General features: G+C 42.5%; 3 protein-coding genes across 9 annotated transcripts; 1 reads left to right on the top strand and 2 right to left on the bottom strand.

Moving 5' to 3' along the window:
* Positions 1–10,676: 10,676 nt before the first annotated feature.
* SV2B (synaptic vesicle glycoprotein 2B) lies at positions 10,677–36,469 on the bottom strand (the record flags this gene model as incomplete). The annotated part of the gene is made up of 12 exons (XM_081337014.1): positions 10,677–10,860; positions 13,416–13,575; positions 14,937–15,137; positions 17,470–17,603; positions 22,736–22,900; positions 24,020–24,108; positions 24,790–24,900; positions 26,166–26,255; positions 27,672–27,805; positions 29,448–29,599; positions 30,181–30,361; positions 35,992–36,469. The coding sequence occupies 12 exons, from the start codon at positions 36,467–36,469 to the stop codon at positions 10,677–10,679; spliced, it is 2,079 nt and encodes a 692-aa protein (XP_081193140.1).
* Positions 36,470–86,731: 50,262 nt separating this feature from the next.
* ANKDD1A (ankyrin repeat and death domain containing 1A) lies at positions 86,732–114,538 on the top strand. The gene is made up of 15 exons (XM_081337265.1): positions 86,732–86,811; positions 91,559–91,662; positions 92,790–92,888; positions 94,944–95,042; positions 96,785–96,889; positions 99,035–99,133; positions 100,068–100,166; positions 100,829–100,927; positions 101,214–101,312; positions 102,897–102,995; positions 105,638–105,736; positions 109,505–109,600; positions 109,720–109,921; positions 113,251–113,382; positions 113,768–114,538. The coding sequence occupies exons 1-15, from the start codon at positions 86,778–86,780 to the stop codon at positions 113,830–113,832; spliced, it is 1,530 nt and encodes a 509-aa protein (XP_081193391.1). The 5' UTR covers positions 86,732–86,777; the 3' UTR covers positions 113,833–114,538.
* A 1,139-nt stretch (positions 114,539–115,677) lies between these two features.
* On the bottom strand, positions 115,678–143,786 carry SPG21 (SPG21 abhydrolase domain containing, maspardin). Of its 7 annotated transcripts, none has more exons than XM_081337246.1 (10): positions 143,656–143,712; positions 137,911–138,010; positions 135,381–135,473; positions 125,529–125,690; positions 124,211–124,291; positions 121,408–121,553; positions 119,373–119,481; positions 118,237–118,344; positions 117,857–117,997; positions 115,678–116,284 (listed from the first exon to the last, which is right to left on the bottom strand). In XM_081337246.1, exons 3-10 carry the CDS (start codon positions 135,441–135,443, stop codon positions 116,159–116,161), a joined length of 936 nt encoding a protein of 311 aa, XP_081193372.1. In that variant the 5' UTR covers positions 135,444–135,473; positions 137,911–138,010; positions 143,656–143,712; the 3' UTR covers positions 115,678–116,158. The 7 variants fall into 7 exon arrangements, with proteins under 7 accessions (XP_081193372.1, XP_081193371.1, XP_081193373.1 ...); XM_081337245.1 differs by lacking the exon at positions 143,656–143,712 and adding an exon at positions 139,001–140,120; XM_081337247.1 differs by lacking the exon at positions 137,911–138,010 and having other exon boundaries at positions 143,656–143,786.
* Between the last annotated feature and the right edge of the window lie 393 nt (positions 143,787–144,179).

Genomic DNA, 144,179 nt, shown 5'->3' with positions numbered 1-144,179 from the left:
AGTGAGGACAATTACCGTAACCAGTGGAGCAGCTTGCCTCCAGAAACCGTCGGACTCCGTCACTGGAGGCTTTTAAGAAGAGACTGGACAATCATTTGTCTGAAGTGGTATAGGGTCTCCTACTTGAGCAGGGGGATTGGGCTAGAAGACCCCCAAGGTCCATTCCAACTGTTATTCTGTTATTCTCCTGCCTGTATTCCCACTGGTTTTTCTTCCTAAAGCATTAGGTGATAAATCCTTACATACAGGATGTGAAACCTTCTGAAGATAATCCTGGACAGAATAAAGGAAGAAAAACTACAAGTAGCCCTCACTTAGTGACTGCCTCATTTAGTGACTTTTCAAAGTTACTAAATGGTGCCAAAAATCCACTTATGGCAACCAGCCCTCGCATTTGTAACCTCTGCAGGTCTCTCTGCTTTCATTTTCACTTGCTTACTTATCTCATACCAAGATGTTATGAAAGAGAAAAAAGTAAAAAAAAAACCTGCAGTTCAGCTGAAGAAAGTCAGGAAAGAAGCCAAGGAAAACTGAAATAAAATTGTAAGCACTGTCATTGCCGTGTGATTTTCACTTAGCCACAGCTTTGCTTTGTTTCACAATACATTTCATTAAATGTTCCAAAACGTACACCTAAAAACTAACAGAAGCAGCAATCGAGCAAAAAAAAAGATAAGGAGGAAAGCGAGAGAGAAATAACAGTGCAGAAAGATATAATGAAAAAGAAAGAAAAACAAAAATGTATACAAAGAATGACTTGCGACTTCTTCCAAGGAGATATATTCAGCTCTTAGTTTAAGCATCTGGAAGAGCTTTTCTTCTGGCCTTTTGTAATTAAACATGGAGTAGAAGAGCAGAAGGATCACCACATCAATGACCCCAATGTGCCAAGATCTGGAGACCCTCAGGATTGGAGAAGATGGATTACCGGTTCATTTACTTAGATGCAGCAAGAAGAAGACAGCTTCCATATTTTCCATTTCATGGTGCCACAATGCTTCCTGCCACCCATCCAGGATTTATTTAGCATTGGAGGATTGGATTGAGTTTCTCTGAAGCTGCCAGCAATAGGTTTTAAAAATATTAGACTCCAAAGAAGTTTAGACAATGCCAAGATGCAACCTGTCAGAATATGGAGCTTAATTGTTTGGATGGTTGTTTGAATGGGGTGACCCTGATGTGTGTAGTGCTCAAACTGTGCCGTCCGTGTGTCACCAACCACTAATAATCTCCAGATTATGCGCCTGATTAGTGATAAAAGTGCAGATTTGGGTTAGCATGGCCTTTTGTCCTTAGATTAACTATCTGTCATTGAGTCACTGTTGACCCTGAGAAACCGCTTTCTCCAAGATGATGTCCCTAACCTGGTCTTTCATTAACATTACAATTGTTGACTGATAAGGTGATTCATAATCTGTCTCACCTGTGACCTTCATCTCCATAACTACTTTGTCTTCTCCCACTTCATCCCAAATTAAAATTCTACCATTCTAAGCATCTGATGAAATGAGCGGAGACTTGAAAGCTTATCCTTTTCAGTGAATTGGGTTAATTGGATGAGTTGTTATCAAACCTCTGACAGTTGGTTAGCTTAGATTTATACTGTTCCCAGCTCTTTTCCTAAAATGCCTGCAGGCTGGACTTGATGCATTTAGGGCATGGATGGGTAGTTATTTTTCTTTGGTGCCCGCCCACTTTAAATGCTTGTAAAGGGTGATGGTAAGCTCATTGGAGTTGGTGGAGCTGAAATTTTCAGCCCATTTTCCTAGCATTTGAGGGACGAACAGGGAGTCCTCTGAATGCAAAATAAAATAGTACATTAAGTATTGGATTAATGCATCCATCTTGCTCTTTTTTTAACCTCATTTCAAATGCTAATTTCAGCAGGGCTTTGAAAATTGGAGCTATGGAGGTTGCAGTGAAGTTGCCCACCTAAGATTCAGGCCAATTACTGGAGCAGCCAATGTTGCAAAATTTGATTTAGAAATGGACAAAGGGGCAGATTGTCTCTTTCCCAAAGTATATTAGCTTATGAATTTGGGGGTCTTCCATCATCATTCTTGAGACCAGGGGATAGTGGAGGAAGGGGGGAAGAAATTAAAGGCAGTTAAGGAGAAATCATCTTTTCTCTACAGGATAACACCCCAAGATCGCCAGCCTAAATGTCATGCTGTGTGGGAATGACCTTGGGAGGTAGGAAGAAGAACCGCAAACTAGACCATCCGTTCCCAGATTTTATTTTGCAGAACCCCCAAAGCATCATTGCAAAAAATATAGGTTCTTATATAGCAGTGGGGTGGACTAGAAGAGCTCCAAGGTCCCTTCCAGCTTCTATTCTATTCTATTCTATTCTATTCTATTCTATTCTATTCTGTTCTGTTCTGTTCTGTTCTGTTCTGTTCTGTTCTGTTCTGTTCTATTCTATTCTATTCTATTCTATTCTATTCTATTCTATTCTATTCTATTCTATTCTATTCTATTCTAGACATATTTTATTAACACAGATGTTACCTTTAGCAGATTTAATGAAACAAAACTCAGGAATAATTTTTTTACCTGTTTAGAGGCATAGGGAGGGAATAGATTCCTTGTTTTTAAAAATACATACTTTACTGTAATGGATCTGACTTGGGATATCCATGGGTTTTGTTTTAATAGCGAAAATGACCTGTCTAGTGACAGTGAAGGGATCATTTTGTGCCCCCTTCTTATGAACAGATGGGGCAACACTGTTGTGAAAACAAAGGCAGAACCTGGTTCCAGTATTTGAGGGGCTGCCACAAAGAAGAGGGGGTGAACCTCTTCTCCAAAGCACCTGAATGTAGGCCAAGAAGCAAAGGATGAAAACTAATCATGGAGAGAACTAACCTGGAAACAAGGAGAAATTTCCTAACAGAACAAATAGTCAGTGGAATGGCTTTCCTCCAGAAGTTGTGGATGCTCCATTAAGGGAGGTATTCAAGAAGAGATTGGACTAAATGGTGTAGGGTCACCTGCTTGGGGCAGGGCTGGATTGGATGACCTTCAAGATCCCTTATTATTCCGTTATTTCTGCATTTTTCAATATGAAACAGATTTCTTTCTAGGGAACGATCAATCCTAGCCAGATTTCTTTTTCGTTACCAATCTCATGTCCTCTCCACACAGGCTGCTTCATGAAACCTGTTTACACCCTGAGCAGGAACCATTAGTTCCAGTACTGCAAGGAGAAGAGGTGAGTTCTCCAGCTTTCTGTTTCTACTCTCCAGGAGGGCTTGCAGTGTGAGCAAGCAGGGCCAATTTAGTCAAAGGCAGCTAATGATGAAACAAAAGGAGTTGTTCAACTTATTTAAAATCTGCCAGAACCCTGGCTGCAGGTTGCAATTTTCTGTACAACAGCCCTCATGCCAGTTCTTCTCATTTGGCCTGCAAGCACCCTGCTGATTTTAATGGATTGGGCTTGGAACACCCAGGGTGAACCAGGAAACTCAGCAAGAAAACACCCTGGCAATAAAGCTTTAGATCTAATCAAACTTTGCAGAGGCAATAAATTAGCCCTTTAAATATATTAAGCTTTCAGGAGCTATTAACATAAGCATTCATTGCTCATTTATTTTCTGTTAGCTTGGAGCGCTGCCTTATCAAAAGCTTTCATTTTTCTTTCTTTCTTTTTTAAAAATGATTTTGTTAAAACTTTTTAAAACAAATAATAAGTAATGCAAACTAATATAAAGCAAGGAAGAAAAAAGCAATCAAAGGGAAACTAAAAGGGAAAGAAAGAAAGAAAGAAAGAAAGAAAGAAAGAAAGAAAGAAAGAAAGAAAGAAAGAAAGAAAGAAAGAAAGAAAGAAAGAAAGAAAGAAAGAAAGAAAGAAAGAAAGAAAGAAAGAAAGAAAGAAAGAAAGAAAGGAAGGAAGGAAGGAAGGAAGGAAGGAAGGAAGGAAGGAAGGAAGGAAGGAAGGAAGAGAGAGAGAGAGAGAGAGAGAGAGAGAGAGAGAGAGAGAGAGAGAGAGAGAGAGAGAGAGAGAGAGAGAGAGAGAGAGAGAGAGATGGCTTCTAATCTTCTTTCCAGCAGTTCTAAGTACAATAATAAATTTACCTCTTTGTCTAAAGTTACATTGTGACTCTCTTCTTTTTATAATGTATCTTGTTTAATCATCAAAACCATAAATCCTAAGTTCTTTTTTTTCTAGTTTACACACAAAAAAAGTCCATAAGAGGTTTCCACCCAGCAATAAATTGAAATTTTGATTTTCTTTAATCCAGGAAGTCAATTTGGCTATCTCAGCAAGTTCCATCATCTTCTCCAATGATTCCTCCTTTGTTGGCAGCTATTGCCAAATCATTCCATCTTCCCATACACTCCATTTCTGAGTGATTTCTTCATTAGGGGAAGGAGGGAATCCAAGGAGGATTAAACATGGCTAATACCAAAGAAATGTTTCATTCTTTTCTGGAAAAATGGCAAAAAGAAAGGAATGAAAGTATGTCCAAAAATTCAAGTATATTGAAAACAAAGGGGATTTATTCCCAGGTAACTCATGGACTATTGACTAAATATTTTAGGAATTGTACTGTGCATCTCCAAAAAAGTAAACAAATGGATCGTGAACCAATCAACCCAGGGAACGTCTATTTAGGTGGTCACTAAGAGGCCACCTACGTGATGACATACAAAGGTAATTCTCAACTTACAACCAATTGTAAGTTCAAAGTTACAAGTGAAAAAGTGACATGACTATTTTTCACACAACTACTGCAGCATCCACATGATCACGTGATAAAAATTCAGATGCTCAGCAACTGGCACTTATGACAGTTGCGGTGTCCTGAGATCTTGAGATTATCATTTGGGACCTTCCCAGGGGGCTTTTGAGAAGCAAAGGCAGAGGGTGAAGCCAGACTCACTTAATAACCATGGCAGGAAAGGTCATTAAATTGGGCACAACTTACTTAATGGTCGCATTGCTTAGTAACGGAAGTTTCAGTCTCAATTATGGTCATAAGTTGAGGATTACCAGTATGGAAAGATTTTGCTATTGCGGTTCCATCTAAGACTGCTAGCATTCAAGGACTCTTCTCACAACCCCTCTAACCCCAGCATGAATATAAGCAGGGACCGAGCATCCTCACTATCTTTCTTATCTTTCTTTCTTTCTTTCTTTCTTTCTTTCTTTCTTTCTTTCTTTCTTTCTTTCTTTCTTTCTTTCTTTCTTTCTTTCTTTCTTTCTTTCTTTCCTAAATGCCCAAACCAGGACAGTCCTGACAGATGTTTCACTGCTTCTACTAATAAGGACGGCACATGGCCTATGCACTGCTTTTATTACCTGGGATGATGGGTAGGGGAAAACAAGCTTGCCTAACCCATCCCAGCTCTGGCAGCACCCGTGCCATGATGACCACTGCTAATACAGTATGCATGAGCAAGTCACATGCATGGCCATCCACTGGCAATTTCTAGGTGCCATCAGCTGTAACATCAGCAGTGTAACTTAACACAGCCCTTCCTCCCACCTGCTTCACCCCATGCTTCTCTTCCTCCATGTCTGTTTCCCTGTGAGCTAGCTTGGAACATGGGTTTAGCACTTTTTCAAAAGACTGCTAGACTCATGTTTAAAAATAGCCCAGCTGATCCTAGGTGTGAAAGAAGAGTGTGCCAAGCAGTAGCATCAGAGAGACCCCTTACGACTTTGTTAACATCCATGTGACTTATTCACAGGTGGATAAATCTTGTTGCTTAAACCTGTCATTGTAAGCACCCGCCTACCTTCACCCAACCCAACCCAGCCCAACCCAACCCTGCTTGTGATGGGCAGAACAACTGGCAATTATTTTCCTGCCAGCGGGTGGCAAAAGAAACAAAACTGGGGGAAAATCCACCTTGTCTCTTCTTTAACTTCTTTAACTTTAATGTGCCATCACAGTGAGCACATAACGCTGCATGGTTAGAATGCAGCACTGCAGGCTAACTCTATCGCCTGCCAGCAGTTCGAATCTTGCCAGCTCAACACTGACTCAGCCTTCCATCCTTCTGAAGTAGGTACAGCGAGGACCTAGATTGTTGGGGGCAACAGGCTGACTCCGTAAATGGCTTAGAGACGGCTTTAAAAGCTCTATGAGGCGGTATATAATTCTAAGGGGGAGAGAATGAGTGAGTGAGCAGGGGACTTTGTTACTATACCTCCAGCACAAGTACCAAGTACAGGTAGTCCTTGACCTACAACCACAACTGAACTCAGCATTTCCATTGCTAAGCAATTGTTAAGTGAGTTTTGTCCCATTTTGTGACTTTTCTTGCCATGGCCATTAAGCAAATCACTGCAGTTTCTGTTAGTTAACACAGTTGTTACGTGAATCTGGCCTCCCCTTTGACTTTGCTTGTCAGAAGGTTGCAAAATAGGATCGCGTGACCCTGGGACGCTGGTAACCATCATACGTACAGTCGCCACACATCCGAATTTTATCACTTGACTGTAAGAATGCTGCAACAGTGAGAAATACTCATAAGTCACTTTTTTCAGTGCCGTTGTAATTTGAAACAGTCACTAAACCAACGGTTGTAAATCAAGAACTGCCCCTACAATGCTTGGAAAGCGGAAAATAAAGTTATAGTACCAGAGTATTAGATACTTAGCACCACAATCAGGATCTGTCCTATGATGGATGGCTAGAAAAATAAGATCCCATTCTGGATAGCCAGACCTGCCACAAAGCTCCTTCCTCAGTGCTCCCAATTTAAATCCAAGTTTCCAATGATTGCGAATGCTTTCTAGCTAGAAGTCGCTCACGGTTTTCCAAGGACAGGAATGGACAGGTTAAGCTGGATGTGATGGCTCAACAGTGGATGATTATCCATGTATCACGAGATGGTGATTTTTACTTTTCTCTTCTGAGAAGGATCAGCTGTGATTCGCTGCAATAACTTTGCATTACCAAAGCATCCTTGCATTTCGATCTAAGGAAAATGTACTTCATCTAGATGTATATATATTAAGTGCCAAGACCTAACAGGAAGGATTTCTGGGAATTTCAACTTTCACAACCCAGAAGAACCTCACTGGGCTTAAGTCAGGGGTGGGTAGGACACCAGAAAATATCAAATATTTCCCAAGCCTGTTTATGGCCCATCAAACCTTCTGACCATTGTTGCTGAAAATGGCCGCCATGGTGTCCTATCTTTTAAAGGTAGAAAAAAATATACAGAAAGATTAGTGTAAGTACTGCACACTATAAACACAGAGGACTATCCTGCAAAGGTCTTTCCCAAAACCTGGAAAATGGAAAATCCTAGTTCTATCCATATGCCTGTGAAGACCCCCCACCCAACCTCTTTGCAACATTGCCTCTCTCATTTATAGCTACCTCCCCATATTAAAATTCCCCCACCTGTTCTATTACTTGTAGCTCCGGTCCTTAATGGCTGCCAAGCTGAGAAAGATTCGACTGTACAAAAAGATGGTCAGCCAAACAGTTTTTGCAAAAAGGCTAGGAAATCTACAATGAACGCTGAGCCTCAGATGACCCATTTGGTCTGCATTTATTGCAATTTCATTGCCCCACATGAAATTCAAGGTGATGGGTATGCATCCTAGGGAGGTTGATACAGAAGTTAAAGCAGATTTTTTTTTATAATGAGTGTCTAAAGGAAATGTAAGTGTGGATTGTGATTGCATCTACTCAATAATACATTTTTTTTCAATGTACATATAATGCTACAGCTACAGGTCCCACGATTATCACGAAGATGTATTCATACACAAGTTGCAGGCTGGGTACAAAACAAGTCCGTTAGAAGTGCAAGAGAACATCACAAGAGGAAATGAGAAGATTCAGGTCTGGCTCTGGACCCATCCGTGTCCATTTTTCCTACGAGTGGACCAGACAATATGGCTTTTTGATATTTAAGACAACAGGAAGAAAGCAGCTGGGAACTCAAGCTCATTGAACAGATGCCAGAGAATACTGAACATGCATCAGCTGGACAGTATGCAACTGAGTCTTATCTAGGTATTATTATGGTTATGATGGTCTTTGACCACAATAAAAATTTGATTGGTGTCATTACAGTAAGAGGCGCAGTGTTTTGGTCTGCTTGTTTTCATTTTTATGGCATTTCTCTGCGGATGGCTTTTTTCCCCACCTGATTTTTTGTCAATGATAGAAGAGAGAACATCAGCAGCGAGTCTTCTGCAAACTGCCCACAAAACAGGATGTAAGTATTTTGAGAGGCCTTTGGATCCTGGTGAGGAAGAACACTCCTGAAAAGCATCAAAATGTCCACTCTCTCTTCTCAGAATTGTCCTGGCCTCCTTGGCAACAGCCCAAAGCATGGGTCAAAAGTCCACATTCCCAATTGTGAATCACATGTCTTCAGGCCATCCATAATGGCCACTCTTGTCTTTTCTTGGCCTCACTGGCAATCACGGCCTCTTGCCATCTCCATCCAGGGTCAGTGTGTGTGTGTCTTGATACCTGCAATATGTCTTTGCCCTATACGCCAATGTTGATATCCCTCCACGCCTCCTAAAATTGACCATGGCATGGAATACTTGAGAACAAGACAGCCTAAGCAATGCCAGAATTACAGGATTTTTCCTCCTGAAAAATCTTCTTTTCCTCTAGCTGATGATGCATTTTCAGTCTGTATTACAAAGAAAGAATGGGAATGACTGTTTCCCAATCTGTACTTTGTACTAACGTCAGTTAAATAGACATCTATCAATAATTCAACTATTGCCATGCATTCATATGGCTATAGTGCACAGCATCCCAATAGTTCTATATTTTCTACATTGACGAGTTAAATCCTTGCCCCTCTTCATGGGGTAGAGGAAGGACATATTTGGTTCTGGAAAGCAACATTCAGTTGGAAACCAGTTCAATCAAAGACAGCAGCATAAACTCTCATTTTGTAGAAATAGTGCCCAGTAGAATACTACAATACTGTCCAATGGGTTAAATTAACATTAGCAGCACTTTCTCTTACTACATTAGGCTCCATTACAGGAATTAAAATATCCATGGGGAAAATTGGAAGCATTCCGCTTTGTTTTAGACCATCAATGAGAATGAAATGGGTTGTTTATTCAGAGTGAGTGTGTTTGCGTGTGTGTGTTTACATGCATACTTCAGTACAATATGTGTATTTGTTTGCATGTGCATATATATATAATATATATAATGCAAATACAGGCCAGACTTTTTCAAACTGAATACAAAATCTAAACGACCTGAGAAAAGCATTGGACTAAATGGCCGTTGATTCCTCCAATTCCATAAAAAAAAAAAGAAAGGGACGACAGGAGAACAGACTGAGCATGCCTCCCTGCAAATATGGGCAAGGTGACTTTAAAGGTAAAGGTAAAGGTTTCCCAACACATGCGTGCTAGTAGTTTCCGACTCTAGGGGCCGGTGCTCATCTCTGTTTCAAAGCCGAAGAGTCAGCGCTTGTCCGAGGACGTCTCCGTGGTCATGTGGCCGGCATGACTAGACGCCAAAGGCGCATGGAGCGCTGTTACCTTCCCACCAAAGTGGTCCCTATTTTTCTACTTGCATTTTTACGTGCTTTCGAACTGCTAGGTTGGCAGAAGCTGGGACGAGTAACAGGTGCTCACTCTGCTACGTGGCACTCGGGATTCGACCCGCCAAACTGCCGACCATCTGATCAACAAGGTCAGCGTCCTAACCCACTGAGCCACCGCGTCCCCTAATTGAGGGGACGCGTCCCCTTATTGAGGGATCCTAAAGGTGACTTTAGGATCCCTCAATAAGACTCTGCCTTCAACCAAATGTGGGGCAGAGGGCTGACCTTTTTCCAAAAGAATTATCTGAATCCTTGATGGGGGAGTGCAATGTTCCTTAGCTTTGGCAACTTGAAGGTTGTGTGGTCTTCCATTCCCAGAATTGAGTTTGGGGAGTTGAAGACCACACATCTTGAAGTGCCAAAACTGAGAAGCACTGGACTAGTGGTTCAAATGCATGTCTAGCAACTAGAACATCCAGGTTCAATTTTCTTCTCTGTGGAAATACCTGGGGAGACCTGAGGTCAATGAGTCTACCTAAGCCCAACCTGAAAAAAAGAATTGTGTTTTGTTTGGTTTTTTGCAGGGGAAAATTGGAAGGAGTATATTCTACCTTGCTCTTGAAGAAAGGAGAAGATGATGGATGATGGATGATGGATGATGGATGGAGATAGAGAGAGAGAGAGAGAGAGACAGACAGAAAGACAGACAGACAGACAGACAGAGAAATTAGAGAGATGACCAATGATGGATAATATGGATACAGATAGCTAGCTAGCTAGCTAGCTATAGCTACCTATAAAAATTTCCTGGAAAACTGTAGAAATACAGATATCAAGCTGTCTGTATTGATATCTATCTTGATGTTTATACATTCCTTTTAGTGTATGAATTTCTCCCATCTAGTAGGCTGTGATGGCTATTGATTAGAACTTTGCACATATTTGTCAGGTAAGGGGTGTATCATGTATTTTGCCTGGCTGCGTGGGCTCCACCATCACTACACAATAGTTCTAAGAATCAAAGATTTAACCTTCCTTCAATAGAAGGTCTCCTCTTCTCCCCCTTTTCCCACAAAATATGAGGTATTGGCAGAGAAATATTGGTAGACGTTTTGATTTTCTTCTAAACAGGTCTCTTCGCCGTTGACTGGTGTTGTGTTTCATCCTCAAGCTGCTCACATCAGGACTTGGTCCCGCGTGTCTGGCAGCCGCAGGGCTAGGAGCCCTCCGCCAACTAGAGCAGAAGAAGCCAGAAGAATGGGGATCACTTTGGTGATCCCAACAAAAGAGGCAAAGATGGAGTTTCCCAAGATGGCCCCAACTTTACAGATGCCGGTGAGTATCCCAAAGGCTGTGGCTCTAGATAAGAAGGACAGAAAATCATAGAAAGGTTTCAGAATTCAAAAGCCAGAGATCCAAGGCTCAATCCTTTTAACATATGAACATTTCAATTCCTTTAAATATTTATAATAATTATTTCACCTTCACGTGCATATAACTGGGCACGTCAAGGAAGCCAGACGTAACTATTCAGATTTCAATAGGCATCTCGTGTCAAACACGGAATCCTGAAACCTACAAAAGGGATTTCCTAACCTCGTTTATGGGGAATTCATTATAGTGGAGCAATCTCTTTGAAACTCTTTGAAAACATTTTGTGCAGAGGCAGGAACAGCAGAAGAGAAATAAAAAAGGAGATGACACCAAAGGGAGAAAAAAAAACAATGGTGGAGAAAGCTTTGAGGATTCAATAATAAACTGGGATTCCAGAAGCATCAAAATCTACAATGAATAGCTTTCAGAAGAGTTTGTATAGTAAGTAGAATGAGATGCCGGCATTAATAGGCTATCTTTATGTTATCACTGGTAGTTTAAAAAGGGTTAATGTATAGCTTATCACCCCCACTAGGTAGATTAGACTAGGAAATCAACTCTACAGGAAGAGTAGAACAATGCTTTCTTGAGACTGGCTACAAAAACAGAGTAAATGGTCTGTTACAAGTCTGATTATATGCTTTTCCCTTAGAACATAGAATAATAGGGTTGGAAGGGACCTTGGAGGTCTTCTAGACAATCCCCTGCTCAAGCAGGAGATCCTGCCTATAACATTACAAAAAAGTGGCTGTCCAGATTTTTCTTGAAAACCTCCAGTGATCGCTTCCAGCTCTACAATTCTGTGATTCCAAAAGACCAGACAGACATTAATCAGTGGTTTAATCAATTAATTAATCAATTAATCAGTGGAACAGATTGCCTCCCAGAATTGTGGGTGCTCCATCACTGCAAGTCTTTAAGAAAAGATTGGACATGGTGGAGTAGTGATGGAGCGCCCATAACTTCCATGTCCATTAGGGAAGCATCTGTGTCATCCACTTCCAGACATGACCTTGTTTCTCTGGACTTAAAAAAAATGCTTCAACCCGTTTTGCCTAGGTAATGATTCTTGCATATACTGTATCCATGAAGGTCATCTACCTTACTCTTTAAAGATGGATCTCCTCTTAAAACAGCTTAGAACAAGTTCTTGAATATTTCCATCAAGGTCATCTTCCTTCTTCACTACAAGATTTAAATTAAGGTATCTCTCAAGTCAAGCTCAATGCTGAACCCATCTGTAGTTTTCCTGGCAGCAAGAGGAGAGTGGATTTGCTATTGCATTCTGCTCAGGATTTTTATTGTGGTAGTTTACTGTCCAGTCTAATCTGTGGCAATGTAGTTTCCTAATGGTTCCTCATTCATATCTACTATTGCTTGAGATCCGCCAACATCCCTAGAAATTATCACTGCTGAGTCTAGAAGGAAATAGTTTGGCTTTGGGGAAGGAATTACGTGGTTGAAGAAATACGACTCCATTTTAATTGAAGGTAAACACATTCCCAATAGGACCACATCCATCTAATTGCCCTGTACACCGCCCTGAGTCCTTCGGGAGAAGGGCGGTATAAAAATTTAATAAATAAATAAATAAATAATCTCTACATATAGTTTTGCAACTGTAACTGAACAAGAATTATACCAATGTTATCCAACCTTATTTTATCTATGTTTTGTTTTGTTACAAATATTCCTACCTTTCATTGCACAGATTATATTTCAACTTCAGTTGAATAATCTTTACCCTTAATTCCATCAACACATTTCCTAGAGTTCTAAAGGTTAGCTTTTGATCTCTTTTCCCAAAAGAAAAGGTCATTTTTAGCCAACACTAGAATTTAAAAAGAAAGAGAAGGTTGATCCCTTTAATCTAATCTAGAGAAAAGGAGGACCGGGGTGACAGGATAGCAGTGTTCCAATATCTAAGAGGCTGTCACAAAGAAGAGGGGGTCAACCTATCCTCCAAAGGCAGGACAAGAACCAGTGGATGGAAACAAATCAAGGAGAGAAGCAACCTAGAACTAAGGTGAAATTTCCTCACAGTGAGGACAATCAACCAGTGGAACAGCTTGCCTTCAGAATTTGTGGGTGCTCCAACACTGGAGGTTATTTAAGAAGACATTGGACAACCATTGGTCTGTAATGGTATAGGGTTTCCTGCTTGGGTAGAGGGGGTTGGATTAGAGGACCTGTGGGGTCCCTTCCAACTCTGTTATTCTGTTCTGTTACTCTGTTATTCCTTCTATGACCATCTCATAAAGCCCAAAGAAAGACTGAAATGGCATAGGACCTCCCATCTTGGACAGGGGATTGGACTAGAAGACAACCAACGTCTCTTCCAACCCTATTACTCTATGTTGTATGTTCCTTTCTGGACAATAAAGTAGATGTGAGAAAGGGGACGTTGGCTAGATGTCTCAGGGGAGCTTTCAAGCAATACATTTTTTGCATGATTCAAATAACAATATACAACAGGATACAGGCTACTGGGACCTCGAAACTAGGATCCTCCAGGAAAGAGGTCAGCGAAAATGAATCACCTTTTATGCGTGGGATACAGCTCTACCGTGATGACGTTCAAGGCGTTCCAGGCTGCGATGCTCGTGCCGCAAAAGAGACACTGCCATCCAATCATGGCTGACTCGCTGTAGCCAAAGAACAAGAAGAAACAACACACTGCCGAGATCAGCATGGACCCCGCTGCAAGAGAAGGCAAGGAAGAAGGGAGAAATATGAGCTTTGTCAAGATGGCATCCAGTAGTAGGCAATTAAAAGCCCATCCTTTAAAAATGTACGCTATACAAAGGGCAGGGGTTTAACTGCATTATGGCTTCTTCGATGTCTCTGCAGACACTTCCTGTTGGGCCTGTCCTAACTGAACAGAACTTGGACGCCCTTTCTGGATCAGGCGACTTCAAAGCAAAGAAACTGGGATGAAAGTTCCTCTAGAAACATAGAAAACTGACAGCAGAAAAAGACCTAGTTTTCCGTTGAGATTTTTGCTTTTGCTTTTCTTTTCTTTTTTAATGTATTATTTTTTAATATATTTTTTTATTTTAATTTTTTTTGCTGGATGCTGGATATGTGTTTATGCCAAGCATGTTTATACTCAGTTACTGATGACTGACCCACCACCTTCTCTGGAAGTTGGTTCCAGGCTTCTACTACTCTTTCTGAGAAGTCATACTTTCTAACATTACTTTTGAACTTCCTTTCTGTCGGTTTGAAGCTATGCGCCCGTGTTCTTCTTAATATCTAAAGGTAAAGGTTTCCCTGTCCAGCACCGTCCAGGGCAGGGTGCTCATCTTTCTTTCTTGGCCAAGGGAACCAGCATTGCCCAAAGACATTTTCTGTGGTCCTACGGCCAGCACGGCTGTGTGTCAAAGATTGCACGGAATGCTCTTACCTTCCCACCAAAGTGACACCTGTTTTTATCTGCTTTCATGCTTTTGAACTGCTAGGTGGGCAGGAGCAGAGGTGAGGACGGGAGCTCAGCCCATTGCACAGAGCTCGGATCTCAAACCCAGGCTGACAAGCTCAATGTCTTTAACCATTGAACCATTGTGCCCACTCACTTAATATCTACCAAGGAGGAAATAGTCTTGGGGAAGACGATCATGCCAGGAAGACAAATATACAGCTCCACTTTCTTAGGAAGGTGCCCAATTTTTTTTTTCACACAGGGAAGGGATTTTGCATTGTTTGTTGATTGTTTCAGAAAAGCAGGGAGAAGACTTTAGATTTTATTTATTTATTTTATTTTATTTTAATTCCATTTATATCCCGCCCTTCTCCGAAGACTCAGGGCGGCTTACAAGCTTAGCAATAGCCTTCATTCTATGTATATGCCTGCTTATTAGAGCTTTCACACACACACCAAGCGGCATTATTACAAAGTCAGCTTAACTGCCCCCAACACAACCCCCACCCCTTGTTTGGAACCTGGTCCCAGGAGGCTCTATTGCATGCCACCTGTGGGTGCCTGGCTGTTGAACCAGTCATCACACGAAAGGACGACCAAGTCCACCCTTCCCCTTTGGTACCATTCATCCCCCGCTCACCGATCATCTTGATCCTTCCCAATTTGTCCATCAGCAGAGCTGAGACGATGTTACCAGGCAAGACAGACAGACTTCCCAAGAAGCTGACAAGGTAAATAAGGAAGTCATTGTCTTCCTCAAAATTCAGCTGACAACCCTTCTTCTGGTTATGGTAAGAGACGTTCACAGTTTCGCAGTCGATAAATTTATACTTGTAGAGATCTGTGAAAAGGAAACCATGAATGACCATCGCTGGAAAGCTTTCAAAGCAAGTGAGGAATCTGCGGTAGATCAGATTTCTGGGCAACAGCCGCTCACCATGAGGGTAAGAATTATTGGGGTGACTTTTAGTGCACATCTCCCACGAGGGACACAAGCTTTGCCAGATTCTACATGTCCGAGAGAATTTTAATGAATGAGGAGATAGTGCAAGTGATCTTCCACGAGGTCGTGCGGACTCCTGCAAACAAGGCCTCCAAAATTGATCAGAAGTTTGTAATCTTTACACAATTTCACTCTCTGGCCCATAATGCAGTGTATTTAAAAAGGTCACTGGGCCCGGAGCTTCATAAATCCCCAGTCTAGAAGCCTAATTCTATACATTATTCTGAGAAGGGATACCAGAAATCGTCATGGGATGGTTGCAGGGAGGTTTCAATCCAGGCCAAGGTGGCGGTCATGGGTTCACAATTCCAGCCTAACCTAACATGCATGTGGCTTTAATGCTACTTTGCAAAAAAGAACAAGGCTTAGATTGTGTTGTTGAAATTGTCCTTTGCCCTGGTCTGATGGCCCTTTGAAAACTGCCAAATCAAACCGTTAGCATGAAAATCACAAATGATGGCATGGCCTTTCCATCCTCCAAAAAAAAAAAAAAAAGCGAATATTTGGAGCGTAATCCAGGCGTGCCTGCAGAGTTTAGTCAAAATATTCAGCATGGCAGCCATGATGGTGTGATCCAAATTCAGTTAAATTATGGTTGCAGGTAGAGTTTGGATTCCACCACTGGAGCTCAGTGGCGCAACCCAAGTGCCGCATCATGACTGTCATGTTGAATATTTTGACTAAACTCTGCAGACACCCCTGGACTATGCTCGAAACATTCACTTTTCTTTCTTTTGGAGGAATGGGATGGGGTGGGATGGGATGGGGTGGATGGGATGGGGTGGGATGGAATGGGAAGGGAAGGGAAAGGAAAGGAAAGGAAAGGAAAGGAAAGGAAAGGAAAGGAAAGGAAAGGAAAGGAAAGGAAAGGAAAGGAAAGGAAAGGAAAGGAAAGGAAAGGAAAGGAAAGGAAAGGAAAGGAAAGGAAAGGAAAGGAAAGGAAAGGAAAGGAAAGGAAAATAAGGGAAGGGAAAGGGAAGGAAAGGAAAGGAAAGGAAAGGAAAGGAAAGGAAAGGAAAGGAAAGGAAAGGAAAGGAAAGGAAAGGAAAGGAAAGGAAAGGAAAGGAAAGGAAAGGAAAGGAAAATAAGGGAAGGGAAAGGAAAGGGAAGGGAAGGGAAGGGAAGGGAAGGGAAGGGAAGGAAAGGAAAGGAAAGGAAAGGAAAGGAAAGGAAAATAAGGGAAGGGAAAGGAAAGGAAAGGAAAGGGAAGGAAAGGAAAGGAAAGGAAAGGAAAGGAAAGGAAAGGAAAGGAAAGGAAAGGAAAGGAAAGGAAAGGAAAGGAAAGGAAAGGAAAGGAAAGGAAAATAAGGGAAGGGAAAGGAAAGGAAAGGGAAGGGAAGGGAAGGGAAGGGAAGGGAAGGAAAGGAAAGGAAAGGAAAGGAAAGGAAAGGAAAGGAAAGGAAAGGAAAGGAAAATAAGGGAAGGGAAAGGAAAGGAAAGGAAAGGGAAGGGAAGGGAAGGAAAGGAAAGGAAAGGAAAGGAAAGGAAAGGAAAGGAAAGGAAAGGAAAGGAAAGGAAAGGAAAGGAAAGGAAAGACTGTGGAGGTCTTCTAGTCCAGCCCCTGTTCAAGCAGGAGAACCTATACATTTCAGATAAGTGACTGTCTAACCTCTTCTTAAAAGCCTCCAGTGATGAAGCACCCAGGATTTCTGAAGGCAAGCTGTTTCACTGGTTAATTGTCCACACAGTTAGGAAGTTTCTGCTTAATTCCAGGTTGCTTCTCTCTTCGGTTAGTTTCCAACCATTGTTTCTTGTCCTGCCCTGTGGTGCTTTGGAGAATAATTTGACACCCCCCCCCCTCTTCTTTGTGGCAGTCCCTCAAATACTGGACTACTGCTATCATGTCTCCCCTACTCCTTCTTTTCTTTAGACTAGCCAAACCCAAGTCCGACTAGCCAAACCCAAGTCCAAGAGGGAAAGGCCATGTCATCATTTGTGCTCTTCATGCTAACCGTTGGATGGCAGCTCGCCATCTTGACTGTTCTGGACTATACACTGCAGGCCTTCCCCCCTCGGCTCTGCGAGGGATGATTATTCTCCTTCTCTTGCCTGCAAGTTCTGCTGTAAAGATTTGGGTCTCTGTCTTCTGCTTTTGTAGAAACGAAGAGCTTCCCTCCCCGACAAGGCACCGTGTGTGTGCGTACCCACGTGCTCCTCCGCAACACATTACCTGTATCATAGAAGGTGGTGTTTATCAGAGTGCACTTTTTGAAGAAGGTCTTGCTGGATGTCACATCTTCAAAGTGGCAGTCCTCAAAGAGGGAGTTGTCAAAAGTCACATCGCGCATTTTCATCTGGATGAACCTGAGGATGGATAAGAAGAACTCTAAGACCTTGCCTTCCACCTCATCAGAAGAAAGACCTTTTTTTTTATCAGCAAAGGATAGGAGGTAAGAAATGCAACAGGCTACGGAATGTAACCAAAATGCAAAGAATTAAATCAGTACTAAAGGTAAAGGTTCCCCCGCACATGTGTGCTAGTCGTTTCCGACTCTAGGGGCCGGTGCTCATCTCCGTTTCAAAGCCGAAGGGCCAGCACTTGTCCGAGGACGTCTCCGTGGTCATGTGGCCGGTATGACTAGACGCCAAAGGCGCACGGAACGCTGTTACCTTCCCACCGTAGTGGTCCCTATTTTTCTACTTGCATTTTTAAGTGCTTTCGAACTGCTAGGTTGGCAGAAGCTGGGACGAGTAACAGGCGCTCACTCTGCTACACGGCACTCGGGATTCGACCCACCAAACTGCCGACCTTCTGATCGACAAGCTCAGTGTCCTAACCCACTGAGCCACCGCGTCCCCAAATCAGCACTGGGAGCATCTTAAAACTTAGAATGCAACCCTTTGTCTCCCCGAGTTATAGAAACCTGGTAATCAAAGGCATTTTTGTAAGTGGAAAAGTTGGAGGATTTGGATGCTAAAGAAAGTCTATCAAGCCTTGCTAAGACTTCCTTGAAAGGCTGGGGGTTGAGGAAATAACTCAAATCATTCCAGAAGAAGCTGCTGTAATGGGAAACCAGATGATGTTCAAAAGTTCCCAGTATTGAAATTATTTCAATATATGAGGACTGTGGCAATATTATTATATGCAACAAAGATGGAAAGATTCGACACTACTTACTATGGAGAAATGGATGGTGAAGTTGACAGATTTTGGTGAAAAGGGTAAATTTGTTTTGATTGAAGTTTATTGTTTATAGTTTATATTTATTAAACACTCTGTGTTTATGGGTGACTGGAAGCCTCTTTTGGACTTGGTGAGTGAAAACTGGGGAAAATATGCTAAGGTTTTAATGACTGGATGCTATAGCGCAGGGGTGTCAAACTCAATTTCATTGAGGGCCGCATCAGCATTGTGGTTGCCCTCAGGGGGCCGGGTGGGTATGGCCAGGGTGGGCGTGGCCTTCTGGGTGGGCGTGGCCTTCTGGGTGGGCGTGGCCAGAGTGCGTATGGCCTACTGGGTGGGCGTGGCCAGCTCTACATCGTTTGCATCAAGGGTGCCTATAGGGGCCTGGGCAGGAGTGGGACAGATGTGAGGGTCTCTGGCAGGAGGAGGGTCTCTGGGCCAGGGCCAAGGCAGTGGGGGCCGTTCCCTCACTGTTTCCAGGATGGCTTCGTGGACCACATGAAACCACTTCACGGGCCAGATCCGGCCCCCAGGCCTTGTGTTTGACATGTCTGGAAGAAGAGACTCATCAAATGCAGTCTAACCATGAATTTCAGCAAAAAAAGGCTACAGGAACTGCTGTCTCTCATATTGCCACAAGAGGTCAGAATGCCCCAAATAGAAACCAAAAAGTTCTTTTAAGTTGACATCAAAGAAAGAGGGAAAGAAAAAGAAAAATGTGACATCCAAAATAAAGATAAATTTCCTTCAAGTTGAGCTTCACTCCTGGTGCTTCCTGGTGTCAGGCCACAAATGACACAGTGAAATCCTCTTCAGTTCAGATCTTTATGGGCTTAAAGGTAAAGGTAAAGTTTCCCCTGCACATGCGTGCTAGTCATTTCCAACTCTAGGGGCCGGTGCTCATCTCCGTTTCAAAGCCGAAGAGCCAGAGCTTGTCCGAGGACGTCTCCGTGGTCATGTGGCCGGCATGACTAGACGCCAAAGGCGCACGGAACGCTGTTACCTGCCCACCGTAGTGGTCCCTATTTTTCTACTTGCATTTTTACGTGCTTTCGAACTGCTAGGTTGGCAGAAGCTGGGACGAGTTACGCGGCACTCGGGATTCGACCGCCAAACTGCCGAACTTCTGATCGACAAGCTAAGCGTCCTAACCCACTGAGCCACCGCGTCCCTTTTTATGGGCTTACACTTAATCAAATCTTGCCAAACTACATGCAAGAACTAAGAAGCTGGCTAGTACAACTGAAATATTTCAAACCGGAAACCCGAGCTTCTGTACAAATTTCCATCGGTGCTGTGTTGCAGCTGAACAAAGGTACACAGCATATGCTCCAAATCCTTGTCTGCTTCCCCCCCAGAGTCCTATAATGGTGTGTGAGAATGACCTTGGGAGACAGGGGAAAACTGCTGCAGCCAGAGATATCTCAGCCCACTGAAGGAATAGGAGGCGGACAAAGCATCTCAGATGCGACCCTTCTTAGCTTTCATTAAATTAAAAACCAGGGAGGGGAGAGATACTTCCAGATTTGCAAGTTTCTACCACTATACACTTAACCATAAAGGTAGCTTTGGTGCTAATGGTTGGTGCTTCTTGTCTGGACTACCTCAAAGCTCTGAGGTCAGTTTTGCAAGTCTGAAAGTACCTCTTCCCCTCCCTCCCTCCCTGAAAATCATTTCTTTCTGAGATGGGTGGCGGGGTGATTTTAATAGTAAAAATAGGGATTGTGTAGATCTCATCCTCTACGTAGGGGGGCATGTTGACTCAGTGATTAAGATGCTGGTCTGGTTGGCTGGAAAGCCGACAGCCTGGGTTCAAGAGCCGAGTGCCATGTGACAGGGTGAGCTCCCCTCCTCGCCTCAGCTCCTGCCAACCTAGCAGTTTGAAAGCATGCAAATGCAAGTAGATAAATAGGTACCACTTCAGTGTGAAGGTAACAGTGTTCTGTGACATCATGCTGCCCACATGACCACAGAAATGTCTTTAGACAGCAGTGGCTCAATAGTCTTGAAATGGAGATGAGCACCGCCCCCCCCCATACTCAGCAATGACTAGTGGAGTAAAATCCTCAGGGGCTCCTCCTCCCCCTCCCTCCTTCTGAGATGCTTTCTCCACCCCCGTTCCTCCTTTGGATTCAGGCTAGATCAGGGGTCTTCAAACTTGGCCCTTTGATGACTTGTGGACTTCAGCTCCCAGAATTCCTCAGCCAGGCATGCGTGCCTGGCTGAGGAATTCTGGGAGCTGAAGTCCACAAGTCATGAAAGGGCCAGGCTTGAAGACCCCTGGGTTAGATCATTGTCTGGCCTGCAGCTCTCCCTCCCAAGGTCATGTCCACCTTCAAAAGGTATCACTTAATGGAAGGAAGTCTCCAATTTGTGGCGACCTTGGGTGGTCACCTGAAGTCCTAATCCAGTTCAAACTTAGTTAGCATTTGGGCAGGAGAGTCTGGGCAAAAGGCCAGATAATGAAGGAAGCAATAATGAGCCACTTCTGTGTTGACAAGAAACTGTTCATGTAGCCCCGAGAATTGAGTTGAACTAGAAGGATTTTTCCCCCCACTTAATCAAATAGAAGGGGGAAAGTATTACATCCTTGCGGAATAATCATATTAAGTGGAGTTAAATTAATTTAAAGGCCTAATAGCAGCCCTTAACCCCTACATGATCGCTGGCTGCATATCAGCCAAATGTGCAATGTATTTCAGCAAAGATTTTTCTGGTCATCAATTTTTGTTATCAGTTATATTCTAATTTAACATACTATCGGAATATACAGTTTATTAAAATAGCACATTGTATCTGAAGTGAGTAGGATAAAACCATAATATGGTATGAAGACACACACACCCCGGTCTTCATCTTCTCCCCCCATTTTTAAAAGTGAGTATCTCCCTGTTAATCCTTAATTAAGAGATGGGCTTTCTGGAGCCATTTTCTCAATCTAGAGATAACAATGAATTTTCTAGGCACAACCCATCAACACATTTCAGCTCATTTTTCACACTCAAGCCCTCCCTGTGGTTGAAGTAATTGAGTAGTAAAAAAGATGGGATGCCTAAGGAAACCCTCTCTTTTTTTGTGGGACCTTTCTAGGACTTCAACTTATATATCAGGAGAGTCAAGGATTAGTTAGTGTTAGGCATATGATGATAGCCTACATGTTGGGTTGGAAATATATAAGCCATGATGATGTTGTAACTTTAAGAAGGTAATTGATCCATGGGCATGTGAGGTTGCTCATGGCCATAAGAGGGAGCTAGAAATGTAGATTCTCTCTCTCACTGGCTCTCTCTGAATATCTGAATTTGCTGATCGCTCAATTATTGCTTTTTTGCTCTGTATCTGCATAACTGTGTTTTTGACCTCTGGACTGGTAAGAAGACTTTGTATTAGGATTTGTACTTGGACTGTTATTTTTGTGTATGACCTGGACTGATTATTTTTGACCGTGCATTTGTGTTTTTACACCACCTTAAAGTAAACTACTTTCTATTTTCCCAACTCAGTGTATCTTGCGGTTACTGTGAGCTTTTACTGCTCTCAATACCCTTCCTTCTCTGTGCAACTCCTTGTTAGCACAAGGAGACCTCTGCACAACCTTGGTTAGTAAGATAAGGCTGCTGGGGAGAAGTTGGTTTAACCCTGTTCCAGCTGGGATGTGTTTCAGATGAAATCTAACTGCTGAGTAGGAATTTATTGGATCAATAAACTTCTTTTAATTGAACCCTCAGTCAATTACTGGAGCTGGAAGAGGATTCAAAGGTGGATCTCCACCTTGTATGACAGGGGTCTTCAAACCTGGCCCTTTTTATGTTTTGTGGACTTCAATTCCCAGAATTCCTCAGCCAGGCACGCTGGCTGAGGAATTCTGGGAGTTGAAGTATACAAGTCATAAAAGGGCTAAGTTTGAAGACCCCTGTTGTATGAGTTCCACCACTTGGAATATCTGAGATAACATGGTGTAGCCCTAGAGCAGGGGTAGGCAACTTCGGCTCTTTTATGACTCATAAAAGAGTCAAGGTTGCCTACCCCTGCCCTAGAGGTTTAGGGGGATGATCATTAGGGGGCAGTGGTTAGAATGCAGTACTGCAAGTTACTTCTACTGACTGCCGGCTGCCTGCAGTTCGGCAGTTCGATTTTCACCAACTCAAGGTTGACTCAGCCTTCCATCCTTCCGAGGCTGGTAAAATGAGAACCCAGATTGTTGGGGGGTGGGGGGAAGATGCTGACTCTGAAAACCACTTAGAGAGGGCTGTAAAGCACTGTGAAGTGGTATATAACTGCTATTGCTACCATTGCAGGTTGGGACACTCACCTGTCATTCTTGAATGTCCAATTAAAGTAGAGCTGGTTTCTAAGATTAAAGTCAAAGGTGAAATCCTTCACTAATTCTGCCTCGAAAGTCTTCCTCTCCGACTTATATGCTTCCTCTTGGTAATACCGTATCATATCAGGGAACCAGACAATCAGGCCATAATAACTGCAGAGAAGTGAAAATATCAGTTGCATTCCTTTTCGTGGTGACCCAAAGAGGCCTTCCGCAGTTTTAAAACGGGAAGCAGAAGCTGGCTACACGTCTAAATTCTATAGGTTCACTCCCAATCCCCAAAAGTACATAGAGCCTTGGTGGAGCAGTGGGCTAATGCCTCCTTAAGTAACACCAGCTGCCTGCAATTAGTGCAGGTTCGAGTCCCACCAGGCTCAAGGTTGACTCAGCCTTCCAAGGTAGGTAAAATGAGGACCCAGATTGTTGGGGGCAATAAGCTGACTTAATGCCGCTTGGGGGTGTGTGTGAAAGCCCTAATAAGCAGGCATATACATAGAATGAAGGCTACTGCTAAGCTTGTAAGCCGCCCTGAGTCTTCGGAGAAGGGCGGGATGTAAATGGAATTAAAATAAAAATAAAAAATAAAAACGTGCTGCCCTGATCTTCGTAGGGATTTTATTTTGTTATTGTGGCTAATGGTTCTAAAGTACAACCAAATAAAGAAGCTATTCCACCACCACCCCCAAAAGAACAAACAGTTCAGCCCTCCAAAATATTCTGTATGTCTGAATGTTCTGTTTTTTATAGTCCTGTCCAGTGGTGGGATTCAGCCGGTTCGCACCACTTCGGCAGAACTGGTAGCTAACTTTTTGTTGCCCAGGCCCAGAATCAACTTCCGGAAGTGGCATCCACACAGAGAACCGGTTCTTCACCTATTTGAATCCCACCACTGGCCCCATCCCTCTACAAATGCTTGGCTTTCCTTCCTTCCCTTCAATCCCAAAGAGAGACCTCTAGAAGGAACTCCTTGCAAGGGGGTTTATTCGCTGTACTTATTACAGTACTACAGAAATACTAAGTAGGAGTCATGCCCTTTAGAGATGGTTGGAGAACGTCTCCTTCCTCTGGACGTATGTAGAAAAATAATCTAGTCGATTTTCCTGTCCAGTGGATGCAGAGCAGAATTTTGAGAGATTTCAGTTTTGAAAAATATGCGGGGAGGCATCAGCTAGAGTTGATTTCCTCGCTGATACGTTGGACATTCTCACTGCAGATCAAAGAGGAAGGATAATGTTCTACAAATCTAAAACACAACAATGCTAAGTCACCTACCTTAAGGCCATAGAAAACCAGACAACTGACAGTAATAGTGTGTTCATTCTGTACTGTGCTGTCAGACAATAAACCACATTGTCCATTACCTATAAAATCCAAAAGGAGTAGTCACAAAAAGTAAGTAGCTCTTGGCAAAAGCAGTGGCAATCTCAAATTAATTCAGTGAGATTGATGACCTTAATTTATTATATAATTTATTATGATTTCTTTCATATTGCAAAAGGCATCTTCAATTAAGCTATTCATTCAGCTAGGTGAAAATTCTTACATTTAATCAACATCGCTCATAAGCTGACAGTTTTGTGTGAACTAATGTTTGTTGGATCACACATTGTGTCAGGATATAATTTGATTTGGTTGATCTTAGTTTAAGGCAATATATGGACCACAGTGACATATTCAACAAATCATGGTTAAACAATTATGACTGAGCAAAATATGCAACCACATGGTCATAGATCTTCAAAATGCATCCCAGAATAGTTTCATCCCAAGGATTATTCATTGGAAGGAAAGCAGAATAAATTGTTGAATTAGGACATCACAGGTCACTGGTTTTTTTGTTTCATATAATATACTAGATTGTGACTGAAGGCGTGATAGGAACCTTAGCCATTGTCTTCATGTACTTGTACTTGTTTGTTTCCTAAGCCATAAAATGAGTTGTTTGTTTGAACACTGCATGTTAACCGGTATCTGTTTTACTAATTCAGGTTGTTGAGTTGTATGGATCCAAGCTCTGTTGCTTAGTTACCCTTATTCCATACCTGTCTGATGATAGTCATGGCTCTAACAAAACAACGTTGGTACCATGTTCCTGTTGAGCTTTGTATTTCAATAAATTCATCAGCCTGCTTGGGAGTTTTTATCTGAGCTACCTGAAGAAGAAGAAAAATGAAGTAGAATTTACAAGACTCATCATCATCGCTAGCAGCCTCTTCAAACGCAGCCTAGTTTGTGTTAGCAGCTTCAGAAAGGGGCCTATTCTCATGTCTGAACTGCTAATCCCCTGGAAGCCGGAATTGTTTGGGACTACGCAAAACAAAATGTTGCCACGTTCAATGGGGGTTTCTTCAAGATAAGCATGTACACCTCACATCTTCTCTGGATCTACTCCATCTTTTAGAAAGGATGAATATGTGGCCAAGATCTTTGGTTTGAAGGAAAGAGGTGTGTTTATTTACTTATCCTCTATTCTCTTACAGCCTCTCCTACTGTCAGGTTTGATTGGGATGTACAAATGATAATTTTTTAAAAAAATGGAAGGAATTACTCCAAGAGAGAGTTTGCAGAGCTCATATACAGTATGTACACAAAAAACAATGAACAGGGAATAATAATACCTGATATGGCCACTTATTCAGGTTCTGGCTGCCATCATGTAATTTCCCATGTTGGATTGGATGCTCAAAATAATGACAATATTGATAATAAAAATGCCAAATCTGGTCTGAACATCTGGCTGACTGTGCGATCAACCATAATAATTTTTAAAATACAGGCATTTTAAAAATGGCTAAAATTGAATGAGATTTTGACATTCTCATTGACTACCTGTTAAAATCTGTTTTCGTACCAGAACAAAAGGTATTTATAGGATTTCAGGCAAAAATACCAAAATCTTCTAAGATTTGAGCCATTTTTTTTTGTTGTTTTGTTTTTAATCCATTTTTATTTATGGGGTGGCATCCCAATTTGCTCAGAAAGCCTTTTTTTTATTCATTACTATTACCATTTACTAGTTATGGTGACCCCTCCTCAGTGTGGATGTGAGAGCAACTACACATATATTTGGCTTGAGGTCTTCATTAACATCTCTGGGAAAAGAGATGACCATCTAATTTGGCCTTCCATTAACCTGGTTCCTTCTAGAAAAGTTATAACTAGAACACCCATCATCCTCAGCCCAAGGAGTCATTATGAGAATGATAGGAAGCATAGTATAAAACATCTGGAGAAATCTGCTTTAGATTACATAGGGATTACACTTTGGCATAAAGTGCAAGAAGAGTCTTGAAGGAAAAACAATGTCCACAGTCATGCTGATACCTTTTTAAAGAGGAGATCTGATTCAGGGCAATTATCAAAAAATGGATTACCTTTGGCCCAAGGAGAAAGAAGAAATAACTTAGATCCAGCTCACCGTGAATACCCTTTCTGGTTCTCCCTTGGCCCTCATGTTGACATCATGGACTTGCTTAAGGATCATCCATGCTTCATCATGCTTACCAATCTGGAAAAACCACAGGAGAGGAAGTCAAAAGTTCCATATTGTACACCAGGAGTCTTCAAACTTGGCCCTTTAATGACTTGTGGACGTCAACGCCCAGAATTCCTCAGACAGGCACGCTGGCTGAGGAATTCTGGGAGTTGAAGTCCACAAGTCATAAAAGGGCTAAGTTTGAAGATCCCTGTTTGTACATCATTCTCCCACAACCTAATACTATGCAGATGAGATGAAACTGCAACTCCAGAACTCCACAGCTGAGGGAACACTGCTCTGGATGGAAGTACTTCCTTTCCTGAATGAACAACTTTTACGAGTGAAGGCAAATATATGTGTCCCAAGATAATGTTGCAGGATTCAGCCTGAGTCGGTCATTGGGACTAGAGGTTTATTCTTCCAAGCCTTTGGACTCATGCTGGAGACCATCCTCAGGGATCATCTCTCTCCAGAATGACACAGAGAGAAGTTCCCTAGGGATGGCCTCCAGTACGAATCTAAAGCTTGGAAGAATAAACCTCTGGTCCGGGTGGCTGAACAACTTTTAACTAATCAACATTCTCTCTTCCCAGCTTTACGGGAAACTGGTACTTCCAGAAAACATCAAAGGGGGGGAAAACGCTTGAAGAATCCTGGTTTCCTAAGGTCTCCATTTTTTTCTATGAATATAATCTGAGATGCAGGACAGTTTGCATTTCCAAGAAATGTTGGTAACTCCAACAATATTCCAGCAACTGGACCATTTCTCATTTAAAACCAATATCTCCTCATGAACATTTGGAAGGAGACTTTCCATTTCTCCTTCTTCTGCTGAATTGGCAAGGAGATAGATCTCTTCACAGATCACAAGGGAAACTTGAAGCTGGTTGTTTAATCATGGTCTCCTGAATCTTTATCATCTAGGAACCAACTCCTATAGGACAAATTTTGAGGGCTAGCATTTATCTTGGGCAATCTTTCAGGGCTCCAAAGTGAATTGTGGCTCATTGAAACCAGAATAAACCCATGCAGGTTGCTGTTGTTGACTCACCATACGTTATGAGCCTTAGCACAGAGTTATCCCCTTTTTACCCTGCCATGCATCTGTGTCTTTAGCAGCAAGAGAAAATCCTGCATAACAATCTCTTTCTGACATGGAGAAAAGGAGAATTCAGTGTACAGAATTTTCTATATTTTCATAGCTGGAGTAGAGTTTGTAATCGGATTATTTTTAATCTAGGTTAAGCCCATTTAGTCTAGGTTAAGCCCATTTCTGTACTTTCTGAACTTTCAGTTCAAAATAGCAAGAAAGCATGTTTCTGCTTTGCGCCCCCATTTTTGAAATCTGTCCCGAAAAAAGGGGAGAGGATTCAGAGTGATCCCACAGTTGCCCACTCCGTGCAACATAAAATACGTTTGTCTCCTTTTCCAGATCAGATTGCTTACCTCTAACAAAAAACGTGGGCTTTCTGGCATGAATTTCAGAGCCACAAGTGACGCTATGCAAGGGAGGGAACAGACCACCACAAAGACCCTCCAGCTGTGGAAGTGGTAATGCGTCCCCATACTGAACCCCCATCCTGTAAGGGAGAAAGAGGACAAGAAGAATAGAATACAATGGATCAGGGCCGGTACAGATGTCAGACATTCCAGGTTGAAGGTTCAGGGAGATGATTGATTGATTGATTGATTGATTGATTGATTGGTAGGTAGGTAGATAGATAGATAGATAGATAGATAGATAGATAGATAGATAGATAGATAGATAGATAGATGGAGATAGAAGAGACAGAGAGACACAGAGAGGGGAGAAATGGATGGGTGGATGATATTTATTGTAGCAGTGACCAGATAAAACAGAACATATATAAACTAAACAAAGCAGAGAAAAAAGAATCTAGCAAACCAATAGCTATATGTGATTCAAGCAGAAAGATGTCCTAATAGCATCAGGTTTTTTTTCCTTCAGGTTTGTTCACATTGTGTGCATTTTCCAGAGAGCCTTAACTTTAGGAGCTGCTGACCCAGCTCATTATTTTGGTGGACTAATCAAGAAAGCCACAGACTATCATTATTCAGCATTACAGCATTGTCAGGGATCTGTTACGTTCCCCCTTTGTGAAACAAAGCAGGTTTGGATTGTCTAGAGGTAAGATGACCTTTGGATACTGTGCAGAATGCGGCCGCGCGAGTTGTGATGGGGGTTTCCTGATACTCCCATGTAACACCTCTGCTCCGCGAGCTGCATTGGCTTCCAGTTGCCCTCCGGGTGAGATTCAAGGTGCTGGTGATGACCTATAAAGCCCTAAATGGCTTGGGTCCGGGATATCCGAGGGAACACCTGCTGCCAGCATCAAGTTCCCTTTGTCCAGTGTGCTCGCAGAGGGAGGGCCTTCTCAGGGTACCGCCGGTAAAAGACTGCCGGCGGATAGCACCCGGGGGAGGGCCTTCTCTGTGGGTGCGCCTGCCCTCTGGAACCAGCTGCCCATGGAGCTTAGGACTGCCCCTGACCTCCGTTCATTCCGCCGGGACCTGAAGACCTGGCTCTTTGAGCTTTCCAGCCCAGGCTGAGAATTTTTAACTGGGGTTTTTATTTTTAGGGATGATTTAATCTTTTTTTAATTGTTTTTAATTTTTGTATTGATTTGGTTTAATTACCCTGTAAACCGCCCTGAATCCTTCGGGAAAGAGCGGTATATAAATCCAATAAAATAAATAGAAATAAATACTAGGTACATGTATATGCAATAAAATGCAGGAATAAAGAAAATACTCCGGAATCCACCCAGAACCTCAGAAACATTCCACAATTGGCAGATATAATTTGGGATTAAACCTGTAGCATCCCCCCAGGCTGGTCTGCTCAATTGGCCTTCTCCATCTAGATTCCTTCCACAAATGGTTGGACTATGATACCTGGCTAAAGAAGGTGGGAAATTCCGTCACCATCATCATCATCAACCATCCTTTGAGTCAAGCATAATGGATGATTTGATGGATTTGTGTTAACTACAGTATGGAAATGGTCTTTTAGCTTCTGCCAAATTCTATTACACAGAACATACTGCCTAATATGCATGGAGGGCACCAAGTTAAATAAAGATACATTGCAGCCTGTTCTGGTTCCCCCTAGGTGACTGGGAGAAAGCCATCTCAGTGAAATAAAAACTGGAGACAAGTCACAGAAGCAGGAAAATTCCCTCCAGATCTGGAAGCAGTTACCATAATGTGGGATGATACTCCAGGCCATGACCGAGGCGTACAAACCACCAATCATCCAGAACATGCAGAGCCAACTCAGGTGTTCCCCTCGCTTCTCACGGGCTAGGAATTCAGAGAAATAGGCAAAGACGATGGGCAGGGAACCTCCAATGCTGAAGAAAGAAAAGGAGGAAAGTGGATGGATAAAATAACTTAGGAACCGTAGAAAGGATTTCGTTGTAACAGAGTAATATCAACTAGGCTGTCTGCGTGCTTTCTTTCTTTCTTTCTTTCTTTCTTTCTTTCTTTCTTTCTTTCTTTCTTTCTTTCTTTCTTTCTTATTTATTTATTTATTTATTTATTTATTTATTTATTTATTTATTTAGTAAATCTACGTTGGACTTAACAGAATGACAGAGTTGGAAGGGACCTTGGGGGTCTTCTAACCCAACCCCCTGCTCAGGCAGAGGACCGTATACCAACCTCCAACCTCCTGTGTTGGAGCAGCCACAACTTCTGGAGACACGTCGTTCCACTGATTAATTGTTCTCACTGTCAGGAAATTTGGCTTTTTTGGTTGCTGCCCTTGTAACATTGCAAAATTTTACATTGCATTGTAACACTGCGACATGGTCAACCGTTGTTCATAGGAGCTTGCTTGGGAAGGAGACATGTAGGAAGCCAATACATTACTATCCAATGTCCCCCTTGGCCTGGAATAAGCTTGTTCTTCTCCAGAGCATTCAGTACATACCCGAAACCGGAGATCAGGCGGCAGAAGAGGAAAAAGCCGTATTGCTGCACAAAGGAGGAGAGGAGCACAAAACTGGCATTGATGGAGAGTGATATGATCAGGCACTGCTTCCGGCCCAGCTTGTCTGCTAGGCCACTCCAGAAAAGGGCCCCCACCATCATTCCAAAATAAACAATTAGTCCTGTACAACAGAGGGACACAAGATGTATTAATCCTGTACTTATTCGTGTTAGCAGTGGCATCTTTCCAGATTTCCAAAAATGCCCACTTGCCAACTTTGCAGAAATGATGATGCAGGCACCATCTTCCCCCAACAGATGCCACCAGGTAGCTCATGCAAAAGGCATCAAGAGTCTTCATTCATCACGGCAGCAAATGTCTATCATCAATTGGTGATAGACATTTGGGGGGGAAAAGGGAAAGGGAAACAGTCATCCTCAAGTCCAATGCAGCTCTTGGTATGGTGACACATCCATATGTTTTCTTGGCTATGGAAGAGAAGATGTTTGTCATTGCCTTTTTCTGGAATATTCCCCCCCAGATTTCCTACTCTAACATGGAAGTTAGGATGTCCTGGTGATACCTGCTTAATTTGAGGACGCAAATCAGCCAGCGTCAATCTAGGTGCTATCCTCTGCTCTAGAAGGAAGGAAGGAAGGAAGGAAGGAAGGAAGGAAGGAAGGAAGGAAGGAAGGAAGGAAGGAAGGAAGGAAGGAAGGAAGGAAGGATGGATTATTTATACAGGCTTGGGTGCAAATATAAGTGACCAGGTTTCCACATGTCCTATTAGGCTCTGATTTGTTTAACTATGGCTTGTTAAATAAGTGACAATTGACTAGCATCATACAACATTGTGGAAATAAACCCCATAAAACACAATAGCAGTTTAAGATGACATGTAAGCCCAGCCTGTGCATGTTTGTGCATAGAGTATCCCTATGTGTGTACGTACACAACAGTATGTGGGAAACAAATCACACACAATATGGTCTATTTCCAAGTCCCACTGTCAAACCATTTGCTCATCCAGGGCCGTTTTTAATTGACTTTGGAATTAATAGCTGGGAACAGGATGGAATAATATACTGTTGTCCTTTCTCTGGCTCTAATCTCAGTTCTCATAGGAAGCAAAATATTCACAATTTGGCCAAGACAAAATGTACTGACTGAACCAATGTTCCGATGAACATTCCCAAAGCAGAACAAATAAACTGCCACAAAGAAATGCCCAGCTCATTGCAAGATCCCCAGTTTGCTAAACAAGCTACTAGAAAGTCACAAATCATTGCTGACTCCCTTATTTTACCAAAGGAAAGTGGGGAGTTGATTAATTTCCTCCCATTATAGACCAAAGGCCCTTGTGACATTAAAAGGCACTGCAGCGTTAGCAACTGCAGCAGCCAGAAGCTTTATATCTATGGTAATCAGACATTGGAGGAGTCCATAAATACTGTTATTTCTCCTAATCAGGACAAAAGCAAAGGCTTTGTAGTGAGCAACACAACATTTAGATGCATTGGCTTCAAGGCTGCAAGCCAGCTGTGATTCCCTTTCATGTATTCATTATTCCTTCTTTAGCTTAGTTTTGTTTTTCTCTTCTGGAGAAGATGCCTTTCTCTCCCCCCCCCCTTTTCTTTCTTTTCCCTACTAAGCATGTGGATAACACACAAACATATACAAATAACACACACACACACACACACACACACACACGAATGACTGAATCAAACTATAAACTCTTAAAACATACAGGGTGTTTATAGAATAGAGCTCCCTTCTTGATGACTGTAGGGATTATTGGATTCCAGAGAATGGAGCATTGCCACCTGGCCTGATGATTGTGGTCCTCTTGCATCCTTCCTCTCCAGAATGTTGGATATTCACAGCCCCTGGCTATTCCAAGAGAGCCTTCGGCTGAAATTTATCCTCCTTTTCCCCACCAGTTCCTATTCAGTGGGACGAAGGAGGATTTGCCTTCGAAAGTTCTTCCAAAGATGTGGAGGTAGAGGAGTTTTCCTGAGTGGATTTCAATATTCTGCCACTTAAATAAGGACAGGATATTTGAAGAGTGACTATTAAGGTCACCTCATCTATTATACCATCATTCCTCCAACCATCTGCCTCCTCTCCATCCCATGCCAGGAGAAGCCATCAGAAGGAACATCTACTAGGAAACGTACAGAGTAGCAGCACTTATCTCTAAGGAGGTGCCTTGTCCTCAAAAACAGTGGTTGAGGTTGTCCTGCTCCTGGGGCAATTTGGATAATAATAATAATAATAATAATAATAATAATAATAATAATAATAATAATAATAATAATAATAATAATAATAATAATAATAATAATAATAAGAAGAAGAAGAAGAAGAAGAAGAAGAAGAAGAAGAAGAAGAAGAAGAAGAAGAAGAAGAAGAAGAAGAAGAAGAAGAAGAAGAAGAAGAAGAAGAAGAAGAAGAAGAAGAAGTTGGAAGGAAGGGACCTTGGAGTTCATCTTAGTCCAACCCCTTGCTCAGGCGGGAAACCCTATAACATTTCAGGCAAATGGCTGTCCAGTGTCTTCTTAAAAACTTCCAGTGTTGGAGCATTCACCACTTCTGGAGGCAGGTTGTTCCACTGGTTAATTGTTCTAACTGTCAGGAACTTTCTTCTTAGTTCCAGGTTGCTTCTCTCCTTGATTAGTTTCCATCCGTTGTTTCTTGTCCTGCCTTCTGGTGCTTTGGAGAATAGCTTGACTCCCTCTTCTTTGGGGCAGCCCCTGAGATATTGGAACGCTGCTATCATGTCCCCCCTCATCCTTCTCTTCGTTAAACTAGACATACCCAATTCCAGCAGCCGTTCCTGTTTTAGTCTCCAGTCCCCTGATCATCTTTGTTGCTCTTCTCTGTACCCTTTCTAGAGTCTCATTATTCCTCTAAGTAGCCTGCCTCTGAATTTTAGGAGAATTTCAAAAAAATATGGAATCTGGCCTGATTGTTGATAGGCTTCAATCCACTGGAGTTATTGTCCCCATCAGCTTTGGGGTGGAAATAAGTGATGATTTACTAAGCTTATACAACATGGAAGTAAACTTCATGAAACCAAATAGCAGTTTAAGATGATCTGTAAGGTGGGATTGATTGATTGAAAGATTCATTGGTTTATAAAATTTGTTAGCTATTTATCTTACCACATGGTAACTCTGGGCAGCTTACAGTATTAAATTGCAATATTAAATGATAAAACAGTATAAAAGCTAATAAATTATATAAATACAATATTATATCAAAAAAATTGACCTAGCTAAAAGATGGAGAGGAAGGGAGGGAGGATGATGGATGGGATCTGTTGTTAATCTATCAGCCACCTCCAATGTGAAAGCCCTCCATTGGAGCCCCAAATTAACTGGCAGAGCCAGATATTTAAGCTCTTATGGAAGGTAAGGAAGGTTGGAGTTGACCTCACTTGGGGGGGTTGACCTCACTCTTACTCCCCCTAATTCAGGGTGGGAGGTTAAGATGTTCCAAAAGGCAGACATGTCTCTGTCTTAAAGAAGAAACTAGGTTTTCAGATTCAGGGAACTAATCCTTGCAAAAATTGACAGTAACGGGTTTCAGCTTGTAGACCATCTTGCCACTGAAGATGCCAGCCACAGTTGCCAGTAAAACTTCAGGAAATTTGTTGCCTAGTCCACAACCTCTAAAAATGCCCACCAGATGCCAACTGTGCAAATCTATACCAGTATATTGGAAAGGATAGTATTGAACTGAATTGAACTTTATTTGGCCAAGTGTGATTCGACACACAAGCAGTTTGTCTCCACTACAGAAGCACTCGGTGTACACGCAAACCAACAGTGTAATATTAATTATAATAATGATACCAATAAAAGGATGTGGTAGAGAAGAGAAGGAGGATAGGAATGATACAGCCATACCGCTTGGGCAAATATACTTAGACATAAGACACTACTGTGGGAATTATGTGTTCAGCAGAGTGATGGGATGGGGGAAAAACTGTCCCTGTGTCTAATTGTTCGGGCATGCAATGCCCTGTAGTGGCATCCCGAGGGGAGGAGTTGAAACAGTTGATGTCCAGGTTGTGACGGGTCTGTAGACATCTTCTCAGCCCTCCTTCTGACCTCGATGGAAGTCAGGCTGGTTGCAACTGTTCTTTCTGCCGTCTTAACTATCCATCGGAGTCTGTAGCTGTCTTGTTTGGTTGCGGTACCAAACCAGACGTTCTAGCGGATTTACTATTTAATAATTTATTTAATGTTTATTTAAGAATTACTAGTTCTGGTAATTATTACAGGCAAGACGGAAGATGTGTTACAGAGAAGAAAACTGATCCATCAGGCCACGTGTCTCATCATTTGCAACCAGCATGATCCGTACAGATCCACGCATCAAGTTAGTAAAATGCTCTTGTAAGATCAATACAGTCTCCAGGTCACAAACGGAAATGAGTAATGCCATCGGGAAAGTACACACACCCTGCTTTGATGCAAGCCTTTGCTCACAGATTAAAAAAGAGAAAGGGGGGGAGTAAACAGCCTTTTCTGCGGAGAAAATCCTTCATGCCAGCTGTTCTCCAAAGCTTCTTAAAAGCAGAGAGCATTCTCCTCCTTTGCCCAGCACATACATCAATTCCTGTGATCCAAGTCTTCCATCCACGTGGACACCATCATTCTATTGCTCTCTGCAAACATGTTTGATCAGCATAACAAGGGACGTGGGGCTCCCTCAACAATTCTGTAATCCTGGCAAATATATTGCCCCAGTTATGGAACATAAAGAGAACAGCCCCCATCCTAAAAAATAAATCTTAATGCTCTTGAAATGAAATCCAAGTCTTTGGATCCAGTTGGGTTCCACACACTTGAATTCAAGGGGATGCTGAAATGTTCAATATTTAACCACGTGCGATACAAACCAAGGACAACAAACTTTTCCAATCTATTGTGAAGTGTAAAGAAAGAATATCTACACTTATCTCTTTCAAATATTAAGGGAATGGCCTTAGTAGGGTTTTTTTTTGGGGGGGGGTCGATTTCATTGTGCGGTTGTTTTTTGTGTGTTTGTTTTTGCTTGTATAAAGGACAATTTGACTCCCAGCTAAAGCCACTCGATCTGCCTGGGAAGCTTCAGATTATTGCAGAGAGACTGTGGTGTGATCGTTAACAAAAATAATCCTTTCAAACAAATGTGTAAAATAATTTATAGATAATACATATAACATGTGGAAACCATGCCCGAAAACCTATGGATTCTATAACTTCCATTTGGTAAGATTTAATGTTTCTGGTTCGTCTGCCTAACCATTGTATTGTATTAATCCTACCCCCAGCCATCTATCAATTAAGAAAACCATTCACATTGTGGTACCCTCAGATGTGTGTAGTGAGAATTCTCCCATCTCAGCACTTCTTAAATAGATTAGGGGAAGACTTAGTTAAGCTTGATCTAGAATGAGCAATATGGAGAACCAATTCACCTAGCCACCTTCTGCTTGTTCAGTTTTACCTCTCCATATTTCCACCCAGGAATGAAAGCAGGTAATGAAATTAAAAACTAAATACATAATCAGGAAAAACACGTCACCATCTTCCCAGCTCCTTAAGACAGAGGTCCCCAACCTTTTGGACACCAGGGACCGGTTCCGTGGAGAGAGGTTTTTCCACAGACCAGAGGGTGCGTGGTTTTGTGTGCTGCCTGCGTCCCACGGATGGGGCTTTGCTTGTTTGTGTGGACCGGTTGCTGGCATGCTGCAGCCCAGTACCGGTCCATGGACCAGGGGTTGGGGACCCCTGCCTTAAGAGACAGAGGACTCACCCAGCATTCCTTTGTTGGAACTTGATAAGCACATATCCTTTTCAGCGCTAGGCAAGACAAAACCAACCACGAACACTTCCGCTCCATCCGCCATCAGGGCCAAGCCCAGCACAATGAAAAGCATCCATTGGAATCGTCCGTGGCTGCACTCCACAATGATATTCTCATACTGATGGGCCAATTGCTCTTCATCTTCCATTTTTTCTGCTATTAGCTCATCATGATCTCTGAACTCATTGGACAGGCCAGCTTTCTTCTGCTTAGGCTTGTCATCTGGGTGAGGAATGCCCTGGTACTCTCCTTCGTAGACTTCATCGTCTTCATCATGGCCTTCGGTAGCATCGCTCTGAGCATCTTCTTCCTGACTGGGTTCCCCCCTAGTGTGATAGGTTGGGTCATTGGGAGCATAACCTGTGTATCCACCATCCTGGTAGCGGTAGTCATCAAAGCCACGGCTCCCCTGATTTCTATCATCCATTTTGAGCAAATATGTCTGGCTGGACAGTTATATTTATCAATGTTTGTACTGTGGATGTATTTTAATCTGTTCAGTTAACTACATGGGCATAACTGCCCCTTCCTTTGAAGATGTGCTTTATATGTGATCAAAGCACCACAATTTAGATGAAACTTTAATTAAGGAATTGTGTCCTTTCTAAAAAAGCATGCCATGATATTTTAGCTCTGCCTTTTCGTGTCTTCTGAAGGCTTCAGCTGTCAAGCAATGTTGGGGGAGGAAAATCAAAGGATCAGCCACTTTTCTCATCAGGCCCTAGTGAGTCTTTGTAGAACGTTTGCTTTCACGGTCCATCTTCCTGTGGAAAGTCACATCCTAGAGAAGAAAAAAAGGGGGGGAATACACAATTAAATGCTTTGAAAGGCAGAGAAAGGTCACGTCGTGGTATATTTTCTGACATATTTCTTTCACAAAACCTTCCTGACAGAAATACCAAAGGAATTTCAAGAAAAGACTTTCAACTCGTCTGGAAACATTTTATGGAAGGGGGAAAAAGGGCAGCTAAAATATATTTAAAGACACTGTGGTCCCTGGGATGTCTTTGTGTATTCCATTTATATTCCGTATTTTGTTCAGGTGCTCCCTGGCTTGGCTAGCCCTCCATCCTCTTCCTCCAGGGAGTTTCATGGTAAAGATGGGCTAAAATCTGAGTCCCTTTGCTCCTAGTCCAACAATTACGTTGCATCGGTGTGCAAGAAATTAAATACAAGTGATCAAGGCCCAGAGATTTTTTTACAGGTTTCTTCCAGAAGTGGAATCGTTTCGGCTGAGTGCATAACACCTGTCCTCTGGACACTGGGAAAAAGTCCAAGTTCTATCCGAAAGTCACATTTTGTAAAGCAGGCTTTTGAATGGCTATGAAACAACTGCATTCATCGCATTCTCCCTTTGTAGATGTGTGAGACTCTCTCCAAATTTCCTTAGCACAAACCCTAAACACTAGCATTGCTTCTTGCCCTTTGGGGATGGTATAGTTCCTGAGACAACTTTACCCATGAAATGGACATTCAAGTTCTGCCTACTTGCTCCCAAGAGGAACTGGGGATAAAAGTGAAAATCCAAGCTCCACCCATGTGCCTCTCCCAAACTAATTCCCAACTCCACCACACTCATTTTGATGCCTGCATTTTTACCCACATGTCTGCATCCCATCCTCATGTGCTCATGGTATGAATGGCTCTTGGACTCTAAACAGTTGCTCTGCGATATTTGAAAAAAACCATTTTTCACATTGTAAGCATAAAGTCATATTTGCTTCTTTCCTGTCAGATTAAGATTCATGATCCTAGAATCTTACACATCCACCCAAATAAATGTCAGCAATCTGATCTGGCTGATGTAAAGATCGACTATCATCAACCTAAATCACTCTGTGATAGTACATTCCAAGATGTTCTTACACGATCTAAATGTTAGCTTTGCACTCTTGAGAACATCTTGCACGTGAAGGAAGAAATCCCAGAAAGCAAAAAAGTAGGAATATTGACTCCTTGCAGGTGAGAAGCATAGTTCATTTCAGTTTGTGGAGATGGCTGCAAACTCAGATCATCATGATGGAGAAGGGGAAGAATTTAATTATGTCTGTCTGTCTGTCTGTCTATCTATCTATCTATCTATCTATCTATCTATCTATCTATCTATCTATCTATCTATCTTTATTTCTATGTATCATCTATCCATCATTATCTATCTATCTATCTATCTATCTATCTATCTATCTATCTATCTATCTATCTATCTATCTATCTATCTTTATTTCTATGTATCATCTATCCATCATTATGTATCTATCTATCTATCTATCTATCTATCTATCTATCTATCTATCTATCTTTATTTCTATCTATCATCTATATCTAGCTAGCTATCATCTGTGTATCATCCATCTATCCACCCATCCATCCATTTATCTTCCCAGGAATTTGGTTTTCTGTTTCTGTGCTGACCTGTTCACTCACACATACATATAATTATGGTTTAGTGATTTTATTAATATTCCCCAGCAATTCCCTTCACCCAAAACCCAGAACTATCCCAATCAAGTCCAGTCAGGAGCACACCAAGATTAGTCCACAGAGCAATGGCCCAATAGTCCACAAGGCACTTGAATGTCGCTCAGACAAAACAACTCCAGCAGACAAAATTTAAATCCACCAGGCAAAACTTAAATCCACACACAAGAGAGCTCACGAGGCAAGAAAAGTTCAGAGTCTCAATTTAAAACACGGTGTCAATCCAGAGTAAAGCAGGAATCATGACAAACAAAAACATAGCTAGAAAACTAACACGTTGTTCCCAGCAATGCCTCCATCTGTCTGCTATGATAAATAGCCAAATTCTAGTGCAACCCATCAAGACGGGCGGAGCCCTCTCCTCTCAAATAATCTGGCTGACTTTTCTGCTCTTGCCTTTTTTTTCTGCCCTATGTGTTTATTTTTTTTTTTTTATTTATTTATTTATTTATTTATTTATTTATTTATTTATTTATTTAGATTTATATACCGCCCTTTCCCGAAGGACTCAGGGCGGTTTACAGGATATTTAAAAGAAAATCAATACAAAAGTTAAAACAAATTAAAAAAGATTAAATGAAACTCTGAGAGAAAATAAAAAACCCAGTTAAAATTAAAAATTAAAAAATTCTCAGCCTGGGCCAGAGAGCTCGAAGAGCCAGGTCTTCAGGTCCCGGCAGAATGAACGGAGGTCGGGGGTGGTCCTAAGCTCCACGGGCAGCTGGTTCCAAAGGGCAGGCGCCCCCACTGAGAAGGCCCTACCCCTGGGTGTTACCCGCCGGCAATCTTTAACCGGCGACACCCTGAGAAGACCCTCCCTGTGGGAGCGCACTGGACGAAGGGAGCTTGATGCCGGCAGCAGGTGTTCCCTCAAATATCCCGGACCCAAGCCATTTAGGGCTTTATAGGTCATCACCAGCACCTTGAATCTCACCCGGAGGGCAACCGGAAACCAATGCAGCTCGCGGAGTAGAGGTGTTACATAAGAGTATCGGGAGACCCCCATCACGACTCACGCGGCCGCATTCTGCACCAGCTGAAGCCTCCGGGTGGTCCTCAAGGGCAGCCCCATGTAGAGAGCATTGCAGTAGTCTAAACTGGAGATCACGAGCGCATGAGTGACTGTGCATAGGGCATCTCGGTCCAGGTAGGGTTGCAACTGGCGCACCCGTCGAATACAACAGAATCAGTTTTCTTAGAGGCCTGCATTTTAGTTGCTTTTTTTGGCATTCTTTTGCACATGTAATTGTGTATTCCTATTCTCTTGCATCCTCTGCCATAATTGTGCATTCCTGTTGCATTCCCAGGATCCTGGAGTCCCCAAAATCATGAATTTCAATCAGGATGGCAAACAGACCTTGGATGTGAATTGCCCAGAAAACCAATGAACAGCTTGCAACTCCAACACAGCTTTGGAAAAGTCAAGAGACACAAAAAATTTACAGCTCTGACTTTCAAGTTTTCCTTTCTCCTTCTCTGTGAGGAAGGGAGCAATAGCTAATGAGCTGTGATTTTCGATTCCACTTGAAAGAATCAAAAATCCTCTTACAGAGCTTCAGGCCATCCTTTCCATTTCAATGACACGGGGGCGAAAGACACAAACGGTCTGTTTTGACTCAGCATTTGCAGTGCTGCACTGAAATGCACTCACATCCATTACGAGTCTTTCAGAAAACGGTCTGAGCTGCAGCTGACTTTATTTAACCATCTGATGAAGGGAGGTACGGCCCATGGAAACTGGTCAGTGGTGGGATTCAAATATGTGAACAACCGGTCCTCTGCGTGGATGCCGCTTCCGGAAGTCCATTCAGGGCCTGGGCAACAAAAAAAAAAATTAGCTACCGGTCCTGCCAAAGTGGTGCAAACTGGCTGAATCCCACCACTGAAACTGGTGCATTTTTAAAAAATGTGTCGATTTTAAAAGTTACTGTCAGGCTCCTCCCAATTTCTCGCCTTTCCTCTTCCTAGCACTGACTCCTCACCTGCATTTTTGCAATACTTCTGTGGATGCATCTGATTGCTAATATATATATATATATATATATATATATATATATATATATATATATATATATATATATATATATATGTGTGTGTGTGTGTGTGTGTGTGTGTGTGTGTGTGTGTGTGTGTAAATTACTAACAAAGAATTAAGGGAGACTGAAATGCAAATATAAAATCTGTACTTTAAACAGATGGTTTGGTGGCGGTAGTGACGCTTGTGATTTTAAAAGTGAGGCAATGTCGTAAAATCCATGTTATTTCTTTGGAACAAAAACTACCCAAAAAAAAGCCGATTGTGTCATCGGAAAGCTGGATCGGATTGATTTTTATTTTTTTTAGATACACACCCCCATTGCAAGGGAGAGACTTTTTCTACTGGCATCTTTGCTTCTCCCTCCAGGAAGATATGCAAAGTAATAATGCTCATTAACACCTAGAGTGAGAAAAAAGGGGTCTCAGTCCTTGCTCTGAGTGAGAATCTTTACTCAAAACCACTACTAAGCCGCACAAGAAATCTAATAGTTCTATTATAAATCTAATAACAGTTTGGTCTACTGGTGAAGGCACCAGGCTATAAACTGGGAGAACTCTAGTCTTAGCCATGAAGGCCAGCTGGGTGACTTTGAACCGATCACCAGGAGATGGTGAGTTCCAGTCTCACTTTGGCTATGAAGGCTGGCTGGGTGACTTTGGGCCAATCACGTTCTCTCAGCCCAGCCCACCTCATAGGATTGTTGTTGTGGGGAAAATAGGAGGAGGAAGGAATATTAAGTATATTCACCACTTTTGAGTTATTTATAAAAATAATAAAGGCAGGATATAAGTGAATAAATATGATATTAATAGAATTGTATTTTGCAAACAGTTTAGGGCAAAAACTTTGAAAGGTGCATATATGTTCATGATATCTGAGTTGGCTGTGAAGGATTAAGGAGGAGATTTATGAACATGAACGAAAAAAATAATAATTACAGCTTTCATGTCACTGCAATATAGTTGAACAATTAATGTTATCCAGGTAATGGTGCAATGTGTGACTCTGAAAAGCCTATGAGAAACAGGAAACTAGAACAACAGCAATAGCAATAGTACTTAAGGCTTATATACCACTTCATAGTGCTTTACAGCCCTCTCTAAGGGGTTTACAGAATTAGCATATTTTCCCCCAACAATCTGGGTCCTCATTTTACCAACCTCGGAAGGACGGAAGGCTGAGTCAACCTTGAGCCCATCAGGATCAAACTCCTGGCAGTGGGCAGAGTCAGCCTGCAATACTGCATTCTAATCTTTGTACCACAATGGTAGAACTAGAATGAGAAATCGGCTATAGATGAGAGATTGCAATGCTTGAGAATTTTCAGCTCAGAAAAAAAGAGAGGAAGAGAAATCAGAACTCTTTCTGAATTTCCACTGAGCATTAAGAGGTTAGAAAACATCATATTTTTAACTTGTGAAATAGATGCTGTCAAGTCCAGGAGTTTGGGCCAATGGATAAGCTTTCCCTTCCTTAAAGCCCATCTCTTGCATCATTTAATTGAGAATAGAATAGAATAGAATAGAATAGAATAGAATAGAATAGAATAGAATAGAATAGAACAGAACAGAACAGAACAGAACAGAACAGAACAGAACAGAACAGAACAGAATAGAATAGAATAGAATAGAATAGAATAGAATAGAATAGAATAAAGGAATAGAATAGAATAGAATAGAATAGAATAGAATAGAATAGAATAGAATAGAATAGAATAGAATAGAATAGAATAGAATAGAATAGAATAGAATAGAATAGAACAGAATTATGGAATAGAATAGAACAGAACAGAATAATAAAGAATAGAATAGAATAGAATAGAATAGAATAGAATAGAATAGAATAGAATAGAATAGAATAGAATAGAATAGAATAGAATAGAATAGAATAGAATGGAATGGAATGGAATGGAATGGAATGGAATGGAATGGAATGGAATGGAATGGAATGGAATGGAATTATGGAATAGAATAGAATAGAATAGAACAGAACAGAATAATAAAGAATAGAATAGAATAGAATAGAATAGAATAGAATAGAATAGAATAGAATAGAATAGAATAGAATAGAATAGAATAGAATAGAATAATGAAATGGAAAATAGAAGAGTAGTAGTAGAGTAGAGTAGAGTAGAGTAGAGTAGAGTAGAGTAGAGTAGAGTAGAGTAGAATAGAATAGAATCGAATCGAATCGAATAGAATAGAATAGAATAGAATAGAATAGAATAGAATAGAATAGAATAGAATAGAATAGAATAGCTTCATTGTCATTTTGAATGTACATTAATCGGCATACATTAAAATGAAATTTTATTGCAATACAGCTCTCAAAGGTCACCACCTCCAATATACACTAAATATGACAAAATAAATACAGAATTATGTATACACCCACATATATTATATGTCACAGATATATGTATTATCTCTCTCTCTCTCATACATACACACACACACACACACACACACACACACACAAATATGAGAGAGAGAGAGAGAAGAGACAGAGAGAGATTCAGTCTCAGTTCCTGGTTTTAACACCATCCTGCAAGAGTCCTTCATTCCAAGTTAGGTTCCTTCTCAATTCACACAATATACATTTCTCTTCAGTGTTGAAGTGCAATCATTTATTTTCAGTATTTTGATCCTGACCGAGTCTTAACAGATTTCAATATAAAACATTTGGTACCAAAGAAAAATACACATAAAATAAAGACACATGAACAAGGTGCTTGAAAACAAACCAGTGCTTAAAAACATTCATACAGAATAGATTTGATGTGTTTACAGAAATAAGCATGGTTAAGGCCATTTGTAACTCCAAGACTAAGTGATTGCCTGACTTAGACACCACAAAATTCAAAGAGAGCCTTTGAATGTTGTACACCACCCAGAATCACTTATTTGGGCAACTCTATAAATTAGATGAATACAATAATATCTTCCTTGCCATCTCCCCATCAATCAACAGATGGCTTGAGTTTTTTGGGTTGTTTTTTTTTTTTTGCTTTCCTGATTATTGCAGATGGAATTCTAATGCACGCACAAATGCATGCGCAAACATTCCTTGGTATCAGCTTCACTACTCCTAGCTTGTAATCTTTCAACTAAATTATAAAAAGCCTCCTTGAATCCTCTGCAGAAAGAGGATTCACTATCAGGGTTAATATTGAGGGCATCTCACACAGTTGTTCACTCAAACCCAGGCACAGGGAATATAGATTTAATATTTGCAGGCTAAGGCACTGAATATTTCCATTATTTCAATCAGAGAGATTCTTTTTTTTTTAAAGAAAAAATCAACCCCTAAGAAGAAAAGAAATAAAATGACAAATGTGGTGTTGCAAACTGCAGGAAATCCCAGTGGGGCTTATTAAGTGAGCTACCTGTAGATCTTATACTAGGAGCTAAAAGGCATCTGACAGTCATTGTAATGACAGGAACAGATGCTGCCAGGCTGATTTCAGCACCAAGGCCAGCGCCCAATATTGCTAAGCACATTGATTTGTGCTTTAGATTGCAAGCCGCCCTGAGTCTTCGGAGAAGGGCGGGATATAAATGGGATTTTTTAAAAAAATCAGATTGAGAGACCCAAGCGATACCAAGTCCCAGCGATATGACAGATAATCCTTGATTTAAGGCTACAGTTGAGCCCAAAATTTCTGTTGCTAAATGAGACCTTTGTTAAGTGAGTTTTGCCCCATTTTGCAACTTTTCTTGCCAAAGTCCTTAAGTGAATCACTGCAGTTCTTAAGTCAGTAACTAGGTTGTTAAGTGTATCTGGCTTCTCCATTGACTTTGCTTGCCAGTCAGTTGCAAAAGGGAATCACATGACCCCGGGACACTGCACAACCGTCATAAGTATGAGTCAGTTGCCAAGCGTCTGATTTTTGATCGCATGACCATTGGGATGCTGCAACGGTTGTAAGTGAGAAAAACAGTCATAAGTCACCTTTTTCGGCGCTGTTGTAACTTTGAATTGCCACTAAGTGAGCTGTTGTAAGTTGAGGACTATCTGTATTCAGCTATTTCCTTGATTCAGATCATGCATTTGGCACAAAGGCCAAGGGAAACAAATGTTGTTGTTTTTTTGCAAAACAGAAAATCCAGACCAGGGAAAAAAAATGCAGCTCCATTTCTGCAGGAATCCATGCAGCCGCTGACCCCATGAATTATTTAAAGAAAACGTTTTCCTGCCAATTTTATAGCTGCAAAGCTTTCCTTTGCGTGCATGGGTAAAAGGGCAAATGATGCTATTGCCTCATTAACAAGCATCTGTTTTCTCCAAGGAAAAGTGAGCAGACCTGAGGGTGAGTAATTTATTCCTATGAATAACTGAGGGGAGGAGTTACTTCCAATCTCAACAAGGTTTGCTATTTTAAAAAGAGAAAACAGCTCTTTAGTGGCTGAGAAAGTTATACATTCTTCTACGTTTCTACTAAAGTGTACCCAAAATAGCTAATTTTGAGGTTGGGTTGTTGTTGTTTTTTAGAGAAGAAAATAAAAATAATTTCTCAAATTGGTAAGTCTGCCTCTGTGATTTCTGAATAATCCTGTTTTCCTTTCTGAAATTCCTACTAACGGTAGTTGAATGTTTATTCATAGAACATAGAATATTAGTTGGAAGGGACCTTGGAGGTCATCTAGTCCAACCCCCTGCTCAAGCAGGAGACCCTATATCATTTCAGACAAATGGTTGTCCAGTCTCTTTCTGAAAGCCTTCAGTGGTGAAGCATGCATCATTCTTTTTTTTATAATCACGTTGATGTATTCTCACTGTGTTCTTTTTCATTGTTTATTATATTGTCCTATTATCTTATTTCTGCTCTGTTTACACTCTTTTCATTTCTTCCTTCTCATTGTTGTAAGCAGCCTAGAGTAGCCCCACAGTTAGATAGGCGGTAAAGAAATTTAACAAATAAGTAAATATCAAGCTGAGCTCTGGGTCAGTCACTTAGTTTCCCAAAGTGAGGCTTTCAAAGATCTTAAGCTGACATCTCCCACTTCCTTACCTATCTGATTATCCCTTACCGTATGAAAAGGAGCTGGACACAGTATCTTCCTCCCTTCCCTGAAGCATGAGATCAAATGGTTCCTATTTTAGCCTTTAAGTAAAATAGCATTAAGAGACAGAAAACAAATCCTTGCATGACCTTGCAGGAGTGACTTCCTTTCCCTTATTCCAATTCAGAAAGGCTAGAATGAATGTGGTGGCTCAGTGGGTTAGGACGCTGAGCTTGTCAATCAGATGGCCGGCAGTTTGGCAGGTCAAATCCCGAGCGCCGCGTAACAGAGTGAGCGCCTGTTACTCGTCCCAGCTTCTGCCAACCTAGCAGTTCGAAAGCACGTAAAAATGCAAGTAGAAAAATAGGGACCACTCCGGTGGGAAGGTAACGGCGTTCCGTGCGCCTTTGGCATCTAGTCATGCCGGCCACATGACCACGGAGACGTCCTCGGACAAGCACTGGCTCTTCGGCTTTGAAACGGAGATGAGCACCGGCCCCTAGAGTCGGAAACGACTCACACACATCTGCGGGGGAACCTTTACCTTTACCTTTACTTAGAATGAACACTCTGTTAATGAAACATATTTATTGTTAAGTTTTCTTGGATGTCCAACCTTTATTATTTTTACGAACATCAAACATATCGCACACGCTTTCCTTCTCCTATTTAGGTGTGCACCTTTGGTGTATAGCTATGCTGGCCACATGACCATGGAAATTGTCTTCAGACAATGCTGACTCCCTCCCTGTACACCATCACCTCTAGAGTCGGACATAATTGAAGAGGGGAAACTTTTAGCCTTTACCTGCATTGTGTGCTAAGACAAAGGTAAAAGATCTATTTGTCCTGCAGATTTGCCCCTTTAGAAAGGAAGAGAATTTCACCCCTGTATAATCACCAAAAACTAGCTGTTCCAAGAACAACGCTGCCAGTTTTATTTCTGAAGGAAGTTTGGCTGAACTCAAAATAAACTCTGTTGTGGTTATGAGTATTGGGTTATTGTTGCTTTATTCTGTTTGATGCGGAGGAACATCCAGACAACCCAAATCTCTTCTTACCTACCCAAACATCTGCACAATTCAGTATGATACAGCTCAAGTCCAATGTATATTCCACTTAGATACGTTGGTTGTGTGAACCTGCTCTTTTCTCAGTTCAAGGAGCTTCCTACACTGTCCTCCAATACACTACTAACCTCAATCCCAGAGTAGGATGTGACAATTCAGAGTTATTATTCATTCACTCAAGATAAAACAACAGTGACTTTTGCATTATATTCTTGGCTTAAAAGTCCCTGCAATGCTCTGCTTGGAATTTGTAGTTGCTGAATAGAAACAGCCAGCTGACATACCAAACTAAGTGGGTGAAAAACTTTTTTTCAAATATTATATTTTAGCATTTGCTTTTGTACTAACAAAGAGTATTTGGCAGAGGAAAGATTGGGCTAGCCGCTAGTGACTGGCAGGCCAGTTAGGTCCCTTCCAACTCTATTATTCTGTATTACATTCTGTATTTTTTTTCTCAAATCGTCATTATTATCATCATTCCTTTTTTACTCATTCAGACCTTAAAGGAAAATCTAACTACACACCAGTTTCTGTTAAATCTTTCATCCATTACCAATGATCTAACTTTCCAGCAAACAAGCTTAAAAGTAAGATTTTAACAAAACATGTAGCTAAGAATCCCTGCTCCGGTTTCTGAGATTTGCTATGCTTCTTCCACATATAAATCTTATTCCGAGAAACCCCCAATTTATTTATGTTTTTCTTATGCTAAATTAGGGAAGGATGCTCAAGAATTGGGCCAAGACCACCAACCCAAAGCTTACTTTCCAAAATTATAAATTGGAAGGAATGTGGGTAAGGTGTTATTTGCAAAAGATGCATTTATTGGAAAAACAAGAAGAATAGAAGTGAGAATTTAAAGAATCAAGTATAAAGTGGAAATTTTTCAAAAAGCTTCAACATGACCTGAGGTACATTAAGAAATAATGGGGCAGTTGATAAAATATCACAACTGCTTCTATCCCACTAGGCATATTGACTTGAAAACTGTGTTCCCATATTGATTGCCTGAGGATGCACAACACACGTGACTGTTGTACAAAATAGGGCTAGAGAGTTTCTGACTCAAGATATTATTGCAAAAGCAACTTCTGTACTTCCATATTGTTGCCAAAAGGACTGCATGGATCTGTCCAATATAGTCATCTGAATGTGAGCTCAGCTAAAAAGGGGCGTTCCCTTTCCTTCAGGACAGCCCAAAGGACATTCATCCACCTGGAGAATGATAGGAAGACTAACTGTCAGAATCCATTTATATCATATTCATAAATGGAATGTTTCAAACATTATTCCATGGATTCTGCCATCTCCCGAAGAGAAGAGAATAGATGTGTATTGAACTGGTATTAGGCATTTCAAAGGAAAGGAGAAGCCTTTTGAACTGGGGAAACAAAAGGGGGGCTAGCATCTGGCTTGTGTCACAGAAGAGAGCAATAAACATGAAGGGTCCTAAGTTCCTTTTTCCCACGAGAGGGATGATACGAGAGAAAGGATGGGGGACTGACCAAATGGGGTTAAGGAGGGGTTAAACCGGGAACTCTTTATAAGGGTTTACTTCGTGGAATAATATTAAGTCCTGTCTCGTTTCCTACAACCAAGCATGTCATAGTAAAGATTCTTTTTGGAATAGATTTGACTCCAAGAATTTTGTCTTCCTAAGATGTGGTTTGGGGTGGGTCCTGACACTAACCTTTTCTGCAAGAAAACAACTAACCTCAGAGAGCACCAAGGACCCCTTCATTTCAATCCTGAGCTACAAATATTCTCCTTTATTGCTTTCGGTTCAGCATCCAAAAGAGCAAGCTCACTCACCTGCAGTCCAAAGCAATACAGGTAGTTCTCGTCTTACAACCACAACTGAGCACAAAATTTATGTTGCTAAGCGAGACATTTGTTAAGTGAGTTTTGTGCCCCATTTTATGACTTTTCTTGCCACCGTTGTTAAGCGAATCGCTGCAGGTCTGAAGTTAGTTACCCAGTTGTTACCTGAATCCGGCTTCCCCACTGACCTTGCTTGTCAGAAGGTCACAAAGGGGGAATCACGTGACCCTGGGATGCTGCATAACCGTCATAAATATGAGTCAGTTGCCAAGCCTCTGAACTCTGATCACATGAACATGGGGATGCCGGAATGGTTGCAAGAGTGAACAACGGTCACCAGTCACCTTTTTCAATGCCGTTGTAACTTGGAATGGTCACCAAATGAACCGTTGGAAGTTGAGGATTACCTGTGTCGCACAGGTTTCAAGCATCTCGTTCTGCACAACGTGTAAGCCAGCATTTTAATAGTACTATGCATGTGTGCATGGGTGTATTTGTGTGGGTGTGGGTGTCCATGTCTGGGTGTGAAAGTAAGGGTGTGAAGAAATATGACTAGTGGTCAAATTATGTATTCCAAACTGTTCATCTGAGGTAACACTGGGAACTACTAAATCTACTACTAGAGCCTTGGTGGAGCAGTGGGCTAATGACTCCTTAAGTAACACCAGCTGCCTGCAATTAGTGCAGGTTCGAGTCCCACCAGGCTCAAGGTTGACTCAGCCTTCCATCCTTCCGAGGTAGGTAAAATGAGGACCCAGATTGTTGGGGGCAATTAAGCTGACTTTGTAATAATGCCGCTGGGGGGGGGGCAAAAGCCCTAATAAGCAGGCATATACATAGAATGAAGGCTATTGCTAAGCTTGTAAGCCGCCCTGAGTCTTCAGAGAAGGGCGGGATATAAATGGAATTAAAATAAATAAATAAAAATAAATAAAATCCAGACAAGATACAGTAGGAAAGATGGATAGATTGCTCCTTCCTCGCTATCTGACTGAGCCTTCCCCCAGCAAAATGCAATGCTCAGACTTGCTGGCTTGTATTTGGAAAAGCAGCTGGCAATAAAGCAGGGGACAGCAGCAGACTTTGGCTCTCCCCAGTCAGCTTCCCCATCCCCCCCCCAACCACACCTTGTCCTCTGCAACCGCAGCACTGAGGGGGCCTTCCTGCTTCCCTGAAGCGAGAGCTTGGTTAGTAGAGCCTAGCGTGTCTTCTTGCTTTCCGGCCTGCAGGCCCCGCCCTGCCCACTGTTGCAACCTCCATCCTACAAAGAAGCTCTCCTGTTCCATGATGCTGATGAAATATGGGAAGGAGCTGCCATCTGGGACAGAGGAGAGCTGCAAAAGGATCAGTCACGCCCAGCAGGAGCCTCCAGGCTGACACCTGGAAAGCTCCATCATTTGAACAGCTCACTGTTCAATTAGTCCAGCCCCAAAAAGGACTGCAAATCTCTATCATATCTATCTATCTATCTATCTATCTATCTATCTATCTATCTATCTATCTATCTATCTATCTATCTATCTATCTATCTATCATCTATCTACCTACCTACCTACCTATCTAACATCTATCTCTATCATCACTATCCTCTCTATCCATCTATTTACTTCTACCAATTTATCTATTTTATCTCTATCATCTCTTTGTCCATGATCTATCATACTTATCTGTTATCTCTATACTTATCTCTATGTCTCTGTCATCTATTTATCTATCCTCTATCTATCCATTCATTCACCCATGCATCCATCCCTGTCCCTCTATTTATCCCTATGATGTATCTATCTTCTCTGTTTCTCTCTCTCTCTCTCTCTCTCTCTCTCTCTCTCTCTCTCTCTCTCTCTCTCTCTCTCTCTCTCTCTCTCTTCAGTTTAGCACTGCCAGTGCTGCTGGAATGGACAAGACATTTGAAGTGCTCATCCCTGCAAGAGAATCCTATCTACTTTGGCAATGTTCAAGCACATTTTCAAGGATTATTCTTGAAAATTCATCTTCTCCGAGTTTTGCATTACATTTTCCAGCAAACATGTTTCAGTGGAAAGTTGGCTTGTGAATAGGGGTGTCTGCAGGACGTTGCCAAAAAGGTCAAGGTGGCAACTGCAACTGTGCAATCAAAGGTCTGCCTGGATTTTGTGTGCAGGGAAGGGATTAAAAAAGGGGGGGTCAGGGCTTTGACTGTATGGTTATAAATGTCATAGTGCCTTTTTGATACCTGTTCTCTGTGAATCCCCTGCCTTCCATTATTAAGGCTACATAATGGCCAATATTTGGAAAACTGACTTTACTATTAGCACGGTTGAATGACAAGGTATATGATCTCATCTGAGATTCAGCTTTTACCAGCTCCTAGCACCATTACTAAAACTGCATGCAGTTTTAAAGCGTAGTTAAATGGGGAGTGGGAGTCAGGAGCCTACTTGAAAAAGAGAAAGGCTGGTAATATCTTGGGAAAATCAAACACCCAAAACACTGACCCAACCCAGAGTTGTTCTGAAACTGAGGAATGTTCAAAAATGGTCTAATAGCTCAGGTGCAGTTAGCATCCTGTTGTATTTGTGTGACAAAGAAAGACACTATGGATTTAAGACTAATGGAGGACTTCTTTTGAAATTGTGTGGGTGGGTGTTTAATTTCTGGATCATACAAGAAGGTTGGGTTGGGTTTGGCTTTCCCCCCCTTCTTATTGGATCAGACAATTGATCCAAGACAGAAAAAAGAAGCATCATATAGTGCCTTCTGATGGGCGGCACTAAGTGCTGTGTCTCCGGGAATAGCACTAACTTGCTTTTAGAGCACAGCAAATGCATCAGGAATTTTTTTTTTAATCCCATTTATATCCCGCCCTTCTCCGAAGACTCAGGGCGGCTTACAATTTTTAAAGCACAAATCAATGTGCTTAGCAATCTCCAGGTTTCTATCTTTTATCTCTTTTCTGCATTCACCAGAATTCACAAGTTCAATAGTTTAATGAAAAGGAGGACTAGGGGTGATATGATAGCAGTGTTCCAATATTTGAGGGGCTGCCCCAAAGAAGAGGGAGTCAAGCTATTCTCCAAAGCGCCCAAAGGCAGGACAAGAAGCAATGGATGGAAACTAATCAAGGAGAGAAGCAACCTAGAAGTAAGGAGAAATTGCCTGACAGTTAATTGGAACAATTAACCAGTGGAACAACCTGCCTCCAGAAGCGATGAATGCTCCAACACTGGAAATTTTTAAGAAGAGACTCGACAGCCATTTGTCTGAAATGGTATAAGGTTTCCTGCCTGACCAGGGGTTGGACTAGATGACCTCCAAGGTCCCTTCCAACTTTACTAATATGATTATAATTATGATTAGGGTTTGCTGCCTGAGCAAGCGGGTTGGACTAGAACAGGGGTGTCAAACTCAATTTCATTGAGGGCCACATCAGCATGGCGGTTGCCCTCAGGGGGCCAGGTGGGTATGGCCTGGGTGGGCGTGGCCTACTGGGTGGGCGTGGCTAGAGTGCGTATGGCCTACTGGGTGGGCGTGGCCAGCTCTACATCATTGGCATCAAGGGTGCCTATGGGGGCCTGGGCAGGAGTGGGACAGATCTGGGGGTCTCTGGCAGGAGGAGGGTCTCTGGGCCAGGACCAAGGCAGTGGGGGCCGTTCCCTCACTGTTTCCAGGATGGCTTCGTGGGCCACATGAAACCACTTCGTGGGCCGGATCCAGCCCCCGGGCCTTGTGTTTGACATGTCTGGACTAGAAGAACTCCAAGGTCCCTTTCAACTCTGTTATTCTGTTATAGGTCCTCCAATTCCTGAAAAACCACAGCAAATAAGCAATCTTCAGAGCTCTTCTTCTGCTGTGGTTCCCAGTGATATCACTTAAATTGTTTAGCGTGTTTAACCAAATACAGTTTATCGCCAACAGAACACAAAAAGCTTTAATCTGGATACAGGTCCGACGTTCAGTTTAAATGTTCCAAAATTCTCCCAATGAAATGAGAATTCAGAAGGAACGGAAGACGAATTGACATTAGGGAATTTGGGCCTCGAATAAGCTGGATTTTTTCCCCCCATTTCTAGATGAAAATCTTCTGTGCCAAATAAATTATTAAGAGGAAGACACAGTGAAGAGGAAAGGCTGCCTGGAGAGACTGCAGATGTGGGAGGAGAGGGAACATAAGCATGAAGAACTGCGTGTTCATGGCAGAAGGTTTGGAGGATGTATAGAAGAGAAGTAAAATGAAGCATAGGAATTTGTGTAGGGTGTAGGACTTGGATATGGCTAGTCTCTAGAGAAAAGAAGGACTAGGGGTGACATCATAGCAGTATTCCAGCATTTGAGGGGCTGCCACAAAGAGGAGGGGGTCACTTTGTTCACCAGAGCACCAGAGGGAAGGATGAAAAACAATGGTTAGAAACTGATCAAAGAGAGAAGCAACCTGGAATTAAGGAGAAACTTCCTGACAGTGAGAACAATTAGCCAGTGGAACAGCTGGCCTCCAGAAGTTGTGGGTGTTTCATCACCGGAGATTTTTCAGAAGAGACTAGACACAAAATGTCTTCAAGGAAAAACAAAGAAAGTCCAGCTGCCTCTTGAAAAAGCACCTTTGGGACAACCAGGACCTGCAGGACTGAGTATCTCCACAGACACTTCAGACCTGTGGTTTTGATGAATATAAAAAAATGGGATAGTAGAAAAAGTGAGCTTTTTTGTAATAAAAATAAGAGATAACTTTGCAATCATAGTAGTATTCCAAAGAAAATTGGAAGCTTCTTGGTTTCTATTTCTTCTTATCCTTCCTTTATTGCAGTTTTCTTTTCTCTCTCTCTTTCTCTCTTTGTTCTCTTTATTCTGTGTTAACTTTCTGTTGGTTTTTATGTTCTTTTGATGTAAAATTTATATGAAAAATAGAGATGCTTCTCAAGACATGGGGATGTTACGCTGTGCTCTGGCTGCCTCACCTATGAATAATTCAGTAATCTGTATTTTTCTTTTGACAGAAAGCACTTCCATTAACCAGTTAACGTGCTCTCTAGATATTTCCAATTAAAAACAAAAATTGTATTACTCTTGACACAGCATCATAAATCTGGCTAGCTCACAACTGTTCTCAAGAAAACATCAAAATGAATTTTTTCCAAATTTAATTTAATTTAATTTATTATCATTTCTATACCGCCCTTCTCCCGAAGGACTCAGGGCGGTGTACAGGGCAAGAATAAAACACAGAAATTTACAAAAATTAAAAGATAATTAAATACATGCCCGATTAAAATACAATAGATACATAGTAAAAACCCCAATAAGAATGATAAAAAACCCCACCAATCCCCCCTCAGGCCAGGCCGGCTTGCTCGAACAAGTATGTTTTCAGATCGCGGCGAAAGAGAGCGCAGATCGGGCGCCGTCCGGAGCTCAACCGGTAACTGGTTCCATAGCTCCGGAGCGCCCACAGAGAAGGATCTCCCCCTGGGGGCCACCAATCGACATTCTCTGATCGGTGGCACCCTGAGGAGGCCCTCTCTGTGGGAACGCACAGGGCGCAGGGAGCTTGATGCCGGCAGCAGATGTTCCCTGAGGTACTCCGGCCCCATGCCATGGAGGGCTTTGAACACCATTACTAGCACCTTGAATCTCACCCGGAAGACAACTGGCAACCAATGCAGTTCACGGAGCAGAGGTGTCACGTGGGAGTATCGGGAAACTCCCAACACAACTCTCGCGGCTGCATTCTGTACCAGTTGGAGCCTCCGGGTGGTCCTCAAGGGAAGCCCCATGTAGAGGGCGTTGCAGTAGTCTAGACGAGAGGTCACGAGCGCGTGAGTGACCGTGCATAAATCATCCCGGCTTAGATAGGGCCGCAACTGGCGCACCAGGCGAACCTGGGCGAAAGCCCCCCTAGTCACGGCCACCATGTGATCTTCCAAGGTAAGCCGCGAATCTAGGAGGACTCCCAAGTTGCGAGCCCTATCTACGGGGGGTAATAATTCACCCCCCATAGAAAGAGATGGAATATCCGAATAGACCCGGGATGAAGGTATGCAAAGCCACTCGGTCTTGTCGGGGTTGAGTTGAAGTCTGTTCCTCCCCATCCAGACCCGAACCGCCTCCAGGCAACGGGACATCACGTTGAGGGCATCACTGGGGTGGTTTGGGGTAGAAAGAAAAAGCTGGGTATCATCAGCGTACTGATGATACCCAACTCCAAAGCCACGAATGATCTCACCCAGCGGTTTCATATAGATGTTGAACAGGAGAGGCGAGAGGACCGACCCCTGAGGAACTCCACAAACGAGAGACCTCGCGGTCGACCTCTGCCCTCCTGTCAACACCGACTGCGAGCGTCCCTGGAGATAGGAGGAGAACCACTGTAAAACCGTGCCTCCCACTCCCAATCCCCTGAGACGCCGCAGCAGGATACCATGGTCGATGGTATCGAAAGCCGCTGAGAGGTCTAATAGGACTAGAACAGAGGAATGACCCCTGTCCCGAGCCCTCCAGAGATCATTCACCAGCGCGACCAATGCCGTCTCTGTGCTGTGCCCGGGCCTGAAACCCGATTGGTACGGGTCTAGATAATCCGCTTCATCCAGGACCAAAGGGAGCTGATGCGCCACCACACTCTCAACAACCTTCGCAAGAAAGCGAAGGTTGGAGACCGGACGAAAGTTGTTCAATACAGCTGGGTCCAAGGCAGGCTTCTTGAGGAGGGGCCTCACCACCGCCTCTTTCAAGACGGCAATCCCTTTACAGACTCTTTCTCGGTCCTCGGTGACCGATATTTGATATTTTTTGCATATGGAAGACAAAAAGGCAAAAGTTGGAAGTTTTTATTGCAATTATTATTATTATTATTATTATTATTATTATTATTATTATTATTATTATTATTATTATTATTATTATTATTATTATTATTATTATTATTATTATTATTAATTTTATTTGTATACCGCCCTTCTCCGGAAGGACTCAGGGCGGTGAACTGGGCAATACATGTTAAAAAGACAGAATACAAAAATTAAAAAAGATTAAACAAGTGCCCAAAACTCTTAAATAGATTAAAACACATTTAAAAGTAATAAAAACCCAACCCCCTCCCATCAGGCCAGGCCAGCTTGTTCAAAGAGATACGTCTTTAGATCGGGCCGGAAGGAGCGAAGGTCGGGCGCCAGAGGCCATTGACAGAGGCCATTGCAGCACAACCCATTTTAGGCTTTCTTCAAAGATTACACAATCTGCATTAGCACAACTTCTGTTTCTGAGCCAAGCACAAAGTGCTGAGCACAGTATTGAAAAGCTCTAAAACATTAAAGCCTCAGGTATCTAAATCCAGGCAAGTGACTATTTTGTGTTTTTTCCCCTCTAAAATATTAATTGGTAACCAATATCGCATAGAATATAGACTGCTGGAGGAATCTAAAGAATTTAAGCTGATTTCTATGTACTTAATCACACACAGCCTGAAGACTTTAAAAATCGTTCAGGGAGTGTTGAGCACATCTGATCTTAAACCTAAGAGTTGTTCTTTGTTTTCAGGTTGTTTCACACCAAACGTCTGGAAATTTTGGTACCACTGCAAACCACTGCAAAACTGTTGACTAGACAACCATTTGGCTGGTATGGCATAAGATTCCTGCCTTGAGCAGGCGGTTGGACTAGAAGACCTCCAAAGTCCCTTGCAGTCCTACGACTCCGTGAAAAGTGAGTGTAACTTAGTGCTCAGACTTCTCTGAAGCTCAAATTTTCCTTGCAGACTCAAAGGTGTGTTTTTCATGGGGGGGGGCAACTGGACTTTCTTGTTTTTCTTTTAAGACGTTTCGCTTCTCATCCAAGAAGCTTCTTCAGCTCTGATGTCAGAGCTGAGGCAAAACTCACTTAACAACTGTCGCACTTAGCAACAGAAATGTTGGCTTCAGTTGTGGCCGTAAGTTGAGGACTACCTGTATAGATTTACACTAACAGTAATGTTGGAAATCTGAATACTCCTTTCCACCTTCCTCCCTTTATATTTATGAGAACTAGAAAGGATCAGTTCTGAGACACTTTCTCCGATTATATTTCTATCCTGGACTCAAATTTCAGCCTCCTTCCTTCCTTCCTTCCTTCCTTCCTTCCTTCCTTCCTTCCTTCCTTCCTTCCTTCCTTCCTTCCTTCCTTCCTTCCTTCCTTCCTTCTTTCCTTCCAGGTTATCACTGCAACTCCTTTTTTATAGAAAGGATTCAATCACATGGATACTATCTTGACTTTTTCAAGCCCTCCTTGCAGACACCTTGAACTTATCCCAATCACCAGAATGTCGTCCTACCTCATTCCCAGTAAAAGCAAAGAATGGTGAGATCTTTTTCTCACTCTAAAACTGCAACTTTAAAGGAAAGGTCTAAAGCAAGGGCATCTAACCTTGGCAACTTTAAGACCTATGGACTTCAACTGGTGCGCCAGTTGCATCCCTATCTGGACCGAGATGCCCTACGCACAGTTACTCATGCGCTCGTGACCTCCCGTTTGGACTACTGCAACGCTCTCTACATGGGGCTGCCCTTGAGGACCACTCGGAGGCTTCAACTGGTGCAGAATGCGGCCGTGCGAGTTGTAATGGGGGTCTCCCGATACTCCCATGTAACACCTCTACTCCGCGAGCTGCATTGGCTTCTGGTTGTCCTCCGGGTGAGATTCAAGGTGCTGGTGATGACCTATAAAGCCCTACATGGCTTGGGTCCGGGGTATTTGAGGGAACACCTGCTGCCAGCATCAAGTTCCCTTCGTCCAGTGCGCTCCCACAGGGAGGGTCTTCTCAGGGTCCCACCGGTAAGAGATTGCCGGCGGGTAACACCCAGGGGTAGGGCCTTCTCAGTGGGGGCGCCTGCCCTCTGGAACCAGCTGCCAGTGGAGCTGAGGACTGCCCCCAACCTCCATTCATTCCGCCGGGGCCTGAAGACCTGGCTCTTCGAGCTCTCTGGCCCAGGCTGAGGATTAATTTATTTTAATTGGGGTTTTATTTGTACAGGGATAAATTTAATCTTTTTTAAACTGGTTTTAACTTTTGTATTTTTGGTTTTTAATTCCCTGTAAACCACCCTGAGTCCTCCGGGAAAGGGCGGTATATAAATGTAATAAAATAAATAAATAAATAAATAAATAAATAAATAAATAAATAAATAAATAAATAAATAAATAAATAAACTCCCAGCATTCCACAGCACAGAATTCTGGGAATTGAAGTCTACAGGTCTTTTAAGTTCCAAGACTGGACACCCCTGGTCTAAAAACTCAAGCCAGGTTCATACTGTCTGGATAGCCCTTGGCAGTGAAAGCAGGAGTCCCCACCTCCCTCACATTCAGCTCCAGTCGAGATTTGATGTATTTATTTTTTTTATCATTACTGCTCTTCCTACAAATCAAGGTCCTTCTTCACCTGCAGGCAGGCTGTGACAGCAGAGGGCAGATTAATGTTCTTTGGGGTGATGACGGGACTTGCGAAGTATCTTCATATATTCTCAAGAGTGAATATATTTAGTTCCCTGAGAAGTTCCTCATAGGACCTTGTTTCCAGTCCCCACAAGCTCCGTTAGCACACAGCACATGTGGGAGAGTCGGGTGGAAAAAGGTGGTAGAGGAAAGAACATCCCAAGGAGAGAAGGTTTTGTTTTTTAAAAAAAAAACATGAGGACGGGAAAAAAAGCTTATTTCCTTGAAGGTAATAATTTTAGCCAAGTGTCAACAGGTGTCTGGAGACCTAAGACTAAGTGTTCCTTTCCCACTTTTTCTGTTGGCTTCTGCTCCCCGCACCCTATTTGTTGATTTTCTTTGGCACCAATTCTTTTTTTCCACCCCGGGGAACTGACTCCATCTGTTGCTTCAGATCCAATGCTCAGCTCCAGCCTGTCTCTGCTTCCAAACTGCCAAAGAGGGAGAATTGTTTTATGAAGCAATTTCAGAGAGCTCTGACTTTACTACTTCTGGGTGTGCTTTTTGTCTCTGCTGTAGTGAGACCGAGAGACGTGGACTGTGTCCTCATTTGCACCTAAACACAGCAGAGTCATACCTTGGCAACCTTGTCCCACAGGAGCCTGCCTTTCACGTTGCACCTCTGAGTAAGAGAGGCTTCTTCCATCCTTAGCTGTACCAGGGTGAAAGTAGCGCCCTCCTCCTGATTTGAGCGCCTCCAAGGACAGCCTTAAAGTGTATAAATCTATTTGGTTTTGTATCCCCTTCAGCTTAGAGGAAGCCAGAAAACTGGCAATAGCCAGGAACAGAAGCAATAGAGACAGGAGAGAGATTGGTAATTGGGGGCAGCCAATTTCATGCCGGTATCATTTTTTTTGCTAAATCAAGGATGGGTGAAGAACACTTCAAAAGGCTAGAAATGATGGTACCCTGGAGCAGCAGTTGATAAAATTCTTACCAAGAGATTCTGCAAGTGGTCAAAGGAGGGAGAGAAGGATGGATGGATGGATGGATGGATGGATATAGATGACAGATAGATAGATAGATAGATAGATAGATAGATAGATAGATAGATAGATAGATAGATAGATAGATAGATAGATAGATAGATAGATAGATATAGATATATATAGATATATAGATAGATAGATAGTTAGATAGATAGATAGATAGATAGATAGATAGATAGATAGATAGATATATAGATATAGATATAGATATAGATATAGATATAGATATATAGATATAGATATTATAGATATTGTAGATTGCTCTGGCAGTAAGAACAATTAGTCAGTGGAATAACTTGCCTCCCAGAGGTTTTCAAAAATAAATTGGATAACCATTTGATTGACATGGTATAAGTCTTCTGCCTTGAGTAGAGGGTTGGACTAGAAGATCTCAGAGGTCCCTTTCAGCCCTATGATTCTATGATAGATAGAGATTAATCAATTGATCAATCCATGGGTAGATAGGTAGATTTTTTTTCCTTCCTTTCAATTGTTTCCAATTCTCACAGACTGCATGGTTAAGTCCCTACCATTTTCTAGGCAGCATTTCCAGAAGTGGCTTGCCCTTGCCTCTTTCCTAGGGCTGAGGGGGAGGGACTGGGCCACCCAGCCGGCTTCATACTGAAGGTGGAACTAAAATTTGTGGTCTCTAGCCTGATGCTTTAACCACTACACAATAATTAGGCAGAAAAGGTAGCTTATGGGTGGACAGTGGATGAGTGTGTGAATGTGGGAGAGAACAGATGGACAGATGGAAGAATATAGAGGTAGATACTTTTTTTAGAGTCATAGATCTGTACAAAAACAGTACGTGACTTAATCTGCAGCCCATTCAATAGACAATCTTAGCTGTAAAACCTGACTAGACCAAACATAATAAAACCAGGAAACACGTAATAATATTAATTAATTAATACAGAACACTATGTAAATACAATAAAAGAAAAGAAATCTAAAAAGCTACAATAACTAAAGTGATAAAGAAGTACGTAGTACAAAAAGACAACTGGGCTAGCTTAAACAAATTCAGCAAACCACAGAATTGAAGAAGAAAATACACAAAAAAAACCCCAGTTACATCAATTAGCAAATAACATTAACCGTCACTGGTCCATTCTGTTTGGGTTCTGCAGCAGGCATTTAAACCAACTAAGCCACTTATCAGCCAGCAGGCACTGAAAATAAAACGAAGGGGGTTTATACATTTCATGGTATCAACAGCTGGAAATGCTGACGGAGGCCAAGCATCATATAATTTCAATGATTATGCTGGCTCAAGAATTCTGGGAGTTGAAGTCCACAAGTCATAAAAGGGCTAAGTTTGAAGACCCCTGCACTATACTAACAGTGTGGGCTCAGCTGCTCTCTGCCCCCCATGCCCAGGACAACACGCAGGCCTTCAAGCTTTCAGAAAGGTGAGCAGCGTCACTCAATGGATGAAGACCCAATTACAGCTAGTCCTCAATGTGCGACTACCATTGAGCCCAAAATGTATATTGTTAAGCAAGACAGTTGTTAAGTGAGTTTTGCCCCATGTTATGACTTTTCTGGCCACCGTTGTTGAGCAATCCACTGCATTTGTTGAGTTAGTAACACAGTTGTCCAGTGAAACTGGCTTCCCCATTGATTTTGCTTGTCAGAAAGTCACCAAAGCAGATCATGTGATCCGGAGAACCTGCAAACCATCATACACATGAGCCTGTTGCCAAATATCCAAATACCAAATAGATGTTGAGACTTTAGAAAGAGTACAGAGAAGAGCAACAAAGATGATTGGGGGACTGGAGGCTAAAACATATAAGGAATGGTTGCTGGAATTGGGTATGTGTAGTTTAACGAAGAGAAGGGTGAGAGGGGACAGGATAGCAATCTTCCAGTATCTCAGGGGCTGCCCCAAAGAAGAGGGAGTCAAGCTATTCTCCAAAGCACCTGAAAGCAGGACAAGAAGCAACGGATGGAAACTAGTCAAGGAGAGAAGCAACCTAGAACTAAGGAGAAACTTCCTGACAGTTAGAACAATTAATTGGTGGAACAACTTGCCTCCAGAAGCTGTGAATGCTCCAACACTGGAAGTCTTTAAGAAGAGACTGGACAGCCATTTGTCTGAAATGGTATAGGGTTCCCTGCTTGAGCAGGGGGTTGGACTAGATGACCTCCAAGGTCCCTTCCAACGTTGTTGTTGTTGTTGTTATTAATAATAATAATATTTTGATCATTTGACCATGGGGAGGCTGCAATGGGCATAAATGTGAAAAACTGTCATACGTCACCATTTTCAGTGCTGTTAAGAGATTTGAATGGTCACTTAATGAATGATTGCAAGTGGAAGACTTCCCAACGTACTTGCTACCTGTTAACAGATTACCTGCAAATGTGGATTTTGTAGGGCCAAATACACAGGTAGTCCCTGACTTCCAACAGTTCACTTACTGACCGTTCAAAGTTACAATGGCACTAGAAAAAGTGACTTATGACTGTTTTTTTCAGACTTATGACCATTGCAGCATCCCCATGGTCACGTGATCAAAACTGGATGTTTCGCAACTGACTCATATTTATGATGGTTGCAGTGTCCCGGAGTCACATGATCCCCTTTTGCAACCTTCTGACAAGCAAAGTCAATGGGAAAAGCCAGATTCATTTAACCACCCTGTTACTCACTTATCAACTGCAGTGATTCACTTAACGACCATGGCCATAAAAGTTGTAAAGTGGGGCAAAACTCACTTAACAAATGTCTCGCTTAGCAACAGAGATTTTGGGCTCAGTCATGCACGTAAGCTGAGGACTGCCTGTAATGAAGTATGGGACTCATTTACACAAAACACTGCATGTTTTTTTTTTAAAAAAACACAGGATAATTACACAAATGTTAAACATAGACACATACTACAGGTGGTTCTCGACTTATGACCATTTGTTTTTCACACAGCTGTTGCAGCATCCCTATGGTCACAAGATCAAAATGCAGATGCTTGCCAACCGTTTTTTGTTGTTGTTGTTGCATATCTGGGTGTCAATCACCCTTTGCAGCCTTCCCAACTGGCTTCTAACAAGCAAAGTCAATGGGGAAGCCAGCTTTGTTTAACAACTGCATGAATCCCTTAACAACTGCAAAGATTTGCTTAACAACTGTAGCAAAAAGGTTCTAAACTGGGTCACTTAACAACTGCCTTGCTCAGCAATGGAAATTGTGGGCTCAATTATCAAGAACTATCTGCATATTTCTGTTCGATAAGAGCTATCTGTTTTTTAAAATGATACACAACATTTTTCTCCTTTGTTGCATTTTCCCCAGTATTTTTTTTAAAAAAAACAGCTTCTTTGTGTGCGTTTCTCTTTTCTTTGACAATGCATCTTTTCCTATTATAATTCATCTTATGTTTTTCCTCTTTTTTTTCTTTTGTTTTTTGGTCATTATTTTAAAAGCGATTTTAAGCAAGGTGAGCCAAGTAGGCAGGCAGCTTTTCCCAGAGGCGACTTAAATTCCCTTCCATTCTGCAATTCTTGAGTTGGGACCCTGTTATTTGGCACACTTAACAAATTGGTTAATTCCCCCAGTGATGGATTCCAGCACTTAACTCTTTCTGGAAAGGCAAATAGATCTTGGAGGCTGGAATCCAAAGACCGAAGAGACTTAAAGCAAGAATGACTAAGGGAGGGTATTTTTTTAAAAAAAAATGTCCAGGGAAGTACATTATCTTGTCTCTTGGCCACTGAGCACTGACTCCTGTAAGCTAAATCTTTTCTGGAAAGAGAGCCAAGCCAGGGCCAGGTAAAAACTGACTTGTCATTGTCCCTCTCTTCTCCAAGGACTGAGTCCAAACTCTGCACACACAAAGAACATCGCCCCTTTTTCTCATAAAACAATCAAACGGCCGTAAACATGATTCAGGGCTAAGGAGGAGCAAAAGCAGAGACTCAGCCGTAGGTGCCAAAGGGAGATCAGCCATTTTTTTTTCTCACCAGACAAAGTCATCTCCGAAGACCGCTGCGGCAAGGCCCAACCGATGCCCTGTGATGCCATTCTTCACAAAAGGAGACAGAGGAGGTTGCATGCTGTCGTGGCAAAGCCAGGTGAGATAGGGGTTTAGGGTTTGAAAGATGCAGGCAACCAGAGCCTCTTGTGAATAGCAAAAGTCAGCAGCTTTATTGTCCAACACCTATGTTACAAGAATCTCCCCCAGACTGCTTCCCTTCCCCTAGGAATGCTGAGACGAGGCTTCATGGATATTGAGGGAGGTCCAGTTTATGCTGCTTGCAGCTGTGCAACGACTCCAAGCTAAGCCCTCGCTTGACCCCCCTCAGTTTCCCAACAAGGCCCCCGGCGCTGGGTTGTAAAGATTAGGCCTTAGTGCAAAGGTTGAGCCCTCTCAAATGTGCTTTATTCAAAAGGGATGGTTAAAGGCAAAACACACACAAAGCAAGACAGGGAGAGTAACACAACGAGCTGAGGCAGACAAGGAAAACGTTGGAGGAAAGGAGAAACCAGGACCATCTTGAGACCTCCAGAAAAGGACCTTCATTTCACTGAAGGCAAAAGAGACCTAGGAGTAAGAAGCCAGAATATAAAGCACGCAGCGGGGAAGCAAAAGGATCTAGTCATTCTTCACTCTCCCCCACACTCTCTGTGATGCGGGCGGGCAATGTTCCCGCCAGGCTGATCAAGCTTTAATGAGGCAGCTTTCCTGACCAGCTGCTCTCTGCCGATCTAAAGAGAACGGGGAATTTTTAATTTGCCTTTCTAGTCTCACCTTGAGAAGAAAGGAAAATAGCAGGCTGATAAAAAGAAGCTTGACTGCAAAGAAGCATCACCCCAGTGAGGATACATTGGTGCCCTGAAGGCTCCCAGTCCTAAAATTCAATTCATCAGAATGAAAAGGATAGAGGTCAAGTCCTCTCACCCAAGAACCCTTTGGCCAAATTCTAGAGTTCTGGAGACTAAATCCTAGAGTTCTATATATGCTCAGAGGCACTCCTGTGAAGACAATAGCTTTCTGGGGTTCCTTTTTCTTTGTTAAGATTTCTCTTCTGCCTCAACTCTGGAACCTCAAGATAACTGTAAGTAAAACTGTGCAATCATCTTTGGAATATGGTTGTCTCTAGCCCTGCAACCATCCAGACCTTTTTTGAATGCACTCCAGAGATCCAGATTAAATCCTTTTAGTTCCTGGCATGTCAAGTCGCCCTGCCTCATGAAATGAAATATTGGTACAGCATAGATGTACGGTATTCTGAATCACCCAGTATGGAACTCTGCCCAGATTCTGAAGCTCCTGAGTTCAAATGCAAATATCAAATTGTTAGAGTTAAATTATTACATTGATTCAAGGGTTTGTCTTCCTAGTAAATATTCAAAAGATCAGCCCGATAGTTTGTAATGATTTCCTTAAGCTTATTTTTTTAAGCTTATAATTGTCAGAAGATACAAATGTGTGATTTGATGCTGAACTTTTCTTCACAGAATTATGTAAAAAAAAGATGCTCTGTGGTTCAACAAAGCTTGTATATTTCCTTGTGAAATTTGTTTGGAAACAGATTCTCTGTATCCTAAATGTTAGTAACCGTTTGTGGGGAAAGGAACAACTCTGATAGCTTCCTTCGTTAATTGGATCAAAAAGAGAATTTCAGTATGAGTAATTAAAACTACACAAATGGAATCCAGGCTCCTACACAGCTATTAAAAACAGACAACTTTTCCCTGACATCTGGCTTTCCTATTTATTCCACTACCTACTCACCAGAAGTGTTTTGTATAATATCAGAATTATTTTCCAGTTGATTTTCTCAGAGTCTCAAACATTGCACTGATGATGTTAGTCAGCTAATCAAATATCTGCAAGCAAACAACCAAGTTCTGAGCAGCAAGGAGTCCACCAACTTTTCCTCTTCCCCACCCCATTTAGAGGAGGTTAGTTAAAATCCAGGCCAGATCCTAAAGCTAAAACTCAAATACTTTGGCCACCTAATGAGAAGCAAGGACTCACTGGAGAAGAGCCTAATGCTGGGAAAGGTTGAGGGCAAGAGAAGAAGGGGACAACAGAGAATGAGGAGGCTGGATGGAGTCCCTGAAGCAGTAGATGTGAGCTTAAATGGACTCCAGAAGGTGGTAGAGGACAGGAAGGCCTGGAGGAACGTTGTCCATGGGGTCGCGATGGGTCGGACACGACTTCGCAACTAACAACAACAACTTAAAATCCAGGTGGTTCCAGATGGTTCCAGGTATATAATGTAAGCAGTCAGACAGAGACAGTAGATCAGAGACGGAGAAAGAGAAAGGAGAAAAAGTGAGAGGGAAGGAAGGAACAAGAAATGGAGGGGGACAGAAGGGAGAAGGGAGAGGGAGAAGGAGAGGGAGAAGGAGAAGAAGGAGAGGGAGAGGGAGAGGGAGAAGAAGGAGAGGGAGGTTAGGATGACAATAGAAGCTATGGAGCCTTAATGGCAAAGAAGCTTGAGCTGCCCCATAGCAGATGGTCCTTCTGGATGTTTTCCATTCAACCCCAAAGAGAGGGTAATTTTTAAAAAGCCAGGAGATTCATAGATAAGCCTTCAACCACTTTCTCACTTCACATGGAAGAACAACATGCCACCCCAGAGAATGTCTCCAAAATGTTCAACTCCTTTTGAGAGAAATGTAAAAAGGACAACCTCTTTCATCCAACCTCATGAGACCAGGTCAACATAAAAATGCAAGGGGTGGGGATTCCCTCCCTCTAAAGCTATCTGAAATACTTCCATGAGATGCTCTTTCTCCACCGTGCATATTGTGTCTTCCATTCATTTGAGAGGTCCCACCAGAAAGAAGATGCTCCTGTAAATAGACATTCCAACTATAGTTTTGAATAAATAATTCAAATAATCCATACTTGCTTACTGATGGCTTTTTTATATATAGAAGCAGGTTTAGTTTTAATTGTTTAACCATTTTTGTCACGTTTGTAGGCGACAAAAGCTGCTGCAGCCAAAAGTTTATTTTTCGTTAAAAGAAAAAAAAACATTGTGGCGTTTGTCCCCCGAGATTAACAGGTGACCTTTCTCCAAGGCATTGTGGCCCTTTCACTGAACTCCACCACTGAGCTGCTGGGAAAATGCACCAAATTGCAGCGCCGTAGCTTAAGAGCCTGGTGCTGGCATCTCAACGCATTGTGCAGCAGAGCTTAGCAAGCAGCAGAGAAGCAGCAAATAACACACCCATCTTCTCTCTAAAAATCCAGATACACTGGTGTCCTTTTTTTAAAAAAAAAAAACTGTGCTCCAAGCTGCCTGCTTTGGCCAGATATTAGCTTAAAGCCCCCAGGTGTATCTTTGCTCTCCAAACCGTTATCCTGGATGAGCTTTTAGGGACTTGGCAGAGCTTTCCTTCATTCTCTGTAGCCACTCCACCCTGCTGCCTCAGCAAATTTTCTCCAGTCCCTGCCACCCCTGATGCGCTCCTACCCATCCAGAAAGAGAATAATAATAATAATAATAATAATAATAATAATAATAATAATAATAATAATAATAATAATAATAATAATAATAATAATATTTAAAAAATAATACAGCTCACAAAAGAAGAAATACTCCTCACCCAACAGGAGCCGACGTCTCCTACCCCAAACAGCCAACTCTCCGTGCAGTTGTTCCTCGGTTGTTTCTCCTCCTGTTTTTCAGCCGTCGGCTGTTCAGATGGAGCAGCCCGGGGGGGGGGAGGGAGAGATTAGGAGGAGTAAATCTCCCGGAGAGGATCAACCCACTGAGGGTGCGCGACCAGGTAAGGCGAGAGGGAAGAGCGAGGAGGAAGTCCATCCGCTCGGTGGAGAGCAAACGGGAGATTTTTTCCCCACCTGGTCGGATCCACTCCCACGCCACCCACTCAGCTGATTGGGGAGAGGGCGGGATGGGGGGGGGACACAAAGAGGCAGCCGGCAGATCGGAGGAGAGGGAACCGATAGCAGATGCGCAGCCTTCGACTTCGGCAGGGCATTGGTGGTGCTCAGCGTGGGAGGCATGGCGGAGAGAGACAATAGACTGTATGAGAAAAGGAAGGTGGTTTTTTTTATATTTTAATCCCATTTAATATCCCGCCCTTCTCCGAAGACTCAGGGCGGCTTACAAGCTTAGCAGTAGCCTTCATTCTATGTATATGCCTGCTTATTAGGGCTTTCACACACCCCCAAGTGGCATTTTTACAAAGTCAGCTTAATTGCCCCCAACAATCTGGGTCCTCATTTTAATACATCAGCCATTCTGGGTCTTCTCTTTAGCCCGCGCTCGTCTTCAAAGGGGCAGGAAGGAGCCGCGCCAAGCAGGGAAATACCCCTGCGGAATTTCTTGGGAAAGAATGTCAACTATTTATTTATTTATTAATTATTAATTTAATTTGTATACCGCCCTTCTCCCAAAGGACTCAAGGCGGTGAACAGGGCAATACATAATAAAAACAAGATACAAAAATTAAAAATTATTAAAAGTAATTAAACAACGATGCCCGTAATAAATTAGTACAGATTAAAAGTGAAGTTAATTTATAAAACCCAACCCCATCCCATCAGGTCAGGCCGGCTTGTTCAAAAAGGTGGGTTTTAAGATCACGCCGGAAGCAGCGGAGATCAGGCGCCATCCGGAGCTCGACCGGAAGATGGTTCCATAAACTAAACTAGCCAAGCTTAGGGAGGCAAAGCTGAGGGATGGGGGGTATGAGGGGTGCGCCTGTTCTTTTTTCTCTTTCCTTATGCCCAGTGCTTTTTTTTTGTAAAAGAAAAAGGTGCCGGAACTCACACATGTCATACAACCCGCCTTGCCTACCCTACAAGGTTCCATCCAAAAAAGGTGCCGGAACTCCGTTCTGGGCGTTCTATGAGAAAAAAAAGCCCTGCTTATGCCACCTTCTCTCCAAGGCTCTGCAACACGCTCAATCCCAAGGGGTTGGGGAGGGTGGGTGGGTGGGAGGGGAGGTGGGGAAGGGAAGGGATACCCGGAGAACTCTTCCATGGGATAGATCTAATCAAAGTCATTTCCAAGGGAGAATTCTTGACTTTAGAGAAGGTCAGCAAATTTCGCCTATTCCCGAAGGAGTATAGAGAAATTGCCCAGCCCGTCTATCTGGGGGTTGATTTCTAAAGACATATCGCAAGCCAACTCTTAGAATACAAGCAGTCCTTGACTTACAACAGATCATTTGGTATTTGGTTAAACAAATTAGAGATCAAAGTCCTGCACATATAAGAAGGAGATATAACGCATGGATAGAAATAAGACTCAGAAACGGAACTTGTTAAAGATTGTATGATAAAATGGGCCCAGAATATTCAAGAACCAATAACGATGGCTACTTGGGTAACAATCTGGGTCAGAAATGTAAAATTTACACAGGCACAAAATTTAAGAGAGAATTTTTATAAGATGTTTTATAGATGGCATTTAGATCCTAACAAATTGGCATGTATGTATCCAAATTATCAGCCTAAATGCTGGAGGTGTGGTTGTGATAATGCAACGTATTATCATATATGGTGGACTTGTAAAAAAGTTAAAGCTTTTTGGATTAAAATTTGGTGTAATATGCAGAAGATATTTAAGAAAAAGATAAAGTTTTCTCCACAATTATTTTTGCTGGGTATTACTATAGACTGTACTGCTATAGAAACTAAATTGATGTTGAATTTAATAACGGCAGCAAGACTTTTGGTAGCGCAATATTGGAAGAAGGAACATTTGCCTACTATAGAAGAATGGGCTTTAAAAGTTTCGAACCTGGCAGAAATGGCAAAAATCTCAGCATATTTGAAAGACCATTCGCAACAAAGATATATCTTGGAATGGAGAAGATGGATTGATTACATTCAGAATAAATATGGGACCAAAAAGTTTCATTTAGCATTTGAATAAGTATTAGATTTATAAGATTTATTATTATTTAGTTACTTTTAAGGAGAGTTAAAGTGTGATAGGATTTAAAGTGTTATTATAGTTAGTTAGCATATTATAGTTTAAGATTGTTAGGGTCAATTATTATTATTATTATTATTATTATTATTATTATTATTATTATTATTATTATTATTATTATTATTAAATTTGTATACCGCCCTTCTCCCGAATTACGCCCTTCTCCTGTATTACGCTCTGGGAAGTCAGGGGGGAGGGGGAGGGAGGGGAAATTGGGTGGGGGAGGGGGAGGGGTAGGTCTTATGTTTATAATGTATCTGTAAAACTTTTTTAATAAAAAAACCAGATCATTTGGTGACCTTTCAAAGTTGCAACGGCACTGAAAAAACAGTCATTTTTCACACGGCCTTTGCAGTGTCCCCGTGGATACTTGATCAAAATTCAGACAGTGGGCAACTGGCAAGCACTTATGACGGTTGCAGTGGTCATGTGATCACCTTCTGGCAAGGAAAGTCAGCGGGGAAGTTCAATTCACTTTACAGCCATGTCACTAACTAAACAACTGCAGTGATTCACTTCACCACTGTGGCAAGAAAAGTCATAAAATGGGACAAATTTCACTTAACAACTGTCTCATTTAGCAACAAAAATTTGGGGCTCAATTGTGATCGTACATCGTGACTTCCAACCTTCATTACAAGTACAAACAAATTTGTTAACTATTCATGATCTCTAAAGTTATAATCACTTATCTCTTCATTCCATGTCCCATTTTTCATCTAAAAAAATCCATAAACATTATATTTTCATTCCTGCTGTCAACAGACAGTCCATAAAGGGTAGCCAGAAATAACAGCGTATCTTGTTTTAACCTTGATCAAATAAACCAACTTTATATTCCTTCCTTTGACTTCCATTTCTAGTCTGTTGTATCTTCTAAAAATCTCCTTTTTCTGTTGGCCTTCTCTAGCCATTAACAGCCCACTCACCCTTTAGTTGTTTTTATTTTGCTTGTATCCCACAATCATCTTTTATTTATTTATTTATTTAATTGATTTTATATACCGCCCTATTCCCGAAGGACTCAGGGCGGTTTACAGGGTGAATTAAAACAATACAACTAAATACAATTAAAATAGAATTAAATTAAGACTAGCCCACAATTAAAACAAGTTAAAATTTAAATTTAAAGTTAAATTAAAAACCCCTCAGTCCAGGCCAGAAAGATCAAATAACCAAGTTTTCAGGTCCCGGCGAAATGAGCGAAGGTCCGGGGCAGTCCAAAGTTCCACCGGCAGTTCATTTTTTAATCATTGTTTTTGTAACAATTGTAAGCAGCATCCAGATTTTTTTTAAAAATAAAGAGCAGTGCATAAATCATGTTAATGATGAAAATGAATGCAGAAATCTATGGGATTTAGAGAAAATCCTATTCTCTGAACTACAGGAGTAAATGTTTTGCTTTCAGTCAATCATGAAAAGAGAGCAGAGAGGCTAATGCATTTCTTGATAAGTTGTAATAAAGAAACTTGGAGAGTCAGTGGGTGGGATTGGATGGTAATTACCACCATTTTTACCTGATAATGTGGTCCAGATTGTCCTTTTGCCTAAACCTCACACCCACATCAGCCACGTCTAAGATAATAAGCAGCATCAAGTTATAGCCTTCATTGTTATATCCAAACCCTCTGTGGCCGCTTCACATAGATGTCTAAATGCTACGTCTTTTCTAATGACCTTATCCGACAAATCTTGGCAACAAGTTAAGAGTCTCTAATCTCTCCAATGAAATATGTCAAATAAAAAGGATTACCTGTCCTAACCTCAGCTAAAATTAGACCTGCTTTTTGCCTCTTCTAGGCATAGATGTTCTCATGACTGGATGTGTCTACGTACACACAGACACAGACACACATGCACAGAGAGCTCCCCTCTCGTTCCTGGACCTGAAACATTACATTTGTATTCCCCCCATCCAGATATTTTCTAGAACAGTATATTTTACACACACACACACACACACACACAACTGTAAGAAAAGCAGCTGGTGCTAGAATAAGTGAAGAAATAAGATCACCATAAATTTTGCAGAATTCCCTAGGTAGATGGGTGTCTACGTACATTTGTTAAATAAATAAAGACTAAATTGATGGTTCCTGTTTTTTATTTGATTAACTGCCATTGAGTTACGGTCGAATTTTAGCTATCCCAGAGATAGCTGTTTCTGTTCCCAACCTGGTCCTCCCGGTTTTCTCACGGTCACCTCAAGTTACTGCCTCATGTTTTCCATTTTTAACTCCAATTTTCTTTCTAAGAAAATTATGGACAACTCCCAAGTGATGTTTTTTACCCATTTACTGCATTTTAATATTCGAAAGCCATCAATATTATTTTGATTGCTAATCTTTAAGGAAACAGAGATTGTAGGAGCCCCTTTCTCCCACCACCTTTCCTGTTGGCATTTTGCTTGCTCTGGTATTAATTTGACAGGACCATCCTGTCAAAGAATCCTGTGTTAATCCCACCAAAAGAAATTCATGATTGTCAGGCCCTAAGAACTGAGAAACATACTTCTGAGCAGTTTCCTTTATTGTTCCCCACCAATAGACAGAATCTTGCCAAACTAAAGCAACTACTTGCATCATTAAATATATTCTCTGAGAATTGCTAGGGAGGAGCCATCTTAACTCTCTTCCTCCCAACCAAATTATCTAAACTTTGCTGTCTCTTGGCCCTCTGGAATTCAGCTCCTCTCTCCTGGGAATCCAGACTACATTCCACCACAATGACATTAATAATACAAATACAGCAACTTCATTTCCCCTGCTTGTATAAATAGAGTGCTTTTTTAAAAAAAACCAATATCTTGCAAATAGAATCAAAGGGCCCATACTCAAATATTTATGGTAACAAATCCAACCTGTGATGACATCTCCACTCCACCTCCAGGCATAAAAGCTGCTGGGAGGAAAACAAATTTTTTTAAAGAGAAAATAGCACCAGCAGGATGATTAAGAGGAGGTGTTATGTGCTTCATGAGTAAAGCAGTTGTCATATTCCAAGAATATAACACCCATACATATCGCATCAATGCTGGAGTCACTTGTGCATATCTTAATTAAAAATTGCTGCATGTATTTCCACAAATCTGGGAGGGCTACAAAACATATTCGGTGTATATAAATTCAATGCAGTCTATTCTGCTTTTAGGTCCCTTAATATTTAGACCTTTTATGCAAAGTAGGCACTAACTTGCCCTCTGGGTTCCAGATAATAAAGTAGAGTAAAGAATAATTAATAGAATAGAATAGAATAGAATAGAATAGAATAGAATAGAATAGAATAGAATAGAATAGAATAGAATAGAATAGAATAGAATAGAATATTATTTGGCCGTGTGATTAGACACACAAAGAATTTGTGCAGATGTCAGCATTGAAGGAGATTCTGTGACTGTCCCATCAACAACATCCTGAACTGTGCTGTGTTTGAAGAACAGAGAAGCTGCTGCTGAAATCAAATTGGATCAAATTTCCACTGATCTGTGAAACCCCTTTGTTTATCTGAGCAGAATGAGTATTATGCTTGCACAGCTGTTTGCCCCCCACAAGAAAAAAACAAAAACAAATACATTTTTACTTGCCCTTAAAAACATTTCTTAGGGAATGTATACAGCAATGGCAAAATTAGATGTAATGAAGCAACAATGGCTTCTATATGTATTGTATATTATGCAACCAGGCAAATATAAGAATTTAGAGAAGTATTTTTAAGGAGAAAAAGAATTGACTTAAAAATGAAGTTAGAAACACAAAAATTTAAATGTCTAATAAATACTGAACTTAAGAGTATAACAAAGAGAAGTTGGAAAGTAATATATGTCTAACCATCTTTTTACTAGTTTTTCTTCTGTTTTTTTATTTTGAACAACAAATATTGGAGATTTCAGCATTTAGCTCAGAGATTAAAACCTTTGACATATTATTAAAATAATTTAACATTTTTTCTTCAGGGTTAATTTCTCATCTCTGATATACAGAACACTAATGGTACAATCTCAATAATACATTAGTCGATTCATTAGATTTCTGTACTATTTTTTCTGTTTTTCCTTTTGTCGCTCATTCACCTTTTTTAAAAAAAAGAATACTTCTCTGTTATACATCACTCTTTTCCAATCTGAGTTACCAATTAGATAATGAGACGCACAGCTTATAGCCTTTATCACAAATTTTAGTGCTTTCCAGTCTATCTTTGAAGAAATGTGTTGGAAAAACAAAAATGAAGGGCTTCTTGAGTAATTAGAATAGTTCTTTGCCTCTTAGCTTGGTAAATTTGTGAAGAACAACAATGCAGCTAGAGATTTGTGAACGCCTCAGATTTAATCTTGCTGATGGCACAAGGATATCCGAGGCCATGGGTTAGTTAGACTAACTATAGAATCTGTAGAAATAAGATTCTGATTTGCTTCATAATCTTCTGCCTTTTCCATTTAATGCTAGAAATTTTATGATGCCTAACAGCTGAGAACTGGCACAGAATTTGAAAAATGTACAGGCTGTTCTCAATTTACAACAGTTCATTTAGGGACCGTTTAAAGTTACAAGGACACTGAAAAAGGTGACTTATGACCGATGTTCACACTTACAGCCGTTGCAGCATCCCCATGGTCACGTGATCAAAATTCAGACCTTTGGCAACCGACTCATATTTATGACGGTTGCTGTGTCCCTGGGTCATGTGATCCCCTTTTGAGAACTTCTGACAATCAAAGTCAATGGGGAAGCCAGATTCACTTAAGGACTGTGTTACTAATTTAACAACTGCAGTGATTCACTTAACAACTGTGGCAAGAAAGGTCACAAAATGGGGGAAAACTCACTTAACAAATGTCTCTCTTAGCAACAGAAAGGACAACCTCTCTTTGAGATCACTGTCTAAAGACAATGAGTTGGCCATCCTTAGCTTAACCCAGCCCCTACCATTTCTTCCTCTTGCTTTCTCCATCAGCCCCTTATTCAGTGGCAAGACTTAAATCACAGTAACATTAAATGTCTCCTTAATACCACTGTAATTTTATTGTCTTTTCTGCAAAGGAAGAAAAAAAAACATTGAAATCAAAGGATTCAGCTCATCATTTACAAAATTATTTTTAGACACAACTAGCGTGCAAAAGACAGCCATCTGTTAGGAGTACCAGATAGTACCAATAGCGGCGGAAGCTTCAGGTGCAATTCCAAAACATCTGGAGCACCCCTTGGCAACCCCTGATATTGACAAAATCACCATCAGCCAACTGCAAAAGGCAGCTTCCCTTGGAACAGGCTACACCCTGCAACACCTTTAACACCATCAGATGAGAACACCTGCCCAGCTCCAATCTAAACACCTGGCTGACTGTGCAACTAACCATAATAATCATATAAATTAGCCTGAAGTCTTATCAGAATACAACACGCAAGATAATAATAAGCTCAAACATAACACAATAGAGTAAAAGGCAAATCTGGAAAAAAAATACCATTTGTATTTCTGGATCACCCCTACAATTTACCTTAATCAGATCCATATATGCAGTTCTCAGTTGCGCTGCTTTATGTATAATAGACTGTAGTCATTTATTTGTATCCCACCTTTATTCTTAAAGAATTCAAGGCAGTGAACCCATCTAATACTTCTTCCTCTCCGATTTTCCCCATAACAAGGTGGGTTGGGCTGAGTGGGAGGGACTTTAGAATAGACTAGAGCTGGAAGGGACCTTGGAGGTCTTCTAGTCCAGCCCCCTGCTCAAGCAGGAGAACCTATACCATCTCAGACAGGTGAATGTCTTGTCTCTTCTTCAAAATCTCCAGTGATGGAGTGCCCACGATTTCTGGGGGCAAGCTGCTCCACTGGTTAATTGTCCTCATTGTTAGGAAGTTTCTCCTTAATTCCAGATTGCTTCTCTCTTTGATCAGTTTCCAACCATTGTTTCTTGTCCTTCCCTCTGGTGCTCTGGTGAACAACCTGGCCCCCCTCTGTCTTGTGGCAGCCCCACAGATTCTGGAACACTGCTATCACGTCTACCCTATTTCTTCTTTTCTTTAGACTGGCCAAACCCAAGTCCCATAGCCATTTTTTGTATGTTTTAGTCTCCAGCCCTTTGATCATTTCCAAGCTCTCAACATCTTTTTTTGTGATATGGTGATCAAAATTGGCTGCAGTATTCCAGGTGTGGTCTTACTAGGGCTTTGTAAAGTGATAATAATACTTTGTGTGATCTCACCCAGCCAGCTTTTATTATATATACTATTTGGGTTCTGACACCATTGGCTCAGTTCATGTCACATGCCAAGCTACAAGTAGTCTTTGACTTACAACAGTTTGTTTAGTAACAGTGCAAAGTTACAATGGCACTGAAAAAAATGACTTTTGGCCATTTTTCACACCTACAACCGTTGCCGCATCTCCAGGGTCATGAGATCAAAATTCAGCTGCTTGGCAACTGACTCGTATTTACGACGGTTGCAGTGTCCCCTGGGGTCACGTGATCCCCTTTTGTGACCTTCTGACAAAAACATCAGTGGGAAAGCCAGATTCACTTAACAACCATGTTACTAACTTAACAACTGCAGTGATTCACTTAGCAACTGCAGCAAGAAAGGTTCTACAGTCGAGCAAAACTCACTTAACAAATGTCTCAGCAACATAAATTTGGGGCCAAGTGTGGTCGTAAGTCAAGGACTCCCTGTACAGTCCGGTTCCCTTGTTTGTAGCTTTGTATTGTGTAAACCCAACCGACTGCAATGTGTTTTTTAAAAAAAACCATCAAAAGAAACCCCTGGCTTGGCATGCTATGTAAACATAGCTATTGCTTTCTGATCTTGCTTCATTAAAGACATGGAAGTAGAAACTGCTATTCATAAAGATTACGTTTCTCTTGGAAATCAGAAGCATTGCTACAGCCCAGCCTACAACAGTCTTTCCCAGCCTCAGTAAATTAGCTTGTTTTGCTGGCAACTTCAGAGACTTACTCCTTGCAGAAATCTCCTCCAGGATGGATTGCTGCTGCATCAGCAGAGACGTGGTTGATATACTAAAGAGGGCAGAGTGAGTTAGCATGCAGAAGACTAAAGAGAAGCAAGGAACAAGGAAGGAAGGAAAGATCTTGCTGCATTGACACTCCATTCCTGCCAAGCAAGATCATTGCCAATAGCAACTTGTTTTTGGCTTTGTTAAGAAAGCCCACCTGTAGTGGAAGGAAAAGAGAGAGAGAGAGAGAGAGAGAGAGAGAGAGAGAGAGAGAGAGAGAGAGAGAGATCAAATGATTTCTTTAAACATTCTAGACTTTGCACTATGCAAAATGCTATCATTGGATTGTCAGCTGACCTTATTTATGGATTATTTGTATGCTGCCTACTTCTAGAGCAGGGGTCTTCAAACTTGGCCATTTTATTTACTGGTGGACTTCAACTCCCAGAATTCCTCAGCCAGGAGTTGAAGTAAACAAGTCATAAAAGGGCCAAATTTGAAGACCCCTGTTGTAAAGAGTAAGGAAATAGCCTTGACAAAGACGAGGCAGATACTGTATTTACCAAAATCACAAAGGGAACATATTGTTTCCTGGTTTGCTCTGCAAACTTTAATGACTTTTGCCATCCTTGCTTAACACTTCAAAGGTTTCAGATAATAGCACCAATATTTGATACAACCAGTATTTTCTTTTTAAAACATTCTTTAATGATCTGGCCTGCAACTTACTTATGAGGTTGCTTGGATCCCACCCAGCAAGGATTCATTCAACAACTTGTGTCTAAACCCAAACATACAGCAATAGCACTTAGACTTATATACCACGTCACAGTCCTTTTTACAGCTCTCTCTAAGCAGTTTACAAAGTCAGCATCTTGTCCCCAACAATCTGGGTCCTCATATTACCAACCTTGGAAGCCAGTCAGGATCAAACTCCTGGCAGTGGGGAAGAGTTAGCCTGCAATGCTGCATTCTAACCACAGAATTACCAAAGCCAGTTTTAGGGGCCAAACTTTTTTGCTTTCTTTAAAAGCAGCTATGCAAAATGGAGGTCCCTAAGAAGAGATCTTATATAAAATGCAACAGTCTCCAAGGCATAGTCAAAAAAAGTAAACTTGGCAGCCATAATGGTACCAATAAAGAAGAATATTTGTAGCTCCGGGTTGACATTGTGTTACCTAGTTTGGGTAATGAAACACCTGCAAGGAAACAACCAAGCTCAGAGAGCATCTCGTGAAGATACCACCTGGATTTTTTTGACCACATCTTGAAGGAGCTCCAAGTTACTATTACACAGTTCTACTATTTCAGCTATTCGCAGTTCAATTATTACAGTTCTCTCTTTGTTCAGTCTGTTTATTCTATTACTCTCCTTCTTAAGTGGGAAAAAAAAGACTTCAAAAGTTTCTGGCTCTGTATGATAGGCACTTCTATCAGCTAATTTACTCACTGGCCTTCCCTTTGTCAAATTCTTATCTGGCTTCTTAAGTCAATTAACTAGCAGTTAAGCAAGCAGAAGCCCAGTTGTAAATCCAGTTGTGTTTCAAAGGCAACAGAGATCTTAACTAGCTGGCAAAGTTACTAGGGTAACGAAGACCATAAGGCCTAGGCCAGGGGTCTTCAAAGGTGGCCCTTTTATGACTTGTGGACTTCAACTGGCTGAGGAATTCCGGGTGTTGAAGTCCACAAGTCATAAAAGGGCCACCTTTGAAGACCCCTGGCCTAGGTTATAGTGCAAAGTGGAAGACATACCACATAGGCTGGGCTTGCTTCTCACAGAATCCATCCAATTCCAGACTGCATTCAGGAGAAAAACTTCAGCTCAGAAAGATCTCCAGCTGCAGGCACTGATTGACCTTGATTTCCAGTCTCAAACCCCTCCTGCGTTCCTGGATCAGGTGTCCCTTCAGTTTTTCTCCACTTGTCTGCTTTCTGACACTTCACACAAAATTGATGCCCCCCTTCCTTGTGGGCTGGGGGAAATCAGCCTCCAGTTCAAGATTTGAGTCACAAAGACAGAATTGGGCCCTGGTGCCCCCCTCACCCGGGTGTGTAATCCCCGTTCCTTCATCGTTGCCTCTCTTCTTTGAGAGAGCTTCTCAAACAGAATATATCTAGTCACCACCAGTGGGATTTGTTCAGTAAATCATGCATTAAATAAAACATCAGTTATTATTAGTGGGCACCCTACAGTTCTCAGATTCGCCGCTGGCGATGTCTGCTGAAAATTGAAGACATAATTTTTTTTACCCATTTCCAAATGGGATACTGTAATGCAGACCACTGTTGTTTTTTAAGTGGAATCCCAAGCCTATCCTGCAGAATTGGCTCAATTCTGTTCTCCATCCACCTCGCAAACCCTCCAATGTGCGCCAAATATTAAAAACAAGTGTTGACTTTTCATGCTGGGTCCATGTCGCCCCATCCTCTCCCCTCTGGAGACCCAAAGGCCCAACCGATGAGAGGCTGCAGGCAAGGGGGATAAATTCCAAAGATGGAAGACAGCAAACAGCACACGGGCGGAGATTTTCAGGAAGGCCATCCTGAAGCAAACAATAGGAACAACCTAGAAATTTCTCATCTTTGCCGATAAATCTGAAAAGAACAGATCTTCTGGCTTGCTCTTCAGACTTGCAAGTTGGACGTCAGCCTTGCGAGGTAGTCCAGACGAGAGGCAGACCCAAGAGTCCTTGCTCTGACTTTGTTGTAAGGTTACATTAAACAGAATCCTGCAAGACTGAGAGGATAGGCAGTTCTCGACTTACGACCACCATTGAGCAGAACATTTCTGTTGCTAAGTGACCCATTTTACGACTTTTCTTGCCACCGTTGTTCAGTGAGTCACTGAAGTTGTCAAGGTAGTAACACAGTTGATAAGCGAATCTGGCTTCTCTTTTGACTTTTGGCAGGGAGTTGCACAGCCGGTGTCCAAATGGAGTCAGGGACGCTGACAAGAACTTGTGGTTTTATATAAATAAATATATTTCCAGTAAATAAGAGAGACAAGCAGGAACATGGTCAGGTAAATCAATACAGCAGGAACACCATCAGGTAAATCACAGAAAGCACGCACAGCACAGAGGAAAAAAAAAAGGCGGGAAACCAGGAAACTCCACTCAGCTCAGATTACCTCATGCAGTGGCCGGCTCTCTTTAACCCATCAGCTATAGCTGTGGGTTGTGAATCTTTACACAACTCCCCACTGTTCCAGTTAAAAAAAAACTTTAAATATCTTGAGAAACTGTGCTGGTGAGGTCACAGAAGGAGATCACATGACCTCAGGACACTGCAACCGTCATAAATGTGAATCGGTTCCCAAGCAGTCTGAATTTTGATCACGTGACCCTGGGGATGCTGCAGTGGCCATCAATGTGAAAAACAGTCGTGTCGCTTTTTCAACCCTGTTGTACCTTCAAACAGTCTCTAAGTGATCTGTTATAAGTCAAGGACTTAGAGCTACATCTCTGCCCTCTCACCTTTACAGTTCCAGAAACTAAGAAAGGGCCTCACCCCATTCCTTCTGTGGGCTCCGCTACCTTTTATCTGACCACGGTTGTGGTTGTGGTGATTCCTTCGGTCTCTTAAGGTCATTCCCACATATCATTACTTGGCCACCATCTTGGCCAAGTCTTGCCCACCCTCTTGATTTGTTTTATCTTCTCTGCAGACACCCCTGAGCTATCTTATTATTTTTTTCTTTACTGTATTTTGAAAGAGAAGGTGGGGGCCCGAAGTCTGCTTCACACCTTGCTCGTGAGCACTAGACGTTAATTCCAGTGGCCAGTTGACATTTTGTTGTGTGGTAACAAGCATTCAGCCTTGTTTAAAATGGACAGCCCTCCAACCCAATCCTCATGGCATGGATCTTCTCATTAACAGAGCTTTACTGGACAGCCAGAAATATATAGGTAGTCCTCAACTTACAGCCACAATTGAGCCCAACATTTCCATTGCTAAGCGAGACAGTTGTTAAGTGAATTTTGCCCCATTTTATGACCTTTCTTGCCACAGTTGTTAAGTTAGTAACACATTCATTCAGAGTTTGATCCAGGTCCAGATTCACATGTACTAGGAGGAGAATTATTCCAAGAGATTTCACTTCTAGGCAGGTCATTCAGGTTCCAAACGATAGAAATCACTGCTATAATTATTTATTCATTTAGTGTTTGAAGAAAACATGACAAAAGGAAAGCAAACATAACAACAACAACAATAAAAAAGTTGGAAGGGACCTTGGAGGTCATCTAGTCCAACCCCCTGTTCAGGCAGGGAACCCTATACCATTTCAGACAAATGGCTGTCCAGTCTCTTCTTGAAAACTTCCAGTGTTGGAGCATTCACCGCTTCTGGAGGCAGGTTGTTCCACTGGTTCATTATTCTAACACAGTGATGGTGAACCTTTTAGAGACTGAGTGCCCAAACTGCAACCCCAAACCCACTTATGGATCATCGGGTGCCGGGTGGGCATGGCCCATTGGGTGGGTGTGGCCAATTGGGTGGGCGTGGCTGCGGTGGTAACGGCAGACTGGGTGGGACTAAAAAGTTCAATCAATCAATTCCAACTTTGCAAGATGTTTTTTTTTCCCATGAGAAGTTGAAATTGATTGATTGAACCATTTTTTTTTGCACACGGTGGTGGTGGCCTAAAGCGAAAAGGCCTAGGACTGGGGTGATGGCGTGTGTGCCCACAGAGAGGGCTCTGTGTGCCATCTCTGGCACGTGTGCGATAGGTTCGCCACCACGGTTCTAACATATATACGTAGTCCTCAACATATGGTCACAATTGACCCCAGAGTTTATGTTGCTAAGTGAGAAATTTCTTAAGTGAGTTTTGCCCCATTTTACGACCTTTCTTTGCCACAGTTTTTAAGTGAATCACTGCAGTTGTTCAGTTAGTAATACAGTTGATAAGTAAATCTGGCTTCCCCATTGACCTGGCTTGTCAGAAGGTCACAAAAGGACCCCAGGACATAGCAACCATCATAAATATGAACCATTTACCAAAAGTCTGAATTTTGATCATGTGACCCTGGGGATTCTGCATTGGTCGTAGGTGTGAAAAACGGTCATAAGTCACTTTTTTCAGTGCTGTTGTAAGTTTGAATGGTCACTAAATGAATTGAGGACTACCTGTACCACAGACAGTATCAGTGAAAGCACCTGAGATCCCTAAAAGAACTATTCTTAGATCGTTCTCCATTCAGTTCCCAGGACAGAACACTGACTCCTTTTTAACATAACCCTATATCAGAGGTTTTCAAACTTGGCCCTTTTATGACTTGTGAAGTTCAACTCCCAGAATTCCTCAGCCAGGCATGCTGGCTGAGGAATTTTGGGAGTTGAAGTCTACATGTCAAAAAAGGGCCAGGTTTGAAGACGCCTGCCCTATATGTTAGTCCCATGTTCTTTATCGTCAGGTGTGGTTTTCAATCTTTCTGGCTTTAAACGCACATTCATTTTTCACTGCACTTAGCAACAGTACTATTGCAAATGTTTTCGTAACACTGTAAACATGCTCCGAAAGATTAAAATATCACAGGAGAGACATAACAGAGAATGTGTTTCTTTAAGGGGTAGCTTTTAAGATAATAGGGACACGGTGGCTCAGTGGGTTAGGACGCTGAGCTTGTCGATCAGAAGGTTGGCAGTTTGGCCGGTCGAATCCCGAGTGCCACGTAGCAGAGTGAGCGCCTGTTACTCGTCCCAGCTTCTGCCAACCTAGCAGTTCGAAAGCACATAAAAATGCAAGTAGAAAAATAGGGACCACTACAGTGGGAAGGTAACAGCGTTCCGTGCACCTTTGGCATCTAGTCATGCTGGCCACATGACCACGGAGACGTCCTCGGTCAAGCGAGGCTTTGAAACGGAGATGAGCACCGGCCCCTAGAGTCGGAAACGACTAGCACGCATGTGCGGGGGAACCTTTACCTTTTTTACTTTAAGATAATAAACAGGAAGATAGGAAGGTTAGAGACAGCCTTTTCTACTCAAGAATTCTGAACTGGGCTAGAGAACCACTTTCTGATTCCAGCTCACAGCAAGTACAGTTCTCAGATGACACAATTTCCAACCATCTGTTGAGGTAGGGTGGTGGGAATCATAACAGTTTGTCTCTCAAAAGCCTCCTGATCTTATTCCTAGCTGTTGCTGCTCTTGTTACATATTTCCTTCCATGATTCTATGATTCCTATACAAAGGCATCTCAAAGCCATTTACAACCCATAAGACCCACTGTCAAATTTAATAATGGAATATAACACCAAAAGCTATGTGCAATAAATGTGAAAAGAAAGGGGGGAAGCTGAATGAAAGGGTATTAATCCAGCATTTATTCAGAAGAGGTCGAGAGTAAGATCTTCAACAGATACCCCAACAAATGTGTATGGAAGCAAAGCAACCATTGTGCAAGGAAGCACAACGCCAATTGCAGTTCAAAGAGCATTTAGGAATGTAAGGGACACTATAGAGAAGACCTTCCCATGAGCAACTATAAAACAGCAATTGATTTTCAGCACATTCAGGAGAATTGTCTCTTATATTCTTAGTGATCAACCTGGTCTATAATGGGGAAGGGGGTTCCCAGGCATGTATTCAAAAGGCTATTACAGGTAGTCCTTGCTTAATGATGATAATTGGGACTTGAATTTCCCCTGCTAAGAAATGCAATTAGAAGGCATAATATCACACGACTGCACTGCATAAGGACAGCGGCTCCAGCAGTCCCCAGCTGCCATCATTAAGCAAGAATCTCATGTGATGGCAACTTCTGATTTCCTACCATGTTCCCCATTGACTTTGCTGGTGGGAAGCAGGCAGAGGCACCAGAAATTGCATTCATGCGGGATGCTGTGACATCATAATCAGGTACCAGGTATCCCTATTACAATTATATGACTGTGGGGACTGCAATGGCTGGAACTGTGAGGACCAGTTGCAATTGCCACTTATCATCACAAGTTCAAGTAGCTGCAGAACAAGTGCTTGTTAAGCGAGGCCCATCTCTATATAAACAACAGCTAGAAGTGTCTTTGTTGTCAGAGAAGGGAGCTGTCTCCTCATGGTTCAGAGGAAGGCTCTTAGGAAAAAAAAGAGTATAGTCTTTATTCTAATACACTCAGGATATATTGGCTCTAAATGGGAGAGTTCAGTTGCTGGATTCTCATAACCCAACTGCTTCAATCTAAGTGAACCTTGTTAAAGAGAACTCTGCAAGAATTGTGCTTGGAAAGTACTTGAAATTACTTTTAATTTAGGCAACTGTCAAGGAGCTGGATAGAAAGGAAGTCACGTCCCTTCCCTTAAATCCAGCCAAAAGATTGTGGGCTGCACACTTTCCAACAATGTAACTGCATCACTAGATTGCTTCCTGGGGTTGTTCAGAAGATTGGAGGCTGTTTTGTGACTCTACCCTTAAAGAGGTTGCCCCACACCTATTTGGATATTTAAGATCAGTCCCCAATATGCATTCACATCTTACATTTGTAACTTTTAAAAACTTTAAAGGATGCTAGTTTTTGTATTTGCTTGTTATTGTCTACAACCTAATAAAATATTTTGGCCTCCCTTCTGTCCAGCTCCTTGACAGTTGCCTAAATTAAAATTAATTTCAAGTACTTTCTGCAAAGAGACATAAATGATGCAGTATGGGTTAGCTAAAAAGTATACCTAAAATATCGACTATGAATTTGCTTCTTTTGGTAGTGGAAAATAATAGGAGTGGGATGGTTTTAGTCACACACTGTACTGAGCTACAGTCTTCTTTAACAATGCTTTGGCAAGTGAATCACAACTGGCTGGCAGAAACTGTGGTTTATCAGCCTTAATGGCTAGGTGGCCAGATGTTAAGCCAAATCTAAACAACAACAACAACAACTTACATTCAGGCTTAATTCAGTTTGCAGACTCAGCCATTGAATGATGTTGTTTGTTTATGATGCCTTCAAGTTATTGGTGACTCCTGGTGGACAACTGGATTAGTCCCTGCTGTTTTCTTGACAAGATTTTCAGAAGTGTTTGCCACTGCTTACTTTATAGAGCTGAGAGAGAGTGCCAGCTCAATGTCCCCCAGCTGTTTTCATGCCAAAGGAGGCAGTAGAACTCACAGTCTTCAAGTTTCTAGCAAGGGTGTCAAGGTTCCAACTGACAAACCCAACCAAGCAAACACCTTTGAGACATTCCAATCTCTTAATGTAAAACTTTATTGAGTACATCACTTTGGCACTAATGAAAGCAAAATTAGCTCTGGCATAACCCCTCCCAAACCCATATAGTAAAAACATTGAATTCTCCCTCCTCCCTCTGGGTCAGGTCATGTTGCCCTAATGAAGTAGAAAAATATTGTCATGAGAATACATCTCTAGGTCCAGCCAGACACCTGGTGTAATGTCCTTGAGTCTCACCATCTTTAAGTCTGCATTCCAAACCTCTCTCTCCCAAGTTTGTTGGCAAGCTGAGAAGCAATATTTGTCACACCAGCAAAACCGTGCTTTGAAGCTTGACACAGGGTGCCTTAATGATTATTTAACCATATATAATACTCGCCAAAAATATAAAATTATGTATTTATATTCTCCTCCTTTCCTTTTTTCTACTATGCTCATTTTAAATGTATTCCTAGCCATACCTTCTAAGCAGTGATGGGATTCAAATATGTGAACAACCGGTTCTTTGTGTGGATACCACTTCCAGAAGTCCATTTTGGGCCTGGGCAACAAAAAATTAGCTACCGGCTGAACCGGTGCGAACCAGCTGAATCCCACCACTGCTTCTAAGGTTCTCTCTCTCTCTCTCTCTCTCTCTCTCTCTGTGTGTGTGTGTGTGTGTCTGTGTCTCTCTCTGTGTGTATGTGTATTACAGATACACAGACAATGCATGATCCATCTCCACTCAAAAATGAGACAACTGCAGGCTGCAAATAAATACCAGGGCATTTTAGTACTGCTGGAAGTTTGGCCATCTCCAACATTTCCAAGCCTTTGCAAGAGTCCATCCCATCCCACCAGCCTTCCAGGGTCGAATCGTCCTCTTTGCAGACTTTCCCGCCCCCTGGTGGGAAGGAGACACGCCGAACTGCCAAATGAAGAACTTGGGAACTTATCCAGGGAGGAGAAGACGGGAGGAGTTACTCAAACCGAAGAGGATTTAAAAAAAAAAAAAAAGGTCTGGGCTCTGAGAGGTTCAGGACCCTGGAGAGCGCACGGCTGGGACGGGGGCTCGGTGGGAATCCGGAAAGCCAGGAAAATGGCAACGCCGAAGTTAAATCCAGTTTGCCTCTTGGAAAAAGCCCCTTTGGGCAACGGCGAAGTTTTCCTAGAGTTGGAAAGAGCTGTCCGTTGAGGGTCCTCAAGCAGGAACAGAGTCAGAGAGTCAAGAACAGCATAAGCACTATTACATTGATGGTGAATGATTCCGTGCCCTTAATCTGTCGCTTGCTCTTGGCAACCCCACAGATAAATTTTCTCCAGTGTGATCTGTCCCTAACCTGGTTCTAGGGAAAGGGAAAGGGGAAAGGGAAGGGGAAGGGAAGGTGGAAAGGGAAGGGGAAGGAGAAAGGGAAAGGGAAAGAGGAAAGGGAAGGAAAGGGATAGGGAACGGAAGGGGAAGGGAAAGGGGAAAGGGAAGGGGAAGGGAAGGTGGAAAGGGAAGGGGAATGACAAAGAGAAAGGGAAAGAGGAAAGGGAAGGAAAGGGAAAGGGAATGGAAGGGGAAGGGAAAGGGGAAAGGGAAGGGGAAAGGGAAAGGGAAGGGGAAGGGAAGGGAGGGAAAGGGGAAGGGAACGGAAGGGGAAGGGGAAAGGGAAAGAGAAGGGAAGAGGAAGAGGAAGGGGAAGGAAAGGGAAAAGGGAAAGGGAAGGGAAGGGGAAAGGAAAAGGGAGAAGGGGAAGGGAAAGGGGAAAGGGAAGGGAAAGGAAAAGGGAAAGGGAAGGGAAGGGGAAAGGGAAAGGGAAGGGAAAGGGAAGGAAAGGGGAAAGGGAAAGGGAAGGGAAGGTGGAAAGGGAAGGGGAAGGAGAAAGGGAAAGTGAAAGAGGAAAGGGAAGGAAAGGGATAGGGAACAGAAGGGGAAGGGAAAGGGGAAAGGGAAGAGGAAAGGGAAAGGGAAGGGAAAGGGAAGGAAAGGGAAAGGGAAAGGGAAGGGGAAAGGGAAAGGGAGAAGGGGAGAGGGACGGGGAAAGAGGAAAGGGAAAGGGGAAAGGGAAAGGGAAGAGGAAGGGGAAGGAAAGGGATAGGGAACAGAAGGGGAAGGGAAAGGGAAGGGAAGGGGAAAGGGAAAGGGAAGGGAAAGGGAAGGAAAGGGAAAGGGAAAGGGAAGGGGAAAGGGAAAGGGAGAAGGGGAGAGGGAAGGGGAAAGAGGAAAGGGAAAGGGGAAAGGGAAAGGGAAGAGGAAGGGGAAGGAAAGGGAACGGAAGGGGAAAGGGAAAGAGAAGGGAAGGGGAAAGGGGAAAGGGAAGAGGAAGAGGAAAGGGAAGTGGAAGGAAAGGGAATGGAAGGGGAAGGGGAAAGAGAAGGGGAGGAAATAATATTATATCGTGCACTGTATATAATTTGTGGGGAAATCGGCGGAGAAATAAATTGCTGCAGCGGGAAAAAAACCAGCCAGGAACCCCACCCACCCCGACTCCTCCGTTTTCACCTCCCCACCCTTCTCCGCTAGCCCGTCGGGTCCCTCGGGCACAGCCACAGGACGCCCATTCGAGCTAGGCGGGTGCCGCCCGGGCGCGGGCGCGGCCACGGGAGCGAGCGGGGCGCGCGCGGGTGCAGCCTCTTCCTCGGATCAAGGCGGGTTCTGCCTCCCCCCCCCCCCCGCCGCCCCGTTCTCCCTTTTCTGGGCGACTCTAAGCAGGCTATTTTTAGCCCGGCTCTGGCGGGGGCGGGAGGGCCGGAGGAGGCCGGAGGAGGCCGGAGCCGCAGCCCCCGGGCGGACCAAGCGCGTGCCTAACCCGGCTCTGGCCGCGTCCGCCTCGAAGGGGCGTCCCCCGGAGCGACGGGGATGCTCGGGCGGTGAGCTGGCCGGCGGCATGGAGGACGACTTGGCTTCGGAGGACGACACGCGTAAGGACCGGGCGAGGCAGGGGGGCGCGCGTGGGGAGCGAGCAGGCGGGGGTGGGCGTCTCCGGTGCCTTCCCGGCAGACGGTCCCTGTCCCGCGGCGCTTGCAGGTCGGAAGGCCGAGAGCCAGGAGAGAGCCTGACGGAGCGCCGTTTAGGGCTGGGGAACGGAGGGGTGGGTGGTGAAAGGATCCCTTCCGTCGGGTGGGGCAAGAGCCGGAGGAAGGGAGGTGATCCGAAGCAGCGGCAGGTCTCCGCTGGATTCCACCACTATCGCGCGATCTTCCGCCTGCTGCCCTTCCACGAAAGTGTTGGGGATCCCTTCAAGGAAATCCCGCAACTCCTGGAGGCAACAATCACAGCCTTTTGGATGGGGATGGGGGGGGGAAACAATGGGAAGACTGGGGAAGGGGGAATGTTGCCACTAACCAGCTTCAATTAAGGGTCAAAATCCTCCAAGATTCTAGGATTGTGAGTAATTTCAGTATTTGGAGTTCCTACCCACCCGCCTTCCAACTCCCCACCTGGTTTATCAAGCCATTGACTTCAACGGATAGCAAATCATGAACGGGGAGTGGGAGGGGTGGAACCACATTGGCAATGTCTAGGGCCAGAAAGCTTGTCGATCAGAAGGTCGGCAGTTTCACGGGTCGAATCCCGAGTGCCGCGTAGCAGAGTGAGCGCCTGTTACTCGTCCCAGCTTCTGCCAACCTAGCAGTTCGAAAGCACGTAAAAATGCAAGTAGAAAAATAGGGACCACTACGGTGGGAAGGTAACAGTGTTCCGTGCGCCTTTGGCGTCTAGTCATGCCGGCCACATGACCACGGAGACGTCCTGGGACAAGCGCTGGCTCTTCGGCTTTGAAACGGAGATGAGCACCGGCCCCTAGAGTTGGAAACGACTAGCACGCGTGTGTGGGGGAACCTTTACCTTTACCTTTACCTTTAGGGCCAGAAAAGAATTGTTTGTCCCTTTGTCCTGCAAGGCATACCTCTCTTAGTTTGCACACTTCAAGCCAAATCTTTTCTTTTCAAATTACAGGGACTGAACTGACGAGTTAACACAGTATCTCATCAGTTAAAATATAGTCCCACTTTTTTTTTAGTTTCTCACTTGTTCTTATTTGATTTATATAAGCAGTTGATATGACTGTCAATCTCACCAGAGGAGTGATTCTAGGTTGTGCGGTTGCTGTTGTTTTAAGGAAAGGAGGAAAGGAAGAAGAGCTGTAGTAGATTTATATCCTGATTGTACTTGGATGGATGGCTACAAGAATATTTCAGATTTTATTTATTTATTAAATTACATTATTGCATTGTGGTTACCATACTACAAAAAATAAGTGTAGACTTTGGAAAAAGTTCAGAGAAGAGCAACTGAGATGATCAAAAGCCTGGAGGAAGAACATAGGAAGAACGGTTGCAGAAACGGTTACAGAGCCTTGGTGGAGCAGTGGGCTAATGCCTCCTTAAGTAACATCAGCTGCCTGCAATTAGTGCAGGTTCGAGTCCCACCAGGCTCAAGGTTGACTCAGCCTTCCATCCTTCCGAGGTAGGTAAAATGAGGACCCAGATTGTTGGGGGCAATAAGCTGACTTTGTAATAATGCCTCTTGCCCCCCCCCCCGAAAGCCCTAATAAGCAGGCATATACATAGAATGAAGGCTATTGCTAAGCACGTTGATTTTTGCTTTAGATTGTAAGCCGCCCTGAGTCTTCGGAGAAGGGCGGGGTATAAATGGGATTAAAAAATAAATAAATTGGGTACGTCTAGTTTAATGAAGAGAAGGACGAGGGGGGACATGATAGCAGGGTTTCAATATTTGCGTGGTTGCCCCAAAGAAAAGGGAGGCAAACTATTCTCCAAAGCACCAGAAGGCAGGACAAGAAACAACAGATGGAAACTGATCAAGCAGAGAAGCAACCTGGAATTAAGGAGAAACTTCCTGACAGTGAGGACAATTAACCAGTGAAACAGCTTGTCTCCAGAAACCGTGGGTGCTCCATCACCGGAGATTTTTTTAAGAAGAGACTAGACAGTCACTTGTCTGAAATAGTATAGATTCTCCTGCTCGAGCAGGGGGCTGGACTAGATGACCTCCAAGGTCCCTTCCAACTCTATTCTATTCTATTCCTTTTATACAGGCAGTCCTCGACTTACGAGGTCACAGCAGCACTGAAAAAAATGGTCGTTTTTCCCAGGGTCAAAATTCAGAGGCCTGACCACTGCTTCATATTTGTGACGGTCGCAGTGTCCCGGGGTCATACGATACCCCTTTGCGACCTTCTGACAAGCAAAGTCAATGGGGGAGCCAGATTCACTTTACTCACTTAACAACTGCAGCGATTCACTTAACAAGAAAGGGTTGTAAAATGGGGCAAAACTCACTTAACAACTGTCTTGCTTAGCAACAGAAATTTTGGGCTCAATTGTGGTCCTAAGACGAGGAATACCTGTAGGCCACCTGTCTCACTAATCAAAATGACTCGGAGTGTCTTACAATAAAAGGCTGGTGGGATAGACTAGAAAGTCACAACAAAACGAAGAAACACACAGTCCATTTGTATGTCTCTTAAATGTGACTTAGTATAATGTTCTTAGATTGTACTCAGCAATGAGTCATATAAACAGTTCTTTCTCCAGAAATTACCAGCTTAAAAGGGAGAGGATTTACGTAGTAGGTCATATTTCTGCCATTTATTTCCTGATTGTGCTTCACACCCCTTTTCAAATGCAGCAGAGCAATAGAAGAATGTGATCTTTTGCATGTGAGTTTTCAGAGGTGGAACGTTGTGGCATAAAAAGAAAAGAAAAAAATACGCTGTGCGAGAGCTTTTGTAATTTAATTTTATTTTTTTCCTCCTATGCTGCAACCTTTTCTCCTGAAAGCAGCAAAGGAAACACCAACCTTGGACTTATCCCTACAATTAGGAGCAGAATTACTAGTGCTGGGTAAGGCAGTTGTCAAGTGGCTCATATCCAATTTCACAGGGTTTTTTGCCGCAGTTCTTAAGCAAATTGCTGCAGTTGTTAAATGAATCACACTGTCATTAAACAAATCCAGCGTCCTGCCCCACCTCCCCCGTTGACCTTCTTGTTGGAAGCCAGCTGGAAACGTCACAAATGGTGATCAGCAGATGCTGCAGCTGTCCTAATACATGCCGGTTGACAAGGACCCAGATTTTGATCATGTGACCTTGGGATGCTATGGCGGTCGTAAGTGTGAGGGCTGCTCATAAATCACTTTATTCTGTGCTGTTGTAACTTTCAAAGAGCTTAATTTAATTTAATTTAATAATAATAATTTAATAATTTGATTTCTATACCGCCCTTCTCCCGAAGGACTCAGGGCGGTGAACAGGGCAATACACAATAAAAATCAGATACAAAAATTAAAAAACCATTAAAAACCAATTAAACATCATGCCCATAAAATCAATACATATTAAGTTAAAAACTAATTTTAAAAAAACCAACCCCACCCCGTCAGACCAGGCCAGCTTGTTCGAAAAAGAATGTTTTAAGATCGCGCTGGAAGGAGCGAAGGTCGGGGGCCGTCCGGAGCTCAACCGGTAAGCTGTTCCAAAGGTCTGGCGCGCCCACAGAGAACGCTCCGAAATCGTGGGAGCTTACCCCCCGAAATCGTGGGAGCTCCATCACTGGAAATTTTCAAGAACAGACAATCACCTATCTGAGATGGTATAGGTCAGGGGTAGGCAACCTCGGCTCTTTTATGACTCATGGACTTCAACTCCCAGAATTCCTGAGTCAGCTGACTCAGGAATTCTGGGAGTTGAAGTCCATGAGTCATAAAAGAGCCGAGGTTGCCTACCCTTGGTATAGGTTCTCCTGCTTCTATTCTGTTCTATTCTTTTCTATATTTTCTATTCTATTCTATTCTATTCTATTCTATTCTATTCTATTCTATTCTATTCTATTCTATTCTATTCTATTCTATTCTATTCTTCTATTCTATTCTATTCTATTCTATTCTGTTCTGTTCTGTTCTGTTCTGTTCTGTTCTATTCTGTTCTATATTTTCTATTCTATTCCATTCCATTTCATATTCCATTCCATGCCATCCTTCTATTCTATTCTAGTCTATTCTAGTCTATTCTATTCTATTCTAGTCTAGTCTAGTCTAGTCTAGTCTAGTCTAGTCTAGTCTAGTCTAAATGGTTGCTAAATGAATGGCTGTAAGTTGAGGACTGCTTGTTCTGATGATCCCCCTTCCCTCTCAGTCATTCCCTGCATTTTGGGCACTCAGCAACTGGGCTGGATTTATGGCCCTTTCCAGCATCCCTCAGTTATGTGATCACATTTTACAAAAGTTTTCACTCCACACACACACACACACCTCAAAATGGCATTGATGTCCAGTTTCCCTCAAAAACACACCTAGAGTGAACCATTCATTCACTTAACAACCACTACCCCCCCAAATTTTTTTTTTTGTAAACTTGGGTCTGCCACATGACTGGCCTGTTTTACAACCATCACAACTTACAACCATGATGGGCACTGTAAAGGGCATGCAGTTTGCTGGTCCCATCCAAGACACTCTAGTCTGACTTAAGATTGAAAGGGATCGGGGTTGACCCTCTGCTCTGCATGCAACGCACACACACACACAACACACACACACACACACACACACACACAGAGACAGACAGACAGACACACACACACCCTGGCCCAGAATTTTTGTTTTCTAATGTTTACAATCTTTAACGTGCTCTTTTCTTCTTTCAAGTGCTTCTTTCAGAAAAGACGTTCCATGATGCAGCCAAACGAAACGACACGACGTCCATGGTCGAGCTGCTCAAGAGAGGGGTTGATGTCAAAGCCAAGAATAATGTGGGTATTGAACTGGGTGCGGGAGGTATAGCATGGGGTCCTTTGTCAAAGATTGGCACCTCTCCGTGTTCCTGCTTCTCAAAATCTAAACCCCGAAGCGTGATGCTTTGTGTTACTTGTGGAATGCACTTTGGCCAATTGGCATTAAAAAGAGGTGGGAAGAATAAATGGAGGAGGCAAACTCTACTAGGAGACTGCCGGCCTCCTATCCCACCTGAAACCTTTCCCCAGGTGTTTTAATAAAGCACCAGGATCTGGTAACCAATGCTAGATCCAGGAGATAACAACGATGGAAGTACTATAGCTTGGTGAAGACACCAGGCGTCCCTTTTCCTTTCTAAAGCAGTCCTACACACAAAACAAGTGGGAATATAAGTATGGTTGTAACAATGTCTTCCCATGGACTTACAAGATCAAGCTTTTCATCTCAGGACTGCAGATAGCTAGTAAGCCACTAGGCGGTAGCCAAGAGATATGATCTGCATCTCATTGCTACAACCTAGTGGTTATGCACGGATTTACAGCCCACGTGTGCTGTCCCTAGCAAAAGGAAGGCAAGAAATAGATGTGGCTCAGAAGTTTCCATCAGGCTTCTGCCTTTGTGAAGCCTACTGGAGTAAATTCTAGGGCTCTTTCAGATCTACCGGTGGTACTCCTGAGTGCTTCTAATTTGTCTCAGTTGGATAGGAGCAGAGATTGGGAGGGGAGACTGGCATTGGCAAGTCCCAAAGATTTTTTTTTCCCCAAGAGGCAACTGGACTTTGTTTTTCCTTGAAGATGTTTCGCATCTCATCCAAGAAGCTTCTTCAGTTCTTGGATCTGAAGCGAAATGTCTTCAAGGAAAAACAAAATCCAGCTGGCTTTTGAGAAAGCACTTTTGGGACAACCAGGACCTGGATGACTGAGAATCCCCATAGACATTGGACACTGGCAAAGTCACCATGTGGTGATCCAGGCTCAGGCAGTCTCTTTTTGCTTGTTCCTTTCTATCTGTTGATAGAAAGACTTAAGCTAATGAAGAAGAGAGTGCAGTTGACCTTAGACCTGCACAACATTGGCAGAGACAAACAAGGGGAACAGAATTGCTCTCTCTTCTTCTCCCCTGCTTAATTTCTCTTTCTTTCCAGATAGACAGGACCGCTCTCCACTGGGCTGCAGGAGCAGGGCATGAACAGGCAGTCCGCCTTCTCCTGGAACACGAGGCCTCCGTGAACGATGAAGACACTGTGAGCTTTTCTCCATGCTTTGTTGACTTCGTTGGATGTGATGACTAACCTGCCTTTATTCTCATGCCATCTTCCCAAACAGTTTTTGGAAAGTTATATATATAACACACCAGCCTGGGTCCACTTCATGTCCCGAGGAGATCATAGAGTGACATCATCATGCAAATACCCTGCATGCTATGCAATTTGCATCATTTGCATAATAGCGACATGGGACACAATGGCATTAGTTGACCTCTCGTTCCCATCCAGATGCCCTTTGAACTTACTGCACATTTTTGATTGGGGAGGGGGAGATACCAGATCCTTCACAGAACATTGGACCATTCCAATAGAACAGTAGACTGTTTATCTATGGAGATTCGCAATCATCCAGGTCATGGTTGTCCCAAAGGCAACTGGACTTTTTTTTTTTCCTTTGAAAATATTTCGCTTCTAAATCCTTCCATTCCCTGCCAGTCAGTTAGAACTGAAGAAGCTTCTTGGATGAGAAGAGAAATGTTTTCAAAGGAAAAGAAAAGGAAAACAAAATTCGAAAGTCCAGTTGCCTTTTGGGAAAAGTACCTTTGGAATAAGGGACGCGGTGGCTCAGTGGGTTAGGACGCTGAGCTCGTCAATCAGAAGGTCGGCAGTTTGGCGGGTCGAATCCCGAGTGCCGCGTAACAGAGTGAGCTTCTGTTACTCGTCCCAGCTTCTGCCAACCTAGCAGTTCGAAAGCACGTAAAAATGCAAGTAGAAAAATAGGGACCACTACGGTGGGAAGGTAACAGCGTTCCGTGCGCCTTTGGCGTCTAGTCATGCCGGCCACATGACCACGGAGACATCCTCTTCGGCTTTGAAACGGAGATGAGCACCGGCCCCTAGAGTCGGAAACGATTAGCACGCATGTGCGGCGGGAACCTTTACCTTTACCTTAACCTTTACCTTTACCTTTGGAATAGACTGCTCCCCATTGGACTGCTTTTCCCCTTCTTCATTTTTCATAATCAGCTGCTGCATTATAGCTACCGAGTTTCCCAGTCAGGGCATCAGATTGGATTAAATTGTCTTTTTAACCAAGAGCAACTTCCATCAAGTGGGGCTGGGAATATTGAGGACCTGTTTTCACCCCAGTGATCGTCAAGTGTGAGATAGAACAGCAAAGAAAGCAAGATACACACATTGGGGGGGGGAGAAATAAACATTTATTTTCCCCTTTTTCCTTCTCACCAAAAAGTATCATTTAAACTCAGAGAATTTTATAGCTTCTTAAACACTTTACTTCTAAAGCACAGGAAGGTACATTTTTAAAGACAGGACTAATCTGGAGCAATCCGTTTTGAAAAATTGCCAGGACTTTAATCATCTGTCTGCTTGTTTTCATGCTCTTTCATTCCAAAGCTTATTTTATTGACTTTTTGGGTGTAGAGAAAAATGGGATTATCTTGTCATTTGCATTCCTTTAACACTGTAAGTTTCTCCGGAACTCAAGAACATGTGACTTTTTGCTTCTTTGGCCAAGGATGAGGCTTTGTTGCTGAAGAGCAACCAAGATGATAAAAGGTCTGATGGTTACCTCCTGTGATGAAAGGCTGAGGGAGCTAGGTATGTGTAGTTTATCAAAGAGAAGGATTAGAGGGGACATGATAATTGTCACAGAGCAGAGGGGGGGACAGACTTACTCTCCAAAGCACCTGAGGTCAAGAGAAGAAGTAATGGATGGAAGCTTTTTAAAGAAAGATCCAACTGAGAAGTAAGGAGAAATGTCCTGACAGTGAGAACAATTAATGGAATAGTTTGCTTCTTGGAGTTGTGAGTGTTCCATCACCGGAGGTTTTCAAAAATAACTGGACAACTATTGGACATGGATGGTATAAGGCAAGGGTCTTCAAACCTGGCAACTTTAAGACTTGTGGACTTCAACTCCCAGAATTCCTCAGCCAGCCCAAGTTTGAAGACCCCTGGCAGAAGGTCTTCCGCCTTGATCAAAGGATTGGATTAAAAGACCTCTGAGGTCCCTTCCAACCCAATGACTCTATGTTCTAACTTTCCTTTTCTCATCTTCTTGTTTTCCAGTTTGGGATGAGCGCACTTCTTCTATCTGCTTGGTTTGGTCATTTACGTGTCCTTCAGATACTGGTCAATGCTGGTGCTAAAATCAACTGTGTAAATAAGGTAGGGTAGATTTTTCTGGCTTGAGGTCCTCCACTGGCAAAGCTGGGTTCCATAGGAAGAGGAGAATGCAAGAACATGGATATCTGGAGGATGCAATCACAACATGGGGATGCAAATTCCCTTCTTTGCATACTTCCTTGCAACACTTCAGTGAAATTATGAGAGGATGATTTGATTTGCTTTTGATTTTATTATATTTGTATACTGCCCTTCTCCCGAAGGACTCAGGATGAATACAAGGATGAAGCTTGTATTGTGTTGTCACAATGCACCTTCTGTCATGGTGGCCTCAATAAAATCGGGAGCAGGCTCCTATGCCATCAAGATCTGCTAAAAAAAAAACATGGGGTCTTCTGCGTGTGAAAACAACCTGCTTTGCCCATGCAATATATTCAGCCAGTTCTATTAAAACAATACTGGCTGCTCACACAGTATATTTATTGAGAAGCGTAGAAACCTCCTCTTTGGGTAGCATGAAATGAAAACAATCATACCCAAAAAAAATGCCAGAAGGAAAACAGCCATTAAAAACACTCAAACACAAACTCAACCCAAGATCTGGGAAAAGAGCCAAGTTTTCAGAGCTCTTTTGAACACAACTAGGGTGGGGTCTAGACGGATCTGCATTTTGAATGAAAGAAAGCAATCGGAGATGAATTCAAGTAGCTTCAAGACAACACCCAGATGAAATATGAGGAAATTACTCTAAAGGTAATTTCAGGGAAGAAAATTTGGGGGCTGGGGCATTCAAGACAGACATGTCGACAGTGTCTATTTAAGAGGAAAGTCTAGAATAGTTTTCATCCCAAATACTGTATGAAACCGGAATTGGCAACCCTGCGCATGTTCTAATGATTAATAACTGAGAAGGAATAAAACATGACCTGGCAGTTTGTTTTTTTGTTTTTTTAATCCCATTTATATCCCACCCTTCTCCGAAGACTCAGGGTGGCTTACAATCTAAGAAGCACAAATCAATGTGCTTAGCAGTAGCCTTCATTCTATGAATATGCCTGCTTATTAGGGCTTTTGCCCCCCCAAGTGGCATTATTACAAAGTCAGCTTATTGCCCCCAACAATCTGGGTCCTCATTTTACCTACCTCGGAAGGATGGAAGGCTGAGTCAACCTTGAGCCTGGTGGGATGCGAACCTGCACTAATTGCAGGCAGCTGGTGTTACTTAAGGAGGCATTAGCCCATTGCTCCACCAAGGGAAAAACATTGAAAGAAGGCGTTTCTTTCACGTTCAGGTTTTCCTTTGCTTGGCAACAGGCAGTGAAATTTCTTCACACAAGGGAGAAAAAACTCAATTTCCAACAAATGGACAGCTGCTTTCTTCACACACGATCTCCACTTCTGAAAACTCAGTCTTGGAAAGTGTCTCTCGACCTTCCCCTTATTTTTAAGACCATAAAGTTAGGGATGCAACTGATCCTAAAGGCAGCGGCATTGGCAAGGGGGGGGGGAAGAGAAAGTTTTTTAAAAAAAAAAACTTAAAACGTCTGCTGCGATTGCATGGTTGTAGCCCCGCCCCCTTTTTACCAGCATTCCAAATGAGCGAGACCTCAGCCTTACAATCAGGTCCTCCATTCTGACTTTTACAACCTTCTCCTAGGACATTCCCGCTTAGAGGCCCTCTGTTTTAAACAGTTGCATTACCTGGGACCTGAGGAGCAAGATGGGGGCGGATTGCTGATTTGTTCCTCCACACCTTGAATCCCTCGTCCTTATTTTTTTTTCAGAATGGCCACAACCTCCTGCACTGTGCTGCCCAAAGGGGGCATCTCAGGGTGCTGAAGTTCATCATGGAGGATCTGGAAGATGTGCGGCTGGATAAGAAAGATAAGGTAAGCCAACTGTCTGTAGTCTTTCTTTCCCCAGTTAGATGACCTGGGAAGGCATGCCATTGGGACATCATCGCGTCCTTGGATGCCCAACATGGTGCCTGTCAATTCTAATGTGCCCATACATTCTTCTTTGACACCTACTAGATTTCTTGCCCCATCAGACATTTTATTTGTCGAGTCAGGATTTTAATGATAAAAAATAGCGGTTGTATAGACCTCATACTCCATGTAGGGTGGCATGGTGGCCCGGTGCTTAAGATACTGGGCTGGTTGGCAGCCTGGTTTCAAGTCCCAAGCATCATGTGACGGGGTGAGTTCCTGTCCTCGCCTCATACTCATACAGCTCCTGCCAACTTAGCAGTTCGAAAGCATGCAAATGCAAGCAGATAAATAGGTACCACTTTCGTGGGAACGTAACAGCACTCCCTGATGTCATGCTGGCCAAATGATTGCGGAAATATCTTCGGACAGCGCTGGCTCCTTGGCCTTGAAACAGAGATGAGCTCCCTAAAGATGGCAAGGGAGTTAGCAGAGTAAAACCCACAGGGACTCCATACTGCACGTTCTTCTGAGGTTCCGATACGTGCTATGGATATTTCTGTTCACATCTAGCTTAGTAAGTGGCTGTGTCCTCCCTGGCAGCCATTTTCCACGAGCACCCCCAGCACCTCTTTCAGATCCCAAATGGTCCATCAGACCAAAAAGAATCTCCTTCTATGGCCTCTTTCATCTGAGGCTTTGCCACAGGGCAGTGTGGCTAAAAGGTTAAAGGTTCCCCCGCACATGCATGCTAGTCGTTTCCGACTCCAGGGGCCGGTGCTCATCTCCGTTTCAAAGCCGCTTGTCCAAGGACATCTCCATGGTCATGTGGCCGGCATGACTAGACGCCAAAGGCGCACGGAACACTGTTACCTTCCCACCGTAGTGGTCCCTATTTATCTACTTGCATTTTTACGTGCTTTCAAACTGCTAGGTTGGCAGAAGCTGGGACGAGTAACAGGCGCTCACTCTGTTACGCGGCACTCGGGATTCGACCCACCAAACTGCCAACCTTCTGATCGACAAGCTCAGCGTCCTAACCCACTGAGCCACCGCGTCCCTTTTGCAGTGTGGCTACATGTGTCCTAAGATAGCCTCCAAGTGATTGAAGCTCCTACTGACTGGGCAGGAGACGGAAATGACAGCCCGCCAGAGTTTCCCAGAATGCTTTGCCACCGTGGTATCTATGGGGAGTGGGCAAGGGGGGCACATCACCAAACAGAATTGCAGCTATGAGGTCCAAACTGCAGCCTTTTTGTGCATGCATCACGATGCTGAGCATAAGTACAGAAAGGACCGTGTTTGCCTTACAATGGTGTGATGTTGCTTTGTCCGTTTTAACAAAAACATCAGCTCTTGCAACGCAGTCTCTGAGTGGTGATATACTAACCATCATGGCAGACACCTAGAGGTTTTAATTTCCCAGAATGGAAAGAATCTCTGAGGCTAGAAAGTTTGAAAACTACTGGTCCAATTTTTCCTCTCTTACCAGCAGAACCAATATATATATATATATTTAAAAAATCAGCTTTTGATTAGTAATAATATTTTGTTCTTAGTGCAAGTCTCTTGCAGCAGCAGCCCTTCAAGCCCATTTTACTGGGTTTCAATGACATGAACATTAAATGCAGACGGTCCTCGATTTACACCAGTTCATTTCATGACCACTCAAAGTTACAACGGAACTGAAAAAAATGACTTGTGACCGTTTTTCACACTGACGACCCTTGCAGCATCCCCAGGGTCACTTGATCAAAATTCAGACGCTTGGCAACTGACTCATATTTACGATGGTCACAGCATGTCCCAAGGTCAGGTGATCAGCTCTTGCGATTTTTCTGACAAGCAAAGTCAATGGGGAAGCCAGATTCACTTAACAACTGGGTTACTAATTTAACAGCTGCAGTGATTCACTTAACAACGGTGGCAGGAAAAGTTGTAAAGTGGGGGCAAAACTCATTTAACAGATGTCTGGCTTAGCACCATAAATGTTGGGCGTCGTTGTGGTTGAAGGTTGAGGACCACCTGTAGAAGCAATTATCACAGTCTGGTTTTCTCTTCCTCTCCCCCTCCCCCTCTTTTCTCTCTCTCTTTCTCTCCTTGAAGATGGGCAGGACAGCCCTTCATTTGGCCGCAGAGAAGGGGCAGCTGGAGGTGGTGACATTTCTCCTGGGCCTTGGCGCTTCTCACAGCATCCAAGACAAGGTTTGAAGAAAGAATTGGGAATTGTCTTGCCAAAGATCTAGGAATCTTCTGGATCCCCCTTTCTATCTTCCTTCTAAACTTCTATTACGCTCTCCACAGTTAACGGAACAACAGAGTTGGAAGGGAACTTGGAAGTCTTCAGATTCAATTGATTTGCCCCAAGCCATTAAATAAAATCTTCGATGAAAGCCTTTGAGATTGCACCAACCTTATTTTAATTGAAGAGTGGGCAGGAAAAAAAACAAACCCCGATTCCTCATAATCTCTTTGGCATCTCAAAACGCTGCTGTTCCATTAATCACAGGTGCTTGGAGTGCTTTTTTTGTAAAAGAAAAAGGTGCCGGAACTCACACATGTCATACAACCCGCCTTGCCTACCCTACAAGGTTCCATCCAAAAAAGGTGCCGGAACTCCGTTCTGAGCGTTCTAGGAGAAAAAAAGTCCTGGGTGCTTGACTCCAAGTTGCTTTTTCAAAAGGCAACTCTGGACTGTCTTTCTTTGTTCTTCCCTGAAGACGTTTCGCTTCTCGTCCAAGAAGCTTCCTCGGTTCTGGCAGGGCGGTGAGGGAGATGGAAGGCTTAGTTCTGACCAACTCAGAACTCATTGTAAGCCTCTGCCCCTTGTCAATTAGACAGTATAATTGTTATTATCAGACATAAACCCAGATGATTTTGTGGTATGGTGCCTGCCAGAATTCATGGGGCTAGAAAATCCATGGAGCATTTTCTCAACCTTGACCATGTTAAGCTTTGTGGACTTCTGCTCCCAGGACTTCAGCATGCTGCTGGGGGATTCTGGGTGTTGAAGTCCACACAACCCAAAGTGGGAGAGGTTGAGAAACACTGTCTTGGTGGAACATTTCTCCCTGTTCTCCCACTGGATCCCCACGAGAGCTCTTCTCACCTTCATGTGGAATGTCACACTGGTTTGCAGGAGAAGAACACAGCCTTTCATTTGGCGGCCATGAACGGACATGCAGACATATTGCAGAAACTTCTAGAAGCTGGCGTGGACCTGGAGGACAAGAATGCAGTGAGTATAAAACTGGAAAATATGGAGGGGGGGGGGTTACCCTCATAGGAAACATGGAAATGTAATGCTAAGTCTTTTTCTTGAGTTTTGGTTGTAGCCAAAGCAAGCTATATAACGTAATGTGGGTGCGTGACACAGTCATCCTTATTTTGATCCCTTGCCATGATTTAGTTGTTTGTGGAATTCTTGGTGGTCTCTGAAGCACTGAAGATGTTACCTGGCTGGGTAATGAAACGTCTGCAAGAAAACAAGCAAGCTCAGACAGCACCAAGGTTCCCACAGCTCCTCCTCCTCCTCTTCCCCCTTCGCTCTGCAAACCTCATTCCTCCTAGTACTGATGATGTTACCTAGTTGGGTAATGAAACGTCTGCAAGAAAACAACCAAGCTTAGACAGCACCAAGGACTCCTCAACTCAACCCTGAACTATACAGATTCTCTGCTTTTGTCATCCCAGATTGCATCATCCTGAACTGGCCCAGTACTCCTGTCTTAAACCAATCCACCTCTTCCATGTTCTTCCCAAGAGGGCTGCTGTGCAGTTCTCCTTTCTGTCTGCATTGGCCACAGATATGCCACTGTGTTGTTTTTCCCTGACTCTGTGACAACTAACTCCAACACATTAAAAAGACAACCAGGGCTTACTTTTCCTCTCTTGTTTCAGGAAGGGATGACTTCCCTACATTTAGCTGCCGAGGGAGGACACAATGATTGCATCAATCTACTTCTGGAAGTTGGCGGTGAAGTCAATGCCCAAACACAGGTATGGTTCGTTGAATGGAAGGATTTGGTCCAGATATGTAGGAGGAACATTTATTTGTTCATTTATCTATTTTTTTTCATCATTTCTATACCCTTAGGACCATTGGGGGGGGGTGCTAAAACGGTCATAAGTGTGAGAAATGATCATAAGTCACTTTTTTCGATGCCGTTGTAACTTTGAACGGCCACTAAACAAATGGCTGTATGGAAAGAACTACCTGTAGTAGGTTTTTGTGAGCTTGCGTTGCCTGAAAGGGTCCTCCAATTTTATTTTATTATTTTTCCAGAAAAAAATGACCTGCCTTCATTATGCGGCGCTGAATGGCTATGCAGACATGGCCAAAAACCTCCTTGGTGCAGGAATCCAGACAGATGCTTTGAACTACGTAAGTGGCTGATTCCATCAACTGCAGCCAGAACGTCTTCTTACCTCCAAACCAGTGGTGGGTTTCAGCCGGTTCACACCAGTTCGGTAGAATGGGTAGCTAATTTTTTGTTGCCCAGGCAGAATAGGTTTCTGGAAGCGACATCCACACAGAGAACCGGTTGTTCACTTATTTGAATCCCACCACTGTTCCAAACAGAGGAAACAAGCACATCCCCTGGGTTCGGCTAGGTTTCCCTTCCAAGTGTCAGCCATGGTGGCGCAGTGGTTAGAATGCAGTACTGCAGGCTGACTCTGCCCACTGCCGGCAGTTTGATTCTGAAGGTTCAAGGTCGACTCAGCCCTCCGTCCTTCTGAGGCCAGTAAAACGAGGACCCAGTTTGTCGGGAGCAATATGCTGACTCTATAAACCGCTTAGAGAGGGCGCGATATGAAGCAGTATATAAGTCTAAGTGGTGTTGCTATTCCACCCTGCCTCTATCTGGAATATCCGCTGATGCAACCAGAGCATTGACAGCTGAGTAGCGTCAAGCTTCTCCTAGCCGATACTAGAATCAGAAGCGGTGTGTGCAATGATTCCGGGATGCAGCCCTGAGATAAATAAGGTTATTTCAAGAACAAGGAAAACTATAAAGAAAGAAACTCATCAACTGCCAAGTATGAACAGCCGGCTCTATTTATAGTAAAAGCAAGGTCTGGTTCCTGTTCCCGTTTTTCCCACCTGCAGGGCACAACTGACAAAAGATCTCCCACACTTTGTGTAGAGGGAAGGGTTGTTGTTTAATAAACTAATTTGGGAAGAGACTGTTTGCTTTTGATCTAGCCAGAAGCAGCCCTTGCAAACAGCCATCAAGATGGCGTTTCTAGAGAAATTTTGAGTTTTGTTTTTCTCGCAAGGCTTCTCTTAGACTTTATCTCTCTTGGAACAAGGAGAAAACCGTTAATCCTACCAGATACACAACTGCCTAGAGAGCATTGTTTTAATCTGGAGGGGGGGGCACTTTGGGATTAAAGCTGAGCCCTCTGGATTAGTCATCTGGCTCCATTTTTCCCCCATGGCCCAGGAGAAGACAGCTAGTCTTCTACTTACGACCACAATTGAGCCCAAAATTTATGTTGCTAAGAGAGATCATTATTAAGTGAGTTTTGCCCTGTTTTGTGATCTCTCTAACCACACTTGCTAAATGGATCACTGCGGTCACTTAGTAAGATGGCTGTTAAGTGAATGAGGCTTCCCCGTTGCCTTTGCTGGACAGAAGGCCTCAAAAGGGGATGACTTTATCCCAAGGACTCTGCAACCGTCATAAATGTGAACCATTTGCCAAGCATTCAAATTCTGATCACGTGTCCATGGGGCTGCTGCAGCGGTCATAAGTGTGAAAAACGGTCCTTTCGTTTCTGCGATTTTGAATGGTCACTAAATGAACTGCTGTGAGTTGAGGACTAACTGTATTGTGCAAACAAGGCCAACAAAGTGCCACAACTTGCATGAAGTCCCAAAGTGGGCTTTCCAATCAGCAAAAGCCTAGATTGCCTTAATGCTCCGCTACCAAAGTATTAACATTGCTTTTTTTTCCCCCCACAGCAAAATGCATCAGCTATGCACATTGCGGTGCTAAGGAACTACCCAGCCATTGTAAAACTTCTCATTGATGCCGAATGTGACCTTGATGTCCTTGATAATGTAAGACTTTTTTTTCAAATTCAGATTCAGAATAGTACTGGAAGGGACCTTGGAGGTCTTCTAGTCCAACCCCCTGCTCAATCAGGAGACCCTATACCCGTGGTGGCGAACCTATGGCACGCGTGCCACAGGTGGCACGCAGAGCCCTCTCTGTGGGCACGCGCGCCGTCACCCCAGTCCTAGGCCTTCAGCTGGGTTTTATAAACCCTTTTTGATTTAGGCCTCCGCTGCCATATGCAAACAAACAAACAAGAAAGGTTCAATCAATCAATTTCAACTTCTTGCGGGGAAAAAAAAGACCTTGCAAAGTTGGAATTGATTGATTGAACTTTTTAGTTCCACCCAGTCTACCGTTACCACCACAGCCACACCCACCCAATGGTCCATGCCCACCCGGCACCCATTGATACATAAGTGGGTTTTGGGTTGCAGTTTGGGCATTCGGTCTCTAAAAGGTTTGCCATCACTGCCCTATACCATTTCAGACAAGTGGCTGTCCAATCTCTTGTAGGTGATGGAGCACCTACAACTTCTGAAGGCAACTCGTTCCACTGATCAATTGTTCTCACTGTTAGGGAAGTTTCTCCTTAATTCCAGGTTGCTTCTCTCCTTGATTAGTTTCCATCCATTGTTTCTGGTCCTGCTCTCTGGTGCTTTGGAGAATAGTTTGACCCCCTCTTCTTTGCGGCACCCCCTCAAATACTGGAAAGCTGCTATCATGTCACCCCTAGTCCTCCTTTTCTCCAGCCATACCCAATTCCTGCAACCATTCTTCCTATGTTTTAGTCTCTTTAACGATGGCTACCAACATTTAAGATCTAACAAAGCTTTGACAGCAGACTGAAGGGCTTGCAAGCGCTTCACCTCTAACTGGTGGCATTTTAATGAGCACGAAAGAATCGTGGGAAAGAGATGCTTGGTTAAAGGAATGGAGAACCTAGTTGTATGCGCTCCGAAGCATGCTCTTCCCTTTCAATTCTCAGCACTGCACCGCTTTCGTTTAATTAAATTATTTATTTGATTTAGTCACTACGCCACTCCAGAATACCTCAGAACATAAGGAGAATAAAATGTAGTAGGAATAGGGAAAGAAGAAGGGGGAAAAACAAGTTAAAGAGTCAACAGGGGGAAAAATAGAGAACGAAATAGCAGTTCTGGCCAACAACCAAAAAAACATATACAGGTAATGGCTCAGTCACCCTAAACCAATGTCTGGGAGAAGGTAATGCCATCTGAGTGGGATCCACCTGGATCTCAAGGAAATCTCATGCCTGAAGGCAGATGCCATGACAGAGAAAAGGGCACTTCTGGGGTCTTGGTTGATGGCATTGTTTGGGTCAAAATTCCTGGAGCTACATGTATTGGTTGTAAATTGAAAATTAAGTTAACTTGCTGGAATTCTTTGTTTAAGAGTTAAGGCATCAGGTAGAAGCCAGGAGATGGTGAGTTCCAGTCCTGCCTCAGCCATGAAAGCCCATTGGATGATTTTGGGCCAATCACCAGCAGGTGGCGAGTTCTAGTCTCGCCTTGGGCAAACAAGCTGGCTGGGTGACTTTGAGCCAGTCACTTCTCTCTTTGCCCAATTCACCTCACAGAGCTGTTCTGGTGGTGTACCTTGAGTTATTTATAAAAATAATAAAGGTGGGATATTAATTAATTAAATCCCTAAATAAGATATCTTTCCTTGAGGGAGAAGGGCAGTTCATAAATGTGAAATACAAATGGATAAATACATGAATGGATGGATGGATGGATAGAGATAGATAGATAGATAGATAGATAGATAGATAGATAGATAGATAGATAGATAGATAGATAGATAGATATAGACAGACAGACAGACAGACAGACAGACAGACAGACACTTATACCTATAACTCTTTTTGTCTGCTAGGGAAAAATTCCCTTTGAGTTCAGACAGCTGCCTCCAAATCCAAAGAATTATTGAAGGAGCTTATCAATATTTCTGGGGTGAGATTCAGCAGGGGTTGGGAGCTGGCATTGGGGGCCACGTAGCAAGCTTTTTTCCCCTATGTATCCAAAATTGTGAGTAAAATTTATATTTGTATGTGTGTGCGTGTATGTGTGTGTAAGTTTTGCTGTCATTTTGTATAACTTGGGCTGCTACTGCTGTTATTATATTGCTGTTATCCTTTGGATGGTGGTGATATTCTTTTGTGGGTGGCTTCCCCCCCTTTTCTTTCAAAAGTGGACATTGGAATTTCATTTTAATGTATGCTATTGGGTGACCAGAAAAATGACAGTAACAACCTGCCTCCAGGTTGTTCCATAATGCTCCAACACTGGAAGTTTTTAAGAAGAGACTGGACAGCCATTTGTCTCAAAGGGTATAGGGTTTCCTGCCTGAGCAGGGGGTTGGACTAGATGACCTCCAAGGTCCCTTCCAACTTTACTATTATGAAATTATCTCTTATCTATCCCTTTGATTCACTTGTCTCCCTCCTGCTGGAGCTTTTTGTCCCCATGAGGTGCCAAGGATAGAAAAGAATGCTTTCTTGAGGCCCCAGGAAGTTTTTTGCTTACTAGTTTCCAAAAACTATTTATCTCATTGCCAAGGAATGGCTGCTTCTCCCACCAATTCTTTGCAGTGCTGATTTCTGATTTTCCTTTTTTGCTTTCAGAGGCAACAGAGTCCTCTTCATATTGCTGCAGAGCACGGAAGGCAAGATATTGCCGAGTTGATCCTCATGGCTGGAGTGAATTTAAAATTAACCGATAAGGTAACGCCGACATCTTGCCGCTGTCAGTATTACGTATGCATAGAAATGTTTCCTCTTTGCAAACCTGGATTTTTTTTAGCATGAGAATGCACAGAGGACATTTTAAAAGTAACCACTTTACCTTATGCATTCTGCATTTGATCTATAAAACTGTTGTGATTCAGGGTCAGCCTGTGGGTTCGGCAGTTGGGTCGGACGACTCAGAGGAGGAGGAGGAGGGGGGTGTTGAAGAGCTTGCTGAGGGGATTGGACAGCTTGATGAGAGCCCTCAGCCAGGCCCCTCTCATCTGGTCACGACGCAGACCCAGCTGTGTGAGCCTGACAGCGTGGATGAAGATGACCCACAGCTGGCCCTGTTCAAGGACGCCCGACGCAGGAGGCAGTCAATCAGGAGTAAACAGAGGAAGGCAATGGGGCTCCTCGGAAGGAGGCAGAGAGAAGCCCACGCCCTGAACTGTATTTAAGGGGGAATGCGTGGGAGGGCTGGTTTGCTGAAGGCAACCGCTTGAAAAGCTCCTGTTTCTTGGTTCGTGTCTTGTTCTATTTGTTTTTGTAGCAATAAATTTGGCAGGCGTAATTCCAGCCTCTTGCCTTCTTGTAAAAGGGGTTGTCCCTGCCTTTTCTGCAGGGCCGGTAGCAGGCTGGTACAGAACAAAAACAATGTTCTTCAGTGCACTTCCTGTCCTCATTATATTTCTTATTCCTGGAAATTCAGATGGCCCATTCCCTGGTGCTCTTACTTAAGACGGTCAAATTAGCACCGTTCTGGAGGGCACTAGATAACAGATGCATTCTAGGTTTTGTCTAAGATTAATATAGAGAGATTTTGGGGACCGAGCCCACAATGGACCACATCAGATTTCATTTGCTTCAGTGGAGGGAATGATATAAGTTTATCAGTACAAGTTGGATTGGAAACTTGCCCATGTAGATATTTTAAGTCAGTATTTATCCTCTGTGATAACAAGAGTTTTACTGAATCTGGCTTCCAAATATCAACAGTCCCAAAGGTGCTTTTCAAAAGGTAACTGGACTTGGGTTTTTTTTTCTTTGAAAAAAATGTTTCACTTCTCATCCAAGAAGCTTCTTCAGTTCCATCTGACTGGTGGGGAATGGAAGGATTTATATCCTTTGCCAGTCACCTGCTTGTTACTACCAAATCCTTCCATTCCCCATCAGTCAGTTAGAACTGAAGAAGCTTCTTGGATGAGAAGCAAAACATTTTCAAGGAAAAAAAAACAACAAGAAAGTCCACTTGCCTTTTGGAAAAGCCTATTTGGGATAACCATGACCTGGATGATTGAGAATCTCCCTAGACATTCAGCTCAACAGTAAAATATAAAATGCTTCCAAATTCCTCCATGCTTTAAAAATCTCAGTATAAGTTTGGTATCTAATAATCTGCCCTGTATCATCTACAAAGATGTAATTCAGTTTTTTCTTTTCAGGCAAAATTAAATCTTTTACTAAAGATGCTGGGACAGAATGGAATGGAAAGGAATAGAATAGAATAGAATAGAATAGAATAGAATAGAATAGAATAGAATAGAATAGAATAGAATAGAATAGAATAGAATAGAATAGAATAGAATAGAATAGAATGAACAAGAATGGAATGGAATGGAACGGAACGTAAACGGAATGGAACAGAACGGAACAGAACAGAACAGAACAGAATAGAAATTGGAATGGAATGGAATAGAATGGAATAGAATAGAATAGAATAGAATTATGGAATAGAATAGAATAGAATAGAATAGAATAGAATAGAATAGAATAGAATAGAATAGAACAGAACAGAACAGAACAGAATAGAATAATAATAATAGAATAGAATAGAATAGAATAGAATAGAATAGAATAGAATAGAATAGAATAGAATAGAATAGAATAGAATAGAATAATAGAATAGAATAGAATAGAATAGAATAGAATAGAATAGAATAGAATAGAATAGAATAGAATAGAATAGAATAGAATAGAATGAACAAGAATGGAATGGAATGGAACGGAACGTAAACGGAATGGAACAGAACGGAACAGAACAGAACAGAACAGAATAGAAATTGGAATGGAATGGAATAGAATGGAATAGAATAGAATAGAATAGAATTATGGAATAGAATAGAATAGAATAGAATAGAATAGAATAGAATAGAATAGAATAGAATAGAATAGAATAGAATAGAATAGAATAGAATAGAATAGAATGAACAAGAATGGAATGGAATGGAACGGAACGTAAACGGAATGGAACGGAATGGAACGGAACGGAACAGAACAGAACAGAATAGAAATTGGAATGGAATGGAATGGAATAGAATAGAATAGAATAGAATAGAATAGAATAGAATAGAATAGAATAGAATAGAATAGAATAGAATAGAATAGAATAGAATAGAATAGAATAGAATAGAATAGAATAGAATAGAATAGAATAGAACTGGAAGGGACCTTGGAGCTCTTCTAGTCCAGCCCCATGCTCAAGCAGGAGAACCTATACCATCTCAGACAGGTGAATGTCCAGCCTCTTCTTAAGAACCTCCAGTGGTGGAGCATTCACAACTTCTGGAGGCAGGCTGTTCCACTGGTTAACTGTTCTCACTGTCAGGAAGTTTCTCCTTAATTCCAGGTTGCTTCTCTCCTTGATCAGCTTCCAACCATTGTTTCTCGTCCTTCCCTCTGGTGCTTTGATGAACAACCTGCCCCCCCTCTGCCTTGTGGCAGCCCCTCAGATACTGGAACACTGCTATCATGTCTTCCCTATTTCTTCTTTTCTTTAGACTAGCCAAACCCAAGTCCTGCAGCTGTTCTTCATATGTTTCAGTCACCAGGCCTTTGATCCTCTTTGTTGCTCTTCTCGGAATTTTTTCCAAACTCTCAACATCTTTTTTTGTGTTATGGTGACCAAAACTGGCTGTGGTATTCCAGGTGTGGTTTTACTAGGGCTTTGTAAAGTGGTACTAGTACTTAGGGTGATCTTGATTCTATTCCTCTGTTTATACAACCCAGGATTGTATTAGCTTTTTTGGCTGCTGCTTCATACCACTAGGACTCCAAGGTCCCTGTCACAGTTACTGTTTTTAAGTTTTTAAGTTTTATTGTATTTGTATACCGCCCTTCTCCCGAAGGACTCAGGGCGGTGAACAGGGCATACATAAAAAATACGAGATACAAAAATTAAAAAAAGAATTAAATAATAGCCCAGTTAAGACAGTCGGTAACAATATACAATATAAAAGTCCCCATTTTAGACCAGGTCTCTCCCAATCTGTATTCGTGCCTTTGGTTTTTTTCTACCTAATTGTAAATCTTTGCTTATCTCCACACTGAAACTCATTTGGTCGGATAGGGCCCACTGTTCAAGCTTGTCAAGATCTTTTTGGATTCTGAGTTTCTCTTCTGGGGTGTTGGCTATTCCTGTCAGTTTGGTGTCATCTGCAAATTTGATGAGTTCCCTTTCAATTCCCTCGTCTAAGTCATCGATGAAGATGTTGAAGAGTGCTGGGCCTAAGACGGAACCTTGTGGTACCCCACGGCTTACTTCTCTCCATGTGGATGTGGTGCCATTGAGGACTACTCGTTAAGTACAGTTTGTTAGCCAGCTACAGATCCATCCAGTGGTGATGTTGTCTATGAGTATCTACTGATCAGTGGAGTAAATACAATCAGGATACGACAGGAGTTAAATATTTGCTGCCCGTTAATTATAAAAAGGCACAAAGTTTTGTCCTGTTTAACTCAGCCGATTTATTTATTTTTCTCCAGCAAGGGAAAACATCTCTGGATGTTGCCGCCCGTGGGAACCACGTCAATTTGGCTGATATGATCATCAAAGCGGACAGGTTTTACAAATGGGAAAAAGTAAGTGAGCTTTGTGAGCTTCTGAGGTGACCTAACAAGCTGGAGAAAGTTGGGGGCTCAGGAATTACAGGACCTCAAAGGGAAAGAAGTTAACTGGGCAGGCTGTGACCTTTTTCCAGGATAATCTCAACAGTGATTCCGACTCCTGGATAACTGAGCGTTTAACTTTCAAGCAAGACCATCGGCTGGAAACGCAACATATCCGTTCGGTGATCTGGCGGCTCGCAACCAAATACCTTAAGCCCAATGAGTGGAAGAAACTTGCACACTATTGGAAATTCACGGAGGCGCACATCAGAGCAATTGAGCACCAGTGGACAGGTAGGTGACACAGGTGTCATGCCTCCCTGCTGCAGCTGAACGGGAGACCAGAGGTGATTCAAGAACCCCATTTAGGTGGTTCCTGAACATATGAGAAGGCGGCCACGTGCTTAGCCCAAGATCAGGTCTACAGGAAGTCCTCAGCTTACAATCACAGCTGGGACCAGAATTTCCACTGCTAACCAAGGGGGACACTAAGTGAGTCATACCTGATTTTACAAATGTTTTTTTTTGCCATGGTTGTTAAGTGGATCGCTGTAGTCACGCGAATCATGCTGTTACATGAATCCAGCTTCTCCCATTGATTTCAATGGTTGGAGGCCATCTGGGAAGGTAACAAATGGCGATCACACGATCCTGGATGCTGCAACCCTTGCTGGTTTTGACCTCATGACCGTGGGGATGCTGGAACAATCACGAGAGCGAGGACTGGTCGTGAATGACTTCCTTCAGGGCTGTTATAACTTTAAACCATCACCAAATAAAAGGTTGCGAGGACTATCTGTACTCTGAAGAGGGTCTAACTTTCCTAGAACATAGAATAACAGGGTTGGAAGGGACCTTGGAGGTCTTCCTAGTCCAACCTCTTGCAGAAGCAGAAGAGACCATACTATTCCAGACAAATGGCTGTCCAGTTTCTTCTTGAAAACTTCTGAAGCTGGAGCACCCACAACTTCTAGAGGCAAGTCGTTCCACTGATTAATTGTTCTCACTGTCAGGAAATTTCTCCTTAGTTCTAGGTTGCTTCTCTCTCTTAATGATCTTCCGCCCATTACTTCTTCTTCTGCCTTCAGGTGCTTTGGAGAATAAGCTGACTCCCTTTTCTTTGCGACAGCCCCTTAAATATTGGAAGGCAACTATCATATCCCTCCTGGTCCTTCTCTTCATTAGACTAGACATACCTTCAATCGAGCATCATGTGGTTTAGCCTCCAGACGTTTCATCATCTTTGTCGCTCTCCTCTGTACTCTTCCTAAGATCTTTCGGACAGGCTAAAATAGCTGTAGCCCTTGGTTTTAAAAATGCAGCACCAGTGTTTTCGACAGTGAGACCAGCACTGAAGGAAAACAGCACATTAAATAAGAACCATACGTCTGTTTCAGGGAGGAGACCAAACCAAGAAACGGTTCGCAAGAAAAAGAAGAAGCAAAAAAACCGGGGGGGGGGGGGGGAAACACCACTTTGCTAGGCAGTACTCCTCTAACCTGGCTGCCATCCAGCCCATATTAGAGATAAGCTGACTCAGCTGTGACCGGCTATTCCTGGTGAAAATGCTGGACGAAGCATGTTTGAATTGGATTTGTGTTCTTCCACCCACAGGTCATTTGCAACCCCAGACAGCTTTTAAAGAGAAATAAGAGCTGAATCAATGAGTGAGCCCCACTTTCTGGAGAAGCTGAATTGCTATTGTACTCCCTTCATCATCTCCAGTGAAAGCCAGCAACTGCTTTTTGGTGTTAAACCCCCCCACCCCCCAAACCCAAATGGACAGCAATTGGAGAACAGTTGCAATACATTAAAAAGATTTCAAACATTGGTATAATTCAGCAAAAGCCTTGAACAGTGACATACTAAAAGACACTATAGGAGGAAAGCTGTGTTAGTCTCTAGTGGCATCTTTTCAAACTATTACGCTTTATTAAAAGGAAGAAGCTTTCTTATAATATTTAGCGTGATTTGTTAGCCAGAGGCTGTCACCTCCAAGTGCCTATTTACCCACTTCTCGTAATCAAAATCTTACAACAGTTGTATTTTTCTGTTAAATCATGTCCAATTCTCAAGAGATTGTCCGGACAAGCCCCTGCAGTTTACTTGGCAAGGTTTTCCAGAAGTGGTTTTCCACTTCCTCTTAAGTAATTCCTAGGTCTGAGGAGGAGAACTTACTCAAGGTTATTCAGCTGACTTGGTGCCCAAGGCAGGACTATAACTCACGGTTTCCGGGTTTCCAGCCTGATGCTTAATTACTACACCAACTTGGCTTTCTACACCAGTACAAGAACCTATAAATGAACTTGACTTGACTATTGGGAGTTGAAAACAATATTCTGAATCAATTAGTGCCATGCATAGCCTAGTTGTCTATGACTCAATTTTCTAAACTGGAAGAAGCTTGAGAGAGAGAGAAAAAAAGTTGTATGAGTAAGATACATAAACATACCCACACATATCATAGTTGTATTCGTGCACCATTATTAACTTGGTTATCATATTCAAGACTTACACAATATATCATACCACATACACCAAAGAGCCATGATGGCGCAGTGGTTAGAATGCAGCATTGCAGGCTAACTCTTCCCCACTGCCAGGAGTTCGATCCTGACCAGCTCAAGGTTGGCTCAGCCTTCCATCCTTCTGAGGTCGGTCATATGAGGACCCAGGTAGTTGGGGGCAATAGGCTGACTCTGTAAACTGCTTAGAGAGGGCTGTAAAGCACTATGAAGCAGTATATGAGTCTAAGTGCTATTGCTATTGCTGTATTTACCGACTGAACAGGATTTACACAATATTTTAAACCGGGGGGGGGGGAAGCCAGGGGTATCAGCAGGGAAGGGTCAAAAAAGTCAAGATGGTGTGGCATGCATGTAAAAAAGTACCTTGATTTCATACTTGTATCTGCCATCTTAACTTATTTGGGCACATAAACCCTCACAGATGATCTACCAAGATTACCAAGCATAGCAGGCTATATGAATCTTAACAGAACTTTATCTTAACTTGCTTAAGCTTGTTCTAGGAATATAACCACCCATTATCTGGCTGCTGTGAACACCCTCGGCATTGACAAAATCACCAGTCAATTGCAAAAGGCAGCTTTACTCAGAACAGCTTCCATTCTGCAACGATACCTTTAACACCTTCAAACAATAACATCTGCCTATCTTACGTCCTTATAAAGGACTAGGTGGATAAAAATGCCAAATCCAGTCTGCATATCTGGCTAACTGCACAACAGATCACAATAATATAAGATTGTTACATAATATTAGGTCAGGGAAATAGAAAAGGGACACGGGACTAATTTCAACTGATAGGGAATCTTTCTCAAATAGTTGGCAAGACACACAACTATTCTGTGATTCCAAAGCCTAGTCACAATATGCCTGTAACAACAGGAAATTACACATCTCCGTGTGCATCAATACGTAAGCAAGTGATGTTTCATGCATTAGGGTGTCATCAAGTAAACTGCCTACTGCACATCATGAAGGAAATTACATCGTTTGTTCAATTTGTTGATGATGTCATGACAGGTTGATATCATTATGGTACCCATAATCCATAATCTTGGGATATCTCACTTCACCCGTGTCTTCCCTTTTCGCCAGGCACCAAAAGCTACCGAGAACACGGCCATCGGATGTTGCTGGTCTGGCTTCACGGGACCATCATGGCAGGAGAAAACCCAGTTAAAGGATTATATGAAGGGCTGGTCAGCATCGGGAGGAGCGACCTAGCAGGTATGGTGACTCCTTGGCCTTCAAGTAGAGTAGAGTAGAGTAGAGTAGAGTAGAGTAGAGTAGAGTAGGAATAGAATAGAGTAGAGTAGAGTAGAGTAGAGTAGAGTAGAGTAGAGTAGAGTAGAATAGAATAGAATAGAATAGAATAGAATAGAATAGAATAGAATAGAATAGAATAGAATAGAATAGAATAGAATAGAATAGAATAGAATAGAATAGAATAGAATAGAATACTTGGAAGGGACCTTGGAGGTCTTCTAGTCCAAGCCCCAGCTTAGACGGGAAACCCCATATTCTGTTTACTCCAACGAGCTGGGCAGCCCAGGACCAGCTGGATCAGGCCAAAGTCAAGCTTAGACACATACGTGTGTTTCTTTTCCAACAGATAGTATCAGGAAACAAGCGAATGCAGATTCTCCTGCATCTCCACGGAGGTGTTCAGCAATGTGAGGTCCAAGGTGCTGCAGAACTTGGCTCCGTGCAACTCTTCCAGAGATTTCTTTCAGAATTTGTATCCAAGGACCACCATTTCCAAGGGCTTCTTCTTGCCATCCTGAATGGCAACCTTTCCAGTCCAGGTCAGGTCCACGTAAACCGTGTTGCTTTTCAGGGGTTCGTTCTAAAAGACTGAGAAGCGGGGATGTTATGCCTCTCCCTCCCAACAAATGATGCAGCCCAAATATTTGTGCAGACTTAGGATACCAAGACGAATGTGCTAATTGGGATTATATTCATGGGTACGGGAAGGTTTTCTGGTTGAAAATGTTTGAGAAACCCACATCTTTTCCTCCTAAGTTACCTTAATTTTTTCACTTCCTCCAACAGCTTTGGAAAGCTCTTTGGCTAAATTTCTGATGACTGTAGGTATTACAAGATCCAGCTATCGCCATAGATTTTAGCAGAATGATCCTCTTAGACTTAACGGATTTGTCTTGAAAACTCTTGAGTTCACACAGTACATTCCACCTACAGTATTTATTGTCTCGTTTGCTGTATTAACTGACCCATAAGCTTGCCCAAGATGAGCCATCAAGCAAAACTTAACCGCGGTTAAAACTTGCCGCAATTAGAATGGAACACACTTAAAAGCTGCTAGCTTTCTCTAACCTGGTTCAGGGTGCTGTGTGAACAATCAAGGGATACGTCTTCTGGAAACAGAGCATAAATTACAGTTGCACTAATACTACTACAACATACACAATACTACTACAACAGCACAAGGCTATGGAGACCTGGCAACTTCTGCTTTAGTTCACTGCATCCTTTTGTTGAACATTACTCCAAATTTGGATGTCCAGATTCGGGGGGGGGGGGGGGAAACAGCTGGCTCAATCCATGTGACATTTAATACTAGGTGTTGGGACTTGACTTGGTAATGCAAAGGGGAACCATTGTACTGTTTCGGCCAAAACTGTTATTTTGATCCATGTTATTATTTTTTATTATTATTTTTATTTTATATATCTCAACTATGCACACGGAGCTACATAGCTAGGGTGGGTGGCTGCCTTCTCTGCCTCTGGCTTGACCTCTTCAGCCTGGATTTTTTTCAGCCTTGGGTCATTCCCTTTGAGGAAGAGATTTACAAACTGGCTGGCCTACACTGTGATCTGCCAGAAAAGGCAGTAAGGATGCAGCTCAGATTGGTGCCTGGAGGTGCGTTGCACATGTAGTCCCTTTGGGCATTGATTGCTCATCTTTGGCAAAAGGCAGGAAGATGTTGTTTTAAGTCACCCCCTGCACTTTGAAGTAGCTTCTGCCCAGTTGCAGGGGAGAAGCTTTGGACTGTCCTCAGCCGCCATCATGATTTGCCCTGATCCCAAAAATCCTGGGGAGGATGCTGGGCCCAGGATTCACCCTCGCTTCTGGCTGTACGGTTATGCACTTTCAAGTTCAAAACAGATTTTTTGTTCTTCACCAGTACGACAGTGTTTTTATCTACAGACGGTATACTTTTCTTAACTTTGTCATGAAGTTTTGTATTTTTAAAGCAATGTCAAAACATCTGGTTTTCAAATAAATGGTTTCTCCCCCCCCCTTATGTACTTTGTTTGTAGTTCCTGAAAACGTGGAACAACCACTTTGTAGAAAACCTGAACCATTCCAGATGTCAGTACCTACCATCTCCAACTTTCAATGAATTTAATCTCCCAGAATTATGAACAGCTCAACTGGAAATTCTGGGGATTTGTAAAATTCTAATCTAGCTGGAGAGCTCCAGTACCAGACTCCAAACCTTAAGGATGAAGCAAGGCTATTACCTTGCAAATTCTTAATAGCAGAATAATCGGGGTCCTTCCCACACCCAGTTAAAATTTTATTCAAAACAAAGTAAGATAGCAAATTAATTTTACAAAAAACCCCTCTGATTTCAAGTCATTAAGCGGTAACAGTATATAAAGAAATGTAAAGCAACATTGACACTTCCAACAGAGTTTAAAACTAAATATTCAAATTATAAATGAGCTTACGAAGGCTTTGGTACCAAAAGTTTGTCTCTTGACAGTTGCATTCTTTTTTTTTTTAATGAGTCTTGCAAAGTTGCATCCTTAACTTTTATTATCCAAACTTTGCTTGTGAAACAGAAATGGGAGCGAGCGTCCATAGCCTAATTTCTTGTAATGAAATCCGCCCAGCTGAGTTTTAAGGACACAGTTCTAACCAGTTCAGTGGGAAGAAGAGAAGGACAACAGAAGGTCAGATGTGATTGGGTAGGACATCTGCCAACAAGGAAAGAGGCCTGGCCCTCCAGATGAAAGAACGGCCAATCAGCCAATTACGATGGTTGTTCTTGTTCGTTGCTAGATTGGAGATTGGCTTTCTGCACTTCTAGTTCTTCTGCACTGATCATGGAGGGGTCAATAGCAGCATATCTGGTCCCGTGGAACTGAAGCAAGTGTATCTATAGGGCAGATGGGGAGAAATAGAATCTATTCATTCCTTTTTTTCTCCTCTAAACCATAAAACATGGACAAAAATGAATCACACTTGTTTGGTGATGGATTCTCAGGGGCTTCAGAAATACACTCTAGTATGAATTCCAAAGCATAATTAACATGAGAAAGTAGGAAGAATTATATACATAGGAGATGAGCAGGAATTAAAACACAAGCAGGAATGAGTAGGAATTAACACAAACCAATATAATTCAGAAACTCCAGGCTAACACTTGGTTCACATATTGTGGAAACAAAGCACAAAGATTAGAAGAAGCAGTATGCAAAAAGCAGGGCGACTTTCATACAGATGTCTTAGTGTTTGCAAACTGACTTGACAAAACAGGATGGAACAGTATCTCTCAATAAAAAAACGAAACAAAACAAAAATAACGCAACCCACCACAACACAACACACGTATCTGACCGTCTTCTAAATATACTCATTCAGTGACCAGCTGCATTCTCCACTGCAGAAGAAGGATGTTCTGTTAACTCTGATTAGGGCCAAGGGGAGGGAGAGAATTTAATTTTGCTAACGTTTGAGTTTTCATTGCTATACCTTAGTTTAACAATCCAATCCTAACCAGTTTAGCAATTTAAAAAGACCACTGAACCAAATGAATCTCCTTTAGTTTAATGACACAATTTAGTAATGCAAAAAAGAACTATCGGTTGGAAAAGATGGGATGATAAAGGAAGACCATCTCACCATTTCTAGCCATTTTTGGCATCCTTCATTCCATTCTCTGTGTGCGTTGAAAAGTACACTAATCTTTTTTTTACAAACTCCACTTTTCTGCTAAAGGAATTCTCAGATTGTTTATTGATAGTTCTCGACTTATGGGTACAGTTGGACCTGGAATTTTGGTCATAAGTTGTTGCAGCACATAACTCAAGTCAACACATAACTGGACAATTTTTTAATCATTTTTATGATGTTTGTTAAGTCACTATGATTAGTGAATCGTATGCTCATAAGCCTGAATCTAGCTTATCCGATGGACATTTTTTTGCTGGAAAACAGCAAAAAAAATATGTTGCAAAATATGATCATGTGACTATGAGACGCTGGAACCAGTGTAAACACAAACTGGTTGTCATGCTCCCAAAATGCAAACACGTGATTATGGAGATGGTTTTTTCTGAATCCATTGTAACATCAAATGATCATTCAGCGAGTGTAAGTCGAGATCTTATATGCCGGAAAAACACAATAATGCAAAAGACAATATGCTCTTGCACCAGTCTTCTAATACCGTGCTTGCCTAAAGTTTTACTTTCTCTCTGATTCTACCTTCACCCACCAAGGAGGAAAAAGGTGCTCAGAGTTGCCTGAACTGCGAGATGGGTGGCAAATAAATTGAATGGATGGATGGATGAATGAATGAATGGATGGATGGATAGATGAATGGATGGATGGAGGTATGGATGAATGAATTAATGGATGGATGGATGGATGGATGGATAGATGGATGGATGGATAGATGGATGAATGGATGGATGAATGAATGAATGAATGAATGAGCAGGACTTACTTGGATATAAAGGTTTACTTCGGCACTTCGGCAGAGATAGGGGAAATTGCCTCCTGTTTTAAGATGAGCTCTCCTGGCATTGGGATACAGCTTATACATCTCCTCCTTGGCTTCGGTGGACAGGGCACTCTGATCAAATACCTAAAAATCAAAACCAGCATCAGCACGAGTTTTGCCATCTCTTATAATTGAGCCCAGGATCTTTCACTGAGCCAGAAGTTCTCGCTTTCTTCCGGAAGGTCCCATGCTTGGAGGAAATGGTGCTGGTGCAACCACCATAAAGAGGTCCTCCTGGATTGGTGATTTCCCACAAATCAATACCCAGTCAAACCAGTTTCATCTCATGCTTATCAGCTAGGAATATGCCCTAGATTGCTCACATCCATGATGGTGACAGGAACGTCTCGGATCTTATGAGGTTCAACGTAGGAATTCTGGCAATTGAGAGTGAGTCTTGAAGCCAGCTCACTCTGGCCCAAAGTTTCCAGCTGTCAGACATTAAGAAAAAACAAAAGCCATTAATCTGGATCTGAAATCTGGCGACCGAGAAATAGAATACAGAATACCACACTTGGAAGGGATCTTAGAGGTCTTCTAGTCCAACCCCCTATACCATTTCAGACAAATGGTGGTCCAATCGCTTCTTAAAAGCCTCAGTGTTGGAGCACCCACAACTTCCGGAGGCGAGTCATTCCACGGATTAATTGTTCTCACTTCAGGAAATTTCTCGCTAGATTGCTTCTCTCCTTGATTACTTTCCACCCATTGTTTCATGTCTTGCCTTCTGATGCTTTGGAGAATAATTTGACTCCCTTTTCTTTGTGGCAGCCCTTCAAATACTGGAAGACTGCTATCATGTCATCCTTAGTCCCTCTTCTCTCTAGACTGGCCATACCCAATTCCTTCAATCATTCTTTATATGTTTTAGCCAACACACAAAATACCTAACACGCAAACTAATCTCCTTTTCATTCTTCAGTTGCAAAGACCACTCATGGCTACCCACTGAAAAACAATATTCATACACACACACACACACACACACACAATTGAGCCCAAAATTTCTGTCGCTGAGACTTTTGTTAAGTGAGTTTTGCCCCATTTTACGACCTTCCTTGCCAGTTGTGAAATGAATCACTGCAGTCGTTAAATTAGAAACACGACTGTTAAGTGAATCTGTCACAAAAGTCACAAGATCACAAAAAGTGACCCCATGATCCGGGCACACCTCAACCGTCATAAATATGAGCCAGTTACCAAGCATCTGGATTCTGATCATTCTGGGGAGGCTGCAACGGTCGAAAAAAGCCCGTCAGTCCCATTGTAACTTCAAACAATCACTAAATGAACTGTTGTAAGTCGAGGACCAGCTATATACCCCGCCCACCAAACACACACACACAACTGAACAGAAAAAGAAAAAGGAAGGAAGCTTGAGAACACCCAGTATTTGCTATTTCCTGGGCAAACTTCAGAACACCGTCAAGCAGCCATTTTGAGCTTCATGGATGTTTACCCTGTCCACCATGAAATCAATTCCGTCAGCCATTTCAGGATCTACGGGACCGGAGGCAAAATTCCCAAGGACAATTTTCTTCAACATGAAAGCAGGCAACAACCAAAAACTGAAAAGAGAGAGGAATATAAAGGTAGGTTAGGACTTCAACTTCAGGAGGAGCCCTGCACTGCCAAGTTAACCATCAAAAGATCTCTCTGCATTCAGCCTCTGACTATTCCTAATAAATTATCCTAACCATTAATTGTAGACAAAGTCATCCTACAAAGGTTGCTAGAGTTTGGGCTAGAATTGACCCTTTCAATACATTTGAACGTCATCACTGGGTAGCAAAGCTTTTTTTACTCTGCAGCTTTGAATTTTAAACTTCTTTTATTCTTTTCCTTCTCAGTTGAACCTGCCGAGTGTAGTGGCAATGACTTTGTGTTGTACAAAATTGCCACGTTGTATGGTTGGACTTTGAGGTCTATGGCTGGTTTTAGGTCAAACAGGGCAATGAAATGTCTTTAATCGCCAAATCCAAGTGGGAGAATGTTTTTTTATTGATTATATATCTTGCAATGAGGTGGCTGGATGGAGTCACTGAAGCTGTAGGCGTGAGCTTAAATGGACTCCAGAAGATGGTAGAGGACAGGAAGGCCTGGAGGAACATTGTCCATAGGGTCGCGATGGGTCGGACACGACTTCGCAGCTAACAACAACAACAACAACATATCTTGCAAATCTATATGGCCACCCATCTTAAACAAATCAGTCTGGGTGGCTGACAAAACAGTGAAACCAAGATTACTCACGCAAATGAACATCCACAAAAAAAGAACAGTAACTTGCCCAGTAAAAATGAACAACACCTTCATAAGTGCAGAGGAAAATATGTAAAGTGGGCCTCCACTGACATCCTGGCCCTAATATTTGAGGGAAGAGCGAAGTTTTCAAGGCTTTCTGAGCAGCCAATGAGGTTGGCCTTTGTAACAATGCAACAGTCTTGGTAATGTTGGACTTCTGAGCTGAAGAAATGGAAATAGAAACTCTTTATGTTTAACAGAAGAACAGGTTTGGAAGGGACCTTGAAGGTCTTCTAGTCCAACCCCCTGCTCAAGCAGGAAACCCTGTATCATTCCAGATAAATGGATGTTCAATCCCTTCTTAAAAGCCTCAGTGTTGGAGCACCCACAACTACTGGAGATGAGTCATTCCACAGATTAATTGTTCTCACTTCAGGAAATTTCTCCTTAGTCCTAGGTTGCTGCTCTCCTTGATTAGTTTCCATGCATTGCTTCTTGTCCTGCCTTCTGGTGCTTTGGAGAATAGCTTGACTCCCTCTTCTTTGTGGAAGCCCCTTAGATATTGGAACACAGCTATCATGTCACCCCTAGTCCTTCCTTTCATTAAACCAGACATAACTATAATGAGTTTGTAGACACACTACAACCTCTTGGAATCAAAGCTCAGACTTGTTAAAGGTTTTTGCTGACCCAACCATGCTTACATTGTGGGCAACTAGCAGCCTGCTTGCACCTGCTGGCCAGGACTTTGGGGGGCTCCTGGAACCATAAAAACCAAGGTCCACGAGACCAAGCTCCAAGCCTCCAGAAAGTATGGATGTGGGATGCAAAATGTATTCCCCTGCCTCACCATGATGGCCCTCAACTCTCCCAAAGAACAGGAGCCATCCCAAAATTTGCTCTCATGAGTTGCAGAAAGTGACGTTCTACTATAAGGATCCCCAACAGAGGTTCTTTAAAGCACGCGCACAATCCAGAGACGTCTCCCAACGGGCTAGATGGAGAAAGATGCTTCAGACTCAAAAACGCCTTGGAAGGAGAGGAACAGCATCTGAACTGTTCCAGCAACATCAGGTTTGAGCTTCCACCCATCTTCCATACTTCCACCAAGAGGTCCCCTTGCCCTCATTTTGCCTAGTTCCAAACCTCACAGCTGTGATGTTTGGTTTGTGTTTTTTTTGACAATCCTCTAACTCTGGGTTTCATTAAAAAAAAAAAAGCAAACACTGATTTATTTACTGGCGTCTCACCTATTTGCTGTCCACGTCTGATTGAAAATTGAGGTATCGCTGAAAGAGTTGCACAGAATCAAAGATTGGACTCGGGGGGATTTGTGGGTGTACTCGGCAAATTTCTGAGCAAGAAAACCTCCTAATGAAGCACCGAAAAGGTGAACCTAATATTAAAACGATAAAAGAAGAATACCCTTGATATTTTTCTCTTTTTATCCAACGCGTTCTACCGCTCCAAACATTTGGGAATTAGATCAGTTTCCACCTCCTGGCAGGCCAAGAGACAAGCAAAAAAACATTTAGAGTGGGGGCCTCCCACCGTGGCAACTTGTGAACTTCAACTCCCAGGATTCCCCAGCCAGCCACACTGCTTGGGGAATTCTGGGAGTTGAAGTCCACAAGTCTTAAAAGTGGCTGAGATGGGAGATCCCTGATTTCCAATTTCTCTCACACTTTCTTTCTATAATCTCTGCCATCGCATGTTGGTTTCCCTCCACCCACAGAAATGAATTATTTCAAATTCAAAAAAATATTCTTCCCATTCCGTTCATATTTTCCGAAGTTTTATCACTTATGATACAACAGAAGCTGTCCGCCTGGAAATAAAACGACATCTGCTTGGTGAAAATATATTCATTTTTATCAGTAAACAAACCCTAGACCTTATTTATATAAGTGCCGTTTTAAGTTGATGTACACTTTTAAAAAAATAAATAAATAAACCGTTTATGCAAGCATCAGTTCAGAAGCTATGTTTAAACCATTATGCACAAAAGTTAGGGGCAGGCAGAATGTTTTTGAACCAAAGCATCTTAAATTTAAAAGCCCATTTCAAATGCAAAGTAGGTTCCTGGTAAGGAATGCTCTTGTTTGGGCTTGAAGCACAATTAAAAGTAAGAGCCTGTTTTGCGTTCCAACAGAACCATAAAAATGTATAGTTACTCCACAACTTACCATCATTTGTTTAGCATAGTTTGATGTTATAACAGCAGTGAAAATAAAAATCACTTAACAACCATCACAACATCCCCATGGTCACGTGATCAAAATTTGGGCACTTGGCAACCAGCATATGTTTAGGGCCGTTGCATGCATCCTGGGATCATCTGATTGCTATTTGCAACCTCTTCAGCTGGCTTCTGATAAGCCAAGTGAGTGGGAGAAGCCGGATTCATTTAACCATTGCAATGATTTACAATTGTGGAGGGGGGGGGGAAGGACAATCAGGTGCAGTCTATTTAACAAAAGCCTTGCTTAGCAAAGGAAATTTTGGTTTCAATCCATAGGCCAAAGATTACTTATAGCCCATCTTCCATACCCCTACAAAATAATGTCTTTATTAGATAACCTTTATTGTCAATTTTTTTACTGTGGGCACAATGGCACACATTAAAAATGAAATTCTGTTGCCTGCTCTCAAAAGAAAGTATATATCTACCCATACAGATACAGAACACACATATATGCATGCTATATACATACATACATACATACATACATACATACATGCATATGCTGGCTCGTACTTTGAAAACATACATACATAGATACATACATACATGCATACGCTGGCTCGTACTTTGAAAACGTCAGCAGTTGCTGACGAAAGCTCAATGTAAAATAAAGATTTTATCCCGGAGATCAACATTTTAACAGTCTCTTATAATTTTTAAATGAATACACCCAGGACTCGGATATTTAAAATAATTACAGATAAGGTAAAGGTAAAGGTTCCCCGCACATGCGTGCTAGTTGTTTCCGACTCTAGGGGCCGGTGCTCATCTCCGTTTCAAAGCCGAAGAGCCAGCGCTTCTCCGAGGACGTCTCCGTGGTCATATGGCTGGCATGACTAAATGCCAAAGGCGCACGGAACGCTGTTACCTTCCCACCAGAGTGGTCCCTATTTTTCTACTTGCATTTTTACGTGCTTTCGAACTGCTAGGTTGGCAGAAGCTGGGACGAGTAACAGGCACTCGGGATTCGACCCGCCAAACTTCCTACCTTCTGATTGACAAGCTCAGCGTCCTAACCCACTGAGCCACCGCGTCCCTAGAATTACAGATACATACATACATACATACATACAGGAAGGCAGGCAGGCGGATGGATGGATGGATAGATAGATAGATAGATAGATAGATAGATAGATAGATAGATAGATAGATAGATAGATAGATAGATAGATAGATAAACAGACAGACAGACAGACAGACACAGACAGACAGACAGACCTTTATTGTCATTTTTTACTGTGGGCACAATGGCACACATAAAAAATGAAGTTTAGTTGCTTGCTCTCAAAGTATACACATACATAACACACATTTAAACATATATACAACATATGTACAGACCTACACCCTTACATATAAGTAACATATATTAATCACTGTCCATCCTGAACACATAGCGGAAGGAGGAAGCTTTAGAGTTCACAAGGTAAACACTGTTAATACTTTGGTTTCAAGTCTGTTCCAAGAAAGTCAGAACAATTCTTCCAAAGATGTTCCATCTTTTTTTCAAATTTATTTTATTTATTTATTTTAATTCCATTTATATCCCGCCCTTCTCCTAAGACTCAGGGCGGCTTACAAGCTTAGCAGTAGCTTTTCTTCATGACTGCTAATATTTTTATTGCTTTTGATCCTATTGTTCTTAATACTGTGCTTGATTTTGTATATCACCTAGCAAAAGGGCAGCTTAGAAATCTGATAAGAAAACAAATGCCTCCATAGGGATGAAGGAGATTCGCTCTCGGTTGATCCAATGAACATGAATAAACTCTAGGCTTTTTACCTAACATTTTATTGTAATCACTAACTTTATCCAGTTGTAGATGATCTAATAGCTTCCGGAATCCATCGCAGAATTCAAAGATCTCCCAATAAACTGGATACTGTAACTAAAACAGTAAAAAAAAAAGACAAACAGAGGAAAAGATGCAGTGCACCGTTACAGAGATTTAATTACAATTTTCAGCTGATAAGCTTGGAAGCAGAGGCATATTTGCATCTTAAGTGGGGAAATCCCATTTTGAACAAAACCGCAGCACCCAACGGGATCCCGTGGTCCCCGGCTTGCCAACTTACAGAAGTTAGCTGGATTGTCGACGGTTCTGGTTTGGGTTTTCTTACTGACTTATCTTATCCTAAAACCATCTCAGATTCTTAAATGCAAAATATTCTTTTTTTTAAAAAAAAAGTGAGGAAATACTGTAAACTTCAACTTCACAAGGACGCTGGGTATTGTTTTGGTGCCCTCCAAAGCCTAAATATAAATTCAAACTTTGAGTCTAGACAAAGTCTAATATAAAATTTATTGGGGCGGCAGAACTGCCCTACCCAGGAGTATAACTTAAAATGCAAGCCCTCCACCACCGAGGGGTGACACTCGTGGTTACAGATATACTACTGAGCTAGCAGGCAACATTTCAAACTCAGATCAGCTCCAGGGTTCAAGCTATGCCCAGGCCTGGCAAATAAGGAAGGCCCCAGGAACACAATAAAACCTTACTAATACTCTCCTGGAACATGGACTCATAGGATACCAAATCTGACTGGATGGAGCAAGCCAACAAAAATTCAAAAGGGCAGCCACTGATTCAGTTACCGGAGGCTGCTGGATACAAGAATAAGGAGTTACGGTCTGGTTGGTTGGGGTATAGGTAGTCCTTGACTTATGACCACAGCTGAGCTCAACATTTCTGCTGCTGAGTGAAACATTTGTTAAGCGGGTTTCAACCCATTACACGACCTTTCTTTGCCACAACTGTTAATTTGGTTAATTTGCCCCAGTTATTAATTTGGTAGCATGGTTTCTTAAAACGAATCTGGCTTCCCCCGTAGATTTTGCTTGTCAGAAGGTCGTCCTGGGACCCCAGGGACATTGCAAGCGTCATAAATAAGAACCAGTTGCCAAGCATCTGGATTTCAATCACGTGACCATGGGGATGCTGCAACGGTGTGGAAAACGGTCAGTGCCTTTTTCCAGCACCGTTGTAACTTGGAACGCTCACTAAATGAACTGCTGTAAGTCGAGGACTGCCTCTACTGCATGAGGCCCCCCCCCAAAAAAAACCTCTACCCCTGTCTTGAAGTCAAGTTCAAGAAGCAAAATCAGGATGGTATGAAGACACTCACAGCAATGACCCTGTAACCCCATCCAGACAGGGCTAGAATCTGCTGAAAGAAGACGTCTGCGGTCCCACTGACAGGTGGGAGAAATATGAGGGGGCACCGGATATTCCTGGGTCCTGCGTCGTACAGCGACCAAATCTTACTGTCGTCATCATCTACAATGATCTGAAAAAGAGACATCAGAGAGGACAAAGTGGTGATTCCTCAGCGGTCACGACCCTTGGCAGGTACAACTGAAGGCTGTCAGTGCAGCGTTCGAAGCACTAAACGTTTGTTTCATGCCGCCTAGTGTACAAGAACTTGATCTGTATAATACTCAAGCCAAATGGGCACTAGATAAGGACTAACGGAATTCACAGGAGGCTAGACTTAGATCCGTTGTGAGAACTTTTAAGGCCACACCTGGAATACTGCATCCAGTTTTGGTCACCACGTTACGAAAAAAAGATGTTGAGGCTTTGGAAAGGGTGCAAAGAAGAGCAACTAAGATGACTAAAGGCCTGGAGCAGGCGTAGGCAACCTTGGCTCTTTTATGACTCGTGGACTTCAACTCCCAGAATTCCTGAGCCAGCATGGCTCAGCTTGGAAACCTCTCCCTTTCCCCTCAGCGTGGCTGGCTCAGGAATTCTGGGAGTTGAAGTCCACGAGTCATAAAAGGGCCAAGTTTGAAGAACCCTGCTCTAAAGGTACAAACCAATAGTTCCACCAGATGTAGAGTTGGTCTATAGCAGGGGTGGGAACCTTGGCTCTTTTATGACTCGTGGACTTCAACTCCCAGAATTCCTGAGCCAGCATGGCTCAGCTTGGAAACCTCTCCCTTTCCCCTCAGCGTGGCTGGCTCAGGAATTCTGGGAGTTGAAGTCCACGAGTCATCAAAGAGCCAAGGTTGCCTATCCCCGACCATGGTCATGGGATCAAAATTCAGACGGTTGGCAACTGGCATGTACCTATGACAGCTGCAGTGTCCCGGGACCATGTGATCCCCTTTTGCAATCTTCTGACAAGCGAAGTCAATGGGGAAGCCAGATTCATTTTAACAACCATATTAGTAACTAAACAACTGCAGTGATTCACTTAACAACTGTGGCAAGGAAGGCTGTAAAATGGGGGGGGGAAAACTCACGTAACAACTGTCTCACTTAACAACAGAAATGTTGAGCTCAATTATGGTCCTTAGTTAGGGACTACCTGTGCTCCTATATGACAGGAACGAAAGAGGCTCCGTTCAGTTCACATCGGCATGGCTATATTTTGCAAGGGATAAGAGAACCTTAATTTAATTCCTTTCACTTGCTCCCGGAGGAAATTAGACAAAACAGAATCTTGTTTGCTTCTCTCGATGAATCTAAAACCTTCCTACTTTAAAGTTAAATTATTTGGGGAAGAGGCTGGACTTCCTTTTCAGACAAGAGACCAAAAAAACCCAAACCACTTCTTACTTCTGCCTTAACCTGGCGGAAAACAGCAAAGTTGTGAAATAAAAATCAACTGCTTTTGGGTCTGAAAGCCCACTCATGTTGCACAAACTTCCCAATCCTAAGAGCAATCCATTCTAGACTGTATCTCGTTATCTCATAACGTTTTGTAGTACAAGGCAGGAAAAACTGAATTATTACGACTGGCAATGTGCTTCTCATGTGGGTTTGCAATAGTGTTTTAAGGATCTATTTACCTCCTTGCATCCGGCCACAATGACTTATCATGTTTCCTTTATCCTGCGTTGTTTTTCAAACCCAAGTATTCTGTTTTTCTAAAATGGTTGTACAGTTCAACAACAACAACAACAAAAACCCTAACGTAACCAACTGGAGCTACATTTCCGCCTACTCTTTGAAATGGGTGATCATCACATGAACATCAAAAGTGCTCCAGAAACGATATTAAGAAACAAGCAGGCTTGAAATAGTAATCCACTCCCCCCCCCCCCGCTTTTCAGCTGCCCAGTTGCTGTTGTCACTGGCAAATCTTAAGTCTAAAGACCCAAGCAGGTTTCACACTTCAGGACAGATCAGAAACGGCTGGCTTCCCTTTCATAATGGAACAAGGAAGTCACAAGCTCAGCGCACACTCGCTCTCAACCTCAAACCATTTCAGAAGAAAAACAACCAGAAAGTTTAAATGTTTCGTCCTCAGTAGCCACACGAGAGCAATTCTACAAACACGTCTCGCTCATAAAAATTCAAAAACACATATTGCCGACTGAGCTGGAGCAGCACTGCAGCCCACTTTACATTTTTCATGTTTGGGTATTTTGAGTCCGATGATGTTTCTGAAGGTTAAAACAAAACAAAAGGAAAAAATAAATAAATCGATTACCGTATTTTCCGGCGTATAAGACAACTTTTTAACCCATGAAAATCTTCTCAAAAGTTGGGGGGGTCGTCTTATACGCCGGAAAATACGGTAAGGTAATCAAGGAACCCAGGTCATAAATATGAGTCAGATGCCAAGCATCCGAGTTTTGAACATGTGACCATGAGGATGCTGTCGTTAAGTGTGAAAAACAGTCATAAACTATTTTTTCAGGGCTGTTGTACCTTTGAACGGTCACTAAATGAAAACTGTTGTAAGTCGAGGCCTACCTGTAAGTAAGTAAATGAAAAAGGGCGTGTATAAAATTTATATAGGGTTATTTAAACCAAAAAGGGAAATGAAAAGCTTCAGGACTTTCAAAATGACCAATATAATTTATTTGGGCTAGCTTCAAACCATATAGAATAGCAGAATAACAGAGTTGCAAGGGACCTTGGAGGTCTTCTAGTCCAACCCCCTGCTCAAGCAGGAGGACCTATACCATCTCAGACAAGTGGCTGTCCCGTGTCTTCTTAAAAGCCTCCAGTGATGGAGCACCCACAACTTCTGAAGACAAACCCTTCCCCTGGTTAATTCCCACTGTCAGGAAATTTGTCTTAAGTTCTAGGTTGCTTCTCTCTTTGTTCAGTTACCATCCACTGGTTCTCGTCTTGCCTTCTGGTCCTCTGGAATATAGGTTGATTTCCCGCCCACCCCCCACTTCTTTGTGGCAGCTCCTCAAACATTGGGATACTGCTATCATGTCATCCCTGGCCCTTCTTTTCATTAAACTAGACGTGAATGCCCAATTCCTTCAACCGTTCTTCATAAGTTTTAGCCTCCAGTCCCTTAAATCATCTTTGTTGCTCTTCTCTGGAACAAAGTGAAGTTCTCTACAAAGTGAGGCAAGGATAAAATGACCCGGTATAAGATAGCAGCAACTACCAAGAAAGATGTAGTGGTAAATAACAAAACAAATGTCTCTTTGTTATGCAAAGACAAGTATTTGTTGAACCAGCTGAACTAAATCAGATCTTGCTCCATAGTTAGCTTACTGCTAAATTGCAAATCCCCGTTTGCTGATCTCTGAATTACAGCTTTTAGCCGAGAATAAACAAAGGAGGGTCCAACTACAGACAGATCATATGAAGATCATGTGGCCCACAAGGTTTTGCCCTTTACTTTAGACCTGTTTTCCGAGATACCATCAACTGAGAAATATAAAGAGAACTGCGACTATTTCTCAGACAGGATATACAAATAAGTATCAAAGGTTCTGGAAGGAAACAACCCAAAAATTGCAGATGTTCAGACTTCCGGCTAAATGAGCACAGAAAACTTAAGACCTTTTTTTGGTGCAATATGCTGAGGTCTCATTGTCATCAACCTTTTTATGATTACATTCAAAATATTAGCTGTTAGCTGTCGTTTCTCTGGAAACCTGCAAGTGTCCTTATCTCGCTCAATGCAGGATAAATTAAAATATTCAGACCGGTGACTGTTTGAACACGTACAGCAAAACAGAACCCAACACCTTGCTGTATTGTTGAACTAGTTCTACAGTTCAGCAATTTTCCCCCCCCCTAAAATTCAACTGTAATATCACCTGCAGGATTACCTGGTCTAATCTGAAAAGAGTGATTTGAAAGTTTACTTTTGTTTAAGCAAACACTGCAATGCCTAAAAACATAACGACTGTTTTAAATTTCCATGGAATTACTTCTTTTCTTATATACTTTTAAAAATGTATTTGTATTTATTGAAGACAATGATTTCTTCCCCCCCAAAATGCAAACAGGATTACGCCAAGGTACAAGGGGCTATTTTTTTTACCCTGAAAGTAAATAGTTTGTTTTTTTTAATGAAAAAGATTCCTTCGTATTTCCTTTGAACGTGGCCATACAGACTAATGAGATTTTCCTCTGTAATCTTTCTTTTATATGGGGATTATCTTAAAATCAGGGTCACCTTCCTTTTGAACAAATAAAACAACCCTTAACCTGGCACATTACATGTTTGGGTTGTGTGGAGACATTTCCATAAATATGTATCACTGAGATGCTGCAACAGTTGCTGGAAAAATTAAGCAATTTTTACAGAAACACCCTGACCCCAAATATCTTCACAGGAGTTTTTTGTTTTTTTTAAAAAAAAACATTGGCAACTAGCATCCTTAATGCTCCTAAAGGTAAAGGTTCCCCCGCACATGCATGCTAGTCGTTTCCGACTCTAGGGGCCAGTGCTCATCTCCGTTTCAAAGCCAAAGAGCCAGCGCTTGTCCGAGGACGTCTCCGTGGTCATGTGGTTGGCATGACTAGATGCCAAAGGCGCACGGAACGCTGTTACCTTCCCACCGGAGTGGTCCCTATTTTTCTACTTGCATTTTTACGTGCTTTCGAACTGCTAGGTTGGCAGAAGCTGGGACGAGTAACAGGCGCTCACTCTGCTGCGTGGCACTCGGGATTCGACCGGCCAAACTGCCAACCTTCTGATCGACAAGCTCAGCGTCCTAACCCACTGAGCCACCGCGTCCCTGTTAATGCTCCTAGTATCCAGGAATTCAGCATGTGCACATATGGTAGGATTCCCGTTCCCAGAATTCCCAGCCAACCTGTGCCTTTGCTGAGCATTCTGAGAGCTGCACATATCTCAAGGATATCAAGCTCAGAATGATTACAATCTTCTGTTACTAAAGGCAATCCTTGTCATTTACACAACATGACAACAGACTAAATATCTGTTATACAGCTGGATTTTTCCGGACAAAAAGGTTGCCCAGAAACAATGAAAAGATTCTCGTCCTGCTTTTCCTTCGTCTTCAAATGCCTTTGGGTGACGTTCAGAAAACAGACCGCTTCAACAGATCCTTGGAGACAGAGAACAGTATTTTGATAGAGCATGCGAAAAATCACATGGTGGGAGAAACGGCTGCCCAGTTCACACTTAAGCTTCCTCTCCGCCGCTCCCAGGAAAAGCTGATCAGGCCCACGTGCTAAGTGGCTGCTTTCAGGCTGAAAAAGAATTTGTGCTTATTGAGCACCACTCTCAACAAAACGGCTGATCTTATTTTGAAATGCAGTGGCACTTTGGTACTCATCGTTAATAGGTTCCGGGAGGTGCGACGACTACCAAACACGATGAGTACCCAATTTTTCTCATAAAGATAATTTGGGGAGTTAGCGGCGACACGTTCTAGCTTGCCTGTTGAGCACCAAACAAATGATCGCAATGCCTTGAGTACTGAATCTGGTTAAGTTTCAAAGCAGCTGAACACCAAGGTACCACCGGACAATACATCGGCAGGAGGTATTTATTCTATGCACACAATACTGCAAGCCAATTTTGGCCACCATATCACAAAAAAGACGTTGAGAGCTGGAGGCTTAAAACATACGAAGAACGGCTACGGGACTTGGGTTTGGCTAGTCTAAAGAAAAGAAGAAATAGGGGAGACATGACAGCAGTGTCCCAGTATTTGAGGGGCTGCCACAAGGAAGAGGGGGTCACTTTGTTCACCAGAGCACCAGAGGGAAGGATGAGAAACAATGGTTGGAAACTGATCAAGGAGAGAAGCAACCTGGAACTAAGGAGAAACCTAGGTTAAGCAGGGGGCTGGACTAGAAGATCTCCAAGGTCCCTTCCAGCTCTATTCTATTCTATTCTATTCTATTCTATTCTATTCCATTCCATTCCATTCCATTCCATTCCATTCCATTCCATTCCATTCTTTCGTAACTCTATTCTATTCTATTCTATTCTATTCTATTCTATTCTATTCTATTCTATTCTATTCTATTCTATTCTATTCTATTCTATTCTATTCTATTCTACTTTTAGATCTGTATGTATACCTCCCTGAAACACCTCCTCATGCCTTTTGTGGCCATTTAAATCTCTGCCTACGGCACTCTTCCAATTTCCTGCCAGGGACAGTGGCCAGAAGCACACGGAAAGTGTAACATGAGCTCAAAAGAAATATCCCTTTGTACCAAAACCAGGAAAGAAATGACATTCTTGCTTCAGCCACCCACGTGAAACTGGCCCACCAATTCAGCATCACCACCTCATACGGAGGAGCCTCTTTCCAACCACAAAGTTTAGCTTCTATGATGTAAACCCAGTTGTGTCTGACTTTAGTGGGGGGTGGCAGTGCTCATTCATTGTAATTCAGAGGTAAAACATTTGATGTGTCCAAAACTCATCAGGTGCACGTTTTGGTGGGCCTAAGGAGGCAAGGAAAAGCTACAAGGTGTCCCACACGTTACACGTCAGTTGACTAGTCGAAAAACAAGATTGCAGCCAAAACTTTTTTTAAAAAAGGCTGCCTATCAAGTCTAAATTCTAGAGACCCAGACGTGCTTTGGCTTCGTTCATTCTCTCTCTCAATTCCCAAATGGTGTTTCTACAGTATGGTACAGAAGGGGTAACCAGACGTTCATTAGCCTGGGAAAACCACACAGGAAACTCAAAACTCAAAACACTGGAGGTCCAATGTCCAAGAAATTCTAAAAAAAAAAGAGTCACGTGTTGTTTTTTCCTGTAGGCACCCAGTGAACTAACTTTGTATAGTCAATACTACAGACGCTCCCCAAACAAACCTACAGCTGCAGACTTTAACTGTGACTCTCCAGCCTTAATGGGAATGTTTGTCACAGGCCCATCCAAACGCACAACACACGAAATGCAGACATCTTAGAGGGTTAACAAATAAAGGATTACAAAATAATTATCCAAACTAGAAGTTAAGCCAAGTAAAGCAAATACTTAGGGTCCTTAAAAAGAATAGCGCTGTGAGATTGTAATGATTCTTTGAAGCGGGTGGACAAAAATACCCAGAGTAAGTTTTAAATAAAAATCAAACAATAGGAATACTGGGTTAACAAAAGTTTGTCATTTTCTTCTTGAAAGGAAACGGCTAATTTTGAGTTGGAGACTTGGGACATTAGCACAAGAGGCAGCATAAACTCCTCATTTTAAACTTAAGATCGCATATTTTTTCCTCTATCAAAGAGGTAGTTCCCCCCCACACACACACTTCTTTTCGCACTCATATTAAACATTTAGTGCAGGTCTGAAAAAGTAATCCAGCTCAGACAGAATAGAAATGTTTGTTCTGCTATGAGTGCCAATGCATTTGCCAACTTTTCCTGTAAGTATGGGATTGGTTTTCAAAGAAAATGAAGCCTTTGTGTTCACTGCCACATGATATCCTGGAGCTGTGGTGGTATAGTGGTGGCTAGAATGCAACATTGCAGGCTGACTCTGCCCATAGCCTGGAGTTCAATCCTGACCAGCTAGATCGAGGTTGACTCAGCCGTCCATCCTTCCGAGGTCAGTAAAGTGAGGACCCAGAGTGTTGGAGGCAAGATGCTTAGAGAGAGCTGTAAAGCACTATGGAGCAGTATATAAGTCTAGTATTATATCCTCCACTGAATCCTGAATTGAAAGAAGAATTTGCAGAATACAGAATTACAGAGTTGGAAGGACCTCGGTGGTCTTCAGTCCAACAGCTGTTTGAGTAGAAGACCCGATATCATTCTGGACAAATAACCGCCCAGTCTCTTCTTGGAAACCGCCAGTGATGGAGCACCCACAACTTCCTGAGGCAAGCCATTCCACAGGTGAATGTTTCTCACTGTTAGGAAATTTCTCCTAAGTTCTAGGTAGGATATCTGTTGGAGAAGCTTCCACCCACTACTCGACTGCCTTAAGGTGATTCGGAGAATAGGTCAAGCCCTTCTCTGTGACAGCCCCTCAAGCACTGGAAGGCTGTTATCATGTCACTCCTGGTCCTTCTCTTCGTTAAACGAAACATACCCAGTTCCCATAACCAAGGCAAGCATTTGTTCTGAAACCAATCTTTCTAAAGTCCTTCCTGACATGGTGCCGGTTTACTTATGGGGCTCTCTCTCCTCAGTGTCAACTACCATCCTGGTAAATCCAACAAAAGAGACTTCCTCTGGGCGCCGTCCATGAGAAAATGCCATCTGGCAGGTCACAGGAAAATGGCTTTTCCTGCCATGGCATTTATCCACCCTGTGGAATATCATCCCTCAAAGATCAAGTAAAATTGTTGTTGTTAGCTGCGAAGTCATGTCCGACCCATCGCGACCCCAGGCCTTCCTGTCCTCTACCATCTTCTGGAGTCCCTTTAGGCTCATGTCTACAGCTTCAGTGACTCCATCCAGCCACCTCATTCTCTGTTGTCCCCTTCTTCTCTTGCCCTCAATCTTTCCCAGCATTAGGCTCTTCTCCAGTGAGTCCTTCCTTCTCATTAGGTGGCCAAAGTATCTGAGTTTTAGCTTCAGGATCTGGCCTTCTAAAGAACAGTCAGGGTTGATCTCCTCTAGGACTGACCGGTTTGATCGCCTTGCAGTCCAAGGGACTCGCAGGAGTCTTCTCCAGCACCATAGTTCAAAGGCCTCAATTCTTTGGCGCTCAGCCTTTTTTATGGTCCAGCTTTCACTGCCATACATTGCAACTGGGCAGACCATAGCCTTGACTATACGCACTTTTGTTGACAGAGTGATGTCTCTGATTTTTAGTGTGCTGTCTAGATTTGCCATGGCTTTCCTCCCCAGGAGCAAGCATCTTTTAATTTCTTGGCTGCAGTCCCCATCTGCAGTGATCTTGGAGCCCAGGAAAATAAAATCTGTCACTACCTCCATTTCTTCCCCATTCAACTAAAATAGATATCACTAAAATAAGAAACATCCTTCTTCTTTCTTTTCCATCAAAAGCATCCAGTACCCTTCTGTTCCACCCTGGCACAATATCAAAGTCAACACAATGAAACCCCAGCTGAGTCACTGTCGGGCAGTAATCTGGCTAGAGAGACATCCCATTCACTAGGATGAACTATTCGACTCACTTTTTTTTTAATAAAGAAGCAGTTGGCCACAAGCTTTTAAATGGCTCTGATCTTTCAGTTAATCGCACTGTTGCAATTCAGGTTGAAGAACAACTGAATCAGGAGGAAGTTAAGGATTTTATAAGGGAACAAAGGCTTTTTGTGAAGCGAGAGGGAGGTTAATCTTACTTCACCAAAACCCCAGTAGCAAAAACTGCTATGCAGTTTATTCTTCTTTCCTGTGCGGTCCTTTACAGGGGACCCGCTCAAGCACGTTTCTCTTAAGTGTGAGCTCTAAAACATGACAAATATTTATCCATGTGGATCAGCGGATAGTAGGATTGTGGAAGGCTCTGAAGTCTCTCTCATGACTTTACAGTTTTACCTAGGAGAAAAATACTTAAATGTTATGCAAAAGAACCCTTAAGTGGCAGGGTTCTCTCCAATGCCAGCCATTAAGGGATAGTTAAGCGGTTGTGAATATCTAGAAGCCACTCAACAAAAAATAAGGCTGGAAGAGAAATGCATCCCCCAAGCCTCAGAGCAGATTGCAGAAGATGAACACAAACAACAAATCTCGTCTGCCTAAAATGAAACGCAATCATAATCCTAACACTGTAAGCATATCTCATCTACGTTTACAGTGCTTGCAATGTATAAAACAATGCTCCTGAGCTAAATTGCAGCAGAGAGAGAAATTAATCCGCACCCACCTTTTTGAGAGGAACAGTACTTCTGAACCAGGTATAATCCGGAGAGATTTTAATCTCTCCCATGATGGTGACAAATTCCAAGTTAAAGGAAGCCTGAAATACACAGAGAAAACATTTCAGATGAAAAACGCAGCGTTGCAGAAGATACGGAGAAGCAGAAGTCTCCTTCAGGATAAATCTTCTCAATCCTAATTCTAATATCCTTGCTTCCCAAAATGTTTTCCTTTAAAAGCAGCGAGAAAAATTTAGAAGAGATCCAGGCAGAGATTAAAGGGGGAAGTTTAAAGTGGGAAGCATTCTGATCTCTTCTTTAACCCAGGGGTTCCCAACCAAGGGTGCTCACACGCCCTGGGGGTGCAAGACGACACTCCAGGGGGATATCTTGGGTTTTCAAAGTTATAGTGCATATGCATAATTCGTTGCCGTCATTTTGAACTTTTGCAAGGGGTGCGAGAATATATCGGAAGCATTCTGGGGACGCGGGACGTAGAAAAGTTTGGGAGCAGCTGCTTTCACCCAAGAACATAGAATTAAAAATCAAAAAGAGTTTGGGAGCATCTTTTACCGGCTAACAAATTTTATTAAAGGGCATAAACTTTCATGACGAAAACTCTGTCTTTTGAGCAAATTTGTTGGTTGAGAAAGGTGCCAACCACACTCCTGATTTTTTTCCTCCCCCAACCGTTCTGGCTAGGGAATTCTGGGAATTGAATCCCGGGAGTTTAAAAGTTATCAAGGTTGAGAAACAGTTCCATAGACTAATACGGCTCTCCTTCTAGAGCTGAAGTTAAAAGACCACCTTCCCCCCCCCCCTTCTAGCTGCAAAATAAAATAAAAAAAAAACGAGGCAGGCAAGCAGGCAGGCATAACAAAAACTGAAATACAGAAGCCCATGATGACATGCCAAGTCTGACTCACAGGATGGCACGATCCAAACTTTAAGGAAGAAAAAAAAATTCAACATTTCAGATGAGCTACATCGTAACAGGAGTTGCACGTCTTATGGATTTCCCCCCCAAGATTACAGCAGTACGAGTCACGGAGTGTGCAGCACCCACTTTCAGGATGGTTTTAAGAATGGACTGGATAACGTTTTGCCCAGGATGCCATAAGGTCTTCTGCCTTGAGCAGGGCCTTGGGCTAGAAGACCTCCAAGGTACCTTGCAGCCCTAATTAGTCCATGGTTTTATATTCAGAAATGATCGTAGAACATAGAACCATAGAGCCGGAAAGGACCCCCAAGGTCTTAGTATTCCAGTATTTAGAGGGGCTGCCACAAAGAAGAGGGGGTCAATTTATTTTCCAAAGCACCAGAGGGCAGGACAAGAAACAACGGATGGAAACTAATCAAGGAGAGAGGCAACCTGGAATTAAGGAGAAACTTCCTGACAGCGAGTACAATTAATCAGTGGAACAGCTTCCCACCAGAAGTTGTGGGTGCTCCATCACTGGAGGCTTTTAAGAAGAGACTGGACAGCCACTTGCCTGGAATGGTATAGGGTCTCTTGCTTGAGCAGGGGGCTGGACTAGACAACCTCCAAGGACCCACCCATCTTTATACTGATGGACTGATTTTGAATGAAGCCCCTCCTCAGGAGGGTTTCATCCTGGTCAAATGGTTATCTAGTCAACTTCTGAAAAACTTCCAGTGATGGAGTAACCACAAACTGTTCCATTGATTAATTGCTCTCCTTGTCAGGAAATTGCTCCTTAGTTCTAGGTTTGATTTAGAGATCAAAAGCTGCACTGCTGAAGCTTAGGAGCCTGCAATGAAGAAAAAAAATTCAATCAAACTGACTTATACCTTAGAACAGGGGTCGGCAACAGGAAAAAGCAAAAGAACCACTCCAAACCGGTTCCATCACACACACACACAATTGGGAGCCGCAAAAATGTTTTGCGCATGCGCAAAACGGGAGGCACCTGCACGGCGATGGGTCTCCCTGGCGATGGGCGCTGACTTGCGGCGCCGCCTTCAGCCCGGGCGCCGCCAGAGCCGCCCCTGGGACCTCCAAACCGCCGCCCGTTTAGAGAGGTGCGCACGCACCAGGCGACTGGGAGCCGCAGGAGACGGCTTAAAGAGCCGCATGTGGCTCCGGAGCCGCGGGATGCCGACCTGTGCCTTAGAATGATGTCTCCGTTGCTTGCTTTCTAGGCCCTGCAAACCTTAGTTGGCTCTCAACCTCCACAGAGGGAAATACCTTGGAACAAATCCATCTGATCCAACGCAGATTTATTTTTATTTTCTTTTGAAACATTTTTACAGCTGGGGGCATTTTTCATGGCTGTTAGACTCCCCTCCCACCCCACTCCCCGCCAATTCTTCCTTGCCCTCCCCCAACTCCTTAAGTAGCTTGAAAGGAAGGTGTGTTCCATTGCAACTCACTCCCAAGTCGGTTAATCAGCTAGAGAATGTGAATTAAAACACATTTTTGTGCATTCTGCTCATTCGCATAAAGGATTTGTACAAGCTATTTAAACACAGAGCTTAAGGGGGAACCTTAATTCTGCAAGGACGAAACCAACCAACCTTGAATGTCTCTGAATTATAACCCAGACAGACGTTCAGGGTAAAATCTGAAAGTCAGTGATGGAAGGAAATGCCTTAGACAGCGGAAACATTCACCAATCTGCAAAAGACAGTAAAACAAATCCCAACAAACCACGGTTATCTGCGGCATAATTATGGTCAAGAAAACAAGTTTAACTATTTATGTTTTTTCCAGCAGTATGTCATGAATTCACAGATTTATGAATCCGGAGACATATCTTGCATGCTGAGACATTTGTGGATACTGGAAATGGCAGTGACCATGTTTATATCACACCATAAACTAGGATGTAGTTTTCCTGTGACTTTCACTTGAGCTGTGGGCATTTTCACCGGGTTGTGGGTATATATATTCCTCTATCTTTTCCCTGATGCATTTTGTTCCATCCTATAATATTCTTGCTACTGTAGTTTTAAGGAAAAAGGCTTCCTTTCGTTTTGCCTCATTTTATTTATGCCCATCCCGACTTTTAGGAAAGAAACCACAATTGAGCCCAAAATTTCTGCCGCTAAGTGAGACAGATGTTAAGTGAGTTTTGCCCCATTGTGCAACCTTTCTTGCTATGGTTGTTAAATGAATCACTTCTTAAGTTAGTAACACGGTTGTTAAGTGAATCTGGCTTCCTCTGTTGACTTTGCTTCTCGGAACGTCGCAGAAGAGGATCATGTGACTCCAGGACGCTGCAACCATCATAAATATGAATCAGTTGCCAATTTTGATCACGTGTCCACGTGGGGATGCTACAACGGTTGTTAAGTGGGAAAAATGGTCATAAGTCACTTTTTCAGTGCCATTGTAACTTCAAATGATCATTAAATAAACTTGTAAATCAAGGGCTATCACGATATTCTTTTTCTCATTCCTAAAGTGTTGAATTTCTGTTCCTCTTCTTCCGCTGTTATCCCAATGCCTGCCCAGATGAATCTTTTTCCCCCACCACTGCAGAAATTAAAATTTCCCAGATGGAACTCAACTAAAATTGACGGTTACCCGATCAGAAACATATCTGTTTACAATTCTTCCTATCTATAACAAAAGTATTTTTATATCACGCAGAAGGCATGTGACCTTGTTCTGGACTGCTGCTTATAGCTCAACCTCCTGAACGCTGCAGACGGTTGCCTTTGTTCTTCCTTTTCCTGTTTCCTTTTGCATTTTTATTGAACCTTAAAAGAAAATGTATAAAAAGAAGACAAGAAGGGTAAAGAAAAAGTAAAAAAAAAAAGCAAAATGCAGATGAATGAACAAGAGGATTTACTGGGGGTTACCATTTTTCTAGCATAATATAGCTTTAAGTAAATGAACGTATCCTATTGGTTAACAGTCCAAAAAGTCACTAATAACCTCTAAACCACTGTTTTTCAAACTCAGCCACTTTAAGATGTGTGGAATTCAACTCCCGGTATTCCCCATTCAGACTTCTGGAAGTTGAAATCAATACACCTTAAAGTGGGTCAAGTTTGAAAATCACTGCTATAAACTAAGAATGAATATTGAGAACTATGACCAACATAGTATAAATCACCAGTAAAATTATAGTCCTTAATAAAACTAATCCATATTAGTGAAAATTTCGGAGAGACTGGAAAATCAAAATATACACTCATAAGAGTGCATAAGGAACGCACATTTTGGATGGGGTAACAAATCTTGTATTATAGAAATCGATTCTAGTTTGAACTGAATTCTTAGCTAGATTTGTTTTCAAGGTATGAAGTCACTCCAAACATCGAAGCCATTTCCACATTTAGCCGTGCTTCTGCTAGAGACCAAGCAACCTTCTCAGTAAAAAAAAAACCATATAATACAGTACTGTATTGTTGTAGCACCACACACAGCTAATTCTATACACTTTGAAAGGGATCAATGATTTATCAAAAGTTTCTCTGTCCTTGCTGATTTTCTCCCCTTTGAACTGTCTTACTGACTTTGAACTTACTTATGTTCAAGAAAGTATTAAAAGCTTGTATCAAATTGCTGCATGCAGAAAATGTACACCAGGAACTAGAAAAAGCTTGTCAATGTTAGCCTTCTAAAATTCCAGAATTTAAAATAACGCATCATTGCCTTTTTGTCCGGACGGCATGTGCTGCTAAGTTTCCTTAACAATCGATAGGCAAACCTAACCACTGGGATTTGTGAATTATTTTTATTGTTTAGTACTGTGTGAATCCAAACATGGTGGCTTTTTCAATAATTTATGGTTTAGTACAAGATGTACATGCCAGACAATTTAGGAAAATGAGCTTGTAATCTTATTGAACCATTAAAGAATCTTCAGATACCAGTAAAAAGCAGTGCATTAAATTAGAGCTGAGAATACCGTAAGGAAATCTACTTGAAATATTCAGTACAGTTAATGATTGGGCTTTTCCTTTGATCTTCAAGGTTTGGCCATCAATCTCCCATGATTATCCAAGCGTGGAAAAGTGTAGTCAGCTGTCCCATCTGGCAGTAAATTATATAAGCATAACATTTATGAATTAAAGGACTATCTCCAGTTTGCATCAACGAGTTCCCTCCATTCCCTCTCTTGCTAGTTTGCTTAAAACCCTAAAGCTTAAAAGATAGTTTGAATTTATTTACCTACATATTCCATATTAAAAAGTATTCGGTAGTCAAGACACATTTCAAAAATTTTCAATCCACAAAGAATGTCGTAGTAGCGCCACTAACATAGGCATTGCAGCTTTTGCACTGATGGACTAAACTCCCTTAAAAGATGCACGATGTGTTATGCCGAGTTAAGGTGAACACACACACACACAAAGCAGAGACAGTAAACAGCAAAAGCAGAGAGGAATGAAATACACAAAACGATGTACGACAATACATGTGTTTACATAGAAAATCTCTACTTAGAAGCATGCCTCACTGCTTATTTCATAAACTCCTTCCCACAAGACTGTCCCACAAAGCAGCTTTACAATAAAAATTAAAATGCAATCCTAAACAAACATTGTTCTAAAACAACTCATTCAACAGATGACAGGGATGGAACAAAGAAAGCAAAACAGAACTATTTGTTTGAGTAGACGGGGAAGGCCCGGATAGAAAATTTCAGCAGGTGCATTAGGGTGCTTTATGAATATTTGCAAAAAGAGGATTAGGGGTATTGGATACAGCACAGAGAAGGCTCTCTAGGAAACAACCAGAGTTATCCCTCTGTGTCTCTTTGACATGCCCAAGAAGCCCCTCGCCAATAGTCTGCATCAAGATGGTTGATCTTAATTTATCCTGACCCCGTCAAAGATCAGCAAAGTCAAGATAGAAGCTACGGATGCTTCCCAAAGATGCTTTTCCACAAGGCAACTGGACTTTCTTGCTTTTCTTTGAAGACCTTTCCCTTCTCACCTAAGAAGCTTCTCCAGCTCTATGAATGCATCCCGCATAAAAAAAGAGGCAAAGTTTTAATTGTGTAGCCAAAGGTCCATCATAAGCAAAACTTTGAATATGGCCCGGGTAGTTACCCGAGCGAAAGTGCAGCAGATACACAACACCTTAACAACCTTATTCCACACCAGACATAATTTGAGACCCACATGAAGCATGTGAGAATAATCTCAGTGTGAGGCTACTACTATGTATTTACCCTGTCCAAGAAGAAGTATAATTGTTGGCATACCATTTGAAAGGGAAAGTTAGGACTTCTGGCTAGAAAGTCCCTTAGGCCTTCAGTGATAACTGGAAGATCCTCTTACAACTTTCCCTTTTCTGAAATACAAGCACATGGAAACAAAGAGACTTTGCAGGAATCACTTTCCTGATTCAATCTCCATTTTAAAGCAAGATTTGATCTTTTATTCACAATTGCCCAAGATTTATTTAATTGGTCAACACAACCTGATTCCTACAGACATTTTCAGGATAACCAGAAATAAGTTTAAACATGTCTTGTACCAAAACAACATATCTTGTACTACATCTCCAGCAGGCCGAAACCCAAAACCCAGTTATTACACCATAAGGTCTTGTGGACACAGTCCTCTGCTCCAAAACAACTGACATATCTAAAGTCTTCGAGGGAAGATGAGGGCAATAGAATTAGGATTAATGACAGAAAAAGCGATGAAAAACTAGTTGAGATCAAGTCCCAGGTATGGTGAAGAAACAGATGCGGTCCTGCAGTATTGTACAGGTGGTCTTTGACTTACAACAGTTTGTTTAGTAACCATTTAAAGTTACAATGGCCCTGAAAAAAAATGTGATTTTTTTGACACTTATGACCACTGAGACGTCCCCATGAACACGTGATCAAAATTCAGACACTTGGCAATTGTGACGGTCGCAGTGTCCCGGGGTCCTGTGATGCTCTTTTGCAACCTTCTGACAAGCAAAGTCAACGGGGAAGCCAGATTTGCTTAACCACCGTGTTACTAAATTAGTGCAGTGATTCACTTAACAACTGTGTCAAGAAAAGTCATAAAATGCAGCAAAACTCACTTAACAAATGTTTCTCTTAGCAACGGAAATTTTGGGCTCAATTGTGATTGTTGAAGATGTGTATTTATTATACTTCTCTATCATTCTATTACACACACGCACACCCAAATGAACTCCTAGTAGTATATATAAGAAAAGACTTTAAACAAACCGTAATGAAATTGACAGCTCTTAAAACAATAAACTGTATTTATCATTTGGAATTATGGAGTTGGAAATAACCTTTATGGCCACTAAATCCAAACCCTGCTCTGTGCAGGACTCCAAGCAAAAGGATCTTTGAGTGATGTCTTTGAAGTCTCTGCCTGAACACCTCCAGAAAAGTGATACTCTCTATTATTTGTTTATGGAGGTTATTCAATTTGTAACACCACCCAACTCCCAGCAAAACAACAACACGAGAACCACAAAAGAATAATTAAAAAAAACCCACTCCTTCTCTTGGGTTTCCACCCTCCAAACAGCTCTTATGCGAGGAAGCCTTTCGCAACATCCAACCGAAATGGCATTCCTTTATCCTGAACCCGGAGTGCTCTGCATCCAGCCCTTTGGAACAGGTCTGCTCAGTAATCATGGCCTGCATGAAATGTTCACCAGATCAATACAACCTTAACTGAGATTGAAGCCCCATTTTGCTAGGCAAACTAGCTTTTCCATTAGAGTGGACTGTGTTGGGTTGGTGTGGGAAGGAAAGGGAAGCAGAAATAAAATGCTGAAAAAGGGACCTCAGTAAACAAGGTTAGACACCCATCTTCCTGCTCCCTCCTCGCCTTCCAGCCCTTTCCTCCTTTGAGGGCAGAGCCCCCTTCCACGCCCGTCTCCTTCCATCCAGGGTCTCCCCCTCCAATTGCACAATTGCCCAACTTTCACACCAGCAGCCTGTCAGAGATTTTAGGTGAGGGAGGAGTCTCCCACTTTCCCTTTCATTGAGCAATTCGTGTGATCTTTACAACAGTCCTGCAAGGTAGACCAGGCTGGGAGCAGGTGGCCCAGCATGTCTTCCTAACGAGGCTGGGGGAAAGTTCTCAACCCCATTCCCACCATTCCTTCTTCCCCAGGTCAGATGTCCACCCCCCCCAGCCCCACCCCGCGCCCACTCGTTTAACTGCCCCACTCAACACAGGAAGCCTGGGGGGACAATAGGACATCCCACCCCACCCTCAGCCCTTCCTTTTACCCCAAGCCCCATGTATCTCTTAGGGTCCCGCCACGGTCCGCTACGAGCAGCGCCGAAGCCTTTCCTCAATGCGGGAAAGCAACATGCAAAGCCCCGTGCTCACCAGGCGTGCGTCAGCTCTGCGGACGCCAGGGAGGACTACGGTAGCCCCCCTCCAGCCATCAAAATGGTACCTTCCCTCCCTTCGCTCGGCGAGCCCTAAAGCAGCCCGACGCTAAACAGCCCCGCCTCCCCAAGTGGGCGGGGAGCCCGGCGGCACGCCGATCTCTGACGCACGCCGAAAAGGGGACGGGCTTCCAAGTGGAAGCGGATGAGCTGAGCGAGCTCGGTGTCCATCGAGCCGGAAGAAGGGGAAGGTACGCGAGACCACGTGACGGAGCGGAAATGTGCGCAGGCGCGTATCTGTCCCTTTAACACGGAAGTACGGTGTTTCCCACCCCTTAGCTAGGGATAAATTTGTCTATTGCCCCCTTCCTACGAGGAGGTCTTACATTTCTTATTCGTTTTGCACAATCCTGCCTGTATTATCTATTGTCTGTAAGTACAGTATCCCATTCAGAGGTTTATAGCTCTCAAACATTGAAATATGCCCCTCAATAGATGTTGAACTACAACTCCCAGAATCCC

Source organism: Vipera berus (assembly GCF_964194415.1).
Source record: "Vipera berus genome assembly, chromosome: 12".
Taxonomy (NCBI): domain Eukaryota; kingdom Metazoa; phylum Chordata; class Lepidosauria; order Squamata; family Viperidae; genus Vipera; species Vipera berus.
This window is presented reverse-complemented; position numbering and strand designations above follow the sequence as displayed.

Bases quoted from the DNA above. Each gene is read 5' to 3' on its own strand.
- ANKDD1A (XM_081337265.1), top strand. From the start codon at position 86,778: ATGGAGGACGACTTGGCTTCGGAGGACGACACGC. The intron at 100,167-100,828 runs GTGAGTATAAAA...CTCTTGTTTCAG, and splicing joins ACCTGGAGGACAAGAATGCA to GAAGGGATGACTTCCCTACA. The intron at 109,601-109,719 runs GTAAGTGAGCTT...ACCTTTTTCCAG, and splicing joins GGTTTTACAAATGGGAAAAA to GATAATCTCAACAGTGATTC.
- SPG21 (XM_081337247.1), bottom strand. From the start codon at position 135,443: ATGGGAGAGATTAAAATCTCTCCGGATTATACCTGGTTCAGAAGTACT. The intron at 124,292-125,528 runs GTGAGTGTCTTC...TTACTGTTTTAG, and splicing joins GGGGTTACAGGGTCATTGCT to TTACAGTATCCAGTTTATTG. The intron at 117,998-118,236 runs GTGAGCAATCTA...TTTGATTTTTAG, and splicing joins TTCCTGTCACCATCATGGAT to GTATTTGATCAGAGTGCCCT.